This window comes from Nelumbo nucifera, chromosome 6, assembly GCF_055504915.1.
Source record: "Nelumbo nucifera cultivar China Antique chromosome 6, China Antique-T2T, whole genome shotgun sequence".
Taxonomy (NCBI): domain Eukaryota; kingdom Viridiplantae; phylum Streptophyta; class Magnoliopsida; order Proteales; family Nelumbonaceae; genus Nelumbo; species Nelumbo nucifera.
Genome location: NC_142654.1, coordinates 4040585 through 4184449, shown reverse-complemented (window position 1 = coordinate 4184449; position 143865 = coordinate 4040585). Strand labels below are relative to the sequence as shown.

General features: G+C 37.6%; 8 protein-coding genes across 17 annotated transcripts; 2 read left to right on the top strand and 6 right to left on the bottom strand.

Moving 5' to 3' along the window:
- Positions 1 to 8232: 8232 nt before the first annotated feature.
- Positions 8233 to 12643, bottom strand: LOC104586655 (IQ domain-containing protein IQM1). Of its 4 annotated transcripts, none has more exons than XM_010243949.3 (10): positions 12415 to 12643; positions 12122 to 12238; positions 10872 to 11428; positions 10642 to 10756; positions 10464 to 10529; positions 9939 to 10027; positions 9740 to 9827; positions 9392 to 9622; positions 9198 to 9299; positions 8233 to 9073 (listed from the first exon to the last, which is right to left on the bottom strand). In XM_010243949.3, the coding sequence occupies exons 3-10, from the start codon at positions 11381 to 11383 to the stop codon at positions 8615 to 8617; spliced, it is 1662 nt and encodes a 553-aa protein (XP_010242251.1). In that variant the 5' UTR covers positions 11384 to 11428; positions 12122 to 12238; positions 12415 to 12643; the 3' UTR covers positions 8233 to 8614. The 4 variants fall into 4 exon arrangements, with proteins under 4 accessions (XP_010242251.1, XP_010242252.1, XP_010242249.1 ...); XM_010243950.3 differs by having other exon boundaries at positions 10872 to 11425; positions 12144 to 12238; XM_010243947.3 differs by having other exon boundaries at positions 10872 to 11425; positions 12415 to 12642.
- An 8730-nt stretch (positions 12644 to 21373) lies between these two features.
- On the bottom strand, positions 21374 to 46867 carry LOC104586656 (uncharacterized). Of its 2 annotated transcripts, XM_010243953.3 has the most exons (13): positions 46141 to 46867; positions 45217 to 45369; positions 44897 to 45109; positions 44719 to 44808; positions 44398 to 44514; positions 41685 to 41954; positions 40875 to 41031; positions 37156 to 37233; positions 35342 to 35442; positions 34667 to 34837; positions 30931 to 31005; positions 30108 to 30215; positions 21374 to 21787 (listed from the first exon to the last, which is right to left on the bottom strand). In XM_010243953.3, the coding sequence occupies exons 1-13, from the start codon at positions 46525 to 46527 to the stop codon at positions 21455 to 21457; spliced, it is 2253 nt and encodes a 750-aa protein (XP_010242255.2). In that variant the 5' UTR covers positions 46528 to 46867; the 3' UTR covers positions 21374 to 21454. The 2 variants fall into 2 exon arrangements, with proteins under 2 accessions (XP_010242255.2, XP_088746236.1); XM_088890110.1 differs by lacking the exon at positions 37156 to 37233.
- A 12816-nt stretch (positions 46868 to 59683) lies between these two features.
- Positions 59684 to 66596, bottom strand: LOC104586657 (protein trichome birefringence-like 14). Its single transcript, XM_010243955.3, has 5 exons — positions 66139 to 66596; positions 64497 to 64706; positions 64007 to 64216; positions 62228 to 62423; positions 59684 to 61415 (listed from the first exon to the last, which is right to left on the bottom strand). The coding sequence occupies exons 2-5, from the start codon at positions 64648 to 64650 to the stop codon at positions 60593 to 60595; spliced, it is 1383 nt and encodes a 460-aa protein (XP_010242257.1). The 5' UTR covers positions 64651 to 64706; positions 66139 to 66596; the 3' UTR covers positions 59684 to 60592.
- Positions 66597 to 68093: 1497 nt separating this feature from the next.
- Positions 68094 to 72916, bottom strand: LOC104586658 (protein trichome birefringence-like 14). Of its 4 annotated transcripts, XM_088890270.1 has the most exons (8): positions 72816 to 72839; positions 72548 to 72614; positions 72349 to 72394; positions 71304 to 71538; positions 70853 to 71062; positions 70254 to 70430; positions 69850 to 70048; positions 68094 to 69310 (listed from the first exon to the last, which is right to left on the bottom strand). In XM_088890270.1, the coding sequence occupies exons 4-8, from the start codon at positions 71455 to 71457 to the stop codon at positions 68482 to 68484; spliced, it is 1569 nt and encodes a 522-aa protein (XP_088746396.1). In that variant the 5' UTR covers positions 71458 to 71538; positions 72349 to 72394; positions 72548 to 72614; positions 72816 to 72839; the 3' UTR covers positions 68094 to 68481. The 4 variants fall into 4 exon arrangements, with proteins under 4 accessions (XP_088746396.1, XP_088746397.1, XP_088746394.1 ...); XM_088890271.1 differs by lacking the exon at positions 72548 to 72614 and having other exon boundaries at positions 72816 to 72916; XM_088890268.1 differs by lacking the exon at positions 72816 to 72839 and having other exon boundaries at positions 72548 to 72809.
- A 3309-nt stretch (positions 72917 to 76225) lies between these two features.
- LOC104586659 (uncharacterized) lies at positions 76226 to 77750 on the top strand. The gene is made up of 3 exons (XM_010243957.3): positions 76226 to 76384; positions 76960 to 77212; positions 77355 to 77750. Exons 1-3 carry the CDS (start codon positions 76345 to 76347, stop codon positions 77620 to 77622), a joined length of 561 nt encoding a protein of 186 aa, XP_010242259.2. The 5' UTR covers positions 76226 to 76344; the 3' UTR covers positions 77623 to 77750.
- A 5619-nt stretch (positions 77751 to 83369) lies between these two features.
- On the bottom strand, positions 83370 to 91738 carry LOC104586661 (Mitochondrial substrate carrier family protein). Of its 2 annotated transcripts, XM_010243958.3 has the most exons (6): positions 91262 to 91729; positions 91061 to 91136; positions 89096 to 89191; positions 87434 to 87950; positions 84519 to 84654; positions 83370 to 83907 (listed from the first exon to the last, which is right to left on the bottom strand). In XM_010243958.3, the coding sequence occupies exons 1-6, from the start codon at positions 91376 to 91378 to the stop codon at positions 83713 to 83715; spliced, it is 1137 nt and encodes a 378-aa protein (XP_010242260.1). In that variant the 5' UTR covers positions 91379 to 91729; the 3' UTR covers positions 83370 to 83712. The 2 variants fall into 2 exon arrangements, with proteins under 2 accessions (XP_010242260.1, XP_010242261.1); XM_010243959.3 differs by lacking the exon at positions 89096 to 89191 and having other exon boundaries at positions 91262 to 91738.
- Positions 91739 to 98335: 6597 nt separating this feature from the next.
- LOC104586662 (EPIDERMAL PATTERNING FACTOR-like protein 6) lies at positions 98336 to 99338 on the top strand. The gene is made up of 3 exons (XM_010243960.3): positions 98336 to 98596; positions 98834 to 98877; positions 98969 to 99338. Exons 1-3 carry the CDS (start codon positions 98473 to 98475, stop codon positions 99188 to 99190), a joined length of 390 nt encoding a protein of 129 aa, XP_010242262.1. The 5' UTR covers positions 98336 to 98472; the 3' UTR covers positions 99191 to 99338.
- Positions 99339 to 100090: 752 nt separating this feature from the next.
- On the bottom strand, positions 100091 to 109143 carry LOC104586663 (mitochondrial carrier protein CoAc1-like). Of its 2 annotated transcripts, XM_010243963.3 has the most exons (7): positions 108358 to 109143; positions 107622 to 107707; positions 107327 to 107534; positions 102087 to 102225; positions 101498 to 101682; positions 100905 to 101036; positions 100091 to 100455 (listed from the first exon to the last, which is right to left on the bottom strand). In XM_010243963.3, the coding sequence occupies exons 1-7, from the start codon at positions 108547 to 108549 to the stop codon at positions 100354 to 100356; spliced, it is 1044 nt and encodes a 347-aa protein (XP_010242265.1). In that variant the 5' UTR covers positions 108550 to 109143; the 3' UTR covers positions 100091 to 100353. The 2 variants fall into 2 exon arrangements, with proteins under 2 accessions (XP_010242265.1, XP_088746406.1); XM_088890280.1 differs by lacking the exon at positions 100905 to 101036 and having other exon boundaries at positions 108358 to 109113.
- Positions 109144 to 143865: the final 34722 nt, after the last annotated feature.

Sequence of the window (143865 nt, the reverse complement as noted above, 5' to 3'; positions counted from 1 at the left end):
CCCCATCGGGGTGAGGGGACCTCGCAGGTGCTGATCCCTCCTAGGGGTCAGGTTTCACCCCGTGGGAGGAGAGACGGTCAACACACTCCTCCAGTCTCGCAAGGAAATTTTAGAAACAGGCTCGGGGATAGTCAACTCAACAAGGCCAATCCAGCTCGGCACTCCTAGTAGGAAAATAACAGCTCGCAAAGAGATAACAACCAGCCTGGAGTTCAAGGTGCGAACTCGAGGCAGGATCCCTCTGTCCCTCGTGATAGCCGGTGCGAACTCCACAACCAAGAGAACTCGACAAGAATGAACTAGGATTCATCTCGCGATAATGTCCGTAGTGATGCCGAGATACCAGACCAGACTGAAATCAGCAGCACCAACGTCGAGCCGGTGAAGAGGCAACAATGGTGACGTCGCAAGACATGTCGCTCCTCGGCCAGAAACAGTCCGCCAGCGAAGCCAAGCCAGCAAGCAAAGCAAGCTAAAGAAAAGGAAGAAGTGAGCTCGGTGGCGACGAAGATTGCGCCTCCATTACTTTGCCAGTCATCTCCTTTGTCTCCCGAGCTCCTAGCAACTCCGATGCCGAAAGACTTCAAGGTGCCCCCATTATGTTGATGACATGGTTGTGAAGACCCGGTTTTCAATTTCTTTATTGGATGATTTAGAAGATGTTTTTCAAATTTTACGAAGATATAACATGAAATTAAATCCGAATAAATGCGTCTTCAGAGTCACTTTGAGTAAATTCCTAGGCTATATAGTCAACTGACGTTGCATCGAGGCCAACCCAAACAAAATAATGGTGATCCTAGATATGAGACCACCTTGAAAAATAAAAGAAGTCCAAAGGCCAACTGGCCGGATAGCCGCCCTGAGCCGCTTTATGTCTAAATCCACAGATCGGTGCCTACCCTTTTTTAAAGTTATAAAAAAGAGCAAGAACTTCGAATGGACTGAAGAGTGCCAACTCGCTTTTGACAAGCTAAAAAGGTACTTAAGTACTACCCCAGTTTTAACTCGACCCGAAGAAGGGGACGTGTTAAAGTTATACCTCTCTGCAAGCGACAAAGTGGTTAGTTCGGTATTGATCAAAAAAGTAGATTGGGTTCAACGACCCATCTACTATGTTAGTAAAGTTTTGCAGGATGCAGAGACTAGATATTCAGAGATCGAGAAACTAGTATACGCGCTGGTCATAGCAGCCCGAAAACTTCGCCCATACTTCCAGACCCACACTATCGTTGTTCCCACCAACAAACCCCTGAGGCAAATTCTGCTCAAGCCCGATGTGTTTGGAAGATTAACGAAGTGGTCCATCGAGCTGAGCAAATATGATATCCGATGGGAGCTCAGATATCCAATCACCTCGGCGTATAACCACCTCGACACCCAATCCAGTTCAGGACTAAATAACTGAAATACTAGTTCGGAGCTAAAGAGTCGAAACGCCACGTAATCGACTCCAAAGGCCTCCCCAACGGACCCCGAATTCTAGAGCAGAGAAGCTTCTCCGTTCCTGTCTATCCATCCTCAGGTAGCCGTAATGGTATAAAATCACGTCCAAGAAACTAGTGTAGAGGAGCGATGCTTTAGATAAAGCTCTTACTCGGATCTGGTCGACAGTTAATGCATCCATACTATTACTTCTACCGACCCAGATAGATATGTGGCCTGAAACTGAATGATGCAGTAGAGAGCCGAAGTTGTCCTCATTGCGGTTGTTTTAGATGGTCTTGGGTTGGGTTTCGGCTTAGATTTGATCGACGCAACAAGGGGTCTCAATGAACACTTGGATGGTTTGCCTTCAAATGACAATAGAAATTGGCGCTTTCCATTAGGAAATCTGTGGGAAGAGACAACCCCTGGGCGTGAGCTTCGCTTGAACTGAGAGGAGAAACATCCAAGTGACGGTTATTACCGTCAGTTTTGTTCAAACGGCGAACGGAATAGAGATTAGTTGAAGAGTTAGGAGAAGCTAAAATGCTAAGGGTAAGAGAACAACGATGACTGACTAAAAGGGAGGAAAGCTGATGGGGTGCTTGTCGGAAATGGGATTGGGGAGAGAGAAGGGAGGCTATTGTTGAGTTTTTTTTTTCGTCTCAAGGTTGAAGATGATGAATAGTGTTCGGCGAATGTGAAAGAAGGAGGAGAGAGAGAGAGAGAGAGATAGAAAGACTGTGGAAAGGAAAATCACCACTGCTCGAAGTTGCAGAAGATAGGGAGAGCAAAACCACGAAGGAAAAGGAGAAAATAAGGAAGAAGAAGAAGAAGAAATGAGAGAGAGAGAGAGAGAAACTAAAGGCTAAAGAAGATGACAAATTCGGGTTTGACTTGACCCGGCAATAATCAATGAGATTCAAATTCGAAAATGACAAATTTGGTTCGTTTGCAGCTCTATTTAACTATTTGAATTTATGCCTACTATGAGTCATAGATTAAATGATCAAATTACCTTATTTGAATCTGTCTGATCCTTTCAACAGGTCCCTCTAGATCAAGATTCATTTGGATAATCTCGACAAGGCTTCCTTGGCGTTGCCTGTTTTGATTATTGGCACCCCTTCGATCTTCCACTTACATACATCAGTGGGAGCTCCTAGACAGAATTTTCTTCTCTTAGAAAATTTTCCTTTGGACTTCCGCTTGCATACATAGATCTCACAAAAATTAGTTCAATCTGATTACACTTTTCTGCTAAAGTCAGCATGGCAAACAATATTGTGCAACAACAAGTTGCAATTACAGCAAGGCCTGAAGATACACCATCAAACCCGTTCTACCTTCATCCAAATGAGAATCCATCTCTGGTGTTAGTTTCACCAGTTTTATCAGGACCACACTTTCATTCATGGTTCAGGTCTATGCGAATGGCTTTACTATCAAAAAATAAACTTGGTTTTGTTGATGGAAGCATATCGATTCCTTCAAAGGATGATCCCACTTATCCAGCCTAGCAAAGATGCAACACTATGGTATATTCATGATTAATCCGTTCCTTATCACCTTCAATTGCCAAAAGTATTTTGTGGTTAGATAATGTTGTGGATATTTGGAAGGACTTATATGATATATTTTCTCAAGGAGATGCTATAAGAATCTCAGAATTGCAAGAAAAAATTTATAATTTCCGACAAAACTCACTGTCTGTCACTGATTATCACACCCAATTAAAGATTCTATGGGATGAATATGTCGCTCTCAGACCTGTTCCAGTTTGCACTTGTGAGCCCCAATGTTCTTGTCAAGCACTCAAAGATGTTAAGAAAGCTTATCAGAATGATTACTCTATCAGATTCTTGAAAGGCCTCAATGATAATTTCTCAATAATTAGGTCACAAATCTTCTTGATGGACCATTTGCCCAACATCAACAAATTGTTTTCTTTAGTGCTTCAACATGAGAGACAGTTCAATAATCCTGTGATTAAGTTTGAGGAACCAGCTTTTATGTTCTTGGCTCAAGGACAAGGATCTAATTACAATCGAAGACCATTTGTTCCACAAAATTCGCAGCAATCTCAAAGACCTCATTCCTCTTTTAACTCTAGTTCAGGAACCACTAATTCAAAAAGGTCCTACACTAATACAGGATCCAAGCCAAACTGTAGCCATTATAACACTCCAGGACATACAGTTGAAACTTGCTATAAAAAGCACGGATACATAATTGGCTATAAAGGAGGAAGAGGCAAATTTGGTTCAAGAGCTACGCATGCCAACCAAGTTTCTTATAACAGTGAATTAGCAAATGAAGGCACAGATGTTCCAGATTCTTCAATTCCTAACTCCACATCTAGTGTCCATAATGGATTCACTTCTGCCAAAAGCATGGTCACCTCTCCAATTACCCAGGGTCAATGCAATCAGCTCATGAGTCTGCTTCAGCTGGTCAACCTTGCTCCTGGTTCTGCACCAACTCATTTCTCCACACCTCAGGTCAATCAATTAACATCAACATTTACTTTAATTGCCAATGAATCAGGTAAATTCATTCTTTCATGCATCATTGATAATAATAAGTCTAATCAAACACAATGAATTCTTGATAGCGGTGCCACTAATCATATAACCAATAGCTTATCCAATTTTTCAACTTATGCACCTATCGCAAATACACATGTAGTTCTACCCAATAACCAAAAGGTTTCTGTTCCTTACATAGGAACTGCTATATTCTCTTCCAATTTGGTACTTCATAATGTTCTTTATATACCTCATTTTTTTTCAATCTCATATCTACTAGCAAGCTTACTGATTCATATCCTTATTGTCTCATTTTTCAACACAATCTTTGTACCCTCCAGGATCATCAACACTGGAAGACGATTGGATTAGCTAAAAAGATTAATGGCCTCTACAGGCTTGTCCTACCTTCTGTTTCTTGTAATTCTTCGGTTACTTGTAATTCTGTTACTATTCCCTTTTGTAATAAGCCTAATGCCACTGATATATGGCATTTTAGGATGGGGCATTTGTCTAATACTCGATTGAAACTTTTGAGAGAATTGGATCATACTATTTCACTACCATCTTCAGATTACTGCTCTATATGTCATTATGCCAAATAAAGAAAGCTCTCATTTCCCATTAGTCAATCTACTTTTGCAAACTGCTTTGATTTGATTCACATTAATACATGGGGCCCCTTTTCCACTCCTTCCTTCTATAGGCATAAATATTTTTTGACAATAGTTGATGACAAGAGTAGATATACATGGATATACCTTATGAAAACTAAATCTGAAGCTAGACGACATATTCAAAACTTTTGTCTTTTGATTGAAACTCAGTTTTCTGCAAAAATAAAGTGTATTAGATCCGATAATGCTTTGGAATTTAACATGCATGGTTTTTACGCTTCAAGAGGTCATCAAACTACATGTGTATATACTCCTCAACAAAACTCTATTGTTGAGAGAAAACACCAGCACATTTTGAATGTTGCCAGAGCCCTCAAGTTCCAATCACAACTTCCCCTTCCCTTTTGGTCTGACTGTATTTCTCATGCAGTCTATCTAATAAATAAAACTTCTTCCCCAATCATTTCAAACAAAACTCCATTTCAACTTATTTACTATACTGCTCCTTCATTTGATCATTTGAAAGTTTTTGGATGCCTTTGCTTTGCCTCTATGCTTGATACAAATAGAAGCAAGTTTGATACTAGAACTGATCCTTATGTATTTCTTGGCTATCATTCTGCAACTAAAGGTTTTTGTCTGTATAATTTCAGAACTAAGAAGGTTATTGTCTCAAGAGATGTTCATTTCCATGAATACTCTTTCCCTTTTTACTCTAATCCCCTTTTAACAGATAATTCAGACTTTGTTCTACCAACAGAATATGAAGTTCTTTTAGCAGAACCCTCTCCACCTTCCTTTACACCTTCACCTACTAATTTTCCTTTCCTTAATCCGTCACCACCTCTTACCACTTCAGATAATACCACCATTGATTCATCCCCTTCTATTAACATTTCGCCAGATGCCATACAAAGTACACATCCTGAAACTCAACCTAGAAGATCATCCGGACCTCGTACACTTCCGTCATATCTTGACCAATATCACTGTCAAATACCAAATCTTAAAGCCAATTCTATTTTCAAAACCTCCAACCCTCACCCCATATCCTCTACCTATTCCACTCACAAATTATCTTCTTCTCATAGGATCTTTGCTACTAAAATCTCCCAAACCAAAGATCCTAGAACTTTACAATGAGGCAATAAAATCGCAATGCTGGAAGGATGCAATGACACTTGAAATCAAAGCATTAGAACAAAATAATACTTGGGTTTTAACCGACTTACCTATAGGAAAACGTTATATAGGCTGCAAATGGGTTTTCAAAACCAAGTATCACGCCGATGGTAGCATTGAAAGGTATAAGGCCAGATTAATTGCCAAGGGTTATACTCAACAAAATGACATTGATTATCTTGATACTTTTTCTCCAGTTGCAAAAATAACAACTATTAGAACTTTACTTGTCGTTGCAGCTATGGCATCTGCATCAACTGGATATTAACAATGCCTTTTTACATGGTGACTTACATGAAGAAGTTTACATGACCCTTCCCCCAGGTTTTGAAACATCTAATCCTTCTAAAGTGTGTAGATTAACTAAGTCCCTCTATGGTCTCAAGCAGACAAGTAGACAATGGAATCAAAAACTCACTGATGCCTTGTTGTCTCAAGGATTCACTCAGGCAGTTTCTGATACTTCTCTGTTCACAAAACAAACCGGTTCTCATTTTTTAGCCTTGTTAACTTATGTTGATGATATCATTTTGGCAAGTGATAACATTGATTTGATAAATAAAGTCAAAGAATTCTTACATGATACTTTTAAAATCAAAGACCTCGGCCAACTCAAATTCTTTCTTGGCTTAGAAGTTGCCAGATCCACGACTGGCATCAATCTCAGCCAAAGGAAGTATGTGATTGATCTCTTGGAGGAAATAGGTTTTATAAACAACAAGCCAGTATTTATTCCTATGATTACCTCTCAAAAACTTGATAAAGATACTGGTACCCCTTTACCAGATGTTACCTCCTACAGAAAATTGGTTGGAAAATTAATTTATTTATGAAATACAAGGCCAGACATTTGTTTTGTTGTCCAACATCTTTCTCAATTTTTTGACTGCCCTACAGATCTTCATATGCAAGCCGCACATAGAATTCTTCGATACTTAAAATCTAGTCTTGGCCAAGGAGTGCTCTTCTCTGCTCCATCATCTCTACAGTTGAAAGCCTTCTCAGATTCAGATTGGGCTTCATGCCCTGATACCAGGAGATCTATCACCGACCACTGTGTTTTTTTGAGAGATAGTCTAATATCTTGGAAATCGAAGAAGCAACAAACTGTTTCCAAATCTTCCTCTAAAGCCGAGTATCGTGCACTTGCTGCTGTTACATGTGAAGTTCAATGGCTTACTTATTTATTGAAAGAATTGCAGATTCCTCAAATTGCCCCTGCTCTTGTGTTCTGTGACAATCGATCAGCTCTTCACATTGCTCGTAATCCAGTTTTTCATGAGCATACAAAACATATTGACATAGATTGCCACATTGTACGGGAAAAGTTGCAAGCTGGTCTGATTCACCTAATGCCAATAGCTTCTGAAGATCAATTAGCTAACTGTTTCACTAAGCCCTTGCCACCTCACTCATTTAATAGTTCAATCTGCAAGCTAGGCATTCAAAATTTGTATGCTCCAGCTTGAGGGGGGCTATTAGAGACTAAACCAGCACCTCACAAAGTTGGTCACGATTAGCCAAGATTGGCTAACCAAGATTAGTTACGAGTTTGTTACCTTTTTCTTTTTTCTTTTTTCCTCCCTTTTGATGTATATAAACCCCTTTTGTATTACTCTTCAAATTAACAAAAAGCATTATCTCTCTCTATAAATTCCAATAGAAGAGAATGAACGGTGCGGGAATTTTGTCAATGGAGGGAGGAGAAAAATCGTTGCCGCCTTCGTTTGGGTTCAAAGAAGGGGAAAATGAACATTCGAAGGGTAATTTTGAAATGGCCTTTTGATAATTTTGGGAAAAATGGGCCAAACCGGGTTTTTTTTATGGATGGTTAGGATTGACTTTTGGGCCAAAAATTGGGGGGTTTAAAGGAAACTGCTGGGCACAACCCCTCTCATTTTCTATCGTAGACTGGTAGTAGTCTCAGAAGGAATCTAGGATAGTGTGAAAGTCTGTCATCTCTTGCACGTGTCTATTAAACGCATTCAGTCATTCAAAGTTCAAACTTCAAACTGAGCCTGCAACTCATTAGTTGTTTGTCGTTTGACCTGAACGGTTGAATAATAATCGGTAGCCATACCCTGATAGGCTGATACCCATACCCACATTAGTCCAAGATGACATTTCAAAAACGATTTTAAGAAATTAAGATGGGCCCAACTAAATCTCCAATTTGGCTAAGAGGTGGTCTGGATATGACTGAAGTGAATGACTTATTACATTGTCTTCTGGTGAATAAGCTCTTTTAATGCCCTTTAATGGCTTAAGTTGAACACCATCATCTGATTCGTCACCTTTTTTGTGATACCGGTTGATTGGGTATAAGTCTTTTTCGGTATTATTCATTTAATCATTGGAAAATTTAGAGTTCAGTCCATAAGTCTGTTCAACTGCAACAAAGCAAAAAGTACAGAAACACACAACCTTCTGTTTTAATTGGATACTTCGATTTTCATAGAAAGAAAAGAACAAAAAAAAAATGATGGAAATAGAAGAAAAAAATATTATTTCCTTGTGAGTACTCTCTCAACTCAACTCTTTACATCAAGCTACTTACAAGAAAGAATGGATCAACCCCAGAAGAAATTATAAGAAAAATTGAAAAAAAAAAAAGAATATTTTCTGACCATGTAAACAACAAGGTCAAAGAAACAAGAACCAAACAATATTTGGGTTAGTCCTTCCATCTTCCTTTTCCTATTTGTTGCGAAACCGCTCACTTGAGGGCATAAGATGTGCCCTAGTTGCCAAAGCTACTTTAGCTTTTCCACCTCTATTACCCTTGACCATTCCCAAACCAATGAATTTGCTAGCTTGCTGTTAGGTGACTCGACCAACTCTGGTTAACATTTACAGCCAAGTCTAGTTGACCACCGGAACAGAAACCCTGGGGCTAGGCAGTCCCATGTATGATAGCCTGGGAGACAGCCTGATCTTTGGGCTAGGTCGTGGTGAAGGGATCGGACAGTTACCAAATGGTCCAGGAGTGACCCGAGGAGATAGGTTAACTTTCTCCAGTGCCCGGAATTGTAGCTCTGTAGGGTAGTCCCTGACGCATCCAATTCTAGGCCCAGTTCCAGTCGACCACTTGCACGACAAACGGTTGGCCACATTGAAAACTGGTTTTTCCATTGTGTCTGCAATGGTGTCCTTGTTGTCTTCTTGATCATTAGTCTCCCTGGTGGTTCTCTTGACAGGCTCATCTAGATCAGCCACATTTGTATCTCCAAGTGGCAATACTGTAGTTGGATATATGGCTGACCCTAGCCTTGGCTCCTCAGTAATTCTGATTGAGGGGGAGTCATCATCTATAGCATACCTCTGAGAAAAAGAAAAGAAATGGTGAACATCAGCCAATTAACTTGTTTAAGTTATAATAGGAGATGGCCAATGCAACTCTTATAAAGCTAATGAAAGAACAGTCGGAATAATTTGAAGTAGTTACCTTAACATTAGAGAGGTCTACATGGTGTTCCTCCAGGAAGCTAATGAATTCCTTGAAATTCTCTTCTGTAGGGTGATAGTGACCACTGTATGGACAGATAGCCTGATGAAGAAAAATAAGGCATAAGAATTAAGCAGCAGCCCACTATGTAATTTACCATAATATGATACACATGATGATGCATGTCTGTGTACCTCTAGAATCCCATTGTGGGCAACCAATCTTCCAGCTGCTGTTGTAGCCCCGCCTGCCAGAAAGCTTGAGTGCTGAAAAACACCCTTCTTCTTCTGTCCAATATATAAAGCCCTTGATGTGCTAAGCACAAATATCCACTTAGAACCCTCAACTGTGTCCACAAGCATCCCATTTTGTTTGTAGACAAGCATCCCGCTGTCGACGATTACTTCATACGCTTCCCTCTCTTTCTGCAAGACAGAAAAAAGAATGAGAAACCCCCAAATACTAATGCAATCCTGTTCAGCATCTGCATTTACTTATATATACATCAATGTACTTCAGTATATCAGGTAGTAAAGACTTACAGGTCCAAGATATTTGATGCATTGGCGTTGCAGAACATTCCTTGGGCACTTCTCAAGGTTTATTTCTTTGCCATCTCCCACATCCAACCTTCATTTTTACACAGTATGAAAGTTAGGAATGGAAGAATGATGGTAACCTCCACTGTAGACAATTTATTAGATAAGGAAATTGTATGATAATAATACAGGATGTACATACCAGTAGAAGAAGGGTTGGGTACTCTCGCTCTTGAACCAGATATCATAATAGAAGTGTAAATTGTGTCCATAACGATGGCGTGGATCAATCTGTATGGCAAAGATGGACATATAATCAAGGTTATATCATGCACATTGTTTCTCTTGTTTTTTTGGTCACTCAATTGTAGCTAATAAGCTAGGCAACTGTCCAGAATACCCAAAAACTCAATGTCAACCACAAAGTTACCAGCTAGTGGCAGACTCGGAGAAATCATATCTTGGAACAGTGTCTGTCCCTGTTAACAAAGGTTTTTTTTTTGAGCTAAGTTGTCAAAGGGGCATACTAAAAAAATTGTCAAATTGACTTGTCTAAAAATCATTTCAATTTTCTAACTAAATTACAAGTGAACAAAACAGCCCCAATCCCAGATAAAACAATTTCCTTGTCAACTTAGCTCAAAACTAGATGACCAGACATTTGATGAGTTTTTGAACCATGGTCTGGAGTGAGGTTCTAAAATTGATGAAGGTTATGCGAACTTACAGCTTCAAGCCAGTGTTGTAGGGCTAGTTTCTGAGCTTTCTCATCTTTGGACAGACCCTTTCCTACCTGCAAACATGAAAGGAGAATATTATTCACCACAAAAAGTATATTTCTGCTAAGCAACTAACCCATTGAAATTAATGGCACCATAATGGTTCTAGTTATATCAAAAAAGCACCTTGGCAGCCCTTGTCCTTGCCCTTGCCCACCGTGAAACAGCAGTTTCTGGTTTCTTGCAGTCAAAGAAAGATACTGAGCTCTGCTTAAGAGCTGCAAAATCCAAGGCCTTCCACCTGTAATTTTTTAAAGAAACAACTCCATTAAACTTCAGAAAAAACTCCCACATAGAGGAGGAACTGGAGTAAAAAACCAGCACCCAATAAAAAATAATGAGTACTAGGCACAAACCAGAGTTCTTCGACCACGACTGCACAGTCTGCAAGGTTCCTTCGAGTCCGGTAACTCTTATAGACCTTCTGAAGCTTAACTGCAGCTGCATCAAGCTCACTCACAGGCCTTGGGGAATACAGTATAGCTGGATCCGGAAGGGACTTTAAGGGTGTCGATACATGGACATTGCCATGATCATCCTTCTGCTCCCAGGTAGATGAACTCAAGTTTCTGCTGTCCAAGACTAGATCCTTGAATGAAACAGTTGTCTCAAGCTTTACCTTTGGGGGTTCTGAATGTTTGAAGCTAATTGACTCTTCAATAATCATCTTATCAGACCCATCAGACTTCAAACTGGTATCTGTGTCTCCTTTCTTGAAGCTAACGGTTCTCAAGGTCATCTCCTGGTCCTTTCCATCAAAGCTGATGGATCTTACTATAACTGTTTCCACGTTGTCCCTCAATCCAAAAATTCGCTTTTTCAAGATATTTTTCCAGGGTAACAAAAGTATAGAAAGTGATAATCCCATTTAAGGAAAGCACCAACGGGCACCAATCTGTGATGAATCAACCTGCTTTGGAAGATAAATGAAAATGATGTAAGCTGAAAGGTTTCACAAGTTTGAAGGAAAAGAGAATATAGAGACAATTAGGAAAAAGATCAAGAACAAGAATGAAATCAAAAGGTTATCGGGAGAAGGGGAGAAAAAGGCTTCTTTTCCATTTTTTTTCCACTTGAAGGCCAAAGGGCTAGATATTCTTAATGAAGATTATGCACTATTCCCACAAATTTGAGAAGGTGGACAAGGAAATTGCTAAGTATACTATTATAAAACAAACAAGAGCTTTAGGATATCGATTCTAACATGGAGCCACTTTATGACTCAAACGACAAGCATATAAAGAAGAAGAAATATCTCCTAGCCATTTCAAGCAACTTGATCCGAACAGAGGAAAATAAAAGTTGAAAAAATATATATATATCGGATCAAATAGCACAAAAAGCAGTTAAGACCGAAAATAAGGAGGCTTTAATATTTGTCATTTGAGAACCCAAATTTTGTAACAAACCCAAACTAAACTAGAGCCAACACCAAGTTCAGGTCCACAACCGGGAGGCAGGAGCCAAAGTAGAAGCCAAAAACCACATAATCATTCAAAAATGAAAACAACCCATATAATCAAAGATTGAAATTTTGTTAACCAAGCACCAAGGATCCACTAAAAGGAAGAACAACAAAAGGCAAATATGATCAAGGTTCTGCTACCTAAAAAATTCAAGATGAACACCTTTTGCAGGTCGCTCTCTCCCTCTATCTCTCCCCAGAAAAATCCAACTTAAACGAATATGGCAGGTCTTAGAATGCAATAACTCTGGCAAAGCCCTGGTTATATATCATAAGAACCCATGAAAGGAAGTCAAGGTAGGTAAGTTAGAGCGTGTTAGTAAAAGAAATAATATTGAAATGGAAGCAAGAAAATTGACAAAATTAGTCCAAACCTCCAATACGTGATAGACAAAAACTGAAGAAACAAAAAAAAGGGAGATAAAATCTATTACCTTTTTGGAGTCAGACAATTTGATCGGAAAAGTAGAGATAGAGGAGGGGACGGGTTTCAGACAATTTGAAAATCAAACCCACGAGGGATTTGAAGGATTCAAAGCTTCAATATATTGGGGTACTAGATAGTCTTGGATGGATGGATACAGAACTCAGAGTATAAGCAGTAGTCCTCCTTCCTCACAAGACTGGAAATTTTGTTTTGAATAAATAAGAGTGGGCGGTCAAGAAAGTAAGCATTTTTTTTTTCTGCATTTCATGTTTCCACGAAGTAACCCAGATTGGAAACGGGATAAAAAAGTCATCGACACGCCCTTTGACATTTGAATGATTCAGCTTGTTCACCGTCTGGTTTGGTGCAGTCAGGGGTATTCATACAAACCGTTTGGGTGGGAAAATCAAATCAAACGAATTTGTAGAGGTGTTAATCGGGCCGTGCTAGACCTGAGGTTTTAGGTTTATGGGCCGTTACGGCATGACATGACCGAGTGAGCCATGTCATCAGCAGGCCGCAGGCCGGCATGACCCAGCACGGCCTACGACACCTCCTAACACGACCCATATATATTATTTATATATATTATATACTTATATAATATTATATAAATTATAATTATATAGCATATAATATATGAATAAAATAAATATTTTTTTAATTTTATTATACTAATTCATTTAATTATTGTATATATAAGTAATTTTATACACATAATTCATATAAATTAAAATTTTTAAGTTTTTTGCCAATTTTTTTAAATAAATAACTTTGGCTTGATGTACAATCTGACTTGGCCCAAAGCTCAGCCCATGGGCCAACCTGGCTCGTGGCACGGCACGGGCCTGAGCCATAGACTGTATCAATTTTTCACTGGAGAGGGCGGCAGTGCCCACTTTACACCTCTATGTTTCGAGAGTTTGTTTGTGTCTATGATTTGGTTTTGTTGGTAAAAATAAAATTTAGGAAACTGAACCAAAGCTATAAATCGAAATTTTAAAGAATCCCAAACCTTTTTTATATAGAGACCAAATTCAACCGTCAATTTCAATTTGGTTCAATTCAGCTTGGTGGTCTGCACCGTGTAATGAACAGTACACCCCTAGCAACAACTTTAACTTGCAATTTTCTTCATTTTATCCTATCCCATATCCAGTCCAAATTAATTACGGATATATCCTCTTTCTTTTAGGAATGATTTGGGCACATCACACTTGATAAACGGGCTTTATAATGGAATGTGCCCAAATTACTTTTCTCTTCCTTATTCTTTTCGTTGATTAATATTTTTTAATCCTTAGTCTTTTTAGTCTATTGTATGGTTTTGGGCTTTTTGGGTAGTTGGATAAATGGTTAATGGTTAAGTTGATACATCAATATTAATTAGGGGTATCAATTGTTCAATCCATCCCAATAAATTTTAGACCTATCGTACGGGTGGAATGAATTCTGACCGTGCAGGATGCCGTTCATAGGAGCTACTAATAGACTATGAAAAAACTGTAATTTCAGATTCTATTTATCTCTATTAATAAGAATATTTAATAGATGATGATCAAGTGGAGTTGTTTTTTAACAGGTGTGATGACTGATGATACCCTAAAGTTGTTTGGTTACATTCAGTTCAGGCACCTTTTCATTGATTGAGTTCTTAAGCCCACCTATATTTGCCCACTTTTCGTATAGTCCATCCAACTGCCTTAGTACATGACCTTTTGATTTTGAAGGCCATAACTATGTAGGGTCATCCGGTCCCGGATTAGACCCAGATGACATTTGAAGGAATTCGGATCCGCGTTTCACAATTACAACCGACCCTGAATTGGGAATTATCTCCCATGAATATACCCGATGTGCGGCCAGGACATTTTTTGAGGTTGATGTGAGAGTAGATCCGGATTTGACTTGAAGGGAAAACCCATGATTTTAATCAATGTTTGGCCAGGGCCAAACAGGTTATTTACTTATTTATGCCAACTTGGTTCTTGGATCTCCCTTCTTTTTCAAAGGAAAGTCTATAAATCGTGGTCCAAACTCTACCCCTAAAATATGAAAACAAAAAGATTAAAAAAAGAAAAGAAAAATATCAGTATATTCATTAATATTGCTTAACCGGGGTTATGAAATCAGATGTATCTATTTTAATTTCTAACCTAACCTCATCGATCTAAGATGTAGGTCATATTAAACAATAAATAAATTCATGAAAACTATAATAGCAAAATAAAATATGACCCCACGTGGATCCTGTTATACTTATACACAGTGTGGGATAATTTATCCTTGGACCCTTTTGTTTTAAAAGCTTGTTTAATGAGCATTTTGGCGGGTAGCTTTTTCTCTCGACGAAAAAATAATTTATTTACCTAACAGAAGTTGAATTTTTCCGATCTAATCAATCTATTCCTTAATTTATTTAATGGTCAATTTTCTTATGTACTAACTTCTTTTAACTGTTTTTTTTTTCCCCGTTCTAAACAATCTATTCCTTAATTGGGTGAAATCAGATATGTCTATTCTATTTTCTAACTTAGTCTCATCGATTTAAGGTGTAAGTTATATGAGGCAATTTAAAGGTCTTTTTATAAATGATTTCACTATTATAAGATACAAAAGATAACCCCCTCTTTACTTTTCTATCCATTACATGAGCTGCCTGTAGGGGTGCAATCTCATCCGATCCTATTTGGTCGAATTCGGATCATCCCTGCTTAGATCTTTGGATCAGATTGGATTTAGATCCCCTTATTCGATCTGAGAAGATTCGATCCAATGTGTTATATATTTATAAATATAAATATAATATATGTTATTTAAATTGGTATATTTTATTTTTTCTTTAATAATTTATTATTTTTTAAAGAAAACAAATCGGATCAAATCAGATCCAAAAAACCAATAGAATTTGAATTTAGATCAAGTCTTATTAGATCCAACCAAATCTTTAGACCGAATAAAATCCAACATAAACATTGTCGGATCAAATTATAATATACCTGATTCAAATCCAATGCAATCCGTTTGCATCCCTAACTATTCACATAAGACACAAGCGCTATTGAAATTTGAATCACAAAAAAAATATTTGTAAGAGGACTCCTAATTAAATTCCTAACCATAGACTATTTGCAACATGGTGGGGTGCATCGCTGGCAGTTCCCTTTCATGTGTGGAGGCTTCTTGTTGAATTGTAATCCTGTCAATTATGTTGCCAGGGTTTATACTACGAAATTTGACGATAACATCTTAAATGCATGTATCTAGCTTGTTGCATATAGCAGGTTTATGGGACATTATTAGTGGGTCCAAGTTTGGTATTCGGTGAAGGTGAAAAAATCCCATCATCATTGAATGATTTTGGTTATTTGAAGAGAACATGGTTTTTAAAATCGGATCGGATTGGATGGTTAGACTGAAAAAACTGAGACCAGTTAGGTGATTGGTTCCGTTTTACCCTAGAATTGTACCATTGGCCTGGGCAGTTGAACTGTTCGACTCATTCAAACTGTTCATTGGTTTGATCGGTTTTTAAATTTTTTTAAATTTATCTTGTCAGGACAAGCCATCTGTTCAGTTCGAATAGTGGGACCATTCAACCCGGGAACCGGACCCCTGATCGGTTTATTGTCCAAATCTATTTTAAAAACCTTGAAAGAGAATATTGATTAAAGTTTTGCTCAAGGAAAGAATGTATTTTAGCTTGATTATTTTATTTTTATTTCTTAAAAGTACATAACTTCTCTTACTCTTTTTCCTTGGACGAAAGGACCATCGCACAACTACAATGAGTCAAGATCACCCACGGCAAGACACCTAGTAGATTAAGCGAAAGAGTCAGATTAGTTCTGATGTCACCCGTGCCACGTCTATGCTTCCTGACAATTAACATCAAATTGAAGATCCCCTTTTTAAATAGGAGTCAAACTCCTTTTGACTCCTTCCCTTCAGAGCCTCAAGATCTCCCCTTATAAAAGAAGCATAGACTATAACAAACATACGATTCTATCAATATAAAAGATTCTTGTCTGTTTCTACTTCTAAAGACCTATAGCCTATATTGGCCCTTCAAATAAATCACTATACTTTGGCCTTACCACACCCCGCTTACAACATGTTTGCATCCCTTCTGTTTCCTCTCTACCTGCGAGGGCTAAAGAGGTGGCCTACTAAATTAATGACAAGAAGGTCGCCTATTATATTTATTTACGATGATTGATGAGGAGCAATCTGTTGCCATTTAAGAGAATCATAAATTCTACATTTGAATTTCCATCAAAAATACTTTTTATGCTTTCACTTTTCTAGCTGTAAAAACCGGAAAAAAAAATATACAAAAGAAAGAAAGAGGAAAAGTTGATTTAAAAATCTTAAATGAGCACATTGAATCTTGAAAGATAAGAGAGTGCATTAGGTGTGGAGACACAGCTAACCCCCAGGCATTAACCCAGATAGATGTTGATATGTTGCATGTTCAGAAGATCAAAGGCACCATTGAACTTGAATTGATTCAGTTTAGAGAGAGTGCATTCACAAAAAAAGTCACCATTGTGAAAGAACTTATTGAATAAACTGTGCATTATACAAGTATTTTAGAAAGTAAACAGATGAAACGCTGGCTCACTACATGCAAATAAGACAATAGCTTCTCCATAAATCCAACATTTGTCAGAATTGAATTCATTTTGGGCAATCTGAAAAATGATTAAATAAATTGTGTTGATCGATGAAATCTGCAGAGAGAATCCATTGAAGAATGCATAGATTGGGTGGGGGTCTCTGATTTGGGCACGGCAATTCATTTTTGCCAAAGTTTTAATTTTTAGGGTCTGTTTGGTTTGTCAGAGTAAGAATTAAAATTAGAATCAAAGTGGTCTATTTCCTCACCTCACCTGTTTGATTCAGACAAGAATTAAGAATCAGTTGAAATGGGATTCTCATTTTTAAGGGAGAAGAGAGAACGACCATTCCTTCAAATAGGGGAATGCTATTCAAAAAATAGAATTCTAACACTGCTCAATCCAAATAGTTGGGAATTGAAATGACACCAATTTTATACATATATTCTCAAGAACCAAACAAACCCTTATTATTTTTAAAAAGATGATACCGAAAAAAAAAAATTTAAGGGCTGTGAGTAGGTGTGAAATTATGGCTTCTCTCATCGTCAAAGTCATGCCGTCATGGTGTGCGAGGCAGTTTTGACCGGTCGACGTATCGTCATCCACTTTCCCCTTCCTGTCCGTACGTAACTGCCCGTACAAATAATGCAAGCTGCTGCCCACTCAGACCCTTATCTCCTTCTCCTATTTTAATACAGATTATTTCGGAAATTGAGATTTTTTACTAATAAAATACGTTCCAACCCTCTATCAACTTGCGCATCTCATTCTCAGCATCATCCATCTTCTCAATTCCCATTATTCTTACATGGGTTTTAAGTTGTAACTGTACATTGAGGGAATTGGATTAGCTGAACACTTGGGCTGTTGAAGGGGCTGTGGAATCCAATGGTTTCACTTCACAGCAGCCCCCCCCCCCCCCCGAACAACCAAACTTGTTTGCGCTGAGATGTTTCCATATTTTTGGAGAGATATTCTCAATGCACGGGTGTAAGAGCTGTAAGGGGAGTGGACCATGGATGGGGTTAAATCCACTTTTCGGAATCCGTTGATATATGGCCCTAATAATAATAATAATACATCATTGCCAACCATTCTCATTCTTGACAGATTTACAAAATTTATCAATTTAAAATGCTTTGTTAGTTGAAATCATGAGGGGAACTTTTGGGCATTATGCATTTTTGTTTGTTCAAACTTCAAACCTAATTTCGGAATAGGAGTAAACATTAGTATAATTGCACTACTGTTATTTGTTGTTCCAAAGATCTCCACCCAATTTTCATTTGTTGGTTGTTGGAAATGAACTTGTCACCAGCTAAAACCGAAAAAAAAAAAAATACATTGATGGTGACCTAAGGCATTCATAAAACTAACCTGAGACCTAAAAGAGTTTAAACCCATTATGGATTTTCGAGTCAGGCCTTGCACATTAGGTTGTCTTTGGTTAGAGTGCAATTGGAGAATTGAGATGAATTTGTACTCGGGTTTTATTGTTAATTGTTTAATAAAATTGCAAATAGGGGTGTCAATGGTATTCAAAAATCTGATTTCGAATTTGATATTCAGCATAATTGAATCGAATCCGGATAATTCGAATATTTAATCGGTCGAATTTGGATATCTTTTTCTTACCGAATAATTAATCGGATTCAAATTTGGATATGACCTGATTCGATTCGAGAATTATCCAAATTTGGCCCTTGAAGTAGAATTTCATTCCCGGGACTTGGAAAAATGAGTTGATTCAAATGGTGTAAAATCCGAATTGAAGGACAGACCTGTTCTGGTTTACCCTTTACCCTTGTAGGAAAATTTTGATGAGGCTGACAAAAATTTTCTGACAAATTGAGGGATCTGTCATCATCTGAGAACTTGTTTTGTGGCTCCAAGAACAAGATTTCCCATTCATGGTCACAGGGATTGAGCCGTTGAAATCAAACTTGTCAATGTCCCATCAGAAAATAACCATTTCAAAAATCTATCAAAAAAACATCTCAAAATATCTATACTCCATGAATTGCACTGTGAATTAAAAAAGTTGAACGTGATAAACCCATACATTAGAATTGATTAGATGTTTGGTTATTTGACATTTTCAGTGGTTTCTTTTGTAAGATAGTTTTGACATTTTCAACAGATAATTGACCGTTGGTTGGTTGAGGGTGTCTTCTTTTGAAGCTTTTTGAAAGTTTAGGTATTGCAGTGACCTGCTTGAAAGTTTGGATATTAACATTTATTGAAAAAATGTCATCACACCAGCGTCACATACGCATTGGTATTTATTGCATATGAAACTATTATTTGATTTTACCACTTGTCAAATAAACACTAGAAAACCGAAACGCTTTGATTTATGTGTATGAGGCATTTAGGAAAACGTTAGGAAAACGTCAAATTCATATTTCCTTGATACTTGAGCATTTCTTGAAATGAAATGTTGATATCACATTTTATCTGAGGTGATACCCATAAAACGTCCAACCAAATAGAAAAAAAGCAAAAATGTTTAAAGTAGTATTTTTTAAATAAAAATTTATCTAAAAAATGCCTCTTAGAAACTCTCACACAACCAAATATATGCTCAGAATCTTTGTTATTGAAGTCTTTAATGATAAATACATCATTTTTTTTTATATTTCTGTTGTGGCAAATAATGAAACATGAATAATGCAACGTGAACCAAAAGTAAAATTAGTAAATAGAACATGTGATTTGAGGAAGCGTTAAGCTGCAGCACAGTCGGTGTAATAGACGCTAAAGAAAATTGTGCCAAGAAAAAATAATTGGGTAATTCGTTTGGCGATTTTCTCAGTCATCCATGCACTAATAATCCATCTCGGTGATCCCCCCATGTCAGTGATCAATACACTTTTACCATAGGGTAGCGAGTAGCGACAACTACATGAACAGGGCGCTTGCTTGCACAGTTCTTCTTTCATGGACGAGGCCAGGTCTTATCCGAAACCAAAAGGAACCCTTCCAAACTTTTCTTCTTCCTAAGTTCCTATCGCAACTCGTGTATGCGTATCAACTCTTCATCACTGATATCGATTTCGTGGAAGAACCGATCCAATGGAGGTTGAACAGAGAGGTCTGTCATCGTTGGTCACCCACCATTCCTCTTCATGTTTTCCAGAACCTTATACAACTTTGGAATTTCACGGATGAGAGACGGATCAGATAAATCCTGATTATGGAAACAAATTACGGCATCAATCAAAGACCAAAGAGAGTAGAGCTGCAGAATGCAAAGGTAAGGAAAAATGCTCTTTTTTTTTTATTTTCTTGTCCCCTTATTTTCTTTTTCAGCAATGACGATGAATACGATGACTGTAGTGAAGTTGGAACAAATGGTTGTGATGGGGTAAAAACCTAAAGGAGAATCTTAAGCAAAAATAAGCTCTAAAACATAAGAGAAAATAGACAACTCAGTATAGGAGGACCATCCGTTCCCATACAATGAAAAACAACCAAAGGTCCAAAACACAAAGGATTTTACTGAATAATTGAACGATTATACAGTAAGGATCCTTACAGGGTAAATCAAACCCAAAAATGTTTGGTTAGTCCTTGTATTTTTACCATATTTATTTCGTAATGTACTCATTCCCATTGACTACGAATCCCCTGCATTGCATCTTTGCCTCAACGCATCTTGGACAAACATAAACTGCCAGCATGACACATAGGATCATCAACAGTCAGAACTATGCTGGTTCTGTCAGTATCGCTGAGTTCAAAACACACAGCGCAATAAATGTTGGAATTGCAGACAGTTTATCGAAAATTTTGGATATGGAAGCCAAGGTACGAGCAACTAAGGGTGTCAAATTGTCAATGGACCGGTTTGGACTGGACCTCATCCATGATTAGACGGACCAATAAGATATATTGGATTGGACTAATCCGATCCAAAATATTTATTAGATTGAATTGGGCCTGATCCATCTGTAATAATTGGATTGGGTTGGATTAAGTCAATATCTGGTCCATTGATAAAAGATAAGAATATAGGTGTCAATGGACCAGGTTTGGGTTGAAACTAATCTAAATTAAAACAATTTTGAACCAGATTAAACAGTCCAGACATTGAATTGGACCTGGTTCATTTGTAGTGGACTCACAATGGGCTGGATCGGATTGGACGAAATCCAGTCCAATGGACACCCTTACGAGCAACTTAGTGGCCAGCATAGAAGAGCTATGCTTCTTTTTATGCTCCATGTGGTTACACAGATGCAGGCGGGATTTGACATAGTTCTCAAATGGCTGTTCCAATCAAGCAACGAACCTGCCTTGAATGGAGAGAAGGAGAGAGAGAGAGAGAGAGACTCTACTAAATGGGGTTAATGGGGATAAATATATTATAAAACATATTTGGAAGCCAAATAATGCTAAGTTTTTATTGTCATATACATGAAGTCATGAACAACAGACATCTGAACAACATTCTATACAGCCAAAACAAGATAAGGCCGTACAAAGCTGAGAAAGAATAATTGCACATTGATCATTTAACCGGGAACAAGTCTGAATGCAGAAAAGGCAACAACAATTATTAGATAATATGTCACAACAGTTCGAAGCTGCCTTCACAAGAATATCTACAGGTTCCAAGGAGACTTCAGCAGATCCAGGAGGAATGTTGTCCGCAGTTGCAGCCAAGTTTCCAAAGCCTATTCCAAAGCTTGGCAAGAGATTTATCTTGCAGTCTTTAGAGGCCATGAGCTTTGCAAGGTCGATTTTGTACCAAACCTGTTCATATCGAGTTAGAATGTAAACAAATAAAGATAAGTTAACATGATAAAATGACCTCAAAACCATCACGTTATTCAAGCCAGGGGTTATTTGAGGTGAGCTCTTAACAATGAGTAATTAGTACAAAACACAATAGGATATGTTAGTCCTTAGTGATGAACATGCATGCTCATAGGTACTAAAAATTCCTAAGATAGTCAAGTCCCTAAAAAGTTCTGATTTTGGCTAATCACTCAAGCAGAACACTTGATCACCCAGTCAACTGCTTGACTCTGTGCTTAATCACTAATACAGCTACAATAAAATCAATATGATATAGTATACTAATAATTGCCTTTCTCAGGACTGTTAATGAATGACCATTAAAGATCAGTAAGGAATGGGAACATACAAAAAACAACAACAAAGGAAATGTATCAAAATTGATGGCCAAGAGCCAGAACCTTAACATCACAACCCAGACATTAGACACAAAAGAGCATAAAAAAAAAAAAAAACTAATTTAACTTCTTCATTCCATCCGTAGCAAGGTTGATATAGATCAAAGAAATAAGATACTCATTCTGGAAGCCATTGATTTAACTTCCCTGATGTTATCCCAATAAGCTTTCTGGACCTTCTATAACTCCTTTTTCTTAAGTGCAAAGACGGAAATAATAGGGAACTGACACTGCCAATTCAACAAAATCTCAGGGGAGTATGAGTTCAGTCTTCAAATTTTCGGTTGCAGTACTTGATGAACAGTTGAATATACCACAAATTATACCTTTAATGCTGATTATGATCCAATTGAATAGCAGCATGCTATACACGAGCATAATTGTACATGATTTTTTTATATATATTTGCATGTGATCCAATTGTATATCATCATTATTGTGATAGCTTGCACCCAAGTGGGGTCCAAGATATAAATCTTATTCCCCAATTCTAGCCACTCAAAAGGCTACATCTTTTTGTATTTAGTGTCCTTTCATGATCATTCAATTAAATTTGTAGAAATTTCCTATTCTCACTCTAAATATTCAAAAATCACTAAAAATAGCATAAATCAATTATTGATCTATGTATCTGCAATATCTTACACTAGATCTACCTAAACACCTACATGAATGAGAAAAAAGAGAAAAATTATGAAAAAACGATGATATTACAATAAGATTTCAAAGTCTTGGTTTTCCAACCCCGCTAACCCTCCAAATTCATTTTGTGCTATTTTTCATTCTCTCCTCCACCCCCTCCAAAAAAAAAAAAAGAAACAAAAAGAAAAGGAAAGGAAAGAAAACTACAAAGAAAGGGAATTCACAGGTTATTTCAATGGGATCATAGGACCTGTAATGCTTCATTCCAAGAATCTCAACATTAATGAAATGGAACATATAATGACCAAATTGGTTAACAGAAATGGTGACCCTATGATAATGATCTCAAAGTGGTTGGGTTGAATTGAATGGATTCCAAGCTTCAGATCTGAAACACAACACAAGGCCATAAAAGAAACCAGAAACTTAAGGAGTGTCCAATCCAAAACCAAAGAGCCTTTGTTTTATTAAGAGAGGCTTTTTAAAATTACAAATGTGCTTTTCTGGGCCTCTGCAATTCTTTAATAAGTTAATTTCGAGCCTAGAAATTCATTTGGAACAATTAATGGTGGCTTCATCATTTTCTTTCCCTCCATGGTTTCACAAAAATTATCCCTAATTAATCCAAGCTTGTTGGTCTGACTAGCCTACTCTTACCATTTACCACCAAAATGGTAAGTAGTGGGGGGGATAGTGGGGTGTTAGGTCCCCTTGTCTCAACCCCTATTTCACTCCTGAAAAGAGCCTTGGAGAATCCATTTAGCTCACATCCTAATATCTCAAGCATATGATCTAGAAAACCCCTTTTTCTATTTATATTACTACATGTAAAGAGACTGGGCCGAATGGGTCCTAGTATCTTCTCTTGTAATATTTTTTTCTATTTTCCTGTTAGTTAATGGGCCTGTTATTTCTTTTTGTTTGATCTCTTTATGTTACTGCCTAGCTGGCCACCCACTTAAGGGCATACTTGTAATTATTTTAACATTAATTTTTAGTAAAAGGGATTAGAGAAGAAAGTGAAGGATTATTCGAACCTTTCTTCTTCCTCCTCCTCTTTTCTCCATCTTCTTCTCTTGTACTGCTGCTCTTACTTTTCTTCCTCCTTTTTCTCTCTAATTTTTCATGTTTACACCTATTTTTGAGGACTGGTTTACATCTTGGTGTCAGAGCAGGTTTCTTTCTTCCTTCTTTTCTTCTTCCTCTTTTCCCATACACCCTTAGATTAAGAGAGTGTATGGAGAGATAGGTTCTCTATAGCTCAGAGGATCTCTGGCCTAGTTGGTAGAGGGTTTGGAGAGTTTAAATCTGGTTGGATATTGCCAAGAAGTAGTGTTGTTCTGTTTCTGCCCAAAACCCTAGCCGACTAAAGATTTTCGAAAGTACAGGTAAAGGTGAAGCTTTGGGTGTGGTGCTCTATGCTTGGGAGGTGTCTTTTGACTCCTAAAGGAGGGCGGTTCAAGTTTGGAAGAGATTAGGAAGCTCTGGTAGGAGCGGCTGCATCTTCTCTCTTCCTCCCCAACAGTTGGACGGAGTAAAACCCTAGTTTTCAAGCATCTGGGTTCTGGTTTGACTTCAAGTAAGTTCATATAGTAAAATTTCTGGTTCTTTGATTTTCGTTTGATTAATGGAGCCATACGGAAGTGAGTTCAAGCATGTGCCGGTTTCCGGCCTTGGCTCGGTAGATTCCGTTTTGACTGGTGTGACCACAATCAAGCTAGATGGGACAAATTATCTTGCTTGGGCATAGTCTATAAGAATTTATGTCTGTAGTAGAGGAAAACTTGGGTATCTCACAAGTAGTAAAGTGAAACCCGAAGAGACAGACCCTGAATTTGAGAATGGATGCAGAAGAACTATACGGTCATTGGATGGTTGGTTAACTTTATGCAACCTCATATAAGTCAGCATTATCTTTGGATGTCTTCGGCTAAGGAGATATAGGACGGTATTACTGAGACCTATTCACAGAAGTTGAATGTAGCCAGAGTCTACAAGTTGAAAAGTGACGTGAAGAACCTAAGACAGAGAGAGAAGAGTGTAGCAATCTACTATTCTATACTGAAATCCCTATGGCAAGAAATTGATGTTATGGAGAAAGTTGTATGGGAGAGTAAGAATGATGCTGAAATGTATAGGAAGTTGGTGGAGAGAAATAGGAGCAGATATGTGAATATTGCAAGAAACCGAGGCATACAAAGGACACTTGTTGGAAGCTTCATCCAGAGCTTCTTCCTGATAGGTTTAAGAATAACAACAGTTCTAAGAAGGGCAGTCAGGTAGGAAAGCCTAAGATAGCTAATGTTGATACAGTATGTGAAGGAGGAAATAAGGAGAGTGAAGAAAAATCAACTATTGAGCAATTGGCAGCAATGAAGGCGGATTTTGAAAAGTATGGAAGGCTGCTAAATCACTTGGAAGCTACTGTTTCTTCATCTCACTCTTCCAGCAACACATCATCATCATCTGCATTTGCTCACTCAAGTATTTGTGCTTCTGCCAATCATGCTTCATTTTCAAGTAATCATAAAATCCCTTGGATTATTGATTCCGATGCATCAGACCATATGACCAGCCTGTCTAATCTCTTCTGCTCATACCACATTCTCTTTGGTAAAGAGAAAATATCCCTTGTTGATGGGTCTCTTGCTCCCATTTCTGGTAAAGGGGATATAAAGACCTCTGACACCCTTTATTTATCCTCTGTCTTTCATGTCCCTAAACTTAATACAAACATTTTATCTGTTAGCAGCTTAACTAAATCCATGAATTATAGCATAACCTTTTTTCCCACTCATTGTGTTTTTCAGGACCTGCAATCTCAGAGGATGATTGGGAGTGGCCATGAGGCGAACGGAATATACTTGTTGAACACACCGGATAGAGCTTTTGGACCACCTCATGGAGTTGCCTTAGAGCCAGTCTTGTCAAAGTTTATTAACAAAGTCTTGTTATGTCACTTTCGGTTTGGTCATCTGTCTTTTTCTGCTTTGAGTCATTTGTTTCCAGATATGTTTAAGGGAGTGTCTTTATCGAGTCTTCATTGTGAGTTGTGTGAACTGGCAAAGCATTGTAGACATTCTTATTCAGTAAGCAATAAAAGATCACTTTCTCCTTTTCATATTGTTCACTCTGATGTGTGAGGGTCATATCATTTGCCAACTATGGGGGGTTACAGGTACTTTATCCTTTTTATTGATGACTACTCTCATTACACTTGGATTTATCTCATGAAATCCAGGGATGAAGTACCAGCTATGGTGCAAAAATTTCATGAACTCATCCTCACCCAGTTTAACACTCAGATCAAAATATTCCGTTCTGATAATGCTAAGGAGTATTTTGATAAAACCCTCTCCGCCTATCTTGAAATTTTTGGGGTTATTCATCAAAGTTCTTGTTCCTACATTCCACAATAGAACGGAGTGACGGAAAGGAAGAACCGAAATGTGGTTGAAGTTGCCAGATCCCTCCTGTTTGCATCCCATGTTCCTATAAAATTTTGGGGAGATGTTGTTCTTACTACTACCTTTTTGATCAACCGTATGCCCTCTCGGGTTCTTAACTTCAAAACCCCCTTTAGCCTTCTCTTCCTGGATGAGGATCTTTTTTTCTCTTCCTCTCCGGGTTTTTGGGTGCACTTGCTATGTGCATGTTCACAGCCATCAAAGGCACAAATTTGAACTTAAGGCTCATAAATGTGTTTTTCGGGGATATGCCTCCACACAGAAGGGATATTGTTGTTTTGATCCAGCTAGTGGAACCCGCTTTGTATCTTGGGATGTCACATATGCTGAGTTGACTCCTTTCTTTAGTATTTCTCCTGAGGGGGAGAAATCTGAAGAACCCTTCGCTATGTCTCCAGTTGTTCCTCTTCCCATTCCTCTCATGAGGTACTTCTCTCACTGGACCTACCTCCAATATTCCTGTTCCTCCTCCTCCATTTCATTTTCCTATAATTCCTCCTCATCCTATTCTCCAAAGGTGGTACCAAAGGCACAGATTCAGACATGGGCAAGTTGTTTCAACTCCTACAGAAGAGCCTCTTACTCCTCCCATCATTACTGAGGTAACAGGTCAGCCTTCCTCTGACCCATCTACATCTTTCCCAGACCTTGACCTTCCTATTGCTCTCCGCAAGGGCAACCGGAAGTGTACAACCCATTGTATCTCCAAACACCTGTCTTACAGCCTCTCTCTCCTTCCTACTACTCTTTTCTTGCTTCTGTTTCTTCCCATGTGATACCCAGGTCCGTACCGGAAGCCTTATCTAAACCTGAATGGAGGGATGCTATGATGGCTGAATTGGATGCTTTGCATAAGAACCATACCTGGGATATTGTTGACTTGCCTGAAGGGAAGGAACCCGTGGGTTGTAAATGGGTGTTTACCATTAAATATCACTCTGATGGATCTATTGAGAGGTTTAAGGCTAGGCTGGTTGCTAAAGGATACACTCAGATGTATGGTATTGACTATCTTGAGACATTTGCTCCTATAGCTAATATGACCTCAGTCCGGGTTTTGTTATCTCTAGCTGCTACTTTTGATTGGCCCCTACACCAATTTGATGTTAAAAATGCCTTCTTGAATGGAGACCTACATGAAGAGGTCTATATGTCTTTGCCTCCAGGGGTGTATGGGAAGGAAATGCAAGGCAAGGTGTGTAAACTGCGGAAATCTATTTATGGTCTCAAATAGTCTCCTCGGGCTTGGTTTGAGAGGTTTAGGGCTGCTCGTCTCCTTTGGTTTCACACAAACTCAATCTGATCATACCCTGTTCTTGAAGAGAAATGACTCTCTGGTGACCTTTTTGATAGTTTATGTTGATGATATTGTGGTCATGGGTAATGACACTCAAGAGGTCAGTAAACTCAAAAGATTTCTTAACTCTGAATTTGAGATCAAGGATTTGGGAGATCTTCGGTATTTTTTGGGCATTGAAGTTGCCAGATCTAAGGATGGTATCTTCATTTCTCAGCGTAAATATGACCTTGACCTCCACTTGGAGCTAAACCAATCTCCACTCCTATTGATCCCAATCATAAGCTTTCTGCTACAGATGGTAACCTTTTATCTGATAAGGGGGTGTTTCAGAGACTGCTTGGGAAGTTGTTATATCTTTGCATGACTCGGCCGGACATTTCTTATGCAGTAAGTGTTATTAGTCAAATTATGCGTTCTCCCAGAGATACTCATTTAGCTGTTGCAGAAAGGGTTCTGTGTTACTTGAAAGGTACTCTAGGGAATGGTATTCTATTTGCCAAACATGGACACATGAAGCTGGAAGCTTTCACTGATGTTGATTAGGCAAGATGTATTGATGATAGGAGATCCACCTCAGGTTATTGTGCTCTGGTCGCTGGGAACATTGTGTCATGGAGGAGTAAGAAACAGTCTGTAGTTGCTAGATCCTCAGCTGAAGCAGAATACAGGGCAATGGCACATGGTGTGTCAGAATTATTGTGGCTACGATCCCTTTTAGAAGAATTAGGGGTTGACTATGAGAAGCCAATGATGCTCTACTGTGACAACCAAGCAGCTATCAATATTGCACATAATCCTGTTCAACATGACAGAACTAAGCACATTGAGGTTGATAGACATTTTATAAGGGAAAGAGTTTCCTTAGGAGAAGTTTGTTTGCCATTCATCACATCAGACGAACAATTGGCTGATATCTTGACCAAGGGAGTTCCGAGAGGGAAAATGACATACTATATAAGCAAGCTAGGCACATCTTTGCTCAGCTTGAGGGGGAGTGTAAAGAGACTGGGCCGAATGGGTCTTAGTATCTTCTCTTGTAATATTTTTTTCTATTTTCCTGTTAGCTAATGGGCCTCTCTTAATGGGCCTGTTATTTCTTTTTGTTTGATCTCTTTATGTTACTGCTTAGCTGGCCGCCCACTTAAGGGCATACTTGTAATTATTTTAACATTAATTTTTAGTAAAAGGGATTAGAGAAGAAAGGGAAGGATTATTCGAACCTTTCTTCTTCTTCCTCCTCTTTTCTCCATTTTCTTCTCTTGTACTGCTGCTCTTACTTTTCTTCCTCCTTTTTCTCTCTAATTTTCAAGTTTACACCTATTTTTGAGGACTGGTTTACATCTCTACAACAGAGGCAAGCATTACAATAGCATAAAATAATACAAAAATAAACCATAGCAATATATTAATAATCTAAACAGTGTTGAACAATCATTTTCAGTTTGGTGCATGCCATGGTCGCCTCTTATGATCATAACGCCCTCCTAAGTGACAGAGGTACTTGCCTCACTGAAGACCAGACCATAGGTGTTAACATGGCAGCAACTTGTGCCATGACATTTCACAAGCCCATGGCCTTGGCACTCTTAACACCAATCAAGAAACTGTAGTTTGGTACTATAGTTTATATCCATGTCATAAAGCTTCTGACAGGACAAACTTAAGCAAAATTTATTAACGATCTCATTTTTAGGTAACCATGGAGGTCCATGTGAAGCTATGATGCACCTTGAAAGTTGTCATTTCCATCACATGCAACACGTACCACTTTGCACTTAACGAAGATTCAGAGAAATTCCAGTTACATTGTAAATCAGTGAACCTAACCTTTGGATTTTTTTTTTCAAAAGTGGCCACCCTCAGACTTAAAAATGTGTTCTCATACTTAGGCATTAATCTATATTATATGAAAATTATCATCATCTAAGTCTTATCCCAACTATATGGGGTTGGCTACATGAATTCTGTTTTTGCCATTCCACATGGCCTTTGTCATTTGCCCCTAGCCCTTCTAGCCCCTTCAACTTGCAATAGATTGCTTCTTGCTACGGGTGCAATAGCTTCTATGCACATAGCCACACCATTTAAGTCTATTTTCTCTCATTTTATCACCTATTGGAACTACTCTTGGGTTCCTTTGAATGATTTTATTTCTGACACTATCCTTTCTAGTTTTTCCACTAAGCCATCTCAGAATATGCTTTTCTACCACACTTTTTTTGGATATTATATGAAAATTATACTGACATACAATACAATATTGATAATTTTTTCATTACTAACATATTCTTACATAAAACACTTGTAATCGGAAACCAAATTTGCCTTTAAACCTCAAAATTAACAAACATCCTATAAAATGGGGCTTCGATAATTTTCAGACTGCTCAAAGAGAACTGAGTTTCTAACCATGGATGAAATTTTTGCATGAAGCTAGCATACTTCTTCTGTATTCTACATAAACATACCTCTCCTGTCCCAAGTGGTTCAGATGTATGTTTCCCTCTTTCTGTCTGAAGTAAAACCATACATGTATACTCAGATGGAATGCCAGTTTGTAAGCTCATTTTAGCAACCTGTGAGGTGAAAGGAAATGGCTGAAAAAATTGCATCCACCATTAAGCAAAATACTGAAAACTAACTAGATCAACATGCAGACAAAATGACAACTAGGCTTCTACTGGTCAACCAAATGGCTTGCTAGTGAGCACAAAATTAATTTTAGCTCATTCTTATCATTCACATTTTAAGCCAGGACAGCATATGACACAAATAAGACTGCTTATCAGAATGACCAAAGTACCCCAAACATGCTGCTCAGTTGGATTTCTAAGTTCCTGTCTGTGTTCTTAGCATTTGTTAGGATGGCACTAACATCAAGGAACCAGAGAAGTGAGGTATGTTATACATAGGACATCCCAAAGGGTAAATAAAATGATAGCCCAACCTCATGATCTTGACTACCTGATCCATCTCAACCCTTTGGAGATCCAAAAAAGATTGCTGCTTGGTCCCCTCCCTCCAACAACAACGAAAGAAATGAAAAAAATGGTCTAATAACATTACAAAATCTGGAACACATACATACCACCATAGAGTTTCTGCACTCTTTCGTTAATTTTCTGTGTTCTTTCTTTTATTCTTCCTCCCAATTTTGTGCAGACTTAAAGGACAAAAGCAGTGTATGGCAGCACATTTTATGTATATTGTAATAATTTTGGCATATGCTTATTTTATGTTTATTTCAGTTTTCAGCACATTCATCAAAAACAAGAAAGGTGGATAACAGACCTTATCTTCAAGAGGTTTACTTTCTGAAAACCATGCTTGGGCTGTGAGCATACCAATTTGTTGCTTTGCAAAGACCTGTACAGAGAGGCAATAATTGAAGTCCAAAAATATAAATATTTGTACCTTGTCCATTCAAAAAGTATCAGTTGTATTCAACTTATAAGAGGTGTCAAAAAGCAGGTATTTATTTATTTTTTGATAAATGATAAAAATTTTATTAGAGCATAATTAAGTATCACATGATTACAAAGTACATCCAGCGGAGGTGCGAGATGCAGCCCCAACCATATAAACTGATATTACAACTGAGCCCAGAATAGTTCAGACCTATGCACCCCCTGTTTTGCAAAAAAATCAGCAATCCCGTTAGCTGACCGCCTTTCCCATTGGACTGAAATTGTCATATCTCTGACCAGCCACTTAAATCTTTTCATATATTCTTTGTATTTCCAAATTACAGTTTCAGGTTCCTTCAATCACCCTATTACCAAAGAGTCCCCTTCAATTAACAGTCTATCATAATTTAAATCTTTAGCAATCTGTACTCCCTGCAAGACAGCTTGGAACTCTGAAAAAACCGAGTCCCCTATTCCAGCTGGACCTGAAAACACAGCAACAACATGACCATCAAAGTTTCTAAAGACTCCCCCTATAACAGCCGGGCCTGGGTTCCCTAGGCTGCTGCCATCAAAATTCAGTTTGATGAATCCTTCATCTGGTAGTTTCCAGCCCATAACAGGTTTAACCCTTGTTGCAGAACCTCTACCTACGACTTCCAAATTTCTCCACATATCATCAAAGGAGAATTCACAACATAACTTTAGGGACTTGGCCCACATTAAAGCTCTATATAAAATGCAATCCAGAACTGCTTCCTTATTTTCTTTCTTTATCATTGAACACTCTGCCATTCATTTCCTCCCACACCATCCAAATCAATGCAGCCATAATACATCTCCACAAAATTTTACCCCTTCTCTTTGGCCAACTTAAGGTTGTTGGTTCAAAGAGACTTTTCATCTGAGTAGGCAAGCTCCACCTGTGACCAAGAAGTTCAAAAAGTTTTTCCCAGAGACTAGCAACAAAAGGGCAGGACATCAGAAGATGGTAGCAGTTTTCTCCACTTGCTTTACACAGGGTACACCAGTTAGGGGACAGGCACATAAAAGGTCTTCTTTTTTGCAAAACATCCAGTGTTTATTTTCCCATGGAAAACTTCCCAGCACAAGGCCCCGACCTTGGGAGGAATAGGTTTAGACTAGATTTCATCAGCAGGGCAAGGAAGAGAGTTCAGGTTTGAACACAAGAAAGCGAAGGAGGCACAAGAAAAAAGACCTTTGGGATGTGGAATCCAAATCCGACCATCTGATCTAGAAAAATCCAGGACAACAGAATCAAGAATTTGTAACAACAAGGTTGCCCTTTCTGATTCAAGGTCCCTTAAATTTCTTCTTAACCCTAAGTTCCAGCTGAATCCAGTCAACTCAGAGAGGGAAACAAAATGAGAGACAGGTTCTTTTTTAAACAAAGAAAGAGAAAACAAAGAGGGGAACAGATCTTTAAGGGTTGAATTATCTCCAAAATAAACATCATACCTGATTTGACTTAGGAACTGAGGAAGCACTCCACAAATAGATTTCCAAGGAGAAGCCAAAGTAGCCCTCAACGATACCCCAGCATCCCAACCATTGCCTACAGAACCATGGATACTACCAATCATCTCTTGCCACAATCTTCCCCTCTCCAGATTCCACCTCCAAAGCCATTTACCTAGTAAAGAGGATTTTTTCTTGTTTAAGTTTCCTATGCCTAGTTCCCCTTGATCTTACTTTTATACTTTTACACACTACATCCCATTTGATCAAATGATCCTTTCTACCTTCCCCTGGCTCCCACAAAAAGTCTCTCATCAGCTTTTCTAGCTTCATCACTTTCCTCCGTGGCATTCTAAACACCAATAAATAATAGGCTGGCAAATTTGCTAATGTGGATTTGATTAGGGTAATTCTACCTCTCATCGAAATATAATTTCTCTTCCAAGCAGCCCAATCTCTTTGAACACCTTTCCACAACTGGGTTCCAAAACCTGCTTTCTTTTGGATTGTCTCCTAGTGGCATCCCAATGTATCTTAAGGGTCGAACAGTTATCGGGCAACCTAAAGACTTAGCTACTTCCTCGAGCTCCTCCTGCTTCAAATTTATTCCTGCCACACAACTCTACTCAAAATTTGTTTTCAACTTAGAAATATGTTCAAACAACTTGATCACCTCCTTCAACTACCTTGCCTTTAATGGATCCCCACCCTCACAGAAAATAATTGTATCATCTGCAAATTGTAAGTGTGTCACCACTGTATTAAGCCTGCCTACTCTCCACCCTTTAAAGAGGTCCATCATATCTGATCTTAGGAGGAGTCTACTAAACACATCCGCTATTAGGGTAAAAAGGAAGGGGGACAGGTTTTCAAACAACCTTCAATACATCCACACCATCTTTCCCCAAAACTATAGCATTTCAATACTTCCAACAGAAAAATCCAGTCCACCATGTCATGGGCCTTCTCCAGGTCTAATTTACACATGAAACCTTTTCTCCTCCTCCTCTTATAGTCCTCCACACATTCATTGGCTATCAGAATTTGATCGGTAATTTGTCTACCTTGAACAAAGGCCCCTTGAGATTGTGTAACCACATAATGGAATTGAGGAAATATCTACCAATACTGGTACCACCATGGATGTTTCTTGACTCCTCAAAGAAAAAGGAAAAAAAAAGTATGAATGTTCCTTGTCTTCTCTGTCTATCGACAGTTCTTTCATGTGTTAGTGCATACTCTCTGAAATATTTTGCAGGAGATGGGTGGATATGAGTGGATGTAGACCTATGTTACCCAGATACAGCAAGGAGATGGGTGGATATGGTATTGGATATGAAATTTGAACTAAACTTGAAGTACCCAACATGATATAGTACCCTTTAGCAGGTATTTGGGTACCTGACATTGCGGGATTAAATTTAGATGAGCCAAAATTTACAAACCCTCTACGGTCTATGAATATCCTACAACAGGTTGCACCTACATCATACAAAAGGTGATCAGTCTTTAAAAAACCAACTCGGAAACAAAAACACTTTTCCCTTTGTGCAGTGGTTCAACTGTCCAGGGTCAAACAAGTTAGCCCATGACGCTATTAATTATACAAAGATCATATAAAATACATAAAAATGACAAGAATATACAGAAAATTACAGAAAAATTGGGTATATCTATAGTATTATGTAGTCATCGTATTAAACAAAAATGTGTAAAAATAAGAATTATTGTTATTAATGATGGAAATGACTACAAATACAGAAAATGCAAAAAAAAAGACATATGGATATTAGGTTTTTAGGGTTTGGATGCAAGCTCATAAAAATAAAGAATATTTTATAGTTAAAAGGTTTACTTTCTAACTATAAAATAAATGTGTAATGCCAAAACTAGATAGATATTCTGCCTAATACCAATGGATTTTGGACTTTACATCTTCAAATAAAATGAAAGAAATTATAATGGTAATTTTAATCAATACTAACAAACAAAAATATGTACATAAATAAACATGAAAGAGTAAAGGCTGAGTATGCCACGATTGTATTCTGTGCAACATTGATATAGTTGGACTTTATATTTTCAAATAAAACCAAAGAAAATACAATAAAGTTAACCAACAAATTAAATGGAAACCTTACTTTGTCAAGAGGGATGCCCTTTGCTTTTTGCACCTTCAAATCTATTGTTAAGTTGCTCATGTCTCCCAAAATACCTCCAAGTGTAACAGTGTCAGGAAAGTTCCCTTTGTATCTGCCTGACACAGTCAATGGGCTTCCAGATAAAAGGTCTGGAAGATGATATGGATATACCTGTCAGATGATTGAAAGAAACTTAAGTAAGAGAACAGGCTTTGTAGGTCAGAGAATATGTCAAAATAGAAAAATAAAATGAGATTCAAGGTTAACTAAATTTATTGCATTTCATTAACACACATTAATAGCTCTTTTCCAATTTTTACATCCTTGCAAATCATCATAAAGGAAAGACAAGTGAACTCTTAGGGGAAAAAAAAGACGTGCAAAAAAGCAGCAATAACAATAGCAACAGCAACAGCAACAGCAACAACAACAATAATAAGACCCCAATAAATACTTGATATGAATCATATGATACCCATCCAATCCAGAATGCAGTTGATAAATCACAAGTGGTATGTAGTACAAGTACAACCAACACAAAAATATGCAAGCAGCATCTTTTTAGAAAAATAAGGAAATTAGATAGCTTACTTCTCAACCAGAATAATTGGAGATAGATATCTGTAGAATGATTACAAGTTACTAGATAAAGCAGATATATCTAAACAGACATACCTCAAGTGTGTCAAGATTCTCCAAAGCATCGATGATAACATTTGAAAGAATGGGAGATGATGCTGTGGTGAGTAGTTTTTGTAGTTGAAGTTCAATTGAATCTGTGCAGATACAACAGAACTAATTAAGTTGGTCAGTGTTCTAAAGTCCCCTTTTATCCAAGACTAGATCTTTCATTGCCATATAGGGTCTGTTCTTTGCCAGTAAGTTTGGGGGGGTGGGGGGGTTGGTCATTGTGGTATGTGGAAGTTGCCCAACTTGGGCCCATGGAAAGTGAACCTCTCTCTCCAGTAAATTTTTCGGCCACTTTCCCAGGTAAGTTTTACCCTTTTCCGAGGTGGGTAAATCACTTACCCATGGAGGAAAATTGGCCAAACTATTGTGGGACTAAAATGCCCCTGCTAGCATGCAAAAGTTAGGGCTCTTTTGGGAAATTGTCTCATTTACCCAGCTAACATTTCCTAACAAAAGAACACGGGTGAATGCATTTAACCGGGGAAACGTTACCCAAGTAACACTTCCTTGGGTAAATACATTTACCCCCAAGTAAACTTCCTGGCAAACAAACAAGGTCATAGTGGTTTAATGAATTTGAGTAGGATGCAGCTTCAGTTAGATTCAACTTGAACAACTGACTCAACCAATTGGAGGTTGTGTTGCAGGGGTGAAAACAAACCAACTTGACTCCAAGTTGTTTATGTTTATGTATGCATTCAAATGTGCGGTGATAAATATAACGAACATTATAACTTGATTGGCTTGGTGATAAGAATTCACATAATTGAGGTAGTGAGTTTGTCTCTTAGACCTAGTTTTCAAGAAATCTCCATATCCACATTTACATAGTATCTTTTCAAACTAAATTGGAGACCATGCTGCACCCAGACCTTCCCACTGGATTAAAGCTAGTTGAGCAAGCCTCCAGCATAACCTGACCCAAGTTGCCTGAATTTTGAGCACTGAAAAGCTCATGCTTGATAAACTGAATTCTCCTGGACTTGTAAACAGAATGAATCAAGTGTATTTATTCTTTTCAAAAAAAAAAAAAAGGAATCAAGTGTATTTATGGTTGGAGAGACTTGCATTCAAAAAGCTCAGTCAAAGAAGAGAAAAGGGAAGAAAGAAAAACATATGGCCATTTTGATATGGAGATAGTTGCTTATAAGGCAGAGAAAAACTACCCAAGATAGGGTTTGGTACTTTTTTAAGTAATTCAGTTAAACCATGGTAGACAATCTACTCCTTTCTTGCCCTCAAAAATCAAAACTACGCAAAATGTGCCACCTCAATCAAAACCAACCAAAAATTTATGTTTTATTATGTAATTTTATTTTTTCTATCAAATAGATTTCAATTTTGTAATTTTAAAAATAGAAGGTTTGGCATATTGAAGTGGGCTTATTTGAAAAGGAAAAAGTGTGCAAAACTTGCAATAGGCCAAAAATTCTTCTTGTAGGTGGACTTTCAAGAGTTTCAATGTATTTTGAGGTCATTCAATAGAAGCAAACAATGTTTGGTGACCTTAATTTTATTTCCATACAAGGGCACACTAGGAGAGCTTATCTCCTTAAACTTACATTCTCAATCTTCAGATATCCCTTGTTCAAAAGGGTTATTAGTAAGGCTGTGCCTCCGCTAGCTAGTTAACCAGAAATTTTGAATTTTCACAAATGAACTTAAAATAAATGGACCATCCTGAAAAATCTTCATACTATTAAGTTTGATATGGGTTTTACCTCACAGCATCACAATGACATGAATTTATAAATAAACTTCAAAATGACAATATCTTATTTCAAGAGAAGAGTACTGACCTACATCATATGCAGCACCATAATGACCCCGGCCAATTAGTGCAAGCATTTGCAAAAAGTAATGATTACAGTACAGACCTGGAAGATTATTCACAACATATGTCAACTGGAAATGGCAAAAGAAAAAGCTCTCACTACTCAGTATATAGATTTTCCTTGCATCCAAAGGTTTACATCTGAAATGATTTGCCAATGGGTCAAGCCAACATGATGTATGTCCACCATCTGCTTGTGACATACAGATAGACAAAAGAATAAGTGATCCCCCCTCCCAAACTACATGCAGGATATTGAGGATAGGAGTTCTTATACATTCTATAGAACATCTGAGAAGGAAAAGGGTTGAGAACACCCAATTTATAACTGTTAGCCCAAAATGCAGCTAACCTCAATATATCTACCCATTCTACCAAAAAAAGGCCAAGCTGGTACAAGAACATACTAGCAAGAATTTATGTGCTACCAAATGTTACCAGAATAGATTGAGGCTTGGGCCTTGCTGGACTCTAAAGCTAAGCTTCATTCAGGCACCCATATTGTTAGGCCCAGCGGAGGAGAAGACCCAAGCGGTGCAGCTCAGGCCCATCAGGCCCAGGTGCCAGTCCAGAATAACCCAAGGATCACGCAAGTAACACCACCCATCACTCTTGTATACAACCAACGTCCACGTTTTGAAAATTAATCATGTACTGAGAACATGCACTGAGAAATGTCAGAGTCGGTTATAGTGGCAGCTGGCCATTTGCTATATAGGCCCATTCACGAATGCATGAAGCAAGAAGAATCATTGGGATTCTCTCTCTCTCTCTCTCTCGTCTTCTACCTGTCGTTCATTTCAGGAGGGCGAGCTCCCTCGAACCAGCTCACCGGTGACAGAATAGCAGCGGGACTTATCACATATAACCATATAATCCAAAGTGAACCATGATTATGGTGGCAGTGCAGATGAAGACTTATCACAAGATCTACAGTCAGTTAACTTCTGTATTCACCCTAACAGAAAAAGGAGGCATTGGATATAATTTTCCTTGATCCTTTGGTCATTAATCTTATGACCCTCTCCAAAAATAACAAGAATACCTGGTGTTTTGGTGCCAGATATGGGTAGCACTACATAGGTTTCCAACTATGGTCTGCAAGTTATTCAAGAAAGTCAACTATGAGCCAGGCACTTCTTCTATTCACTTAAGAACATCTTTAGTCAATATGCCAACCATAGTTCTCAAGGCACTAAATCAAGTTTGAGCAACAGCAGAGAGCCTTGTTGCCTAGGCATCTAGTATCCACCTAGACATTGTCTAATAGTACCTTTGGAGGGAACTATCCACAAGTCGTCTCATATTTGACTCTCCAAAATACATCTCAGAGTCAGCTGCAGTGTGAATCAGGCAGATTTGCCAAAATTCCTGCTGCATTGACTCTCCAAAATTAAGAATCCTCACTTTAACCACCTCTATGTAACAATGGTCCAACCGTTTAAATTGTACAATAGGGGGCTCTACCATTTGAATGTAATTTAACTATTTAAGTTTTGTGTGTGTCAAATAAAAGGATATAAGAAACAAACATATAAAGAGATGGGGACCCTTGTTATTTTAATGCAACAAAAGGTATAGAGGAGAGAAATGTGGGTGGTTTAATTGCACAGAAAAAGAACAAAGGAAGTGGCAAAGCTTACACTTTTAAGTTGAAGTTTGGTCTTTTATAAGGCACTTTTATCATACATTGGCTTAGCTGCATTACACTTGAAGTATTTCACCTTATATATGGAAACACCAAGGCAAGGCACAAGGCAATCCAATTAAAATGCTTTATTACCTATACATTGCCCAGGCATCATGTTGACGCTATGCACTTTGTTAGTGTACGGGTCTATTAATGCGTTGAACAGGGCTGGCTTTTGGGTTTAACTAGATCACAGTAGAGGCCGGTTTGATTTTCCATGGGTAATTGGTGGGTATTTAAACGTAGTCTAACTGCCTTGTGAGAAGCAGGTCTAGCTGGGAGATTTTTTTTGACCTATAACTGATTTTGCAGATTTTATCAGATAAAATGAACCAGTGGAATCAGTCTTGAAAGACAGCTGCTTCACCCGGTCCTATAACCAAGAAATCCCAAATGTTGGTAGCATTGACAGATTTTCAGTTTACCCAGATTTGGAATCCCACTTCCCTGATGCCTGCCAAGAAAAATTATGCAACAGGCTTTCTGATTGCAAAGCCATTCTTCTTAGGTCTTTCCCTTCTGTCAGATTAAGAGATCCTTCACATTTGAGAAGATGGGATTCCTTGATGATGATCTTATTCCAATGTTTGAAGAGAAGTATATTCTTTCCTTGTGATGGAGGGAAAAAGGAGACTGAGGAGAAAATAATAGCATTCAAGAGCAGAAAATTCACTTTCTCTAATAATGGCTGAGAGAAAGGTTAGAATGAGCTAGATTGGCTATAGATGAGGAAACTCCTTGGAGTCAAAAGTCTAGATCTAACAAGGCTTATGGTGGAAAAAACTCCAAGTTTTTCTATGCTTAAGCTAACTTCAGGATAAAGGTTTCAGAGTTGTTGTTAAACTATTTTCAGATGTCATATGCTTCCTGGATGGTCTTAAGTTTTTAATATGAAAATTTTCAAGGCAACTTGGAGCTTTTAGAGATGATTTGATGAGTACTTTTTCTGAATTCTACAACATAAATCAGATCTTGCTTCTATAAAAATTTTATTTCTGTATCCCAAAGGAAGCATATGTGGAGAAGGATCTCAAGGATTTTTTGCTATTAGTTTGACAAGTAATCTTTAGGGTGGTGGCAAACTCAAAATGTTCAAATCACCAGGATAAAGGCTGATATTGAAAACATTTTTCAGAACTAGAAATTAAATGAATATCCAAGGTGAGATCCTTTTATGTAACTATTGCTAGAAATAGAACAGAATCTTAGGTCTGGTCTTGCCGAAGGTTGAGACATTTATATGGCTTGCCTTCCTTGGCAAGGTCCTCACAGTAGATCACTTGAATGATAGAGGCCTTAGAATTCCAAATAGATATTGTATGTGCAATGAAGTGGAGGAACTAGTGGGCAATTTGTTTCTCTCTCTTGTTCATAGACTTTTCTACCCTGAAATTTCTTCACCTCTTTACAGTCTTCATTGGGTTTTTTTTTTCAGCCTTGGTTAGGAATGTTATCTGATCATGGCCTTCAATCTCGGTGGACGCAAGAGGTGGTTCTTTTATGTGTATGGTTCCTTATGCCATTTGTTGAAGACTTGGAGCATTTCAAAAGAAAGGAATTATAGAATCTTCAAAGGAAAAAAGAGAGATAAAGAGAGATTTTTTATTCATCTATGTACTTGTGTAAGTAGGTTCATTGTAAACTAGTAATTGACTCTTGAAGAATTTGGTGCTTTTTTCCTAGGTATGATTTTATACTTAATTGGCATACAAATTTGGGTGTAGAGGGTGGTACACTGTAAAGCAGGCTTTTTCCTTTGCCTTCCTTTGTGTCCTCATAATTTCTATAAATAAAATTTTATTACTTGATTAAAAAACAAAAGTAGCAGGCATTTGTTTTGGAATGTATAGAACTGATGAAGAACAATTTTAGCTAAGAAATGTTAATATATTGCAAAGTATATTATCGCATGTATGTACTATATAGAATATTCTTTTCTATAACAAATTAACAAGGTCAACAAGAAGTGGAACCTAAGCACCAGAAATCTTTACCTATACCAAATGTGGAAATGCGTGGTGATATGGATTCTCTACTTGGCAGTTTGGCTTTCATAAGCTCACATATGTTTCTTTCATCCTCAACAGACCCATCAGTAATGAGGAAAATCATAGGAAACAAATCAAAAGTGTTGGATAACATATCAACTGCCTGAAGAGAAAACAGATGAAACAAAAAACATAGACATTAAATTTGGAGTTGATATTAATGAAGACTTGTTATGATAGGACTAATAATTTGGCAACTGGAAATAAATATGAAGTGAATAATAAACATGAGACTATAATTGCTTAAAATGTGCACAATGTGTAACAATAAGGAATATTCTTATCAATCCAAAGCAAACTTGTTGACAAATAACCTCTTAACTTAACCATAAATGTGCACAATTCTACTTTCATATCCTTTCCATTTAACACATTTGGTTTCATTGCTGATCAAAAGAAAATAACATATTCTTAAATATTTTATATTCTAAATGATGAACAAGATCTACAAATGACAAAGCAATTTTACTAATCAATGAAGGACTAAGACCCATCCAAAAAAATGCAGTTTGTGGATATAGATATTCATCACCATGAAACATGCAAAAAGGAAAATGTCAGTTCATTTTCTTTTTTTTTTCCATTTTATTGAAAAAACATTTTTCCTTATGGGTGCAAGCTTGTATGTTACAACAGTGATTCTTAATAACTCAATGAAATGCTAAAGCAAATTCAAAGAATTAAAAAGAATTAATAGTTAACTTTTGAAATGTCAATAATATCAACAATAATCAAGGCTCAAAAAGGATACAATACCTGATTTAAGGGAAGCAGAAGGTTTGTTCCACCCCTCGAAACAAAGTTTATACTGATCCACTGAGAAGCATTTTCAATTGTTTCTTTTGTTGCTCTTTCCAGTGAAGATGAGAATAAATACGTCTCTCCATTGAAAGCTATGATGTTAAAAGTGTCTTCTGGGGTGAGCTGGTAGAGTGCTGCACATAGTCCATTTTTCACACTCTCAAGGGACCTTCCCAACATGCTTGCACTAATATCAACAACAAATACAACCCCCTTTCTGAAAACCTACCAGGTCCATTATAATCAGATTAAGATAAACATGATAAAACCTGAAGATAAACTAACTGAAGACTCGTAAATTTTATAAAGGTTGTAATATCATGATCCTTGGGAGTATAAATATTTATCCTCCAGGAGAAGTCAACTCAAGGGAAATCATCAGCTACAATTCTTTTCTATTCTTTATTTTCTAAATTCTGATCAAATTGGAAATACATGTTTCCCTGTTTTCTAGAAACAGATATAACACTTTGCACCTTGGAGGATGATGAAAATTTCAAAATTTCATTCTACAATGGAGAGCAATATAATTTTTTAAGTCCTCACTGTGCAGTTGTTGCTGAAAATCAAACTTATATCATAGAATGATCTGACCATGTAGTTGGAATAAGAAAGTTGATACAGGACTTTGTTGATTTGTATAAAGAGTATGCACAAAAAACAATATAATAATCATAAACTTAGTTAATTTTTCTAGATAATAGGGAACATGCATAATTAGGAATACTGGATGAGTAATCTATCTTTATGCACAGATAAAAGCATAGCAGATCCCTTAGCAATGTTAAATTGATACATTTGTTACCAACTAATCATAAAGATTTATTTTTTTTTTTTTTTGAGAGAGAGAGAAGATAACCGATCCTAGAGATTAAGCAGGTGCTATGCAAACTAGCATGTTCAGCAACCAAGTTACTACAATAAACTGCTATTTTAGTGTTTCTTTTCTTTTTTTCAAAGAAGACAATAAAGAGAAGGATGTAAACATGAGAGGTTGTACAACAATATACAAGAAACAGCAAGCATTTTTTTAATAGCAATTTTGTTTTAGGTGCTTGAATTAATAGTTTCTTTTGTGCAACGGAAGAAGCCAATGGCTTTATAGCAGGCATTCTAAAAGGGAAGCCCAGTGGACAAGGCTCCCACCAATGTGGGGTCTGGGGAGGGACAGATATATGCAGCCCTGCACATACATAGAGGCTGTTTCCAAGATTTGAACCCTGATCACCCAGGTCATAATGGAGCAACCCAGCCGTTGAAATGTTATTTGACCCGGGTCACCTGGGGTCTAGCGAAATATAAGTTGTCCATAATGTATAGATTGTTATTGATTTACTGAAACAAAAGAATATTACATCAGCCCATGCACATCAGGGCAATGTACAAAGAGGATATACAACGATCTCCACATCATTCACCACTATCTATACAAAAAGAGTCTCTTTCAACAAAAAGAATTATAAGATAAACCTTTAAAAAGTTCTAAACCAAGAAATTAACATTCCCTTGTTTTCCAAGTTACAAATTTTTAAATTAATAGAATAATGATGAGGCTAGATCCTTAGTCCTTTATGCACATAGTTGGTGGTGCAGACCATTTCCCAAGGAAAGGATATGTGCAGCACCTTAAAGAAATTTCATAGAAATGGACCAGAAAGAGGAATAAGAGAGACCCCTCAATGATAAAATCAAAGAATTTCACTGACTTTAAAAATGAAAGAGAACATGACTATTTATAGAGAGAGAAGGCTCTCCTTCTAAGAAAACCCTAATCTTAGCTTGTTACTTAAGCCACCCTATAAGTCAAAATAAGAGAAACAAAATTAGAAAGACATACACATAATATCTCCTGAGCCTAAATACCTGGATACTGAACATACTCAGACCCAATTAGCAGGGTCTGGGCCCACAAATTATGACTGAGTGTAACTGTGGTCCATATGTTAAGACCTGCAAGGTATTGGGCATGACTTGGACCCAGTTAGCAGGTAGCCAGAAAACATTTTAAAGTATATGGATATTGAAATTTATTGAAGGGAAGAAAAGAAAATCCACTTTTTTTGCCTTTTATGTCTAATTGAAGACATGCAATAAAGCTTGGATTTTAGACTTGCTAATTTCTCCACATTCTGATTAGTTCCAATTATTTGGTGTGTCCAGGTCCAGGTTTGAACCCAACAAGATCCAAAACCAACGCATCTAATAGGGTCTTGGTCAAGGTATATATGAAACCATCCATTGGCCTGACCTGACCTACTGACACCCCTACTAGTGATCAATTTTAAATTTTTTGAAAGACTAGAGGGCCATTAGCCAATGTTGCTCCAAGTTATCGAGGTTCTTGGGAGAGGTCAACTGGATATGGACCTGACCATTGGCATTTTTTTGGCACAAAGTGACCACTGTTGGATTCAATCCATGTTCACAAAATTTAATGGGTTATATTCGTATTTCATAATCCTTATGCTATAACGAATATTGTGTATGGGTATTGACAAACAGGCATAGCATATAATGAATATTGCATATACAATAAACCAACAATGCATTCCCATACTAGAAAATACATCATATATATGCAAATACACCCAATGACAGAACCCGAATAGTCAGAGGTGATAGAAGTAATCATTTGATGAACGAAAGCTTTATAAAATAGAGAACAAACCTTTCTATTCTTGTTATTTCCTGGGAAAAGATAAAGGCAGAACATCTCTCTTTGATCAAAATCATGTATGGATGGAGATTGCAGGAACAAGGAACCATGTATATCACTTGAACAGACCTGTGTCATGAAGATAATCATGGGCAGTATGTTGGATTCTAGAAAAGTGTAAAATGAAGGTTGTTCCTCAAAAATTGTTCCATGTGCCTCCAACTCCAACATGTACAGGACACATGCATATATGGTGCAGATAATACTTTTCTGAACAGTAGTGATTCATTTATAGTGTATTTGAAAAACAATATCTATTGTTCAAGGTTATACCTCATATGAAAAAATAAAGTCCGCACTTGACCATGTAAGCACATTTGTTTCATATGAGAAACCCAATTTCCCTGCTTGGCGCCTTATTTCCTGGAGTAACCCAAAAAATAAAGTATCAATTAATTCATTTAGGGACTCCAATGTCAAAGTCCGAACTAATAATTTAGTGGAAATTCACCTTTAAAGGATGGCTAGTTTTCTTGCACAAGACTTCTGCCCCAGTACCAGCGTTCACATTCAACTCTATCTTTTCTCTTTTGGGAAGTTTCATTCCAGCAGGATTGACATACTCTGGAAAGCTGAACGGTACATGAAGCAAAAACTGACCACATTTGTATGATAACTTTTGAGACCAAACGACTTTAACAGACAGATTGGTCCCTCCATTAACCTTGAAAAGGATGGGAGAATTAGATGCTTTCAAGGATCAAAATCAAAATCATCTTCCCGTTCAAAAAAAAAAAGGATATTAACTAAAAAATCTAGATAACAAATTACCTCCGGAATTGTTAAGGTAAAAATGTGGGGTTTCAAAAACCCTCCATCCTTTGCTTTGGCTACTTTTAAAATGTCTGCCTTTTCTTCTATCGTAATCAATCGAGTGCCATATGATTTTGTAGTAACATCAACTTCAACACCTAGAATTGAACCCTGTTAGCCAAATCATATTTTGGATGTGAATAAGAAATTAAGATTAAGTAAATGCCAAGGCCTAAGAAAGCAAACAGAAATGAATGGTACCACCTATATATACATCATAACATGAGAAAGTCAAAAAAACCCAGAAAGCAAGCATAAATGAATGGTACGACCTATCATATAATGACAAGAGAAGCCAACAAAACATTTTCATCACAAAGAGGCGTAAAGTTACATATTAAAAAAATTATATGCAAATGAAAATAGAAAATAGTTTCTTCTTTCAGAAATCAGCATGTCTTCTTCTTCCATTTTATGCTCAATGAAGAAATCGATACAGATCTTCTTTTATGCTCAATGAAAAAAGAGGCATGAATTATATGCAAATGAAAATATGAAATAGTTTTATTTTCAGAAATCAGCATGTCTTCTTTTCCATTTTATGCTCAATGAAGAAATCGATACAGAGCTGGATAAGCATCTAAATAATGCTCTAAAGCCCAAGTAGACCGGACAGATATGAACTAGGTCCTAATTGGTCCGTTCTAACCATCAACAGAGTACACAGATTTGACCTATGAACTCAAATGGACTAAAACAGTCAGAAATTGACATGGTTGAACCACCGGATCCCTTGATCTATGAGGTTTGCACTCAAATAAACTGAACAGTACAACGCAGAAGGAAGCTGAAACAACTGCAAAACCAATAATTCTACATCGAATGGACAGCCTACTAAAGAATAAGCTCCGCATCAAATATCATGAACCAGCTTCTTTATACCTGCTCGCCCATGGGGACTGCAATGCGGCAGCTACAGCTCCGACTTCCCATAACACAGTGAACACGCCACGACCCGCTAACACTAACAAGCGCAGTATCCAAGTAACAGTCCACTTGAACCGCAATATCGTTCATCTGAAGCGGAATCAAAGCCGGCGGATCGCATAGCCCGTGCACGTAAGGCTGGTAGCTTGGAATGTCCGGGTTATCGACGACTGCGGGATCAGAAATCACCGCATACACCATCGGTGCCGTGGGAAGATGTGTTCGCCGGGACTTCTTCATCGCCGCCGGAAGCGGAGGCAAGACCGGATGGTGTTTCCCATAGTAGAGCCGTTTTGAGAGCCTAAAACCTTCTTCGACGGATTTCGAGAAGTCGTCAGCCATTCGAAAGAATTTTCCCAAGAGAGACGGTGAAGATTGTTTGAGCACGAAGGAGAGGATGTTATTTGAAGGAGCAGAAGACGATGGAGAAGACTGACAGACTGTCCAGAGAATCGCTTCCAATCCAAGGTCGCTCTGATGTTTCAATTAAAATATATATAGCTCATTAGCTCCTGCTCCTCCTGTTTGTGCTTGTGCGTTAAAAAGTAAAAGAAAATAGGATTTTTGGCAAGTGAGTCGTGGACTAGTGGGTTCCGGTCCGGCAGGTGAACGCGCGCTCTCATCGAGTGAATCATGAGCACCACCCTTTCATAACTCATTCATCATTGGTTGGAAAATTTAAATTTTCACAAACTATCTTATCTTATGGTCTATCATGTGAGAGCGCGCTCGTTGGATCAGCAATAATGGACATTTGGTCACATATGAAGATAGAGCAGTTCCAATGTGGCTAGCGACGCTTGGCCAGTTTGACACACGTGGAAATAGGACAGCGGTCCGACAAACCTGGTATTGGTAGCCACGTGAAGGTTAGGTACTGTAGCGGTTTAGCGTACGAGTGAGGTGAGGGACAAATGGTGTGGTGAATGAGGCCCTCTCGTACTACTCTACGGTCCAACAATCCTGTTCCGACAATTTTACCGATCCCGGAAGCTCGGGCCGTCCTGGTGAAAGGCAACGACAGAAAGATTTATCAATATAATTTCATGTGCACATTCTGTTTTGTTTTGTAGTTGGATGCCATGCTCTCACTTCTCAGCGTGTTTGCATAATTTTTGCTTTTATAAAATTTGGGTTTTAGATTTTTACCTCTTTTACAATGGAAAAGGAGTAAAGAAAGGTAAAAATTAAATATTCAAACCAAGAGAATTTTCATCTATCCTATGAAAATCAAATGCAACCTGGAAAAAAAGGTGAAAATGCAATGAATTAGGCCTTTGACAATAGATGTGGTTTTCAGAAAAAAAAAAAAAAACGATAATAGGTGACGTTTCATTTTAAAAAAAAAAAAAGAGATAAAAACAGAAACGGTTCGTTTATGATGCCAAAAAATATATGATATGGGAAAAACTTACAATCAATGAACTGATATCACAACTTTGATTGGTCAAAAGTCAAAACCTTTTCCAGCAAGTGATAAGAAGGGTCCAAGAGTCATGGCTAATCTGAGTCAACCCAGTTCAAATTAAACCCGACCTATTCAACCGGTTTGCCTTGTGACAAGTTCTTAATTAGTCAATTATCCATTGCCCAAGTTTAAAGAAGTATTCCCATTGTTATAATAGGTTTACCACTGTTGTTATTCTAAAACCCTTGTCTGAAACTGAAGGAATTGGGGAATTTGAGAGATGTGGAGGAAAAGAAAACAAAATATGTAATAGAATGTCTGATCATCAGAATCACTTCTAATCGGGTTTCTATCTCTCTTTCTATCGTGGTGATTGATGACAAACTTTTGATTTCTAAAATTAGGAAGCAACAGCCTAAAGAGGGCATATCTCTTCGTTCAAGATTACACATGGGCATGAACAAATAAAATATAATGCTTGTTAACATAAAATAATAAAAGCGTGAGCATCTAAGCGAATGGGATGAATGAATGAATGAATAGTACTGTAACCTCTAACGTAACGTGCAGTGTGAGGTGACACTAGCTAGCTAGCTAGAATCGGATGATTGTGAGTTGTCGTGTGGGAAGACCGACGTGGCGAAAGTGGCTGCCACCAATTGGTTGGCCGGAGGATGGAGACGTTACTACTTTCTACTTTAACCAGCTGTAGCTTTGGCCGGTCGTTTTTCAAGGGTGGGGTGAGGATATTTTAAGTGACGTGTCAAAAAAATTTTCAAATGTTTATTAAACGTGCTTATAACGCTGTGCCGACCAGGTCACGAAAAAGACGTGCTCATTACCTTGTTTGGGGTACTTTGTGTTGTCTGTTGTGTGTGTTCTGTGGATTGCTTGGTTGAAAAGATGCTACACCCATTATTTGTTGTTCTTAACAGTGGTTGTGGCATGTTTGGAAACCATTTCTTCCTAGTTTTAAAACATTAAAAAAAATGTATTGCAACTTTATTCCACGCTAAAATTTTGTAACCATGGATAAATTGATTGATAGAAATATTTTATTTAAAATTTTGCTATCAATACATCCACATCCATATCAAAGTGCCCACGTCACACCTTAACGGAGTGTGGTGCATGTGGTTTAAAATATACATTTGAGCGGTGTTTTGCATTGGTGCCATTTTCTGAGAAAATAGTGTCATATAGGTGCTATGTCAGAGAAAACGGTGTCAGAAGCAACACCCAGTTGTTTGGTACTGTTTTCTCAAAAAAAAATGTTGTTTCAGACCATATCTTGAAAATTGGGAAAGTGTGGTTTGGAGCAATACCAAATTTGATGTTTTCTAGGAAAATAGTGTATTGCTGTCAATGATGCAATGGCATGATATCATCCGATCGTTGGATAATAAGATCAATATTAAAAACATTGTTGCCAACACTAATACCAAACAAAACCAGTATTATTTTATCAAAAAACATTTTTATGGCAACACCGGTTTCAAATAAAAAATAAGCATTTACAATTCTATATGCCTAATACCGTTTTTCTCAGAAAACGATATAATATTTTCAGCACCAATGCCAAACACCTACTTAATTTCCACCACACCATGGTGAAATATTGGAGCCCAATAGATCCAAACACACACCCTCAAATAAAAGGCTGAAATTTGGTGTATCCTCCTAGCTATAAGGAGGCAATGGTCTGGGACAAAACCAGAGTAACAAACTAGGCCGGATTGTATGGATGCTTTCTAGCATCAATAGAAATAGAAGAAAATCAACAAAGGGTCAATTGAACATTTCATTAATTACCACACATTATTCAGTTCTTAATTATGTGCAATAACCCTTAGAATCTTAACAAAAACACTTATGAAGAGGTGAACATGTTTTGAAAATTATACTGAAACTTGATTCTCGCTCAGTTGCTATACCAGGAAGTTGATTTCACCATAGAGATGGACTGAAACTCTGGATTCTGGAATGATAAATATGTCAATCAAAATTTGACTCATCTTACGGATGATGGCCTGTCATGGGGATGGGCTTCAGCATATTCTAAGTATTATTTTTATTGGTAATTAAGGGAAAACTACACAGCTCTCTGTATATATTGGTCGCGGTGGCTTCTTCGTTACGGAGGAGGCTGTTCTTGACGGGTTACAACTGGTGAATTAGATCTTTGATTTTTTTTTTTTTTTTAACTTTTCACTTTGGGAACTAATACAGTACATTATAATCCACCGCAGTCCACCTCAGAAATTTGTGTACTCAAATCCAACAAACAGCTTTGCTTTGATCAAAAGCTAATATATGCTTCTTCTTTTCTTGGCTTTGGCTGCGGAGACCGGAGAAAGAAAGAGAAAAAAGATGTATTAAAATAAAAATCACTGCTTTAGAAAGGACCCTAGATTGGATCGATTCCTATACATGCATTTGGCTCCGCGACAAAAAGGCAAGAATTGTACAACTTCTACTTTTACGTGGATAATTCAATGCAATCAGCTGGGGAGGAATATATGTACTAAAAAGTACAACTTCTACTTCTACTTTTGGTTCAACTTTCATTCTTTTTCATTATTATTGAGATGAAATTTTAAAATAGATAAGAATTATTAAAAATAGGTAGAATGAGAAAATATTGTTATGAATCAAATATTTTTTTCCTAAAAAAATAAGTTTGTACTTTTCTCATTTTAAACGTTTATTTATAATTTTTGACTTTAAAAGTTTCCTGTTTTTTTGTTTGGTTGGGTTTCGCTTTAAATGTTTTCTACTTTCCACTTTAGATTAATACCCATTAAAGTGTGACACATCAACATTTGGTTTCAAAATGTTGAGCCATTGGGGGAAACAAGAATTTGACATTTCCCCAAATGCCTCATATACAAAAATCAAAGTGTTTCAATTTTTTACCATTTATTTGATAAACGATGAAACCAAATGGTTGTTTCATTTTGTTTCATCTGCAATAAACACAACACCTATGTGGGGCTGATGTGGCATCATTTTTTCAATAAACTCTCGTAGAACTAAACACAACTTAAATTATTTTTAAACTAGCAAATGCCTTATGTTACTCATTTTCATTCTTAGAAAAATGTATTAGCAATCATAAACCACTGGCCCGAGTCTCCAAAATAGTTGCATAGATGTTTACCGGTGGATGACCAGAAGTCATTGCCCATTGGCATAAGTTTTCACGACAATCCACCAATAAACATTTATGGCAAGAATTTTATAATCGAACACTCTAATGTTATTCATTCTTGCCCAGAATGAGCAAGAATTAAAAAAAAAAAGAGGCCTAGAGCAGCGAACCAAACATGGCCTAAACTTACCCTTTCTTCTCTATTTTCCATATAGATGTATAACATGGCCAATTCGAACATGTCAATTCACTTTCTACAATGTGATTTTAGCTAGTCCTGATTTGCTCCTCGCATAGCACTCTTCACACCAATCTCACAGCATGTTCCAGCCACACATGGAATCATCTCCAATATTTTATATGTTATTATTCATGAGAAGAAATTCCTAATGCATGGTGGGACGCATCGTGAAGAGCAAACCCCAATTGGTTTTAGCTAGGAATGGCAACAAGGTGGGGCGGGGACGGGGAGCCACTCCCCATCTTTGTTCTCGCAACAATCCCCATCCCCATCCCTATCCTTGCCAATGGGGACAAGGTTATCCCCACCCCTGTCCCCACAAGGATCTCCACTCTCCGTTATTTTTATAATGTCAATCATTTTGTTTTTCTTTTTTTATTTTATTTAAAAAAATTAAAAATAAAATAATAAAACTTAAAATCCTATTAAAAAAGATTTTAAAATATCAATATATAGAGTATGTATACACATATACATATATAGATATATGCATGCATATATACATTATATATTGGCAAAGATCCCATGGGACATGAAGTGCTCTCCCCATTCCTGCCCCATTTAGGGTGGGTACCCACGAAGATCGAAGAAATGGGGAAAATTGTCATCCCTAGTTTTAGCCCTAAAATGGTGGCCTTGGATGTACTACTGTCCTTAACATAAAGGTGGATTCCTTGAAAAAAAAAAAAAACATCAAGGTGGAACAAAGCAATAAATTGAAGGTTGTGGCCCACGGTTTTAGCCCAAAGTGGGCCCATGGTTCAATCTTGCACTTCACCTTAGGCTGCGTTTGGAAACGATGCAAATGGAGTAGAAATCCCAATTCATGGTAAATTTGCACTCTGGTTCAGTTTTGATTGTTTTTGGCAGCAATGCATTTATGCATTGACAAATGACAAAAAACATGTTTTCCAAGGCATATTTACATCAATATTGAGATGTAAAAATATATCAATAAAAAAGAAGTAAATTTACATTCAAATGCATGCAAACATGATTTCTAATAAAATATATGCATTTTTTTTTTTATCAAAAGCCCATTTGATAATGTAGCTGTAGTATTTATTGTGAATAATAATATTGATCATTGAAAGTTTAATGTTTAGTGTTAATTTTACCCGAAAGAGGGCTTTTTCCTGGTCATTTGAATCATCAAGATCTAGGATAGTATATCCGTATATAGCAACATTTTGGTTTTGGCATCCAATTCCCTATATATGACCTACTCTATTTTTGCCACATGGATTGACAATGTAGCTGATTCAACCATTCGCACCATCCATTAATTGGTAGAATGGATTGGCCACATATCTAATCCCTTAATTTACATCAAACCCCGAAAAACTTTCACTGTGTGTAGGGGTGTCAATTGGACTGATTTGGTCCAATCCGATCCAGTCCAATGTGAATCCATTATAAATGGATCAGGTCCAATCTAATTCAATGAATGTTTTAGATCAATTTGGACCAGTCCAATTCAATATCTGGACTATCCATTATGTTCAAATTCATTTTGATTTAAATTGGTTTCAATCCAAACCTAGTCCACTCTAATATCAATGGACTAGATATTGGCTTAATCTAACCCAATTCAATATAATGTTAGTATGAACGGGCCAGATCCAATCCAATCTAATAAATATTTTGGGCTGGATTGATCCAATCTAATATATCTTGTTGGTCCGTCCAATCCATCCAAATTGATTTTGACCTGAACGGGGTCCAATCCAAAACTGGTCTATTGACACCCTTAACTGAGTGGAGAAAAAAAAAAGAAAACATCTATGAACTGTTTGGGAGTTTTATTATACATGTCGTGTTACCCCATTAAAAGCCTTGCTTATATCTCTCTGGATAAAAGAGTAATTACAATCAATATTCTTTTAATTAAAAAAAAACAAATAAAAAATTAGGTGGAAAACTGCGAGTAACATGTCACGCATAGAAAATTTCAAAACAACTTAAGATGTTTTTTTTTTTTTTCCAAATGGCGAAGCTTTTCTCAAAAATATTGTTGCTACAACATATATGTCATTGGAAGCACCCAAACAGCTAAAGTTTTCCCAGCAAGGCATCAACCCTTCATTAATTGTATTTGTAGGTGGTTTTTCCAAACTCATAAAAACAATTAAAAGTTGTATTTTATGTGGCAAGACATTTTTTTTCAGGTAGAGAGTCACAGGAACATTTAAACTAATTAAGTAGATATAGTAATCAATGGTCAATGGATGGTAGCAAGTCTGATAGAGAGAGTGTATATCAACAGAGGAAGGCAGATAGAGATAAGAACCCGAAGAAGAGGTGGTGAAAAGTGAACAAATCAAATGTTTTTGTCCCTTGGCACTCTTGTCCTCTGTTGGACAAAATTTCTAGTCTACTTCATTTTTTTTCTTTTGTTTCTTACAGTTTCTCTATACAAAAAAAAAAAAAAAAAAAAACTTTTACTAGGCCTGCTCACATTTGGGTCAGAACTCAGAAGGCCAAATTTTTTGTGTGTGGGATTCTTCACCTCCTTGATTGGACCTTTCCTCTTGTATCTTATCTTTAGTGCTTTTTTCAACTATTAAAACGGAAAGAAGAACTCGGAAATTCATCAGGTCAAAGATCATAACCCTGAAACTCTATAAGAAATATTTAATTACAAATTTGCTTCATAAATTCCAAGAGCTTTGCGGGAAATAGGGTTGTTTTTAAAATCGGACCGGACAGGCAGGGGCGGAGCTAGGAAATTTTTATGAAGGGGACCAAAACCTAAGTTGGATTGGGGGGGAGGGGGGGACAAATATGGATGGTCATAGGGGGGCCAACCCATTGGAGCGGGGAATGCGAAAGGGGAAAATTTACATGGGCCAGGGGGGGGGGGTGTATGGCTCCCCTGGGTTCCCCCTAGCTCTGCCCCTGCGGACAGGAACCATTCTGAGCATGGTTTTCAAAATTGGACTGGACTAGACAGTTGGACCAGAAAAACTAGGAATTGGCTGGTCAGGTTATCGGTTCCGTTTTACTCAGAACCATTATTTCCCCCAAAACCATTGATTTGCTCAGCAAACTATTGACCTGGGCGATTGAACCATTCTAACCATTTTAAACCATTCAACGGTCTGGCCGGTTTTTATTTTTTTGTTAGAACGGACCATCTGTTTGGTTTGAATGGTCAGACCGTTCGACCCAGGAACTGGACCCCTGACCGGTTCATTGTTCGGTTTAATTTTAAAAACCTTAATTCTGAGGACTAGTTCCCAGGTTGAACGGTCCAACTGTCCAGTTCAAATGGACAGTCCGTTCTAACTTAAAAAAATTAAAATAAAAAATGACTAGAAATCATTGCCTGAATCAATGGTTTGACCGCCTAAATCAGCAAATCACTGATTTTAGAGTGAAATGAAATCAATTACCTAACCGATTCCTAGGTTTTCCGATCCGACCATCTGATCCGGTCTGAAAGCCAAGGCAAAAAATGTGAGATCATAATTCATAAAAAAAATGTGAGATCGTATTATTTAAATAAATTAAAAATAGATAAAAATGATGGATTCGACATTAACATGGGAAAGATATAACATCTGGGTGAATTTTGATTGGTCAAAAGTTTTTTATACCATGTCTTTCCCGCATCATACATTTTCCCAAAAATGATTTAGACTTTCTAGTAAGAATTTCATTGCAGCCCTAAAAATCTGTCTCATGTATAGGGAGTGAGCCCAGATTTGATGCGAATACAAGTGCATGTGTCGGTTCCACATACACGAAACGAACACTAATATGTTCATCACTGATTGATCACTTTTCAAGATCTCACATTTATATTTAATAGTAAAATCCCATGCAATAGTGAGTTATGCCAAACATTTCTGCGCCAGGGTCTCATACTTTTTATATTCAATTCTTGGTGCATGCAGCAGGATCAGGAATCAATCAACAAAAAGTGCTTAACAAAAAGAAAGGGAAGTAGAAAAAGAAGGCAAGTGTAATGTGTTTTAATGATGATGTAACCATGGTTTTTAAAAACGAACCGGTTAGGGTCCAGTTACCGGTTCGAACGGTCCGATCGTTCAACTCCAACGGCTGGCCTGTTCTGACAAAAAAATAAAAAAATAGAAAATGGTTAAAACCGTTCGAACAGTTAACTGGCCGGTTCAGCAGTTTACTAACCAAAATCAACAGCTTTAAGGGAAAAAGCGGTTTTAGAGGAAAACAGAACCGATCAGGTAACTAGTTCCTCACTTTTCCAATCCAACCATCCGGTCCGATCCGGTTTTGAAAACAGTGGATGTAACAAAGCGTGATAATGTCAATAAAATTACAAGCTTGATTAGTTAAGCGTAATCATCAAAAGTGGGAAATAGGAACCTGATTTCCTACGCTCAGATTCTGGGCAGAGCTGGTGGATGGCGAAGTAAGTTCACCGACCATGTTAGGACCACTCAAAACTAAGGTTCCATTCTTCTTTTATAAATTATTTATTCGGATAAATATATTTATTCAGATAAGTTTTTTTTCTTTGATTTTTCAAGAAATATTTATTGGGTAAGTGCATTTATTTATATTTTTTTATTTTTGAAATAAATAAGACAATAACTATTTTAGCCATAAAAACTCATTATTGGAAGGGGGTATTTTTATTCCATCCAAGTGTTGACAACTTTCCCCTACGTAGAAAAGCTATTTTGTGATCCCCACATAAATCTGAAAAAAGATCATAGGTTTTTTGGTCAATGAGAACTAAAATTCCATTGACCAACTCTCCCCCCCCCCTCCCCCAAGACTGGATCTTCTCCTCACACAGGGCGCCTCACACCAACCTCACAGGCACATCCCACCATTAGACCTGTTTATGGGCCGGGTGGCCCAACAGGCCGGCCCACCTCCCGGACGGGCTTGAACAGGCTTTTTGGCCCGTGGGCTTAACCTCAGGCCAAAATAGCCCAGCCCGAGCCCGACCCGGCCCGACCTATAGTTAAATCTAAGTAAAAGCCCTATGTGATGTCCATTTGAATAATTTTTTTGATTTAAAAAGGTTGTTAATTCACTTGTAGGCCCATCGTTCATTTAAATAGGGGAAAAAACATCTGAATTAAAATAGATAATGTCCATTTGAATAGGGAAAAAATTGAATTTCTTTTATTAGGTTAGGCTTCGGGCTCGGGCTTCAGGCTTTTTATCAGGGCTGGGCTCGGGCCCAAATTGTAGGCCCATTGGTCGGGCCAGGATCGGGCTCGGGCCTAACATTTTTCTGTTAATAAAGAGTAAAAGCCCGGCTCGGCCCAGCCCATGAACAGGTCTACCCACCATGTATTAGGAACATCTTCTGTACTCATATGTTATTATTCACAGGAGATATTCCCAATGCATGGTGAGATATGATTGTAAGATGAGACACTCTGTGTGAGGAGCAGATCCCAATCCCCCCCCGCCCCTCAAAATCCAAAAAACAAAAACACCCTAAAAGATAGTAAGATATTTGTAAAAAGATCAAATTGATGTTTATAATATGATTCTCATATATAATATAACAATACATATTTTTGATCAATTTGTATTGATGGGCCCAAAATATTTTAGGTATAAACAACAATGCTATCAAACACAATCTTAATCTATTAACCATAAACCTACATGCTATTTTCTGCCAAACTAATAGCCTAAATCAAGTGCCGTTTGGGAGGGCTTTCAACCAGCAGCTTATGACATTACATGAGCTGAAGAACCCACAATGTGGTGAAGCCATATTTGGTAAAAACCTGAAAATTTGCTAGAGACACAACATCACCCTTGAAATTCAATCAACACAGAAGCCCTCCCAAAGGGGCTCCAAGTATTCGATGCCAACACTTGAAATTCAAATTTCAATGAGAATGGGACTTATACATTCTAAACCTAATACATTAAAATATAAACTAATTAGTATAAATAAAAGTTAAAAATCTTCAAGTTAAAGTTCATTGCATGACGAAAAATAAATTATATAAATACGCTTTACTAACAATAATTTTTGGAGTAGAGAGGTGATGATTTGGGAACTGAGAGAAATGGATGGAGTATTCATTATTGTGCCTTCTCTTTTTAAAGAGTAAAAACAGCTTATACATTATTATAATTAAAGATTTGGTCAGTGTTAGGATTTGGAAAGAGATTTGTGTTGTTTTTGACTATTTTAAGTGATAAGACTTGGGAGAGGAGTTAATATGCATGCTTTCATGAATTTCTTTTCTTCTTTATCATTTTTTAATTGGTAATATAAAAGATTTTTGTGGAGAAGCATATAGGCCTAACCTTTGGGTGGGTTTTGAGAGAGGTAGACTAGACATAGACCCAACCTTTGGCATTTTCTTTCTTTTTTTTTTTTAATAAAAGGGGATAATAACAGAGGGGCTACACAATGTAGCTCCCCTTAAACTTGGACCTATGTTCTCACACTTATCAAACCGAGATTTTGTGAAGGAGCATACCAGAATAAGAAATGGAGAAATCCCCAAGGCTAGCTCTATTTAATTTGTTTGCAGTTCATTGCAAATGTATAGGAATGCTGATTATATATGTTCTTTTATTTCAGGTTTTATTTTGTTTTATTTGCTTATTGGGAGGAATATGATTGGAAGTGAAGCAATATGGGCCTCACTTCATATGAGAGAATGAGAAGAGGAAGGTGGAAGGAGTGAAACAAGGTAATCCCCACTCTGCGTGGGAGAAAATGATGATAGGAGAAAGGTGGTGCAAGTTTTGCAATATCAGACAAAAATCGCAAATTTTGCATCCAGTTTGGATTTACATTGCAAACAAATGGAGCTTAAACCTTTAGAAGCATGGGTGTAATAGGGGAAAATAAAAAATTGTATCCTAAATTTTTGAGGGATATGCTTGTTGCATCTTTAATTCACTAAGGGGGTGTTTGGTATTATGGTGTTGTATTGGTGTTGCATTTTAAGTTGATCAATACAAATTGTTATTTTTACCTAAAATATCAATTTTGATATTTCTTACACGCATGCATTTTGTAAGTTTAAACTGCACTTATATATGATGTGTCAACACATATTTCTCACAAATCTGTATTGATCAACCCAAAACACAACAACAATGCAGCCATTGTATCCAATACTCCTTAAAAGAATCCATATACAGCATCAAAAGTGGTGTTAGGTACCATTGCCGATTTCTCCGTTGCGCAAATTGGTAACATTTGTTTTTTTTGGTTCCTTTTCTGCCATGTAGATCGATCTCTCAACAGTGAAACATTTTCATGGATCCATGTCGGATGCTATGTAATCTAGTAAAAATAAATAAAAAAATCGGATCGAAAAGAGAGGAATCATCAAAAAGGACAATTCCTCATTTAGGCCCGATTTCATAATCGATTTATAAGCTATTTTCCGGTTTATCAGAGAGCAGCCAACCAAACAACAGATTCAACACTGATTCCTGAATCACTAATGTGGCATTGTAATCGACAATGACCCCAAACACCTCCTAACAAGTGTTTTTTAAAAGGTTATGAAAAATCAATTCCTTGTATGCAAGTATATGATAAAAGAAATAAAAACTTGATGCCAAAAATGAAACTTCAGCTTATCCGTTTCTCTCTCTCTCTCCACAACCATAGCCATAGTGCAGAGGTTATGATTTATGGGCTGATATTTTCGTAATTATAAAGATAATTTTTTTTTAGCAAAGATCCAAAAATAGTATTAATTCCGTCAGGGCGGGGTTAGGCTATAGCCTCATGGGTGGGTTGTTACTTGTGAGAGTTTAGAATTATCCGTCGAATTCGACTACGAAATGTCATTCTTTAACTTTGAAAGAGATTTCAGTCATTGTCAACTGTTTGTCTGGAAAAAATGGAATCACCACGGTGCTTAGACGGTAATAGAGGAAATGAATTTATGAAGAGACCAGATCTCCTGAAAGAAAAACGCGTATAAAGACGCTAAGAGAATGCCCAGATTTCTTGAAAGCAAGCATAAATTCATGGAGAGATATCCTACAGTTTTTGCTTTCAGGAAATCCCGTCTAAAAGCATGATAACCAACTACGTACTATACATCAGGAATATGGGGAGATGTTCCTGATGTGTGACTAGATGTGCTCTCAGTGTGTTTGCATGCCTTTTGATTTCAAGAGATCCGAGACCCTACCCAAAGTTGCAGAGTTTCTTCTAGTACTAAAGTCTCTTCTTTCTAACATGCACGTACACAGACACACAAAATCAAGTCAATGCTCCTTTTAACTGTGGATGACAAAGCCACATTGCCCATGTTATCTACCGTCGAAAGAAGTATTTTTCTCTTTCAGAAGAGGAGTGAAAGTGAGTTCCTGACACAATTTGAGTTAATGAAAACTATGTTGCAGGTATATTGGTGAATTGGGTTGCATGTCCTCTCATGAACAGACCGGACAACCATTTCTTGGGCAGTTGGCCAGTTGATGCTCAATCACCTGAATCGGATCTCTTTCTACCCTGATGGATGAACACCGAGGGATTGACCCATTCGACATAGGTTCCCTGCTTCTAGAGCTTCAAGTCGGGCATTTACATCAGGCTCGGGATAGGGTTCAGGACCTTCGGGCCCATTAGAAAAACTAAGAAATTCCCAGGCCAACCTGACCCAAGTTGCACCCCTACCAGCTTCCTGTGTGGAGATTCTAAATCACACCAAAAACAATTTTCATAATGAAATAAATACAAATAGTAATAGAAATCGGTACTAATAGGCCATGGTTACTCCTATAAAAGCATGGATTATCCAGTGTATGATACAACAAATTGGAGAATGTCTTCTATACACTTGGTCGAATACAAAGTTTGCTTCCTGTACATGTATAGCCAAATGAATGAAAAGGGAAAACAGGAAGGGAGAATTACTGGTTATATGATCATACAAGAGTCTAAAATGGTCCCATAAGATTTCTTATTTATGAGAGGTGTTCATCATGCAAACAAGATTACCTTGAACTAATTATTACCCATTAATTAACTGCTGACAAATCAATTGACTCAATTCTGTCTACTCCCATGTACAAGCTGCTCCGCTGATGCAAGGTAGTAATTGAAAGGCAAACTTGACTTCAAAATACCTACTCCCAGTGGTACTTGTGCTAGTGAGGTACAACTAGACAATGAAGCAAATATAACAGGTTCTATAAGACAGAATCTGCTGAGTGAGTGGGCCAAAGGAGCAGTTTATGGAGTAAGCAGGAAACGACTAACAAATCAATTGAGAATTTGGATGACATGAAATGAAATCCTTTTAGATTAGCTTTTAATAACATGAACACACAACATCCTCATCTAAATTGGAGTCATTTCAATTCATCAGAGGTAATTATAATGAGTTTCACTCATTGCAACTCTGGAGCTGTCCTTGCTAATATCTTTTCTTAACAAGAAGAAATGACTCCATTTTAGATGGTGAATATGTGCTCTCAAATACAAGACAAACATCCCATTTGAGTGGTTTCCATCTCCTGATTTGGCACCACCTATGGGGATAGATAATCCTTGTGGTCAGTCGGTCAATCTGGTGCTTCTGGTTGGTTCCATAGACATTGAGGTATCTCCAAGGCAGACAACATTTCTATTAGAAGGCTTCATCATCAATGCTAATATGGCCTAGAGCTGTGCAAGAAGGATCTCATTCCATGTATCAGGAATGCCTGGTAAACACCAATGCAAGCAATCCTGGATACCAGGTGGAAATTCAATACTATACTGGGATATGTGGCTCTCATCTCTCAGCTGGGAGAGAGCAGTTATGTCTAAAAGCTTAACACTTGTGCCATTCACAGCCCCCTCAGCTACAGGATCACTGGATTTGTCTTGCAAAACTTCCTTCCCTCCAGCCAGTGGGGTGGTATTATTACAGGTTCCCCCAGAATTCCAATCCCCATTCAAGTAATGCCTGGGTGAAATAGTCCTGAAGAAGGTCCTCAGCTGTGGATGTTTTGGGAGCTGCAAGTCTAGCCACTTGACAATACTATAGATTGTGAAATTTTTGGCATCTGCAATATCTGTGAACTTCATATTAGGCACACCACCAACATGCATGACCCAGCGGTTTTGTGTAAGCTTCCATCTGTTCCAATGGTGTCCTGTATTAAGGACCAGCACATCAAACATGTGAAGGTACCGGTGCAGGAATGCTGTTGGACGATCAAGGTGCATAGCATATTCAGTATTGGGACCAGTGATGTTAAGAGGCTCCACATCACAGAGGCAAACTGACCAGTAATAGAGGACAGTAGTATTGGTTTCCTGAAACCAATAAGCCCAACCATCAGGCCTTTTAGCACCGGGAGCTTTGACAAGACCATATTCCCTTCCAATATCCATGACATCAGGCCTCTCTTTGCCACCTGTCAGCATACACATTAGTGATTGGAACTGCTGCCTGCCCAATGAATCCCCAACAAGAGCTACAGTCTTGTCCTGCATTCTGGAATAAAACATCAACATCCATCAAATCAGAACAAAGAGAACATAGACCATAACTCCTCATTCAGAAAACAATATAATGCAAACCAGTAACTATAAAAAAATAAAAAAATAAAAAAATAAACAAAACAAAACAAAATCATAGACAACACTAATGGGACTGAAACATGGCAGAAGAGAACATAGAACATAGTTCCTCATTCAGAAAACAGCATAATGCATAGCAGTAACTATAAAAGAATGCATGTGTCATAGATAGCATGGTCTATGACATTGTAACTGCACTAAAAATAAGTATAGAACCAACTCAGATCCAACCAGACATTTAACTGCATTAAAAATAAGCATAGAACCAACTCAGATCCAACCACATCCTGCCCATCAAAGTCATCCAAAAAAGAGTTGAACCAATTTTGAATCCAAAGTATGAATATTCAATCTAGATGCTACGACTCTAGCCTCTCTACTGAAAATGGGATAATCTCCACAAGACACCAGTAGTTTCTCCCATTCACCCAACAATAAGCAAAGTGACCTTCCAAAATGCACTCTTGACTCAAGGGAAAAAAATTATAGGATCCTAATGATGCAAAGGATTTTCTATTTCTAGAAAACAAGCTATATTTCTGATCACCTAAAAGGATGAGATAGATCACCTATGCACTGGAGCTGGAAAATTTTGATAAGGTAAATGGAATAGGAGGTTCCCTAGTTAGAATGTTAAATAGCATGTCCATCTCCCTACAGTGACCTAAATGAAGTCTGCAAAACTTAATCTCTCCATTCCTAAGGGGAGGGGGGGAGATGTTATACCTTTTCAAAAATTTAGATGCTTCAAAATCTGGCATCTCACAATTATCTGGCTTCCATCTGAAGTTCTCGTAGGAAAAATCTGTGCGTTTGTTCAACCTACAAGCCCACATCTTTGACAACCATTTTTTACAACCAAACCCAGAATATAGTGGCCGTCCATTGTCCTCAACCCATTTTCCCTTGGCATAATTACAGGCTGCAGAAGTACATAGGTAAATTACTAATAAGTAAGAAGTAAATACCACAAGATGCATATGTCATATAGATAATTAAATAAAAATAATTCAGGCATAAATCATGCTGCGCCTACTTGAACAAATTACCAAGTAAACCAAGCAAGACCAAGAAAAGGTTTCAGAATACCTATTTCCTCAAGAAAACCAATTTGGCAATATGACAAAAATCAATTCAATAGATAATAACAGGAGTCTGGTTGTTAAAGTCTATTACAGCTGAAAGGATAACATGACCAAAACAGGATTAGGATATCATAATAAAAACATGTATTTTATGCTATGCGGAGTAAGTAGACCTCAATATATAGGAACAGCAAGTTTGCAAGTTGTAGTCATTCCAAGTATCCTATAACACGAATGGTAAACTCTCGACTCTTGAATGGATCTCTTAGTTATTTATGACTTAACAGAACGTCAGGAAGTAATCTCATACAATTAGGCTATGTTTGGTTTTAAGGAAAATGTAGGGAAAGGAAGGGAAAGACAGGGAAACCAATACAAAAAGTAGAGGAAAAGTTATTAAGAAATTCTGTGAAATTCCTTGAGAATTTTCCCTCAACTTTCTGTGTCCCTATTATTTTCTATCAAACCAAACCATCATTATCATCATCCCTGCCTTATCTAAACTATATGTCAGCTACATGAAACTTGTTTTGCCAATCAGTTCTATTTAAAGCCATAACCACTGTTAAATTATTGGTGCTTAAATTATTTCTTACTACTTCTACCAAACCAAATGCAGCCTTAATAACACCAGAAAGTTGATACTGTAACTGCAACAAATGAAAGAGCTTTTCTTTTGTTTGTTTTTTATTTTTTTTTTGAAAAAGTCACATCATATAAAAGAGTTAATTGATTGTTTGCATAGTCTGGATTTATAAGTATATGCACCATATGTTTCGTGGGCAAATAACACCACTTTAACAGAACCTTATGGGGCATTCTTGTCATCAAGACAGTCAAAAAATATGGAGAATATGGAAATAAACAATTCACAACTTTCTCCTTCAGAATAATTGTTGGTTCCCCATCATCTTTTCACTTCAAAGAATAGTTTGTGGTTTTGGAATTCATTGTTGTAAATTCTGTTGATATTTGTTACACTTGTTTGGTTCTTTTTATCCTTCTGGGCCTGGTTTGAGTGGTATCCCTTCCCCTAGCATACTTGACAATAAATCTGTGGCACTACAGGGAAATCAAAAAGGTAGATAATGTAATCAAAATAACCATGATGAGTTAGGCTCTTGGTGTTGAACATAATGGTGAGCCTAGTATACTAAAAAAAATTCCAAACAGGTAAACTGAACTAATAAAGAAGGAACCCTGGCATTTGACAAATACCAAATTGCGCTGACCAGATTATGGTTAAAAAAAAAGTATCAAAAGTAACAGGTTGTAGAGATTGGCTGCCATAGGCAAAATGCATGAGCTAAAGACATGGGACCATTATCAAATTGCTCTAAGTAGTAAAATAGATATGATAATGGAACCCAAGAGTAAAAAGTACTAACAGAACAAAAAATAAAATATAAAACTACACTACCTTTCTTCTCCACAGAGAGTGTTAATGAATTCCCATTAATTTTACTACTCTGAAGAGAGCTTATGTTTGCAGACCCCAATGGTGCAACTGCATTGAAAGCTTGTTCCATGTTTTCAGTCCTAGTTTCTTCATCTGTTACTGCATACAATAAATCTTCCTTTGTAAAAGTATCTGGTTTTGAAGATGCTGAGCTTACCACATGCGCAATCTCTGTACCATCAACATAAAATCCATTACCCAAAGTTGAGGCAAAGATATGTAGATGCCATTTTGGTTAACTTTCTTACTTCTATAGTTCCTAAGCTCATTAAATCAGAACCTTTTTTCTCAGCAAACAAAATCAGTTGCTTACTATTTACCTGAACTGAAATTTTCTAATTCTCTTAATTCATTCAATGAGTCCTCCTTCATATCAAAGTATTAACTAAAGCAATAACTGAAACTGAAATGAAACATGTCAAATAAATGTGAGATCTAAGTGGAGACAAACCTGAAGAGGGCATCACGAACCAGTTTTGAAGTGGGAAGAATGTGGTGCCAAGTAGGGTTTTCTCCCATGCCCATATAAGGAAGGTTGTGCAAATCAAAACAACAAGAGTAAGAGAGAGCTGTTTGCCCCTTGATCCATAAAAGCTTGTTTTCATCCTTACATGCACCAATACAAGAGAGAGCGGTTTTCTTTATCCTTCTCTGCAATTCTCTGTGGAACAGACAACAAAGTCAGAAAAATTGGAAAAAAAAAAAAAAGAACATGCTAATGAACTACTAATTTTTACTTTAAACATTGACACACATCTGTAGAGCCACTCAAAAGTCACCTAAACAAGCACTAAAATTTATCCATGGTATTCAAAATTTCAGATACAGAATGTAATTTTGAGGGTTGGCAACAGTGGATGTTCCAAGTTACAGTCTGAATTTCCCCAAGATAATGACAAATGCACACTCACAGGATTAAGTTCACCAGATGTGACCCACATCAATCAAATTTCCAGAAAGGTATTTGGCGTAGCTGCATTTTTATGTCCATTGTTTTGTTCAGTGTTTATACTCAAATGGTCATAAAGATTAAAGGGGCACAACCCCCTTCTCTCATGATGTTTATCTATGAATCGTCATTTTGGCAATTCTATAATCAGGGGATGTTGCAGAAATGCCACCTCTCTGATGTGGCACATGGAAAAGTGAAAAGGCAGAGGAAACTTTTCTGACTTGTTGCATCCTAATTGCAGCAACTTTTTTAGTAATAAAAGTAAAACACTTAAACCCCTCATCAGCATTATCTCTACCAATGGGTATCTGGCAGAAAGCCTTAGGGTATTGTGTTGCTAATTATGATGAAAAGCAACAGGCATAAAATGAAACTATTCCAAAGGCCTTCTAACTTTTGAAGTTTATGTTTGTATTGCACATTATGGCAAAATGCAACCAGCATAACGTCTATCACGATGAGATTGTTGAGAAAGCCTACAAAACAAGCCCGTTCTGTGACTGCTTCCATTTCCAAACTTCCTGCTATAACCATTATAATAGATTTTAGTTGTACCAAGTACCAATCTGACTTTGGCCCAACTGCAAAACATTTGTAATTCGTTATGCACAAGATCTTGGGTAGCTTGAAAATGCCTAGAGGATCTAAAGGATAGAGTCAGATGGGTAATGAACTCCAATCTTAAGAAAACCACGCACAACGGCACAAGATCTCAGGTTCTCCCTGCTGGTGTTATAACAAGCCTGGGGTATGAGTGAAACTGTGAATGGCGTCAGTGCCCACCATTTAACTCGGCCCCCCTACTAGTACTAGATGTCCCACCCATTGAATGCCCGTGAGCATTCGATGTGCGATAGTCTTTGGTATGACAGAAAAGAAAGAGAAATAGAAAACAGTTTGTAATTAAGAAAAGGCATACATATCTACATTGAAATCAATACGAACCTAGCTGGGATTATTCCATTTACTGATCAGGGGTTAAAGGCTCGGCAATATGATTTTCTGGATATGTTTTACGCGTTTTCAATCAAGCACAATTCATTGTATGCAAGACCCGGAAAGAGAAAAGAAATTTGCGACTAGATGAATCGATTTGATTAACAGAAGCTTAGCTTCAGACAGCAAGAGAGAAGAAGAGTACCTGTATCAAGAAAACGATCACGAGATGGGCAGTGGGCGAGCGAAGAGAAAAATCGTAGTCTCGTAGAGAAGAAAATTGAGAAACAAGTAAACGAAACTGAAATAGTCGAAGGGAGACTAGCAGATTGCATTTGCATTGTTCCCACCGACATGAATTCCAACTATACTCTTCTTTTTTTTAAATCGTCTTTTCAAGAATTCCGGATAGTAGTTGAACTTGGGCATTTGAGTACCCAGGATCAATGGTAAATTCTTGGCATATTATTTGGACGATCCAGATCATCAGTTGAAATTTGACACAATCATTTTTACGGCTTAAATCTGTGGCTGAATATTGGGAATCATTTAAAATGTCCAAATCGATAGTTACAATTTGGATAAAATTATATAATTTGATTGCAGAAGTATAGCTCAAAGATTTTAGCCGGGATTGTTTTTCTCCATCCATTTAACGTGAAATATGTGCTTAATTTTATAGGTCGAGTTTCCTTAAAATAAAATTTCACAGATCTACACATGGACAATATTTTCTTATGAAATTATTATTCATTTAAATTTTTTTCTTTTTTAGATTTTAAGTAAAATCTATAATGCATTTACTACACACTCAGCAAAATATATGATTTAGTAAGTATACTTTATTAATATAAAAGTACATTTTATTAAACATCAAATAAACAGATTTTAATATGATGAATTAAGATTTAAATTTAATGTGCAACCAATAGCAGTACTCTACAGTTTATGTTTTATTGCCTGATCTTAACATTTGGGTTTTAGAAAGAATGTATTATAGAGATTCTAATACAAAAAGTAGTAGCACTTAATAAACTAAATAGATAGTAACACTGGGGAACAGGATAGCATGGCTCTAATTTTAGTCACAGTTTCAAGGTGCTAACTGATTGGTTGGTATGGCCTCCTGCTGGTTTCACATCTGTGCCCCACAACATCCCACAGCTCATCCTCGCCATTTACTGGGAATATCTCCCGAGGATATACTAGAATAGATGATGTCATCATTGGGAGATGTTCTCAATACACAGTGGGAATGTGCTGTGGGACGTTGTGGGGCACAGATCTGAACTCAGGTTTGGGATCAAATCCTGCCTGCACCAGGGTTGGGGGATGGGCTACTCCTGTTGTGTAGTCCCGTGGAGCAAGTAAAAGTTTATAATGCTTTATCTGCTTTACCCTGGAAATCTCCTACTAAACTGTTTCCTTAAAGAGTGTAGAGAGTTGTTATGGGTTACGCCCAAGAAATTCCTCAGTGATCAAAACGAGTATCAAGGAACTGTGGTATGAGAACATTGTCCAAACAGCTCAGCATTGGACAAACCTACAATAACTAGAGGTTATTGGTTTTTTTTTTTCTTTTTCTTTTGAGTTTTGATACAAGAGGTTATTGGGGGCGAATTTCTAGTGGCACAGAATAAAGGAGTTCTAATTTGGCACATGGAAGAGATGAAAAAGATAGGGATCTAAGTTTTAAGTCTAGATTGTGTCACTGGTGGAAAATGTACTGGAAATAGCAGCTATAACCAGAGAAAAAATTAAGACCATAGTAGATAAAAAGAATCATTTATTCTGTCTTTCTTTTAATCCAGGGGCGCAATGGTAAAACTTGGGTTGACAAGCATGAGAATGTTGGTTCAAGTCCAAGAGCAACCCTTTTGTGCAAAAATGAGGCCAAAAACTAGGTATGTATCCAGAAAAAAGAATTCCATTCTAAGAGAAGCCACAAAAGAATCAAACAGCTTTCATCTTTCAAATGGTCCTGTAAAGAAGGTACTTATAAAAAAAAAGGTTCTGTAAAGAAGGAAAAACAATCTGCAGAAGAGAGTATGGAGCATCATTTGTTTGGGGGTAAAAGAGTATGGAAAACCAATTGGGTGTTCAGATATACATGAAATTAAATCATTTCAACTATTCTTTAACGACATTTGAAGCCACAACTTGATCTTTAAGAGAAAAAATAGTAATTACTTAAATTTATTGAAACCTCAAAAGGTTTCATTTTACATGTTCTCCAACAATATGAAATGGCTCCATTTCAGATGAACCGGTGCTCTCAAGTGAAATGGGAAAATATAATAAGACCATTTCATCCTAAGTGGTTCCCAAACACTCGTGAACATCCCATGGGCCATAATTTCGTGGACCTAATTAAGTATTGGGTGCCAAACCCCTCCTCTTAACACCACATATGAGGATAGATCATCATTATGGTCAAATGTTTTATCATATCCAGTGCTTCAGGTCTGTATCCTCAAGAGATTGAGATGTCTCCTTCCCAGGCAGAGATTTTTTTTTTAAAGACTTGATTGAGAAACTGTCATTTGGCCTATAATTGTGCAAAGAGTATCTCATTCCATGTATCAGGAATGCCTGGTAAACACCAATGCAAGCAATCCTGGACACCAGGTGTTGCTTTAATGCTGTACTTGGAAATGTGGCCCTCATCTCTTAGCTTGGAGAGAGCAGTTATGTCCAACAACTTCACATTTGTCCCCTTCACAGCCCCCTCAGCCACAGTATCACTGGATTTCTCTTGCAAAACTTCCTTTCCTCCAGCCAATGGAGTGGTATTCTCGCAACTTCCCCCTGAATCCCACTCCCCATTGAAGAAATGCCTAGGTGAAATAGTCCTGAAGAATGATCTAAGCTGTGGATGTTTTGGAAGTTGCAAATCTAGCCACTTGACAACACTATATATTGTGAAGTTCTTGGCACTTCCAATAGTTGCAAGCTTCCCATTCGTATTGGGAACACCTCCAACGTGCATGATCCACCTATTTGCTCTAAGCTTCCCTCTGTTCCAATGGTGTCCTGTGTTGAGGACCAGGACATCAAACCTGTGAAGGTAACGGCGCAAGAATGCTGCTGGGCGATCAAGGTGCATTGCATAGTCAGTGGCTGGGTCCTTGATATTAAGAGGCTCCAAATCACAGAGGCTTGCAGACCAGTAATAGAGGATAGTAGTATTGGTGCTTTGGAACCGATAAGCCCAACCCTCAGGCCGTGTAGCATGGCGAGCTTTGACAAGACCATACTCCTTTCCAACATCAATGACATCTGGTCTATCTTTGCCACCTGTCACCATGCACATTAGCGATTGGAACTGCTGCCTGCCCAGTGAATCCCCGACGAAAGCTACAGTCTTGTCCTGCATTCTGGAGTACAATATCACCATCTAAGAAATTGAATAAAATATAATTTCAATAAGAAGGAATATAATTTCACCAAAAAATAATAATAAACAAAGACCATGGGTTCTAATTCAAGCTACAAAATAATGCAACTCAATAACAACTATATCAAATAAGAGAAGGAAATCAACTGAGGTTCAGCAACACCACCACCGTGTCTAACAAGCCCATTAGTAAGAAAGCAAATCTCAGGATCCAGGTTATGGGCCAGCATAGCTTCTCTAATCAACCAGATAAGCAGCTGAGGTTCACCGTCCATAAATGCCTTTCCACACACCCAAGGGACACACGGTTAGGTCTTAAGCATTCAAATGACACTTCTTTTAGAACCTGTCATGTTTCTGAATACCTAAAATGGTGATAAGCCAGAGATACATTGGAGTTAGGAAAATCCTGACAAGGTTTCCTAGCTAAATATCAATTTTTAAATGCATCACTCTACAGAAGGACCTCCATTGCAGAGAAATTCAGAGTTGTATCCTTCTTAAGGGACAAAAAGGTACCTTCTCAAAAATTTAGATTCTTCAAAGTTTGGCATTTCACAATTTTCTGGCTGCCATCGAAAACTCTCATAGGAAAAGTCTGTGCGCTGGGTCAACCTACAAGCCCACATCTCTGACAGCCAGCGCTTGCAACCAAACCCAGAATACAATGGTCGTTTATTGTCCACGACCCATCTTCCCCTTGCATAATTACAGGGTGCTGCATTGGATCAAAAGCATTTAATAATTACCAAGGACAAAAATAAAATACTGCAAGTTGCATGTAAATAACACCAAAATTATTTGCAGAATGAATCTGCTTCCCCAACTAGAACGAATTACCAGCACAAGCAAACATTATAGAGAAACAGCACCATAACAGAATAGCAGTTTAAGAGATGTTCCTTAATTAACAAGGACTTCACCTTTCTCCTCCACAAGAGTCCCTGAACTCCCATCATCCTTTCCCTTCACAGAAGAGGTGTTGATTTTATGAACCATTGTTGCTACTACCTCGACATTTTTCACTTGTTCAGATCCATCTTTTTCTTCTAGGCCTGGTTTGAGTGTCAACCCTTCCCTTAATGCATTTGGTAAAATTTCTGTGCACCAAAAAGAAAACCCAGAGGGTTAACATGGAATCAGGGGTTTCATGATTATCTTTGCTTTTGATGTTGGACACAACAACAAGCTGAATGCAGTGGGCCATCCAAATAGGTGTTCTGTTAAATTAATGGAAAAAGAAATAGAAGCCTTCATTCTTGACGATTCCCAAATGACACTTATGAGATTATGATAACAATCTTACAGTAACAGGCCAAATAACTAGGAATCTCCAAGTACCAGAACAATGATTCTGGACTATGTCCAAATCAAGAGTTGCTTATGAACTGAAGAATCCAGATTGATCACCATAAGCATAAAGCATGAAGCAAAGATAGGTATTATCAAACCAAAAGTTGCTCAAAGTTGAAATTAGACAAACTAAAGAGCAAAAATTATAAGCACAAATAAGACATACTACCTTTCTTCTCAAAGGAGGGTCTAGTTGGATTACTATCATTTTTACTCTTTTCAGGAGAGTTCATGTTTGTAGGTGCTACCACAGAGAAGCTTTGTTCCCCATGCTCAGTTATCGTTTCTTTGTTTGGTTCTGCATATGATAAATCTTCCTTAACATAGACATCTGAGTTTGAAGATGTTGCGCTCACAAGAGGTGTGCCCATGAGTATTTCTGCACCACCAGCAGAAAACACAATGGTAAATGTTATATAGTGCCCGTTTTGGATGCCTTCTGTAGTTTCTAAATTCATTTCAAGTCAAAATTGTCATCCAGAAAGCAAAACTAATAGTTTAATATTTACGTCAAATTGTCTAATTCTCTTAACTCTGTTACTTACATCCTCAAATGTATCCAAGTATTAAAAATGAAAGAAATTATATTAATTGGAAATGATATATGAGTGGATATTAACCTGAAGAAGGAATTGAGAGCAGGCTTTGAGGTGGAAGCAATGTGGTGAGAAGTGGCGTTTTTTCCCATGCCCAGATAAGGATGGTTGTGCAAGCCATAGCAACAAGAGTGAGAGATAGTTGTTTCCCCTTCAAACCATAAAGCCATCGTTTCATCCTTATATGCCCAAAATTTTATTTTAAAGGCATTCAAGTGTCACCAAACACAAGAGGTTTCCTTCAGCGTCTTCTACAATCCTGTGTAGAACACAAGAGAATAATAGTTCATGAAATATGTACAACCCAGGAGGAACATGCCAATCATTCTAAATTTCAAATATTGAAGTTGGAAACTTTGAAATCACTAAACATTCATCTGGACTACTTAAAAGGAAAATAAAAAGTAAAGGAAGAATGCTGGAAAAATAAAGGTACAAGAACATAGATTGTCCAAAAAAAATGAACATCCAAGGTGCATCTGGAGGATAGTTTAAAGAAGCTCTCACAAGCTGATCTCTCTACCAAACCAGAAATAACTATTATATAAGATTTCGTTCTGGTCAACAGGTTTTGCTAAGCAATAAGTTGGTTCTTGCTCATGTCTGTCAACAATGTACTTTATTGAACATAAGTTCTTTGTTATCACAAAAAAATGCATACTGGATACTTGACATGAAATTGTTAGCCTGTAGAACTACCTTAGAGAATAGGACTCGACTCAATAAAAGCCTTTGTCCCAATCATGTTGGGTCAGCTAACCCAGAGAATCTAAAAGATAATAACAGAGTGTATTTCTATAATGTCCATAAACAAGCTCATAAATGTCCTGCTGGTGCTGTTAAACATGTTTGAATCATGTTTATCGCATTAGTCATATGCTCCCCTAATTTAACAGTGGATATGGCACTGAACAGACCGAAATAGCAGAACAGGTTCATGTAGCCAAACCCATATAGTTGGAGAAAGGTTTAGATGATGATGGCATATGCTCCCCCTAAATTAATCCTGCAAATGATTTGTCTTGCTAATAGGAAAGAAATTCTAATGGTGGAGAACTTTAGCTCTTACCAGTAAAAGTATTAAACTTCCTACCAGAATTTCTTCAGAGGAGAACCTGCCACAAAATTTCAGAACTCAGAATGCTGTAATGTTTTTTTCTCCAGCACAAATTTACGTGTTCTTAGTAAGAAATGGATAATTCTATGCATTATCCAGGAAGAAAGAAGAAAAACACAAACTAAGAAAACAAGCAACATTGCATCCTAACCTAAAAGCAGAACAAGCTAGAAGAAAAACAAGCTAAGACCCATTTCTGAAATCCTGTTCAACAGTGTCTGCAATGAAGTTAATGGAAGCTTAGCTCCAGAAGAACCAAGATACAGACATACCCTGATAAACCGAAAGAAAAAAAAAGCCGAACCAAATCTCGCTGGAGTTGCAGAAGATGGGGAAATTAAGGGTAAAGAGTCCAAGAGAATATAGCAACAGAAATTAGAAATGAAATAAAAGGAAGTCAAAAGCCAGAAGACTCTCACACAGAAAGAGAGGTGAAACCGTACAGAAGAAGGCGAAAGTTGACAATCACGAGAACCAAGTATTCATCAACTTATTACCAGAAAGAAAAGAAAATAAAAATAGATAAAAGCCATCCACAATTCCACTTGAGCAACATAACTCATTCCGACACAAACGACAAACTGGAAATCAATTCATTAACAGCCGTCAATGCTGTCTTGACTCTGTTTGCTTGACGCGTACTCACTTCCAGTCACATGAGTGGAAACTTTTCGCCACCTTATCCCTGTGAAAAGGCACGGATGTAATGTATAAATTCCAATCTGACGTTCCAGAATTCTATTAAATGGTATCGTGACGTGATCCAATAAACTCAGCGATATGCAAATTAGTATGGTACGGAACGAAAAGGTATGTTACCAGAAAAACATTAACCAATCAGAAACGTTGTTAATTTGAATGAATAGCAGATGATCGGTTAACACTTGTTGAGTCATTCCGCATTCGACTCATTCCATTCGTTATATACAATAGTAAAGTCAGTTCCAGTTGAATTTATTAATATAAACTCCGTACAGAATATTACAGTAAGTATTTGGCTTGGTGGAGACCCCCACTATGTATTCGGGTGTGTCATGTGGAATGTTAAACAAAAATTTTCATCTGATTTAGACGATTAAATTAGGTTTGATCTGTCATTGAACAACCCGTTTTATCTGGAGCTTCGGCAATAGGAAGACTTTTGTGATGGCGTGTCGGGGCTGGCTTTTTTTATTGGAATTAGAACAATAAATTATAATTAATTTGTTTTTTTGTAAGGGATATGACATATGACCTAACTTGTTGACAAAGTTAGAGTGGGATTAGTTTTTTAGTAGAGTATGTATGAACTTTGAATGTAGAATTTTTTTTTTTCTTTTTAATATATGAATCTGGTCTGGTTTGCATCCCTAAATTGGTCTCTAAAATGAGTATAAGAGAAGGAGGTGAACGATGGCGTAAGACCGCGATTTCATGGAAATGACAAGTGGCTAATTCAGTCAACAACAGTTTTATAGATGGAAATTGGAAAGAGGTGGCAACGAGCCGAATTATTGGAACTCGGCTTAGCTCAGTTTCAATCGAGCTTGGAGCCGAGCTCGAGTACGATTCACATGCTCAATTAACAAACGAGTCTGCTCGAATATATATGATATAATAAAAAAATTATAATTCTTAATTTTTTAAATATTAAATAGAAAATATATTTGCTTGAACCGAATCAAGCTCGAGTCTTATATACAACAGTCTCAAGCCGAATTCGAGCTTTATATTATTCGGCTCGATTTCGATCGAATCCACCCCTAATTGGAATGACCAACAGTTTTTTAGCAGAAAACTGGAATTCGTTTGCCAAATAGGCCAGTTGGCTTCTTCAAGATTTAGAATTGTTTATATTTTGTCAGGTTGCTCTCTCCCGGTTCGGGTTGGGTGACTTGATCGGGTTCATATCCGCCTAGTGGATTTTTTTTTTTTTTTTGTTTTGTTGAGAAATGGACTTTGAAACGAGGATGCATTTTGTAATTTTACAACTTGTACGGATAAGAATAGCGTAGTAGGATGTGGTAATAAACTAAATTTGATCCTTCCTAGTCCTGACCACCATATTGTTTGAAAGAATGTGTACCATCAATCTCGTAACCCAACCTGTCCACCCTCAAATGTGTAAAGAATAGTTAGGGTTAGGGTGGCTTTTGCATTTTCATGTACAGGGAGCATTTATTGTTATAGACTTAAAAAAAAAAAAAAATACTGGTTGGGAGGTCTAGTGAGCTGGATTCTTTAAATACCTTTCCAAAAACCAAATTTTGAAAAAGGAAAATTGTCTAAAACTCACCATGAGTTTTTAGTATTTCTCTTAAACTCACCACAACTTTTAAAAATGTCAAATCTCACCATGTCACTAACTTGACGTTAAACAGACTAATGGGTGTTAATATTTTACCATTTTAACCTTCATAGAAAAATATAAAATACATGCAAAATAAATTAACGGTGTTATTATATTACCACTTTAATATTTAGACATGAAAAAGGTAAAAGTTCAAAAACATATTTTCAAATATAAAATACATAAAAACATCGAAATTACAAAAAATATAAAAAAAATTATAAAAATTGCAAACAAAATAAAAAATTATTTTCAAATTATAGAAACTATAGAAATTAAAAAAAAATCAAAAAATAAAAATTGTAGAAAAAACACCAAAAGTTATAGAAAACACAAAAATTGTAAATAAATAACAAAAATACAGGAAAATTTATAGATTGTAGAAAATAGAAAAATGTAAAAAAACAGAAACTATAAAAAACATTGGAAATTATAACAAAACATTAAAAATGCAAAAAAAAAGATAAAAGAAAATTGAAAATTGAAAAAGACCATTTTTCTTCTAACTCACCATTCAAAGGTAATTTGGTCATGAAAATTGTTATTTATGCTAACATGGACACCTCTATTAAGAAGCATTAATGGTGCACTAAGTGCACTAACGGAAGGTGAATTTTGAAAAATTAAAACTTACTGATATGATGAGTTTTAGACATTTTGAAAAGTTGGGAGTTTAGAAATATTGAAAACTCATAGTGTGTTTCAGACAAATTTCCTTTAAAAAAAAGAATATATTTTTACTGATAAAGCTATCGATAGTTCGATACTTGAACCACGGTAAGTCTTCAACTGCAGAAGAGGGCCACAAGGGACCCACACAACAAACAAACACGGCATTTTCACTCTTGATAGAATGCTTATTCTGAGAATAAGCACTTATTTGAGAATCACAAATTTTTGGGGTTATTATGAAGTGTCTATTCAGTAAGTGTTTATTTCTTTTATGGGCCCATCTCGGCCCATCGCATTATTTTTAAAAGACCTATACTACCCCTAGTTTAAAATAAAATAAATTTGAAAGGCGATATAAGCACTTTTTGCTTCTGGTCCATCCACTGTTCCAAATGAAGCTAATTGGTGTTTGGAATGGATTCATTCGTTTTCATACCGAGCCTTTCCCACGGACCCCACCTTTGGTGGCCTCAAGTCAATTACGTAAGATGCTGAATCAAGCCCTTGATCTTGGATAACCGGTCAGCGGACGGAGCGGATCACAAATTTTGAGCCGATGGAGGGGACACGTAGGGGTGAGCACTATTTGATTAAAACCGAATTTTCAAATTTATTACCGGTTTTGATTTTCAAATTTGAAAATTCGGTTAACAAAAAAAAAATCCAAACTGAATTTCATTGCGGGATAACTCAATATATATAGATGGAATTCGATTTTAATCAAAAAACGGAATAAGAAATTTGGTTTATTAGGTTCTGTTTTCAACCGAATAAACCGAATGCCAACCCCAAACGCGCAGTCTGCGTGCCGTTGTTTTTACGCCGCAGCACGTTTTTGTCAACTGTTTGCATTTGCCTTCAATATATTACTATTATTTAGGGGACTACTAGGCTGACTAGCCAGCCCCATATCCCAAAACAGGCCGAAGCTTTCTGCGGAAAAATCAATGGCGGACCGAAAACCCGAGCCTGGAGATTCTTCCTCAGGTATTCCTTCTCATCATTTCCCCATAAGTCTCACTTTTCCTTCGGAATTTCATCGTGGATTCTCTGTTTATCTGATTAAACTGCATTTGAATTCTCATGGCGACAAGGTTTGATGGCTTGAGAGAAAGACTTTGAAAGTTTTTCCTCTTTCCCTTATTAGTTACCTGTTTCCCTTGGTTTCTCCCATGGATTAGAGAATTTTGAGATTTCTCAAAGTTCTAGTTGATAGGTTTGTGCCCAAATGATTTTATTCCTATCTGGGTATGTCCTTTATAAGAGTAAATCCTTTACGCCATTTATGGTGTCTGTTTTATCAATTCCTGTTAACTCCGTCTGCACTGCCGTCATGGTTTTGATCGCTATAAATCCTCTTTATCCCTCATCTTTTTTCTTTTTTTGTAAATTCTCAAATTTTTAACATGTTTCTAAGAGCCCATCTTAATTTAGCTTAGTATTTTTTTTTCTTGAATTTATTGCAATTTTCCCTGTTGCTCAAGCACGCTATCCTTTAAATTCTTTGAACGGAACCAGGCCGGGAGAAATTCTTAATATATATATTTTTTTGGTCTTGCTAGAGAAAGATATAAAAGGACCTAATCTGATTGAAAGAGTGAAGGAAGAGATAGAAGCAATAGTGCACTCTGAGAAATCACCACATCATCACAAGGAAACTCATGGAAGAAGTGATGATATAGATGAGAACACCCCAATTGATGAAGTCAAAGGTCCAGGTTTCTTTGAACGGGCAAAGGAGGAGATTGAAGCCATTGTTGAAGCAATTCACCCAAAAAAAGAATCCACCGGCCAGAAAAATTCTACTTCCTTGGGGTAAAAGGAGAGGCTAACTATAAAATCAAGAATGTTTTTTATTTGCCTAGCAAAAAAAAAAACAAAAAAAGAATGTTTGTGTTCCTTTTTCCGATAAACATTTTGTATAAATTTAACTTATTATTGTAATTTGAATGATAAGATTCCTGCCAGAGAAAGATGTAAAAGGACCTAATCTGATTGAAAGAGTGAAGGAAGAGATAGAAGCAATAGTGCATTCTGAGAAATCACCACATCATCACAAGGAAACTCATGGAAGAAGTGATGATATAGATGAGAACATCCCAATTAATGAAGTCAAAGGTCCAGGTTTCTTTGAACGGGCAAAGGAAGAGATTGAAGCCATTGTTGAATCAATTCACCCAAAAAAGAATCCACCAGCCAGAAATAAATCTACTTACTTGGGGTAAAAAGAGAAGCTAGATATAAATTCAAGGATGTCTGTGTTCCTTTTCTGATAAACATTTCTCTAGATTTAACATATTGTAATTTGAATGATAAGATTCATATATTGAAATTCCTTTTTTCAGCCTTTCAATGTCGTTAGCTTCATTTGAGCTGAAGAATTTATGTTCAGAAAATTTTGATTGGTTTTCTATTTCCATTCTTGTTGAGCATCAGCTACTGTCAGTGGATTTGGGATTGGAAAGATTACCTTTGGTTCAGGCAGGTAATGTTCTAGTACCCATTAGAAACTAGTCTTGAGTGATGCAGTCAGGCTCCAAGGAGCAGCTTTTATTATTTATTTACATTAGTTGATAAATCAGGTTGAGGTTCCACAAACAGCTGATCCAGTGAGGAAATTTTTCATGATCCAGCTATAATATGCATGGGAGTAGGAGGCTGTTTAGAACATCTGCATTTTGGCTTGGCACATCACCCTTTAAACATGCGTTAGGTTTCAGCTAAGTGGTTCATTCTTGGATGGTGAAAAGAGAGCTTTCTCTTTTTCCTAAAGAGGGTATTCAAGGCAGTATTGAGGGCTTACATGTATATAGCAAAATAGAACAAAATTTTAGAAAGGCAATACTTTCTAACCATGTGGAGAGTTAAATAACATGCCAAAACCAGACTATCAATTTGATAGGCACATTCTATTGGTCACGTATATATTGTTGGTATCCATGTAAGCTCCCAATACTGCCAACAATATTGAAGGCGCAGGTTGTTCAACAAGCTTTGATTTCTGACTTTTAGTATGCTAAGGAAGTTTTGGTCAATAAGGATCCCTTGATTTAATCTTCCCAAGTTTCGTGATTAAGATGCAGTAGGATGGTAGTTGATTAGAGTTTAGATTGTTCTTGGGAGTGAAGGTGGTTAAATGGCTGGATGCCATATGTAAATCAAAATAAGGATTTTTTTCCCTTCTGATAGGCAGCGAGCTAGTTTTTATAGGCCAGTTGGTAAATATGAGCTTTCAACTAAGGACTTCCCCAGTATTCCCAACTGAGCAAGCTGGTTTTTTCTGAACCCTTTATATGTTCATTTTTCCACTAGGAGGTTGGCATCCCTACACATTTAATGAAACATTCATAGCTTGTGCCAATTTCCTAGGCAGGTGTCTACAGTAGACTCCCTGAGTTACTTTTATGTCTTTTATAAGTTGAGGATATTGTGCTCTCCCTTTCTCATATGGGTCCATAAATATTTAATTTGGGATTCAATTAACCTTCTACTATCAGACAAGTTTTTTCTCTGTCTATATGGTTCTACTTTTGATTCCTTTTTATTATTAGGATGGTAGTCATATATTTCTTCATCATCACTTACCCGCTATATCATGACAGATGGATGGGAATTGTTTGAAACTTTGAACCTGAAATGAGTTTCTGGATGGTTCCAAATGATGCAAATTACTATACCCTGATCACATTTTGCACAAGCTGAGATACACCTATATTATCTGGGCCATGTCAAATTGATTTGACCGACTCAATTTGAATAAAGCTGCATAAGCTGAGATTCACTCCCAATTTGGAAATACAATATAGCGTTTTGTAGGTAAGGCATTGCCCCTTCTTAACATGGTAGTATGATATCATCATTATTGAAAAAAAAAAAAAAAAGAAATTCGTTCATAGATTGACCATAGACTTTTCCGCTTACTTTTCTTATTTTGTGCAAAAAAAAATCCTGATGGAATTTTAACAGTAATTACTATTCTCTACATTCACTTACCAAGCTCCTCACTAGGACTTTAATTGAAATTCACAACTATAATATTAGTTTCATTTGAGTGGAATATCTTATGTTACCATCCTCGGTGATATTTATAACTTGGAAATCTATTTGACATGTGATGCATGATTCTGAAGACTTAAGAACTGTTGATTGGAATTTGCTGTGTAATTTTGTTGGAATGCATCAGCATTACATCAATATGATGTTTCAGGTGCTTTATGAGCCAATCAACTTTAAATAGTGAGGGTTAGCCTTGGGTTTCACATGCCAAATTACAAGTTTCTATTTTGAATCTTGGTTTTAGATAGAGATAGAAGAAAAAGAAAGAGAGAAGACAAGATGTGTCTCGAACAGAGCAAAAATCAGCCCCTCAACTTAACTGATTCACTTGAACAAAAGAACAAGATAGGGTAAAGAACTACCTTCTTAGAGTAGCTGACCCATATACTTAATATCAAATGACACAACTACTTTCCACATCTCTTGATATTACTTCTAACAGTTTCATTATATGCTGCTTGTATCATGTATTTCAGCTTGGGGAGTAGGATTTGTTTTACCAAGTTAAGTTGGTGGTTTTGTTGGAAATAAGTAGGAACAGTTGTTGGGATGTTCAAATTATATTTGTTCAGCAGTTAGTTTCTTTAAGGTTTGGGATGTGGTATTCCTAAGAAGACTTCCTATTTTGCATGGGAGATCTTGGAACTCTTACATGGACAAAACCTAGTTGATCAGTGATCATGATATTGAAAGTTAGGACTGTCAACAGGTCGGGTCTGGGCTGGAACCAGCTGGAACCAAAACCGACCCAACATGAAATGTTGAGGACCTGGACCCAATAGGGTCTGTAATTTTTGGACCCAGAACCGAACCGATCAATTCTCAGGACAATTGAGTCTGACCCGACAGACCTGATTATTATAAATAAAAAATAAATATTTATGTTTAATATATATATATATATATATATACACACACACACACATACACACTAGGTGGAATCAGTTCAGGACTAGGTGGAACTGGTTTCGAACTGATAGTAATCAGGACCCGGGCCCGTCAGTTCTGGTTCCTAGAACCAGAATCGGCCCAATCAGTTTGGGTTCATCGAGTCCATCGGGCCGGACCCAACAAAAAAGGTTCACTTCTAAGCATAGCTTTTATGGGAAGCCCCTAGTAGAAAAAGCGAACTATTTGTTGAAAATGAGATGGCCACTGAAGTTAGTGGTTGGCTTTATCATGTTTCCGCATCCTATAATCCTTAGAATGAAAATGTCGTTTATTGCCCAAGCAGTAGTTGGTTATGTTATTGGCTGTTCTTTTCCCTCTTTTTGAATTATTTTGGAAAGGAACATGCACATACCCGAATGAAGCCACTCTCTTTTGCGTGCAGTCAAGCTTTGAATTAGTGACTATTCCTTCTTGTACTAAGTTTTGCAAATGATGCAGCTTCATTGAAACTTCCTATGCTTTGCTCACAAGGACAAAATCCAAGTCATAGGAAATTTCTCCATATGAGATAGGCAGATAGCTTACACCTCCTAATGTGATTAAACTTTTATTTTTTTTTTCTTTGATAGTTCTCCTAATGCGATTAACCTGATACTGGCAATACCGCCATGTGCAAAAGTGCTAATTGGAAGCAAGATTCTATTAGAAAGTGATATATCATAGAAGTTGGGGCTCTTTGGTTAGGTTGCATTTCTGAACTGGTATTCCATCTGAAAGTATGGATGGTGCACCGAGCTGCTAACTGCTAAGTGGGGTTTTACGATGGAAAAGGATATTTGCATACCTCCTCTTAGTGCAATAATATCGTTTTCCATGACCAAAACATGTTGGTAAAATCTGTGGGAAAATTAGGTCTTTTTTTCACCTTCTTTTGTCCCCTTTCCTTATTAGTCAATTGATAAATGGTCTTACGAAAATTCAAGAGAAGAAAGCTAAGAGAAAAGGGTAACAATTTTGTGGGATAAGTATATGCTTTCTGATCTTTTAGCTGAAATCTCCTCTGGAATTGGGGTATCTCACTTCTTTGATTCAGCATTGCCTGCCAACTTCTTCAAGCTTGTCAGACAGAAATATAAATTTTAGCATTTTGGTTGCCATCTGCTGTGAGACCATTATCTTTAGTTATAAATAAAATTTGAGCTCAAATGTCATATCTCCATTACTAATGACCGGAACAGGTGCATTTTCTTGAAATCATGAAATACCCTCGTTTGTATCGTTTCTATGCAACTAACAATGGCTCAATTGAGAACTCCGAGCTAGCTCGCTGGTAAAGTCACCTGTTGGCTGCTGGTTGTGTCAACCGAAGCTTTGAAAACTGCACCACTCAAGTCGTTTTCTGAATAGGGAGGTTGGACTTCTTGGCAGGAGAACGGAGACTCTTGAGTCGTGGCATTCATATCATATGTTCCTCAACAATCCAGGTTCAACCTCAAGAATGAGTCAACACCAGGAAATTTTTTATCCAATTGACCGTCATTTGAATCAATGTTTAAAATTTTGATATGATTCGCCCGATATAATACAATATAGGGTGTATCGTATCGTATCTTTGAAAAACAGATTTAGGATATATATATATATATATTTATATATATATATATATATATATGAAAATTGGGCATCTCATCTTTTTTCATGTATATCGGACTCGTATTAGGGGTGTATTAATAGACATATTGACGAAAAAGATATGGCCAAAAACTAGAAAAAAAAAGGGGGAAAGCAAAATTTTTTACTCTGAAATAAGCCTTCTTTCACCCCCCCCCCCCCCCCCAAATGACTAAAACTCCAAATCTCATTCCTAGAGTGCTAGATTTGCAAAAAAAAAAAGAAAAAAAACGCATGTGAATCGTTATTTTTTTTGAAGATTTTTCAAATTTTGAAAAAAGATGACAAAAATATGTAAATTTTTTCATTTTTTTATATCTTGTGATTTCTTTTTTTTATTGAGTTTTTAAATTTATGTTGATCTACACTTCTTACATTCAAAATCACATTTTTTTTGTGTTATCAGTAGATTTATGAAATTTCATGAAGATATTTGGGGAAATATAAATTAACAAAAAAATTGAAAATATAATATAAAAAATCACAATTTTTTTATTTTTTATATTTTAAGAATTAAAAAATAATTAATAATTAATTATATTTTATCATTTGATCACAACAATTAAATATATTATAATTCTATGGATGATCTATCATATCCACATACCAATTGAAATTTCTTCTTTAATAATTATTTTTTTATTTTTTTTTATTTTTAGAATTAAAAAATAATTAATTATATTTTATCATTTGATAACAATGATCAAATATATTATAATCCTATGGATGATCTATCATATCTACAAAGCAATTGAAATTTCTTCTTTAATAACTATTTTTTAATATATTATATAATGTTTATTTAATTTTATAATTTTTAAAAAATAAATAATTATTGTTTAAATAATAAATAATTATTAATTATCACTTAAAGCTGTGCTAATGCATAATTTATGGTTGGATAGGAGAGTTGGGTTTTTCCCATCCCATAAAACATTAAAACTTAATAACTATAATTTATAAATTATAGTTAAGCAAAAGGTTTGTAATGAAAGCACGATTAACTATAATATATTTTTTCATAAAACTATTAAAGTATATTAATTTAATGTATATACACTTCATTGGGGTCTTATATTTAGTGTTGTTATGTAACTTTTATGATTTATTAAAATATTTATAGTGTTCCCAAGCTTATCTATGTATCTTAAATTTTCTAAGATACACATGGTATCCAAGATGTATCCCGATGTCTCTTAAAATTGTCTTTCCAATACATTTAACATTTCCAATACTTTGAACCTTGACTCTAATGGCTTTTTTCTGTAATGCTGTCATACTTTAGGTTCAAATATTCAGAAAATGAAAACAATGTTTCATTTTCTGAGTGGCGTATGGTACATGATCCACAAAATGAAAACAATGTTTCATTCGTAGCATTTCTCTTCCACAATTTATAATGTTGATCAATGTGCTTCAGTCCATAGGTAAGAGACTCCTATCTGAAATTTTGGATCTGTGAAAAGCATCCAACTTCTATTGCTGCTGCTGAAACATGTGGCCATAGGGGTTCAGTAATTCATTCACCTCGTAACAAGATGATCAACAGCCAAAAAATAGCTTCCTACAATTATAAAGGACGCAAACCCACTGCGGGCCATCCGCAACCAAATCCTACGAAATTTTGGATCTGTGAAAAGCATCCAACTTCTATTGCTGCTGCTGAAACATGCGGCCATATGGGTTCAGTAATTCATTCACCTCGTAACAAGATGATCAACAGCCAAAAAATAGCTTCCTACAATTATAAAGGATGCAAACCCACTGCAGGCCATCCGCAACCATATCCCACGAAACAGGAGGCTCCTATCTGCAGGGTGGATTCCTGAAACCCTCTCAATCCAATACCCTGGCTGTCTCCACCTCAGAAATTTCCTCTCCATGGAAACATACTGCAAATGATATTTCAACCACATTAAGCATTACAATTATGAAAATAGTAAAAAGAACTGCAATTTTGACTCATCATTTATGTAGGTTCATATGGTATAATGGTCAAAAACAACTTGTGTTTAATCTAATAAAACATTAACTACAACAGGAAAAAAGAGGAAAAGTAAAATCTGCTTAGTGTGGTCTTTACACGGGAGGGAGTGATGGAAAACATTAAAGATTCACTTTAAAAGTTCCATTACACGGAGTCCAATCAATTTTTTGTTTCATCAACACCACATTTCATTAACACGGAGTCCAATCAATAACAGACTCAATTGTAAACCGAATAACACTACCAAAGCTTTCCAGGTTAACTTGATATATAGTGAAGAACGATGAACCCAAAACAATATTGGGAGTAACATCAAAAACCCTGGAGAAACCAACCCTGACAGAACTTAACTGTCAAGTGTTATCATGTTTCATATATGCTAGGAGGTCTGAAGAAGCTCCGTAGTCATGATAATGCAAATATAATATTTTTTTTCCAATATGGCTTCCTCGAGGGGGGGGAAAAAGAAGAAATCGTGAAATAGAATCTCAACATTAAGAAAGCAATTTTGCAAACCTTGGGTATCACAATACACTGTGATCGACTTGTTGCAGTGTCAAAACAGTGAGAAGTAGCTGCAGCCATTGAACCAGAAATTCCAGCTGCAACACTAGCAGTTAAAGGGGAGACGGGGCCAATTTCTTCAATGGACCTAAATAAAAGAAAAAACCTGTGAACTCAGGGGCCAAAAGCAGGATCCTCAGATTACAGTTAGGTCTCAAATATTAACATAAAAGCAAGTTTACAAATATGCAAAGACAGTTCCCTCCAATAAAATTAAGTAATATATCTTAATAAGGATCAGGTTGGCAAGATGAAAAGAACCAAGATAGGTTGGGCCCACGGGCCACCTAAGTTGACTTGTCTCAATCCCCCTAACACCCTAGATATTCTCCTTGGGACTTGTGCCCAAACTATTTGGGTTAACTTTGGCGGTTGGGGCCCAACAGCATAGGCTGTTGAGACAGTTTCTGGGCTGGGCACATTCTGGGCAGTTCACCTATTCACGCCCATCCTTTGGTTTTTAGTCAAAATAAATTAATATGTAATTACTAATTTACCCATTCTCATGGTAATGTGGCATTTCCAGAAATTCTTTCAACAGCATAGGCTGTTGGCCCCCAACAGCTAAAGTTTTTCCAAACTATTCAGATCCACAATCTAATAAAACTTCCTTCCACATGACTCCAATAGCCCAATATAAATACAAAGCTTCAGCCCAAAATTTTATCTGGAACAAGTCATTTAAGTTTCTACTTACACCCTCATGAAAGTATGCATCTTCTGGAATTTCATACTGGAGCCTCCATTAAACCTAACCAGTTCATCCTAAACACTCTAAAACCTTGCACCATCCATAATCCCCAACTAAATCTCTTCAATTTTCAAAACTAAGCAAGTTACCCAATTGAATTTTCATGTTAAATCTCACTTTTGAGTGTATTGTCCTAGTGAGTCCTACATTATTAGGCCTGTCTTGTATAGGCTAAACTCACAAGTAGCACAATAAAACAAATCCGACCATCACAATGAAAGCCTCCATCCCGGAAGTATTCTCAGCATCCAGTTTTATGAAAGCTGTGTCATGATGTCTCTGCAATACTGTCATTACAAGGGACTGCTTCAGAGAACTGTGTAGACTGATCACATGCTTCAGTCTTCAGATATTATGGCATCATCATGATAAAGAGAAAGATATGACTAAGCCCAAATGTAGGAAACCCTACTCAGCTGAATGTCTATCCAAGAATAAGGATGGCTCAAAAGCCATGGGTTCAGGCAATTCACAAAGCTAGCAATTATAAAACTGCCCATTCAGAGGTAGAGGGATAATCATGTATATAGTACCTAATCAGGCAATAATAACCTCAGGTCAACATGCTTTTGATGTTGTTCAGACCTTGATGGGGCTAGGTCATGTTAAGTTAGGGATTGGTGTTGCACAACTAGTCATGCTTACTGATCCTGGATATTTTTTAACTTGTTGTACACAATGAAACAAATAATAGACACTTTGAACTTATCACAACCTTGGACTGGATCAAGTTTTGAATGCACAAGTCTAACTGATTGGTTAGTCAGATTAACATCGATCAAGGCCTAGGTTATATTAATACACCCAGTGATTTAGAAGGCATGCCTAGGCGCACAGGTGAGGCACATTTTAGGGTATCCACCTCATTTAGGTCCCAGGCAAAGCACTTTCAAAAGGTGCATGCCTAGTGTACCTTGCGCTTCAGCCCAGTTGCGCGCCTTTTGAAAATTTGTGCATTTTTTTCTCCTTTTTTTATGCGTAGCAGCTGGGTTGGAGCCCCCAATCAAGCTCCTTGAGGAAAGCCCAAACAAGTCCATATCAAGGTCTCTCTCCACTCTGGTTCACTCACTTGCCGAAGCTCCAAAAACCCCATATTTATAATGTTGCTCATCCATTCATCCTAATAAAAGATATTTTTAAAATACACTTAAAGTTATAAAAACCTTTCTATAGGGATTAAGAAATTAAGACCCTGATTTGGGCTTGTTTGGGCTTGCCTCAAGGGGGTTGGTACAAAGGTGGCTCATAGAATCAGGAATGCATAATGTTTAACATCACGTTAGCTATTCCTATCAAAAAAACATCACATTAGCTATTTGTCTATTTGAAGTAAAAGATATGGCCCTTGCGCCTTTTTTTCGCACCTTGCTCTCTTAAAACAATGAAAACAAATGCACACAGAGACAAAATACTGAAGCATCCAAGATGGTGACAAAATTGGTCCACAATGGTTTAAGATAGACCCACCCTAGAAGTGCCAAAAGCTTGTTATTGTCAAATTCTAATCCCATGAATAGCATATTATAAGTTTTAAGCCAGAAAATAATTGCTAATGCAAACAGATCACAATAGAGTAAGGTAAACTTGGACAACTTAAGAATATAATCACAAAGATCAATAGAAAAAGATAAGCTAAGAAACCAGAATAAAATAAAACAAGACAAAGCATGGAACAACAAGTATGAAGTCAAAGAATGTCTTTAAAAGAACTGATTCAGAGGTGTTAAGCTGAAAATGTTTATGGAGACATGAGTTTCAAACATAAAAATAAAAGCAGTACATGGTTAATGAAATCTACATCTTAGGGTCGATTTTTACCTGCAATTGAGAAACTTAGCCATATGGATTCTAAAATGCTTTATGCACAACTAACCAATGCCTCTGTAATCTGTTATTTTGATATTTCAATGACATGATATTTTTCTTGCGAGTAGTTATTTTAAGAATAAGGATCAATTTATGGAAAAATAAACATTTGATCTCCAAACTTATAAACAAGTAGAAAATGATCACTTTCTAGGATATGAAGAGAGATAGAGAAGATGCAGAGACAAGTTTTAAGAGTGCAACTGAAAGTAAGCATGATGCAGCAAACACTCTGAAACTCAAACAGAACCTGGGTGGAGGATCCATTTCAATTGCCTTCCTGTCAAGCATTGCTATATGTAAAAATTGCCAACTAGAAAAGAATACACCACCAAAGATGCAATTCCGGACAACTCCTGATCTGAGACCTCTCCACAAGGCACCCCATCCTTCCAGGGAAATGATATCTAAAGGCCTTTGGACATCATAAACAGGCGGTGGTCTTCCAGATCCGGTCAGCATCCAGGGATACTCTTTCAGGGCACCAACCATATGGGAAGGTTTGGTGGATATGGTGGACAAAAGACCAACAGTTTGGTCCCACGCCCTTTTGTCAGGAGTATATCCACGAATTAATTTTGCTGCCATTGGAGAAGTGACTTGCTTTTCTGAGACAAACCTAGAGGTTGGAAAGCGAGAAGCTGCAGTCACCTGTGAACGAAGTTTAAAAAGTTCAAATGGAGTGCTAATAAGAGCTTCCAAGGCTCCAGCTGCAATGCCTGCCAAAAGGGCCTCAGAGACATTTACATAATTTTCTTCTCGTCCATCTGCAAAATATTGGCACATATATCAGAAAGGATAAAGTGCAAATCACCTACAACAACAAAATCAGGAGATAATTGTATAAATTTCTAATTTCCAGGCTCCGTAGCAGGGTTTTTGAATGTGTGCTTGCATTTGTGACAAAAAGGGAGTGCATTTTTTGCAGTGCATGAAGACTCCTGTCCCCACATGACTAGGATTGCGCATTGATCTGGGCTATGCTCAGTTTGTGCATGAAAATTTCAGGCTGAAAATTGTTTTGAAAGACACACCTAGGCACATAGGTAAGGTGCATTTTGAGGTCTGCATCTTGCTTGAACCAAAGCAAGACCATATGCAAAAGGTGTGTGCCTGAGGTGAAGAGCAAGGTGACCTAGGCAAGAGACTTACTATATTTTTGGTCTTTTAGCTTTCTATGTTCCATGTGTTTTACACCATTGTAATGGTCTGTTAACTTCTAAATAACCTTTTATTATGTGCTAGTAATGATCTCTTAATTTCTAAAAGAAATAAAAAAAAAATCTTTTCAACGCTTGAAGACATAGCTACCTAAAGTGATGCAACTGAAGGCACAAAGATATGCTGAGTTTGCTGATTCAAAAAAAAACAAACGAAGAGAGAGAGAGAAGGAAAGAGTTTCACAGGTATTGAATGCTTATAACACTTTGAGCATTGAACAATTGTAACTTTTAAACCAAATTTATTTTGTTATCAGGTGGTGACTTTTCAACTTTGTGATTTACCTATTATGTGGTTAATATGAAACTTTAAACTCGATTTTGACCTTCTTAATGCCTTCATGAAATTGTGGATCTTGGATTATAGCATTTTATTTATATTAAATTATCGATGTTTTTCTTTGAAATATGGTCATGGATTATCACATTATTCCATTATGGAGGCTTACATGATTTTTATTTGATTTAGAATCTAGATTTGCATATTCTTATACATCAAACTTTTTGATTCATTTTGGCAAAAATTGTGCCTTGCTTCATTCAGGTAAATGCCCTAACTTTAGTGTTTTGTTGTGTATCTTCCTTTTCGAGGCATTGGGCTGAGGCCAGCCTGAAGCCCAGTTAGCATCGCACACACGCATGCCCGTCCCCACTCACGCACACAGAGAGAGAGAGAGAGAGAGAGAGAGAACCTTTATAAAAAGCTGTCAGAAGTTCATAGGATCCAAAACGAGCTCCCAACCCTGAAATCCTCCCCAATGTTGACCATTGCAAACCACTATATAAACCTACAATATTCATCAAAGGGAGCATTTAATTGATCCAACAAGAATGATGATTAAAGACCAAGGAAAAAATCCACTAACAACATATCTAAAAAGGCCATATAAACACAGAGTAACATTGTAAAAATCATTTCCCTTCCTCCCCCCCCCCCCCCCTCTCTCTCTCTCTCTTTGCAAGGGGGGTGGTATAAATGGTACAAGTTATTTTGATGCTTTAAAGCAATTCCAAAAAATTAAATAACCTTTTAGCATAAAAGTGTCTCATTATGTCAGTTTGCAAATCTGTCTTTACAAAAACATAAAAGGCTTTTTCAATTCACAAGACTTGCTCTCCTATTTTAGTCCAGTTCAGAAGCCATGGATATCTTTCATTCTGCATTTGGGAGAATGAGAGACAGATACTACACTGCTCCATCAAGTCTAATAACTTTTATGACCACTTACTTTTGTCAACTTTCAAGTTTTCCATCTCTTTCACTCAACCTAGAACAGGTGCAAACATCAAAATCCACTTTCTAAAACTTACACTATATTGAGGGAAAAAAGGATACACATAAAATCAATGGCTTATATATAAAACCTTGCCCTTGATGCAATCCATAACCAAGGGAAAAACTGCTAACCATGATCCACATGGACCTTCAGCCCATCTGGTCTCTCATAAAAACATCCAATAAACCAACACAAACAAGGCCTCTAGGTTACATCAAAGATGTTAAATATGTTAGTATTGAGCTAGAGTCTCTAGAGTCCATGCTTGAGATATTTATTGCATTTTATAGCATTCACTGGGTTCCCTTCTGCAATAAGCTTAAGAGGTTTATTCTCATTAGCAAAGTGTAATCCATAGAGAATATATACAGTTCCACCCTGTTTATGTCCAATTTGACCAAAAGACAAGAAGATCACCCCTTTGGAGTACCAAGAAATACCTTCAACCCAGACAATGAAGAACTTTCCAATAAAAATAACGAACACCCATAAAATATCACTGACAACTGGGAAATGGGAAACTAAAATATGCTCTGGAGATAAGAAGATTCAAAGCACTGATAAAAGGAGGATAAAAGACATTAAGAATGACAACTTGCCTCCCATGCATAGATGGAAGTAAGCAAGGAAAATATATGAGCAAAAAGTTCTTCCCCTGAAAGCATATACAATCCATCACCCACCACTCAAAACCTATCCTACTTAAAATGAATTCTATAAAACCCCAATTAGATTGGTTATAAGTTTTTTTTTTTCATTTTTGGCTTGCAAATTTTCTTTCTATCCCTTTAAACGAAGGAGCAGAACAAGAAAATTAATTTTGATTTAAGATAGAACCTTATTATTCCCCATCCAAAGCCACATATTTTTACCTAATATCCACTAAATAAGACTATCACTAACGCAGAAGATTAGGAAATATAGAGAAAACAGCCAAGAAAAATGTGCCACAATGATATATTCCTTTAAAAAATGCACTCATTTATTAAGCATTTTTACATGTTTTGTTGTGTATCTGCAGATATCTTCCATCTAGTTCCTTGTCATTCCTATTTGATTTGTTTTCTGTGGACCGTTTCAAGGAAAATGGCATGATACAAATTTACAGGTACCAAGGAGTAAAGGTATCCACAGAATAATTATCATGCATGATAGAGCATTTAATTTCCAGACAAAAAGAGAACCATGGTTGGAATCAATGAATAATCGTTTAAAGAACTTAAATCTACGTAAATACATACATGTGTTGGTGTGTGTACATACGTATCAAGTGTTGCTTCTGTGAACCGTCTGAACTCTGAACTATTAAAATGTATGAAATAAAACTAGAAAAGAAACGTAGAATACACCCGAAGAAGAAAGGAATTTCATGGGAATTACCTAAATTCCCTGACACTGATCGAAATCTATCCAGTGCTTGAGCTACAACCAACTGTTTACCAGGTCCTGTACCAACCTGTTTAACACTTGAATAAGTAAAATAATTTCTACTCTAGGGTTCTTGCTTTATAATATTCCAGAACCGAAAGAATATAACAGAATAACAAAAGCAAAAATCGAACGAGATAGAAGGGTTTAAACCTGAACTAGAGTTTTGAGAGTATCGAGTGGATGAGTGAGAGCAGTCCCTAACGTTACCGAACCAGCTGCAGCAATGGCATGAGTTGCAAACATGTGGTTCTTCAAAAGTTCCTCCATTGTACAAGTTTTCAGGAACCTCAAATGCAATAGTGTGTTGGAGAAATTTCAACTTTCAACCCTGCATTTGCAGAGGGGCCTTCTTTATATGTCCCCAAGTCTTTAAACATTTTAGGTCATAAGTATGTAAAATACGGCGGTTTCAATGAATGATCAAACAACTGGAGTCGAAGAGCTCTCGTTCAAGTAAAGCATCAGATCAGACTCGAATAAAGAATTTTCATCACTTGTAGTTACCGTAGGAGTCAATTAATTGTATCAGTCTCTGAAACATGTCCAAATTTTGTAGCATCAGATCAGACTGGAATCTCCGTTTAAGGACCGGAACAGGTGCAGCCTCACTAAAATTTCGGTTTCAGTGAGGTTTTCCCATCTTTATACTAATTATAATTTTCAACTTTTATTAATTTTTGAAAATTTTATTTATTTTAAATTTTTATTTTTTCAAATGGTAAATATTTTTCATTTTTGGCATGTAATTGTTTTATTTTACATATAATTATAAAATGAAACATATAAGTCATTTAACGTAGATAAATAAATCATTTTTTATAATTTTCAGTTTTTTATTATAATTTTAGAAAAGCTAACTCTTAAATTATTTTATTTTAGTTTTTTTATAATTATCATTCTATTTCAGTTTTTATAATTATAATTTTCAAACCGATTAATTTGACCAAGACCAAGTTAGTATGTTTTCTATTATTTTAGGTGGCTTCAATTCAACCATTATACTAACTCAGAGGTCAGGTTGGTTTTGGTTTGGCCATTTGTAAATTGATCAAAACCAACCCATTTGACCCAAACCACTAACCCACTACCAAAAAGGAAAATAGTTTGATTTATAGGTTGACATTAAATTTTGTATTACATTTCCATCATTGATAAAATTATTTCTTATGTATAATTCGTATTCTTGCTCAATATAATAAATTTATAATATTAGAGATGTATTTAATATTTTAATTTTTATAAATATATAACATTAAATATGTGCCCAAATTTTCTCTTTTTTTTAATTTTTGTTATTATTTTTTATTTTCTATTTTTAAAAGTTTTATTATTTGACTATGGAATCATTTCATTTATAATTTGATTTTAAATTTGGTATTCCATTATCATCATTAATAAAACTACTACTTATTTTTGTTTAGTATAATGAATATACAATATAAAAGATATGCCCAATTCTTCTTTTTGTATTATATATTTTATTTATTTTAATTTTTATTATTTAATTATAGCATTATTTATTAACCCATTTGACCATAAATAGTTTAATTGTTTACCAACCACTAGGAGGAAAGAAAATGGTATTGTTTTCAAATTTTTGAAATATTTATTTTTATAATATTAAAATTAATGTTCTAGATTTAATTAGTAGAATTTAATGATGAGAAAGAATATATCTTAAATGTAGAATTTAATGAGATAGAATATGAAAATGGTTTTATTTCCAATTGGTTTTAAATTTTACATTCCATTTCCATAATTAATAAAAACATTTATTATTTATCATGCTTATTATTGTTAAATTCTACTAATTAAATCTACAACATTAATTTTAATAGTATAAAAATAGATTTTACATTCCATTTCTATAATTAATAAAAACTTGACTTATTTATCATACTTATTATTGTTTAATATGTCAAATATATGATGTAAAAAATGTTCTCAATTTTTTTAATTTTTATATTTTTATGCATTTTATTTAATTTTGAATTTCATGATTTAATTGTGGCAACATGGATTGACCCTTTTGACCCAAAGTGGTTTAACTTCTTACCACCACCTAGATGAAAACACTAATTTTTCAAGTAGATTTTCAAAGTATAAGTTTTTATGTTATTGGAATTATTAATTTATTATATATGAATTTAATTAATATAATTTAATGATGAGAAGAAACAAAGCTGCCTTAAATATATGGTTCAATGAATGTAAATGAAAGTTAATACCTTAAAGGTTGGATTTAATGAGAATGAATTGAATATCTTAAAATTACCTCTTTTCAACTCATTTAATATCAATAACCAATTATCCTATTTGCCCTCATTTTTTATCAATAAATTTCAATATAGAGGGGTAAATTTTATCCTTAGAAAATTACAGAAATATTCTTAAGGCTATTCGTGCTTTTTAAAGTAGTATAGATCGGGAGAATCCTAAATAGCTAATTGGTGAAGTCTCTTGCAAGTAATAGCGGGTAATAACGGAGACTTGGGGATCGAATCATAAATCCTACCTGGTTTTAGTTTGGGTTGCGGATGCAATCAGATCGGATCAAATTCGAATCAAGATATATTGGAATCCAATCTGATAATACAAATTATAGATTTGATCTGATCATATTTGAATCCAAATTCATTAAGGATGTCCGATATTCAAATATGATCTTATGTGATTTAATTTCTGAAAATTTTAATATATATTAAAACAAGTAAGTCTACAAATTTTCTCCTTTTTTTATTTTTTTTAATCCATGTCATTTTCGAAACTACCAATTAGAAACTTTACTTTCCCCCAAAAATCTCTCTCTCTCTCTCTCTCTCTCTCCCCACATTCCAATAACCTAAATAATCTAATATCCTAAAATTTCTCCTAAACAACCTCCCCCGCTATCCCCAACTTTCTCCTAAGTTATCTCTAATTTAGTAAAGAGTTTATCTCCTAAATTATCTCTAATTCTTATTTATCTTCTCCCCCACTTTTTTATCTACATCTATCTAAAGAAAGTTTGAATTAAAAAAAAATTCAGAATTATTTAAACATTCTAACAAAGTTATACAATAACTTTAAAATATTTATTAAAAAGACAAAAATAATTATAATCAATTTAATAATATTCATGTTATTAATAATTATACATTTTTACAAAATTCATCACTAAATTATGTACAAACAATATAAATTATGATTTTTTCTGGATTATTTAATATAAATGTTATTCAAATAATAAAAATCTAACATTAAAAATGAAATATTATTTAAATATTTCAATAACAGAATATTAAAATTAATATTTTAAATCAATTAATAATATATTTTAAATAGTTATTGAATAATTTTCAATTATAATAAATAGATTAAGATCTTAAATATTTAGTTAAATAACTAAATATTTTAAATAACGACATATTTAACATAACTAGATTTTAAATAGATAAAATAACAAAATTATGTATTAATAGTACTATAATTTTATGGATTATTAAAATCAACAAGTAATTAATATTTTAAAATTTAAATAACGATATTATTTAAATAAATAAATAATTTTGTAAATAACTAATTTCATTTGTACCAACTAATAATTCTACAAAATAACATTCAAAATAGTTATTGTTTATTAATAATAATTTTAAAAACTTAATCTTTATTTATTATATATTATATATACTAAAATTAATATTTATTGTATTTTAGTAATTATCTATTGCCTTTTGTGATAAATATATTTTCAATAATTATATATAAATCTATTTTGTTTTGTTATTTAATAGAAAATCTTCAATAATTACTGGAGTTTAAGCTACTATTATTTAGCTTTTTAAATTTGGCCAACCAAATCAACCTGGTCAGGTTGGGGGGTTGGTCACTCAGGTTATATCGGTTTAGGGTCAATTTTTGGTTTCGGTCGGTTCAAAAGATTTAAACTTAAAAAATTAAGTTTAAATTTAAAAAAATTACAATGCCATTGTTAAAAAATAAATTTTAATTTTAAATTTATGCTATAAACTATTTTAGCCTATGAAATATTGGAATTTTCCCACTTTCCCATATTAAAAAAATATATTTAAAATATAAAATATTAATACATATCTATGGTCGGGTCGTTCGATTTTAGTTAGTTTACAAATGGCCAAAGCAAAACTGATCCAACCTAGTCGAGTTGGGAAATTGTTAGACCAATGCCAAGTGAAATACTAGAAATTGAATTGGTTAGTTTCATAAATTTGATTCGGAATGGCAACAGGGTGGGGTGGGGTGGGGTGGGGACGAGGAGCCTGTCCCCATCCCCGCTAACGGGGACAAAGTTATCCCCATCCCTATCTCCACAGGGATCCCCATCCCCATGATTCTTTATAATGTCAACCATTATGTTTTTGTTTTTTATTTTATTTAAAAAATAAAAATAAAATAATTAAAATTTACAATACTATTAGAAAAGATTCAAATATATTCAACTATATTTTTAAAAATATTAACATACAGACATATGTGTGTATGTATAATATATAAAATGCATGCGTATATATACATATGTATTAGCGGGGATCCAATGGGACGGGGGGCGGAGTCCATTCCGAGCAAGGAGCTCTCCCCATCCCCACCAATGGGGATGAAGATTTCCCTATCTCCGTCCCCACAGAGGGAAAATCATCCCCATCCCCGCCTCATTCGAGGCAAATCCCCACGGGGATCAGGAAAATGGAGAAAATTGTCATCCCTAAGTTTGATAAACAACCCCATCTAAAATTAATTATTGTTATTTTTATATTATAAAAAAATATTAAAAATGATATATAAAATATAGATAATTATTAAAAATGATATGTAAGATAATTATATACTCTTACATGTTCCTATTGTTTATTTTTAACAAATCTTGCACGGATCATGCTAGTATATCATTAAAATGAAAAATATAATAGTTTATATAAAGAAAAACAAAAAAAATACAAATATTTTTCAACTTACATGTTTTTTTATAAAAAATTATATGGACTCCGGATCGGATCAGATACATTTGCACCCGAAATGTGCTAAGTTGGGTTTGAGCCCTGGGGGGTGGGGATTTGGGTTTTCGGGGTTTGGTGTACAGACCAGAGACAAAAAAAAGTACATCCTTTTGTCCCTTGGTGTAGCCCATTCGTCTGCATAAAGACAGGGCGGTTGTGTCAACGGAAGCTTTCAAAACTGGATTGTGAAACTGCCATCTTGTACTTGTCATTGATCAGTGGATTTCAGGATACTGTTGCTAAGGTGTGCTTGCAGTTCCAGAAGAGGAAAAGACAGAAAGGCTTCATATTGTTGGTACTGCTGGTACAATGTTTTTTCCTCCTCTCCTCTCTTTTATTTTATTCACATGAAATCTCTGTTTGATTTCATTTGATTTCTCTATAGTGTGGGTTGAGCTGGTTGGCCATTTCTTGGCTGGAGAACTTCGTCAGTTTGTTTCATTTTTCTCAGTAATCCAGGTTGAACTTTAACCTCAAAGTTGAATCAAACACCAGGGATTACGAAAATTGTTTGTTTCCGAGGAAATCATCAGTCTCCCCTTTGCCCTCTCCCTCTACCTGCAATCAAAGCAGCCTTAATTGTAAATGTAAAATCTGATCTAGAACCAAATTTGTGGGCTTATCCTTGCGAATTGCGATGCAATGCAGTAGCCAATGCCCAGTAGATGAGTAGAGCAATCAAATCGACTGATCAAACCATAGCCCCAGGTCCAGTATACTAAGGTTTTAGATCACCCAACGAGCCGCAGTTGATGCGAACTCTAATTTAATTCCTTGCTTGTGTAGCGTTGAAACAGTAACACAAATGACCACACTGGTTCAAGGTGACAAGTTCGAGATGACCAGCCTGCTATTCTCTCTCTTTCTCTCTCTCTCTCTCTGGTGGTGCAGTGCAGACACTGGGTCACCTCGGTTTGTGTATATACGTCTGTTTTTTGTTGCAGTTTGCAGAGGCCTTCTTTCTCTTTTCATTTATTACCGTATGATGACTACTGCTGATAGTAGCAAGTCCTTCTTACAACATCTTCCGAGGAGAGAAAGAGAGAGGTAGGATTCCATTTACTGTCTCTCTAGCTCTGAATTCTCAACCTATACGCAAGACAAACCTCTACCTACAATGAAATGAATTCATATATCTGTTCATCACTGACTTAATCTTCTATCGGAGCTCGAGATACATACACGGTCTGTTTGATTGATGAACCGTTAGCTTTTGCCCCACCATGGATGATTACACTCATGAAACTTCTCAGTTCATGTTGTTTATTCTGGATACTAAATTTTCTAACAGAAGATAATTATCACGAAAAGGAAAACTTAATTGGCTCATCTTCTCCAAGTAATTCCCAGAGTAGAGCCCCTGAATATAGTAAATATATTTTCCCTTTCCAGCCAAGCTTGCTTCCCAGGATCCCATCTCACCCAAACAAATGGGATCATTTATTGCTTAGTAAACCAAAAATTAATAGAAGATAGTTATATAGTACAGTCATGTACACTGCTGTGTCTAAAAACAGTCAATCTTCTGCTGTTGTTTTATCAGTCTGGCCCAAAAGCTGAGAGGTTATCCAAGAGATAGAGAATGGTCCTTGTTCATCAAGCTGTCATCCAACTAGTCCCCATGCATCAACCTGTCTGTGTGTGGCAAACCCTTTTCCTTTCTTTTGATGGATTACTCATTATCTTTTGCATCATATCTGCTTTTTATAATTGGTTTCTCCCTCACAGCATCTTCTTTTTTCCTTCAAAAGGAATAGAAATTATCAGAAGATTCAGCTGTAAAGGTTCCTGCAAACTTGGCAGCCTAGCTATTTATTATTAGGGGTGATTCTATAGGCTTTAAGTCCCTAAAAAGAACTGTCTTCCAGAGCCAAGGGACCACCTCAAACGGTACAAGTTTAGATATACTTGTGAGTTGTGAGCAGAGAGAGTGAGAGAGGGGTTAGCCTTTGCTCAACGAAAAGACAACAGAGTGTATGAAGTGAGAAAAGAGAGGAAGAGGGACAGACTACAGAGAAAACCGATTAATCATATGGTGTTCGAGTGAGTTGTCAAAAGAGAAGATTTGGGTGATTTTAAACTCGTCGACAAGAAAGAAGGATAACTTGTTTGTAAAGCAAAATCTTGCTGGGGAACTGAAAGAAAAACTGTTAGAAAATGAATCAATAAATAGATGTTTTCCTGATTGCTTTCTGAGCTAGGAACTTGTTTTATAGTAGACCCTTCGACTTTCTAACATACCCATCATCAGCTATCATATTTCGCTGTTGAACTGTGAGTTATTCAAATCTCTCTCTCTCTCTCTCTCTCTGAGAGACACAGTATCAATTTATCATCCTCAACATCATCATGGGGGTTTCTAAGGAGCAAAAGAGAAGAATCTGGTCTGTTGTAATAGCGACTCTGCAGATAGTGAGTTGGGTTTCTGCAACCGGCAGGCCTTTTGCAACATATGATGGTGCTCGTCGCCCAGGTTAGTTTCAACTTTCGGCACCTTTCATTGATAAGTTTTTTTTTTTTTTTTTTTTTTTTTTCCCACAACTTTTTCTGAAGCCTATGATTGGTCTGATAGAAAATAAGTGCAACAGAAAGTTGAGGGAAAATCAAGTTCTTACGGAACACCTACTTGAAAGTTGAAACATTTTCTCTTTTTTATTTTCTTCTGAAGTTCAACAACTTTAACTGATCTTCTATTCTTGGTCAATCACAGGCCAAAGTCCAGCATCTTTACAAGCTACGTTGCACAAACAACAGGTATAACTAAAAGTCATCTCTTTCTCTCTCACAAACACACACAAATGGGTTTTCCTGATTACATACTCATCTGATTCTGTTTCTTTTAAAGGAATTCAAAAGCACGGAGGGAAGGTTGATGAATGAAGTAGCTTATAAAGGGTTGAGCACAATGGGGTCCAGGCCACCAAGCTGTGTGGGAAAGTGTGGTGGATGCTCTCCATGTCAAGCCATACAAACACCCACAACCACCGATCGTGTTGGTGCCCAGTATGCCAATTATGAGCCAGAGGGCTGGAAATGCAAGTGTGGGACATCTTTCTTCAACCCATAATGCTTCACTCATAGAGCTACCCATCTTTCTTTTTCTGTTTCTTTATATCATCTCATCTCCCTGTACAAATTACAGACCCATATTGATTTCCAGCTTAAAAACAATGCTTAGGGGTTCGGGCTTTTGCTGGAGGCCTGGTAGGATTACCTTTTTTTTTTTTTTGGTAAAATGATTAGAGTGCTCTAGCCACTAGTTCTTTTGTTTTATGTGAGAGAAGATAGACTATACGAGTTCTTTTTCTCTGTATTCGAGGTGGCGGGATCTGCCCCTCACAAATGGGCGCCTCACACGCACGTCCACCGTGCACTTGGAACATCTTCCGCGAATACCAATGCATGGTAGGATGTGCATGTGAGACGCCAGGTGTGAGGAGGAGATCCGGTCTCGTATTCAAGTGCCATAGACCATAAATAAAAGTGTGAAGTATCATTTACGGAAGTTCACCGAAATCAAAATGTTTTTAAGTGAAAATATTAACAAGTATCCTAGTTCTTTTCAATTCAAGATTAAGTGTCTGCTGAGGAAAACCAGCTTTTCATTATATCCGATATAGCTTTTCATAGGCAATCCCCCGTCGTCTAGTCCCATGAAATCATGAGGCCAAAAAATACGAGGAAAATGAATTACACCTCACTGTTTTGTTGAATAATGAGAACTACGAGCACTGCACCAGGACATGAATCTAAAATGACCAGTATCATCTTGGAGAATGACTTATTGGATGTCATTTTCCTTGCATTCACTTTCATATTTTGGAAAAATATTTGCTTTTTTATAAAATTGTTTGTTTTCCACTTATATTTCTTCTTTATTTCATGTCCAACCAGTGTCAATATCTTGATTTCATGGACTACAGATTGCCTAACATGTATCTCTAGAAATATGCTCTACTGCCACCAATTTCATTTGAAGAACTATGTATTCCTAAAAATTTTACAGAAAGAAATAGGAAAAGGCACAAGAAAAAAAAGTTTGGCGCTATCTAAAAATAAAATAACGCATTTTCCAGCCCCACTTTTTTCTGTGGTTCTGTTCAAGACCATCCATGTGCATATGATGTACGGTTGATAACTAAGCAGGAGATGATTTTTCAGGCAGTTCTTTCAACTCCCAGATGGCCTGACTGGTATGTGTAATAGGATTTTTAGTAGAATGCTTCGCCTTCATGTAGCTGATACTGATACAGACTTCTGTCTTGGTGGAACACGAAGCCAAGACTTCATCATGTCATATGCAGTGAAACCAATTGCAACAGAAGGAACAATCTACAGAAAATAAAAAAAATAAAAAAAACTTTGTCAATCACCTTACTGGCTTCACAAAATTTTACTGGTTAGATGTTAGATTAGACCTTATAAGATAAAGAAAACGGTTTCAACTTCCATATGTTCTGGAAGTTCGGGAATACGCTACATTAAGTGAACCTCCATTACGATCAACACAAGCTGTAAAGCTTTATTTTGGTGTTGGGACTTGAGATACACTCTTGGGTCATACTGAAGTCATTTTTCCATGAATGGCATTTGGCAATCCACCATTTAAAGGAAAAACCCAATTCGCATTAAGAAAACTGAAGAAATTTAATAAAACAGGGGTACTCTTCATCTTGACGAGAATAGAAGACTTGTTTATCAAAGATTTTACCAAATACACAGTTGTCAAAAAATGGCCACGCAAAACAGTTTGGGGCAAAGGAGTATTTTACAATCATTACCTTCAAATAGTTGATACTTAGGCCAGCAAACAGCTGTCTCCATCCCTGGTTACGGATAATGGTAGTAAGCCCTTCCACTGTGCTCCTGTACCTAAGATGGCTTCCTTGGTTTAATGGTTGAAGACTCTGGATCTGAAAGATCATTGTGTTAATAACTCAAAGAGGAGAATACTCAGAATAGGTCAATGAGCTCAACAAGGTGGAGCTGGTACCCAAGGTACGTGCTGGGTGCAAAGGTTCCCAACTGCATGGCAATATATTGGGACATGCAAACTGTTGGGTCTGTTGAATTAGATGGATGGGATCCATCTTTTTAAGGGACTCAAACCAACCACCCTCCACCAATTTGAATTACCAATTGTTGGTTCTAACCTTCAGCACACACAACATAATTACTGCCATAACATTGGGACCATTGTCTTCTATCCAACCAATACCATCAACTTTTGTTGGTACTGGGCTCAAACCTTCACCGACAAATCCATTATTACTTTGCTCTCTTGATAGAACATTGAAGATTTAGGATAACTAACAGAATAAAATTAAGGATATATACTAGTTGAGTATATTAGAAAAGCAAAAGTGTGCAATACCTGCATCTGTCTCCTCACCACATCCAGTGGGTATGTGAAGGTCTGTCCAAACAGCCCTGCTAGAGCTCCACAAGATAGGCGCATTATGATGGACTTTTGGTGTTCTTCGGGAACATGTCTCTTGAGTTCCTCGTATATATAGAACTTAAGACCAGCATAAGGAAGGATGCCAATGAGCGTTGGACCTGCTCAAAGTATGTCTCATTCAGTATTAAATAGATGATTACATAACATTGCAGAGAAAGTCGCTAGAATGTTGGCAAAGATTGCTAACATGTCTTTGACTGCTAAGGATCTACTATTGTTAACACAAGCATGTTCACTCGTGATTGGTCACATATCCAGGTTCACACATTTGTTTTTGCACCAGATCCAAATTGGTCTTTGACATTAAGAGGCAGAGGCAATTCACAAAATGCACAGTAGTTTTCCTCATGGACCAACAATTTGACAAGACCAGAGAGGAGAATGAAACTATACATGTCAAAAAAAAAGGAAAAAAAGAAAAGAAAATGAAAGTAGAAGAAATATAGCAAATTTGTGATGATGTGGATTCAAACACAACAACTAAGATATGGCAGAAACTTACCTACACCTCTATATAAGGCATGGATTCCACCTTCCCTGTATACACTTCTGAAAACATCCTTTATCCCATGATATTGAGGTTGAAGTTGAACATGATAACTACTCGCACCATTTCTGAAAGTTGCCTTCTTGTCCATCACCTATAAAACCATGCAACGAATAGAAACTATACTTAGCATGCTCGAAAAAGGCAAATTAATTAAAACTTGACTTTGCAGTGCAGTTTCAGTTTCTCACTCCCAAAAAACATGGAAATAGTGGATAGAAGTTGGTTCATTGTGCATATACTTGTGATTTTATGGAAACATAATGCACCCAAATGCTTATTTGAGAAATTTCCCCTGATGCATCCGGAAAGGTAGGCCTATCAGGGTATTGAGTACAGGATTAATAACATTGATATGTAAACATTATGTCTCTCTTTGTTCCCATATAAAAGGAGTGGAAGTTTTTTTCATTACAAGAGCTGGAAAAACAGGAAAGTTGGAGATAAACATAGCCATCATTTTTCTTAAGTACATGAAAGCTGGAAACACAGTGAAAGCTTTCACTATTCGGCAATTAGATTTCTCCCAAAAAGAAAATATTATTTTCTATGATGCATCAAGCACAATGAGAGGTTTAACGCATTGTCAAATGCAACCTAGGAAATAGAGATTCAAAATGTAAAGAAATTAAAATATACAAAAAAGGGAATCCAAACGGTGAAGGCTTGAAGATCAATGTACCCAAATAATTATTGACCAGCCAATAAGCTGCAAACAATTAACAACAGTGCAACTACAGCTCCCACACACTCCTAGACCTCAACAGCACCCCCCCCCCCCAGGTTATGCTGCCGAAGCCCCTTAGCATCTGAAACCCAGGAAACCAGCTTCCCAAAAGAAAAAGAAATTAATTACTCCTTTTCTTTAAAGGTCTTTGGAAAAGCCTGCTTTTTCTTTCAGTCCAGATGGTGCTACTCACTGCAGCCGGAACAAAGGTCCAACACTCTAAGGCATTGCCCAAACCAAACCAACCCCAGCACTGAAATATAGTGCCACCAGAAATAGGAGGTAAAAGAGCAATGGAGGAAGAGGTGAACATCTATCCAGAGCAGCAGCAGCAGCCTACACCAGAGCATTTACTTTTGAGGAGAAATGGGATTCCAAATTCTGGAAGCAGGAACTGCAACAAGACTTCTCTCTGAGAGCTTGAGAGCAAAAGACTAAATTAAAAAAAAAAAAAAGTCCATCTGCATTCCACTTCGAGTTCCAATTGTCCTCACTGTTAATATCCACCACCTGATCTGAAACAAGTTCAAGAATCTCAGAAATTTAACAATCTCCAAGTCCTGAAAATTCCTTCAAAAAGGACACCAGATTACTGTCCTCCCATTATACTCATAGCAGTCTGCCACTACTGCATCTTGATTTTCAGCAATCGGAAACAACAGTGGGAATACTCTGAAAGAGAATGGTTGCTACACCAAGGACTAAGGCCTCTAGTAAAAGTTGGGAGAATGTCCATAGTTTTTCCTCCAAATTGAGAACCCTATGGAGGGCAACGAAGTAGTAGTTATCCAATCTCCTCTATCCGATCACGGCAGCAATTAAGTCTCTTCACAACTTTCCCCTTTCCACCCAAAACCTCTAAATCCACTTCCCAAGCAGAGCAATGTTAAAAACCTTCAGCCTCCTAATCCCCAGTCCTCCTTCGCAACTGGAACACAAATCTGATCCCACTTAACTAAATAGATCTTTTTTTCCTCCTGCCAACCCTTCCACAGAAAATCCCTCTGCAATTTTTCTATTTTTTCAGCCACTTTCACCAGAATTGGAAACAGGGACAGGTAGAAAGAAGGCAGGTTAAAGAGAAAGCTCTTCAAGAGGGTGATCCTACATCCAAGAGACAAGTATTTAACTTTCCAGGATGAGAGTTTTTTTTCAAGGCACTCCAGAACTGGATCCCAGATAAGAGTCAAGGTGCATTTAACCCTCATAGGGAGGCCCAGGTGTTTAGTTGGCAGATAACCCAATTGGCATACAAGAACTTCAGCCAGTGAATCAATGTTCTCTACATTTCCCATTGGGTCTGGGCTACTTTTACAACAATTGACATTTAAACCTGCCCCACCACTTCAAACGAGCTTAGAACACCCAACAACACTTCTAATTACTCTGCCTTTGCATCAATGAAGCACAGAATATCATCGGAAAACTGGAGGACTTGCACTCTTTCTCCACCAGGGACCACTACAAATCCCCAGCTCCTCCACCTGATGAATAAAACTTGCTAGGAAATCCATCAGGCAGATGAACAAAGGTGGGGAGAGAGGATCTCCTTGCCTCAGCCCCCTAGAGCTCTTAAAGAAACCAGCTGATTGCCCATTTAAAAGGATGGAAAATTTAGGGGAAGTGATGCAAACCTTAATCCAGTTTCTCCATTTCTGACCAAAATTTGTTCTTTCAAGCATGAAATCTAAGCATATCCAGCTAACATGAGCATAGGCTTTTTCCAAGCCAAGCCTGCAGATCAACCCAGGTTTCCCCTCCCTTTTTCTAGAGTCAATCAGCTCATTGACCACCAAAACACTATCCAACGTTTGATGCCCAAGCACAAATACAAATTGTTTACCTTTTTCAACCTCTCTGCCAGCACCTTTGCCAATATTTTATAAAAGCTATTCAACAAACTAATTGGCCTAAAATCCTCAATGTTTGTGGTGCCTTCTAATTTCAGAATAAGAGACACGAAGATTGCATTTGACTCCTCTCCAATGAAGCATTCTGAAGAAAATCCTAAAAGGCTTCCAGCATATCCTCCTTCACCACCTCTAGGGATGATCATGGGCTGGGCTGGGCCTGATTCAGGGCCTATGTTTTCTATATATATAATATTTTATATATATACATATAATATTTTATGTTAAATGGCATATAATATGCATATAATTTTATTTTATACATTATATAATATAAAATAACATATTATAGTAATTCTACACAAAATATATAACATAAAATAACATACGTACCTATGTATAAATTATGTATAAAATACATATATTTAAATATATGTGGGCCGGATTGGGCTCGAATCTTGATGTATTAGGCCCAGGCCCACCCTAAAATTTGCGGGCCTGGTGCGGGCCTATGCCCAAGCCAGGCCTGAACACAAAACCTAGTCTCAAGCCTGGAATTTCCAAGGCGGGTCGGGCTGAAATGATCACCCCTAACCACCTCCCAACAATTCTTATAAAAAAGTAGGTAAGCCCATCCAGACCTGGGGATTTTTCAATGTTTAGCTTCTTCACCACCTGCCGGATTTCCACTTTTCTTTTTTGAAGGATCAATAGAAAATTTTCATTAAACTGAAAAAGAGGTACAATACAAGTCATTTGGTTGTCAAGTTGACAAACCAAACAAAGATACACCACTCAAACTGAAAATAAATCTTCATTACAGGGATGCAGCTCAAGAGTACTCCAAAAGTTTTCTAACAAATCAGCTTTGTTCACTTTATCGAACTCTGGAAGCTGTAGAACCCAATCTGAGATCAGATTACTCACTGCAGCTACCAGATTTCCACTTCCGAGAAAGGCATTTATAGTTGGAATATCCAACCCAACTATAAATGCATAGAACCCAAATCACCCTTAACCAAATTGAATTTCAATTTGGATTATGGAGAAATGGATACAATTTGCTGCCTTATTCTCACATCAGCAAGATTCTTGTGCTCTCACACAAGAAAAAAGTAGGAACCCTCCTCCCCCCCCCCCCCCCCCCCGAATTGTAAATTTTCAAAATTTATTTCTACTTAATTATTGCCTTTGTTGTATGCATCTTACAGTTCTAAAAAACACCAGATGCTTAGTCCATCTATTTAGCAAAGTGCCTTTTTTCTATTACATTCTATTAAACCAGGGTAAGTGATTCAATATTTCAACTTTGATTAGACTTGTGAACACAACAATGAACAATGTGAAACAATTATCCAAAACTTACCAATCTAAAAATTTTATTTTCTAAAATTTCATTAATAGGTTGCATAAGTTCTTGGAAAGATAAATGAGGTGCTAGATTATTTTGCTTTATATTTTCCAAGTTACACTTCATTTCCTATTTCAATTTATATTATTAATTAAATAAAGAGACTTCACATGTAGCATCAAACAATTTACCATTATAAAGTTAGATATGATAGATGGGATCTTATGAGAAACTAAGAAATTTTATTTAAAACAAAATGTTTATAGATTATCTTCAGCAAGAAGAATGTTAAAAGAGAAATGGAAAAATTGATGGAGAATGCAATTGCCTGGAAGTACAATGTTGGCCACCTTACAACTTCCTACAGCAGCTTGCTATAAGGATGAGTGGTTTTATCAGGGCACAACAAAGCTAATTGTGGAGTGACTAAGAAAAATCGTCATCTCTAAAATGAATGGCATTCTTTCTCCCTCCCTCCCTCTCGAAGTGAGAAATCAACTTTTTTTGCTGCCTGCAACACAAAATTTGCTACCTGCAGCATTTTTTTGATCAATAACTGCAATTTCATTAATGAGAAAAAATAGATACAATAAAGTACATGGGAGAGGTAGATACTCTTAACTCTCCCCAAGACAAAGATCAATTACAACAAAGCCCCAAATAGACTTTCTCCCCCCACCCATTGTTTTGCAAGTCAAGTGTATCCACTAAGGAATTAGCCCTCTTTACCCACAGTAGATTTTGCTACCTGCAGCATCGCCAAGGCCTAGCCAGATACTACAAGTTCTAAAAATCAGAAAGCATGGAAATCCAATGACACATACAAGACTCAGATCTACCAAAAAAATGAGAAGTAAAAAAAAAAGAAAAGAAAAGAAATTGAAAAGAAAAAGAAAAAGGTTGGCAGTCATAGGACTGCACTCAGACAAATTATTCAAGGGCCATTAAAAATGACCAAATTTCAAATAAGAAGCAAGGAAACCTTAACATGGGTATTGCTCCAAAGCACAGCACAATAATATTATAAGTGATGGGTTGAACTAATGCACATATACATGCATAACTACTTACAACCTTATTAACCTATTGTCATAAGTACCATTAATAATAATATGAGATGCATAAATACAATTCTATCAAGCAGATGAGAGGCAAATAACACCTTAAGTCATTGACAAGAACTGCACAACATAAAATACTGACAGTTCAATAGCATAAATACTAAAAACAAGCTTATCTAATATACAAAATGATGTGTATCAATCACCTGATAAGCAAGTTTTGTTCGAGCCAAATCTAAGGGATAAGTGCAGAGAACTGCTGTTCCTCCAGCTGCCGAACCAGCTAAAAGGTCAATGAAAGGGCCTGTTCCTAAGACAGAATAGTTGTTCAAGATCCAACATCGGTATTGCTCATATGTCATGAAATGCAATGCTGCATATGGAACTATCCGTAGAACACTTGCACCATTTCCTCTGAAAAGATAAAACAACAATACCTAACTATAGTGCAATCTAGAATAATGTTGCAACATAAAAAACTTCTTTAATTTAAAAACTTACTTATAAAATCCTAATATGCCTTCATGCTTCAGTAACTTTTTTAAGCATCGGAAGACCCCAAGTGACTGAAACCCTTCCGTCCTTGTCTGTTATTTTGCAGATAAAAGAATTGCATGTAATTAGAAGGAATATACATAGTCATTGTTGGGGGAAAGGTAGAGTAAACAACTGATAAATCTAATAGAACAAGTAAACGCAGGAATTGGATCATATAAAATCCTCATCAGAACATTCATCAAAAAAAATCCTCATCAGAAAATCCTGTCAATTGTCTACACCAGATATTTCAACAAACTTGGCCTGCAAGTTGAATATTGAGGGTTCTAAGAGAAATCCTTGCTAACAACAGGACAATCTACAGCTTAATGCAATCCGATCACAACATTTTCTACAAGAGAGCTGAATCGAAAGATTAAAAAAGGATATATGCAAAATAATAAGGTTAAGCTAAGAAATGGTATTTATCACATAAAAAATCTACAACAGTTGATAACTTTACGCGAATTAAGAGAAGAGGCCATAGGTGAACAAAATATTAAATTTCCACGGGAAGCTATCAGAAAACATTACTGCCAGACCCCCGATCTAATACACAAGTCAATTAATAATAATTAAAAATTGATCCAGATAAACGAATGACAACCTAATACAAATCAATCTATTAGACAAATAAATTGTCTAAAATAGGGAGAAGGCCAAAAAAACTAATACTTTAACACATAGAGGTCATGTTTACCTGCAATAGTATCTTAACCCGCTCCAAGGGCGCGACTGCAGTCTTAGAAAATGCTCCGGCAGCGCCTCCTGCAATTAGCTCCTTGACATACGTAGGCAGACAATCAACAAGGAAAACCTCCCCACGCGCAGACGGCTTGTCAACAAACTCCGCTACATTGGTGGACAAGGCAGATCCTTGAGAAGAACCCATCTCAAAGGCTCAAATCACAAACAAACATGCACCAGAAACGCAACCAAAACGATCTATCCGCCGATATAAATATATACCGGAAGAACCCCAGTTAAGTTAACCGGCCTGCAACTTTGCAAACTCTTTATCCCATCTATCTCTCGGTAGACAGAAGGAGAAAGCTTTTTGTTGGAAAGGCAGAGATAATAGCATGAGAATACTCAGAAGCCAATTGGATATCCTCCCATACCGAACCTCGTTCTCGAAGATAATCAAATACATCAAAAGAAGCAAAGATTGTTCAACTCAGGTCGAATAACCGGAAACACTTCAATGGAAATATTTCTCCCATGGATCCAAGACGATTTCACCGATACCCATTTGAAATTCTCAGACAGATATCGATGATGTCATTGAAAAAGAAAACAAGCGAGGGAGAAGAGATTGAAGAAAGCCACAGCCGACCAGGATACGTCTATAAGAAGAAGAGACGGTAGTTTATAGAACCAGACACATTCTCCTTCGCCGCAGCTTTGTTCAGGTCCTCTCCTTTCTTCCCCTCTCTCTCTCTCTCTCTGCACGCGCCCGTGAATTTCAAAAGAAATTTCGATCATTATTGTTGTTATGTGTAGGTTACGACATACAGAGTATGGAAGCATCGCATCGATGGCCGTTAACCGCCAATTTATCCGACCGTTTGATTATTTTTTGGCTTCACGACCGTTTGATTGCTTGACTTCTGCCAAAATCATCGAGTGTGTTCAGCACATAATAGCCTTTTCATCAGAGAGATAATCATCGGTCAAGTAAAGAGACGGTGCTGTTTTTAGGTAAAAAGTGAGTCTTCGTCGTATAAAAACACTCGTTTCATCGTAACCCTTCGATTTTGAACAAGTCAACATTTTTATGTTGCGGAGAACCGGGCAGTGATTTAGCTCTTGGAGACTTGGACGCAACGCAAAACACACGCCGACCAACGAGGCCACGTCCACGACGGTGGCACGTTTGCGGATAGTTGAGAGCAGAAACTGGGTTTTCTCGACCCGGAGTATTAAAATCCATGAAATGCCCAATTGCCCACGATGTAAATATTTTAGGTTCCGTTTGGTTCGTAAGAATTAGGATCTAGAATTCAATCGTTTGATTGGATAGGATTAGAATCGTATTCCCATTCCTGATGGAATGGCCATTCCCCTCTCTTGGGAATAGACCAATTCCAATTCCAATTTTCATCAAAACAGACAATCCCAAATACAAATTTCATCAAAACAGCCAAAGGAGGAATAGACCATTTCAATAAATTTCAATTCCAATTCCATTTCCGACGGTGACCATTTATGGGACTATAAATGGCTCCCCAAGATCCCACTCGCTTCGCCCCTCTTGTAAGTCCTAGAGTAAATTTATTAAACTATCCTTATAGTTTAAGTTTAGTTAATTGATTAAGTATATCTTTATTGTTTAAAAATTAACTACTACTATCTTTTACTGTTTATGAGAATTGATAAATATTTCCCTTACGGTTATTATTTCTTAATATTCCACTAATAACAAAGATAAAAAGATTATTTTACCCCTCTATTTTTGTAATCTAAGGATTATTTCAGTTGGGCTGGTTTTCCGGTGCAAAGAGGGGAGGTGGAGAGGGAGAATGAAGAGGGGAAAGGGGCGGACCACGGAGGAAATCCTGATCCCTTTTCCCTTTGTTTTTCGCCGTCAAAAACCCTGTTGCAGAAACGTTAAAGAAATCACAGAAAAAACAGAGTTTTATGCGAGAGTTTCTAAAGAAAAGTTCACTAAGAGAAGGTCTTGAAGAGCCCCTGCAGTTCAGAGAAGAAACGTGGAGTTCGAGCTCGTTCTGTGGACTTCTGTGATGAGATATGGAGAAAGAAAGGAACAATGGGAGTTTGGGAGCTAACGGGACCATATGCTCTGCTTTCCGGCAAGTGTTTGGGACAATAGATGGTGTTTTTGTTGGATCAGAGAGATGCCTTTTCCTTTTATATTCACGGGAGGAATCAACCGATGGTTATGGGAACCTGTTGCGGCAATCAAAGCATGTAATCTTTGTCCTATGATCTTGATTTAACTCCCTTTTTTTGGCCCAACTTCGTAACCACTTAACACGTGGCAAAGGCAACAGCTCGGCACGATAGTACGCCCAAGGCGCGAGCCTCGAAATGAGGAATCAGCGGTCCTCCCCACAAGGAGCCCGAACTCTCCCTTTGACCCCAGGACTTACGAGGAGCACAAAGGGCAACAACCCGAACTGGCCCACCCCAGGGCAATTCGGGCCACACCTCTATCCGAACTCAAGACTTCACCTCGCACACCACTCCAGCACTTCGCCTCCAGGACGCCGAACTGAACAACCGTACCGTACCTGACACCAAAGGAGTCCGTATCCTGAGGCGGCGCACCTGACTAACTTGGGATCTAACGCTTGACAACCGCACTTCAACGACCACCTGCCACTGCCACCGCCACCTCCAGTTACAGAGACGGTTCCGACAAAGAGAGCAGTGGCGGTTCTGTCCCAGCAGAGGTGATGGCACCCGAATTGGCAGAAGCACAGAGGTAATCATACCCGACCTGACAGGAGCTTGGGAGTGAGTGCGCAAAATGCTTATAAAAGGCCCCCTTCCCCCCAACAAGAGAGGTATGTGATAACTTTGCGCCATCTAATTTTTTATCTTGCCTTTGAGGAAATACTAACTTGAGCTTCAGAGCATTCTCACCGAGTTCTTCCCCGGAGATTACTCGCTTTCTCCTCCGTTTCAGGCACCTTCTGCTCCAGCCCGAGGCAAGATCGTTGAGCTAGGACCGGCCGGATTGCGCACCATCAATTGGCGTCGTCTGTGGGAAACGCTTCTAAAAGCCTCCCTCTAAAACTCTCATAACCCCTTTTTTTTCAAGAAACCCCAACACTCATGGCTTCTTCCAGCAATGTCGGACGTGGCACGGAGATGAACGCCACCGGGGAACAACTTAAAGTCCCCATGGTGTGCATTGGACAGTTCACCATCCCCCTTCTGGTGGATGGGATCCCCAGTCTGAGTACGCAACGAACAGTGGCGCCCGTGAACCTTCCCGTCATGAACGTCCCCCTTCCTCCTCTCCCTGTCGAGACAACCTTTACCGAACCAACTGTTGTTCCCCTGACGACTAGCCAGAACCAGTTTGATGACTTGATGCAATGCATGTGGGCAATGCAAGCCCAAATGCAGCAGTTCCAGCAGCATCAGCTCCAGTAGCACCAAGTACTGCACCATATCTCTCAGTATCACTATCAACAGCAGTTCCCCCAACTGCCTCTGAACCAACCTCAGCTTCCACCTCGGCACCCTACTCCAAAGCCGATTAAGCCCTCCCCTCAGGGCGGACGCCATCATCGAGGAGAAGCCTCCCAACTTCAGAACCCCCCCAAGAGCCAGGCCTCATCCCCGGGTCGGGGGGAAAGAAAAATCACCCCCGCCTCGCAGCTCGCCGGCGGGTCAAGAACCTCGCCTGCCAAGTCAGCACCTCGGCACTCCAAGTCTGAGCTCCCGCCCACAGAGAACCGATTCAGCGTCCTAGCGGCGGACTACCAACAATCCGGGCCCATCGAGCTCGGCAACACAGAGGCCAGTAGCGCCAGTACCAGGCCCACTCAGCAACGAAGACGCTGGCGAAGTCGCCTAACTGCCACCCGTGTCCTACCCGAGCTCAAAGGTAAAGAAGAGACAAGCTCGGACGAGGTAAAAGCTGCCCCTATTCACTCAGTTCCTTCCCCCCTCTCATCAGAACTCCTTGTAGTCCCCATGCCCAGAGACTTCAAACTCCCCCCTTTAGACAAGTATGATGGGTCCTTCGACCCCAACGACCATGTCGATGCCTTCCAGTCTCAAATGCACCTAGCAAGGGCCAGTGAATCATGCATGTGCGTGGCCTTCACCACCACCTTCAGGGGGGTGGCCCGTACCTGGTACAAGAACTTGGCCCCCGGGTCAATAAGAAGCTGGACCCAATTCGTGCAGGTCTTCACCGCACACTTCGTTACCAGCAAGCGGTGCCCCAGAACCGAGGAAAGCATCTTTGGAGTAGTCCAGAGGGAAGGAGAGTCCATCCGGGGCTACATCAAGCGGTTCAATGATGCGTGCTTGCAGATACCGCGACTGGACCCCGCGGTGCAGCTCGCGGCGGCCAAGAGAGGAGTAACACACAATGAGTTCAAATGGCACATGGTAGCTAGCCAGCCCGCGATTGTAGTCGAATTCCTCAAGCTCGCGGATAAGTTCATGAGAACAGAGGAGGAGATCAACCAAAGGACCGAAAGCGGGATCGAGAAAAGGAAGAGGGAAGGTGAGCCCTCCAACCCAGATGACAGAAGAAAAAACCCAGCCCAGGAGACGAAGCCGAGCCAACCGTTCCGAGCTCCCTTAGCAGCTCATATGGACTACACACCCTTAAACACGAGGCGGGCCGAGATCTTGATGATGATCAAAGACGCCTCGTACGTAAAATGGCCACCTCGCCTAAAAGGGAACCCAAACGAGAGAAACAAAAACTTGTAATGCAGTTTCCATAGAGATTACGGTCATAGTACCGAATAGTGTAATAATCTCCGGGACGAGATAGAGGGACTCATCCGTCGTGGGTACTTGAGAAATTTTGTACAGCATAATAATAATAACAATAATAATAAGACAGATTGGCAAGGGGAGCATGGTAGGGATGCCCCCGAATCTAGTAGCAGGCCGGCCGAACCGTTGCAAAGACAACCTCCGGAAGAGGGGCCGGTTCGGGGAACAATCCACGTGATAGTGGGAGGTTCGGTGGTAGCAGGTTGTACTTCAGCAGCGGCCCGGGCGTCAGTTCGCGAAGCTGCCCGAGAAGAACAAAACCCTCCGAAGAGGCCGAAGACGGAGGAACCGATTTTCTTCACGGAAGACGATGCGCAAGGGGTCTACTACCCCCACGATGATGCGCTTGTCATAAAACTAAGGATCAACGACTTCGAAGTCAGGCGCGTACTTGTCGATTCAGGCAGCTCGGCGGACATTCTCTTCAAGTCGGCGTTTGACTAGCTTCAGTTGCAGAGAAGCGAGTTGAAGCCCGCGAACACTCTTCTGGTGGGCTTCAGCGGAGAGGAAGTCAGGCCCCTCGGGAAAATAACAGTACCTGTGGAAGTTGGCACATGGCCCTGTGCGGTTTGACTCAACCACAATTTCCTGGTGGTCGACCCCTCCCCATACAATGTCATAATAGGACGGCCAATCACTCATGTCCTACGGGCAGTGGTCTCCACCTACTACTTGGCAATGAAGTTCCCTACAGACTTCGCTATGGGGGAAACGCGGGGCGACCAACTTGAGTTCCGTAAATGCTATGTTGTCGCCCTGAAGAGAAAAACCAAAGCGGCCGACGACCTTGAACTAGAGCGGTCTACGGAGCAAGGCGAGGAACGAGCTTCACCTAGAGAGGAAATGATCACAATCCCAACTTCAGCCGCGGACCCGGCTCGGACGCTACAGATCGGTGCTTCCGTCAAGGAACCTCTACGAACCGAACTGGTGAGTTTCTTACTTCAAAATTTAGATATTTTTGCATGGTCCGCGGTCGATATGCCCGGTATTGACCCCAGTCTTATAACTCACAAACTTAATACTGACCTTGTAGTTAGACCCATTAGACAGAAGAAACGCAACTTAGCCCCAGAGCGCTAGAGGGCGGTCGACGAGGAGGTCGAAAAGCTCATCACAGCAGACTTCATAAGGGAAGTTCATTACCCGAGCTGGGTAGCCAACCCAGTGCTAGTAAAGAAGGCAAACGGCAAGTGGCGCATGTTCGTCGACTACACCAATCTGAACCGAGATTGCCCAAAAGATTGCTTCCCCCTCCCCAGAATTGACTGCCAAGTGGACGCGACCTTGGGACATGAGTTGCTAAGCTTCTTGGATGCCTACTCGGGCTACAACCAAATCAGGATGGACCAGTCCGATGAGGAAAAAACCACCTTCATAACCGAGTTTGGCCTATACTGCTACAAGGTCATGCCCTTTAGACTGAAGAATGCTGGAGCGACCTTCCAAAGACTTGTGAATAAGGTATTTCAGCCCTTAATTGACACGAAGATAGAATGTTATGTAGATGACATGGTCGTCAAGACACAGTTCTCGCATGAATTAATACAAGACTTAGATTCTGTCTTCCAAATTCTGCGTCAATTTAGCATGAAACTGAACCCAAACAAGTGTGTCTTCGGTGTCACCTCGGGTAAGTTCCTAGGGTACATCGTCAACCGGCACGGTATTGAGGCCAACCCGGACAAGATAAAGGCCATCCTAGATATGAGACCACCCCGAAAAGTAAAGGAGGTTCAGAGGCTAAATGGCCGTATAGCCGCTCTGAGCCGCTTCATGTCCAAGTCGGAAGATCACTGCCTGCCTTTCTTTAAAACAATCAGAGGCAAAGGGTTCGAATGGACCCGAGACTGCCAGCTCGCGTTCCACGAGCTAAAAAACTACCTCGCTAGTGTGCCGATCTTAACCAGGCCCGAGGAGGGCGAGGTCTTAGAACTGTACCTCTCGGCAAGCGACGAGGTGGTCAATTCGGTACTAATAAAAGAAGTAGATCGGTCCAACGACCCATCTATTAAGACAGTAAAATTCTGCAGGGAGCCAAGACGAGATACCCACAGATAGAAAAGCTGGCATATGCACTGATAATTGCAGCTCGGAAACTCCGCCCATATTTCCAGGCTCACACTGTCATCGTCTTGACTGACAAACCTCTGAGGCAAGTCTTACTCAAGCCCGAGGTTTTCGATCGGCTGACGAAGTGGGCCATCGAGCTCAGCGAGTACGACCTCTAGTATAAGCCACGAACTGCTATTAAGGCCCAAGCCCTAGCAGATTTTATAGCCGAGTGCACGTTCAGCCTCGAAGTCCCTAGACCGGTTGAGCCCGAGATCCCCAGTTCGGGTGAGCCCGCAGCTCCCAAGACAATAGAGTCCGAACCCCGTGAAGTAGCAGCCAAGGTGGCATCTCTCCTAGTTAGGTCAAACGCGAACTGGGATGGGGAGCCCTGAATCCTTCACGTAGATGGCTCCTCGAACCAACAGGGCAGCGGGGCTGGAATAGTGTTGCGCGGCCCGGGTGGTAGGAAATTGGAATACGCACTACGCTTTGAGTTTGCAACATCCAACAACGAGGCGGAGTACGAGGCATTGATAGCTGGGCTGAACCTAGCGCAAAAGGTAAGAGAAAAACACATAGTTATATGCAACGATTCGCAGATTTGTGGTCAACCAGGTTACGGGTGAATACGAAGCACGCGAGCTAACTATGATCGCCTACTTAGCAAATGTAAAGGAGGCTCTGCTCAACTTCCAGTCACACTTCATCAAGCAAATCCCGATGTCAGAGAACACTGAGGCCAACGCCCTGTCCCGGTTAAGCAGCATCCGTCACAATGCCATGAGAACTGTGTACATAGAGGACTTACCTCGGCCTAGCATTCTCGGTGGGGCAGAAGAGGTCGCCCCCATTCTTGAAGCAGAGCCGAGCTGGATCGACCCACTCGCGAGCTTTTTGCTAGATGGGACCCTCCCTGCGGACCGCAATGCAGCCAAAAGGGTGCAGCGCCAGGCAGCCAAATATGTCATAATAGACGAACGGTTGTACCGACGGTCCTACACGCTCCCCTACCTGCGTTGCTTGCGACCTGCCGAAGCCGAGTTCGTACTTCGCAACACTCATGAAGGTCTGTGCGGCAGACACTTGGGGGGCAGAGCCCTCGCCCAAAAGGCACTTTGACAAGGGTACTACTGACCAACGATGAAGGCAGAGGCTGTTGAGCTCGTCAGAAAATACGACAAATGTCAGAAGCATGCCAATATCCACCATCAGCCTGCCGCCGACCTCAAGTATCTCACCAGCCCATGGCCCTTTGCGCAATGGGGCATCGACCTCCTAGGGCCATTCCCGCCAGCAACAGGTGGGAGGAGGTTCCTAGTGGTGGCGGTAGATTACTTTACAAAGTGGATAGAAGTTGAACCTCTTGCAACAGTTACAGCTCGAAACGTACAGAACTTCTTTTGGAAGAACATAGGATGTCGTTTCGGGTTACCTCGGGTACTGATCTCCGACAATGGCAAGCAGTTCGAGGATATCAAGTTTCAGGAATGGTGCCAAGATATGGAGATTCGGCAGAACTTTACATCGGTCGTGCACCCGCAGGCAAACGATCAAACAGAAGTAATGAACATAGCTATCCTCCGCGGACTGAAAGCGCGACTAGACCGAGCTAAAGGGTTGTGAGCGGACGAGCTACCAAGTGTTCTATGGGCTCACCGAACTACGAAAAAAACCACCACGGGAGAGAACCCCTTTAACCTCACCTACGGCACTGAAGCGGTAATCCCGGCGGAGATCGAAATACCTACATTGCGACTAGAAGCATATGACGATCAGACAAACGAAGATGAGTTACATCCCAATCTCGACCTACTGAACGAGGCAAGAGACCTCACGTACATCCGGACCGCAGCTTACCAGCAAAGAGTAGCTCGGTACTACAATGCCAGTAAAAAAGCGGAACTTCCGCGTTGGCGACCTGTTTCTCCGTAAAATCATGGCACCCGAGTCCGGTGTGGGCAAACTTGTACCGAATTGGGAAGGGCCCTACCGAGTAAAGAGAGCACTCGGGGGGGCATACGAGCTCGAAACTTTAGAAGGCAAACAAGTACCCCAAGCGTGGAACGTCGTTAACTTGAGACGATACTACCTATAGATCACCAAGCGAAGTGGACTAAGTTGCTACCAGAGCCTAAGGGCTAGAATGTCGAGCTAACAAGAACCTCGGCATGGGCAAGCAAAGGCAAAAAATGCCAACCAAAAGCTCAAGCAAAGTGCTAACAACGAACTAATAGGGACATCGTTATCTCAGAGGCCAAGTGTTAACACCAAAACAGCCTGCACGAGTGTAGTAACCCGGGCAAAAAATGGATTGGGCATATGGTCAGTTCGGCAATACGGTCAGTTCGGAAGAAAGAGTGACCAACACTTAACCAAAAGAAAATCATTCCATTGCAAAATACTTTGTTTACATTTCAAAAAAAAAAAACAACAGAAGCGAGCTCACAGGCCCGGAGGTACTTCTTCACCATCAGAAGGCACTTCAACGATAGCCGAAGGTCCTGCCTCATCCTCAGAATCCGGTTCACCGTCAGCAGCGTTGGCCATTTCCTGAGTAATGCGCGAAGTGGTTATGGCGCTAATATCGAACTCGGGGTACGTATTCCGGATCATCCACCGGCTCAGTTTAAAGCCCCTTCTGTACGAGCCCACCATCAGGTCGTCAAAGCGCGGCGAGGCGATATAGTCTTCGACGGCCTTCTTCTTGGCATCCTCGATGCCCTGAGAAAAGATCTCTATCCTCTCCCTAATATCCTCTCAAAGGTATTCAACTTGATGCTGCAAGTCCAGCCTCAGGTCCGCCATATGCTTCACCACCACTCCCATGGCCTCGGTGTCTCTCTGAGACCTCGCCAGCCTGGCCTGTGCAGCGCGAGAAGCCGCCTCGGCAGCACAGGAAGCCTCTTCGGCAGCTCGTGCCCGACTCGAGCTCCTTTCCGCTTGGGCCGCCAAGGCATGGATAGAGGAATTCACCTACCAAAAGGAAAAATAACGAATGTTCAAAAGAACAATAGCAGGAAAGGTAATGACAAGGAGCCCGACAAGAAGTTGCTGACTTACCACCATGACGTGAGAGGCAGCACGCGCGGCTACATTGTTCAAAGGAAGCTCGGTCCACTCCACGACCTCCTCAGGGTAAATGGCCTCCCAACTTTTTTGAAGAGCGTGGTTTGGCGACAACACACTCCTGAACTCGCCTTGGCCTCCTGAGTCTGAAGGCCCAGCTCGCGTATAAGCAGACTCAGTGTAAGCAGGAGCCCCCGTATAAGCATCCTCGGCGTAAGGGGCCCCTGCTGCTTCTTGTACTGGAGGAGCCATCTCGGGCTCCCTAGGCAGATCCACTGACGGGTAGCCCAGTACCTCGGGCTCCGCATCTCGGGGCAGTTCGGCACGAGTCCGCTTGGCGACTTGCTTCCTCCTCTTCATGACATGGAAAAGGTTCCCACGCGAGTCTTCTCTGCGTCCATCGCACCTGCAAAAAGAGCTCGGCATCAGGAAAACGAAAAAACGGAAAGCAAAACAAAAGGCAAGCCTCTGAGCAAGGAACCTACCCGAACTCAGACCAGCCTTGATGAGCTTGGCCTCCGTCAGATAATGGTGGCATTTTAGCCCAAGCCGTGCCCATTCCCGGAGGCCCTTCGCTGTCTCCGTATCAAGCGTGACACCGGCATTGGGGGCAGCCATCCCCCACCCAGTTTGGAACTGCCACCCCATTGCACTTCGCACCCCGAAGTAGTGTCGTTTCCACGCCGGGACCTTGTTGGGTAGATCGTGTAAAAGCTTAAACCCGGGCGAGGAGACAGGTAGTACGCCCGCCTACGCCCGGGAAGGGGATCCGCTTGCTTCTTAAGCATTAGAATGGAAGAAAAGATCTCTAGGTCTAAAGGCAAGATCTGTCCGCAAAAGAGGGAGGTAGTCCCCACCAAGTTACGAATAGAATTCGGGTGAAGCTGGCCGACGGTAACGCCGAAGTGGTTCATAACCTCGACGATAAGGGGGTGGAAAGGTAGACGCAACCCAGCGACGAGCTACTCCCGGAGTATCACGATCTCATCGGGACCGTGTTCCCAAGGGAAGTCGCCCGAGGGTATGAAGTAAGTGTACTCCCTAGGCAAGTTGAACTGGGTGATAAGGGAGTAAAGTCCCTCAGGCGTCATGGTCGAGGGCCCAAACTTGTCTAACATCCGGCCTCGATGGGAGGAGGATGCCAAACTACCCAAGGCGACTTGGCCTACGGGTTCGAACTCTTCCTCGAGCTCGTGCTCTACCTCGGGTTCACTAAGGCTGTCGGGGGATATGGCTCAGTTCTTAGAACTTGCATCTGACCCCCTCAAAGAACTGTCTGAGCTATCCGAGCTAGACATCGGGAGGAAAAGGATATCAGGAAGAAAGTAGACTCACCCGGAAAAAAGGCAAATAGACTACGGAAACTTGGACGCGAGCTTAAGAAGCAAAACACAGGAGAATGGCAATGAAAAGTGACTGGGGTCCCCCACTATTTATACCCACAAGTGACCAAAAACCAACGGTTCTGATCGAGGCGAATCCAATGGCCCACGATTGCGGTGACCGCACGTCTCCTAAGACCGAGACATGACTGGCCGCACGTCTTTTGAAACTGAAGCAGCACCGGCGCACGTCTCCCCACATTAAAGGCGGCAGCGGCGCGCTTTTTCAAATTTGAAATGATGCCCGTTGTCACGTCTCCCAGCGGTGCGCTTTTTAAATTTTGAAATAAACGCGCGTTGTCACGTCTTCCAGCATTTATAAACGGTGGCGTGCGTCCTGGCTTTTTGGCGGTCGAGAAACCTGAAAATCTTTTGACGAACACGCACTTCGCGCTATCAGTCAAACCAGTCCGAAGTACGAGTCAAGTCCACCCACCACCTCGCGAACTTCCCACGCCAGGGCAAGCCCCTTAGCGCAAGGAGTGGGGGGCAATTGATGAAGGAATATTTGGCCCGACCTCGTAACCACTCAACACGTGGCAAAGGCAACAGCTCGGTACGACAGTACGCCCAAGGCGCGAGCTCCGAAAGGAGGAACCAGCGGTCCAAACTCCCCACAAGGAGCCCAAACTCTCCCTTTGACCCCGGGCCTTACGAGGAGCACAAAGGCAACAACCCGAACTGGCCCGCCCCAAGGCAGTTCCGGCCACACCTCTATCCGAACTCAAGACTTCACCTCGCACACCACTCCAGCACTTCGCCTCCAGGACGCCGAATTGAACAACCATACCGTACCTGACACTAAGGAGTCCGTATCCTGAGGCGGCGCACCTGATTGACTTGGGATCTGATGCTTGACAGTCGCACTTCAACGGCCACCTGCCACCGCCACCTGCCACTGCCACCTCTAGTTACAGAGACGGCTTCGACAAAGAGAGCAGTGGCAGTTCTACCCCAGCAGAGGTGATGACACCCGAACTGGCAGAACCGCAAAGGTAATCATACCCGACCTGATAGGAGCTTGGGAGTGAGTGCGCGAAGTGGTTATAAAAGGCCCCCTTCCCCCTAAGAAGAGAGGTATGTGATAACTTTGCGCCATCTGATATTTTATCTTGCCTTTGAGGAAATACTAACTTGAACTTCGGAGCATTCTCACCGGGTTCTTCCCCAAAGATTACTCGTTTTCTCCTCCGTTTCAGGCACCTTCTGCTCCAGCCCGAGGCAAAATCGTTGACAGCTAGAACCAGCCGGTTTGTGCACCATCAACCATTCTTTCAGACTGGGAGTGATGGAACTAGATCTCGGAACATCTATTTTAGTTGGACTATGGACTTCCCATGATATGGAGAGGGCTAAGAAGAAATCAGGTGTGGTTTTATTGCTGGAACCCTAATTTTCATAATTTAGTCAGAAACGAAGAAGGTTGACTGTCAGATGAAAGTCAGTGATGATGCAACGATTGAAAAGCTTTCTGTCTCCCTAGTACGAGATCAGATATTTATGTTCGAAATGAATAACGGAAGACGTGAAGATGGAGGAAGGAGAAGAAGAGGAAGAAGGAGAAATAGAAGAAGAAGAAGAAGAGGAGGAGGAGGAAAGAGAGAGGGAAGAGGAATAGGGAGATTGGGGAAGGGACCTGGCCGAAGGTGGAGAGGGTCAATACCAGTTTGCTGCCGCTGTGTCGAGAGTTGGAAGAGACGATGATTAATGTTTTCCTCTTCTCTAAAAAATGAAACTGGGACAAGGGAGGGGTAATATTGGGTTTTAAAAGGATTTTAAACACCACGTGGTCTCGTGTGTATAAGGGTTTTGATGGAATAATAAGGTAAGTGTAGAATTAATCAATTGTCAAAAACAATAAGGGCAGTGTCGGTCAATTTTCAAATAATAAGAATATACTTAATCAATTAATTAAACCACAAGGATAGTTTAAGAAATTTACCTTACTTTTTATCTAAAAAACGGTTCAAAAGGTGAATCAGAAATTTATTTTATTTTATTTTTCACATTAAGGTTGTTTAGTAAGCAGATCTTTTGGCAGCCCAATCAAGGATGTATTGAGCTTTTAGGGTATTGTCTATAGTAGGCATTTTGGTCTGTGGACTATTAAATGTGGATTGGAAGGCTATTTGAAACACAAAAGAGGAAAACTTTATTTAACGCTTCTTAGATGCTGTTTGGCAAGTCTTTTATAGAAGATCTAACAGGGTGAGCTTTTTCATTAAGGTCTTGGAATTCCAAAGATCGTTTAATTGAAGTAATTCTTCATAGCCCGAATCAAACTTCTCACGAGAAGATGGGAAAGCAAAAAATGTGAGAAACTCCATTTCTAGCTTCCCGAAATAAGCCTGAATCAAGCTTTTTGCATCTTTTCGGATCATGATCTTTTGATAGAAAGATCTTCCTCCAACCAAACAGAGGAAGATGCATGCATGAACTACCAGGCTTCTAAAAAACCGACAATGCATACAAAAAATGTGCCAAACAGGACCAACTTTTTGACTATTTGGGTCTTTCTGATGATTATCATTTGGGCTAGACTTGTTCATGGGCCAGGCCGGGTTTTTACTCATCATTAATGGAAATACGTTAAGCCCGAGCCCGTCCTAATAAAAAAAACTACAATTTTCCCTATTCAAATTAGAATTAAAAATCTATATGTTTTTTTTCCTATTTAAATGAATAATGGGCCTACAAGATGATTTTTTTCCCTTTCTTTTATGTTTTAAAATACAGTTTTACATTCTTAAATCAAAAAATTTATTCAAATGGACATAATAACATAACCCATTTTAAGTCTAATTTTAGGTCGGACCGGGCTGGGTTATTTTGACAAAACCCAAGCCCGGCTCAAATTTATTGCGGGCTGGGCTTTTTGGCCCGAGTTTAAACCTACAGGCCTATAAACATGTTCAAACCCGTCCGAGGGCCCGGCCTGGCCCGTCGGACCACCCGGCCCATGAACAAGTCTAATTTGGGCCAAATGGAAAAAGACTAATCTTTAAAAATTTTAAAAACCCGAAAGAATTTGCGGGGAGAGTTGCAAGACGCCCTTATTTGATCGGGTCAGGAAATGAGACCGGATGTCAGACCCTCCGATCCTTAACCCAACAGCTAAAAAATGGAGTTTTCAACATTCCTAAAAACTCATGCACTACATTGAGTCATTGACCGACTTTTCTCAAATGCTAATGAAAAAAGCGAACTCCACCTTTAAATCGTGTAGTTGATTAGGTAAAGAAGACTAAAAGAAGCAAGATGGAGCCGTGTGGGAACGGCCTAAATGGAGCTGTTATCTTTAGACACAAGCACAACAGATCATTAAGAGAGAGAAAAAAAAATGAGTCCGGATTTCCTACAAGCAAAAATTTTGTTGGCAAAGCAGTCGATCACATATCGGAAATAGCTCCGGTATATACATATCAAATTCATAGAAAAATATTTCCAATGTATAATTGAATTCTTATACTGTAAGAATGGATGCTAAGGGTTCATTTGATTCGCTAATCAGAATTGGAATTAAAATCGAAATCAGAATTTTCTAGAATCGAAATTGGAATGGTCTATTCCCATAATCTGTTTGATTAAAACTGGAATAGGAATTAAAATTAGTATAAATGAGATTTTATTCTTAAGGCTCAGTTTGGAAGGACTACAAATGCAAATATGTAGAGCGTAAAACCTTGTATTTTGTGTTATTTTGTATGTATTTATATTGTATAAATACAAATATATAGAGCGCAAAACCTTATATTTTATATGTATTTATACAATACATATCTATATTTGTACTCCTTCCAAATGGAATCCAAGGGAAAGGCAGGGAATGGCATTTGTCTGTAGAATCTCGGTATATGGCATCAACAACTCTAAAAAAAGGTATAAGATTCTAACCAAGGGTTGCATAATTAAAGAAGCCTTAGCAAATAGATCAAACAGAATCTCAGAATTGGATCCAAATAAGAAAGATTTGACTCAACAAAATTGAGTGGAATAAAGGACGCATCTGCTGCTAGTTAGGTCATCTAGGGAAGATGGCAAAGCAACCCAAGAATCTTCCATATCAATATTACTTGGTTGGGAGTGCCAAAGATGCTCTTAACCATCTATTACTGCCAAAAACAAGTTTCAACCCAAAAGTAATATTTTTAAATAACAAAAAGAAAATTATTAGTCTAGAAACTAAGGGGCCGTTTGGCAAGTTTTTTTGGAAAGATCTTCTGGTATTTATGACAGTCAAAAGACGCATTGAGCTTTTACATTAAGATTTGAGCAACTTGAAGCCCGTTTGGTTAAGGCGTGTCTTTCCAAGTGAAGGCAAATAAAAAAAAAACCACAAAATCTCCATTTGGAGCTTCCCAAAAATCGCCCGTTTTGGGATTCTCACGTTTTTTCAACGTATCGGCTTTTAAAAGCTAGATCTACTGAAAACCAAACGGAAAATGACCGAATCATGATTTGCTGAACTTGTAAATTGCCAACAGACCATACGGAAAGATGTGCCAAACAGGGCCTAAGCCTATGGTGTGCATCCCCTAGGATTATCCCAATCAGTCCTCCATATGACAAATAGGTTAAGAAATCTTGCTTACATTACTAGGCTGCCCTACAGCTGTGTTTGGTACCTCTATAAAACCTAACACAAGGTCACAAATTAAAGAATGTATTTTTATTCATTCCTCTTATATAATATTTGTGCCTTAAAGTTTTGTTTGTTTTAATAGGACATAATTTCCCTCAAACCAAAGATAGGAAAGATAGGAGACCTTTACAATCTATGAATAGGTTTCTTTACTTTTCCCTTTCTTTCCCTGCTTTTTCCTTCAAACCAAACTCAGCATAAGGGTCTCAAAAAGTTTTGCCATGTACCAGCTAAAACCAACACAAACTTTACAATAATATAATTTGAGTCTACTGGCTGGACTAGCTTTTTAATTACTGCTGAAACGAACTGGGTTCTTATGTTTAATATATTACACTATTTTAAAACACCGACTGGATGATGAACTGAAATATGTAGTGCAATAGTCAATCTGAAAATCCTGTTTGGCCAATCCATTAGGTTTATTGTCATATTCAATTCAATCAAGAGTCCTGATCTCCTATCTATAAGAACTCTGCCCATGTCAACCCACATAGTATTGCAGTTACACATAGGGGATACGGGGATATATTTCTGTATCAGACACTATCTGAATGTGAACCAGACTTTTGGAGCTTCAATTATTTAAAAGAAAATTCTCTTCCAATTCCAATCTAAAATCAACCAAGATAAGAAAGAGAGAGAGAGAGTGTATGATTTTAAGGATCATTTTGAAGTTTAGATGTAAGAGAATTGCAGGAACTAATTCCCTTTTTAGGCTCAAAATTCACTTTAAGAATAGATTCTTGGTTCGATTTAAAAGGAATACAAGTATAAATATGTAGAGTGTAAAACCTTATATTATTTATATTTATACTCTTTGAAACTAGAAAAGAAAAAAATTTGGGCTCAAAACTCATTCATCAAATACCGACTTTTTGAAGCAGAATTTTAACCAAATATGGCCTAAACATGAAAGGCTAGGAAGGGAAGAAACCAATTCCGTATTTATGAATGTAGGACATTCCCATCTGAAAGGTGATCCAATTAAAGAGATGATTGTCAATATTTTGGTGGGAATATGATTAGTTGATATCTCACCAAAAAAGAAAAAAGATTACTTGATATATTCAATAATTGTCAACATTGTCAAATGTATTCATTTCAATTTCTGCATTGACAGCATGGCCCATTAATTGATTCCTTTTCCTATGAGTTCCAGTATATGGTACCTGAAAGACATGATACCAATAAATGGGTTAGGTTAGGTTTTGATTGGTTTTCATGTGTTTTTGACATGGTTTAATTAATTGATTAGTGTATCCTTATTGTTTGAAAATTGATTAACGCTATTCTTACTGTTTCTAACAATTGATCAACTCTATCCTTACCATTAAGGTCCGTTAACATTTCGTCAAAACTCATTCGCACGTGATGTATGCATTTTTTAAAACCCAAATTTACCCCACCTCTCTCCCCTTATTTCTCTCTCTTCCCTTCTTTTTCACCAATACAAGGATTCTTAAAGGAGACAATGGCTTTGCTGTGTAGGCGGTGAGAGATGGAGTCCGCTCCAGAGTCCAAACTACCACAATTGCATCTCTCTTTGAATTTGCATTTATTGGAGGAGTTCTTTCTTGAAACTTTGAAAAAAAGGATGGACAAATGATTTGGCAGTGGGCTCTAAGGTTTAATACTGGGCACCGGAGGTTCTAGCGGTGAAGGTTGGCAGTGGCGATTCCAACAACGAAGGTTCCAGTAGTTCCAGTTTCTTTTATTCTCTCCCTTCTCTTTTCCCTCTTTCTCTCAGTGGCACAGCCTCAGTGTTTATCATTCCGACATTCAGCTTCTGCCTTCTCTTTCTTCTCATATATGTTTTGTTTCTTTCTAGCTTCTCCCTTGAACGAAAAGTACTCCCAAACACCAAGCCATCTACCTGAATCCATCTTCCCACCTTGCACCATTGCTAGTATCTACTTTCGTTGGCAATTATAGGGAGGAAGAAATATATGTTATTTTAAGTGATCAAAGGGAAGATACCGGTATGGGGGTTTTCTATGAATACAGTTGAGCATTTCCCCCTTCTATACGGTTTGTAGGTCTGGATCTAGGCAGCAACTTGATTCTAGGCACTGCTCAACAGTTCCCCCTATGGCTCTGTCTCGTGTGGCTAGAAGATCAGTGTTCCAAGTGTTTTTTTATGGCTCTGTTTCGGCCGTGCCATCTGTTTAACACCACTATCTTTCTACATTTGGTTATCTGACTTTCTGTTCTCTAGGTAATCATTGTTAAGACTGCATGTGGGAAGGAATATAATTTCATGTTGAGAGGTTGAGAAACTGAGTTCTGACGTTAACAACTTTGCAACGACATCTCAAAGACGAGGAAGGTTGGGTTCCTCAAAAGGGGGTCAAGGTGTAGTCTGCACTAGGTTGTTCAACCCCTTGGATACGACGAATCTTACACCCAGTTAACAACTCTGCACTCGATCAAGTAAAATTCACTGCCATGAAGATTTGTTCCTCAAAAGGGTCTGAATTTTCCGGTTGGATTGAAGGGTGATGGATTTGCTCGACAACCCCTCTACACCTAGTTAACAATTCTGCACTGGGTCAACCATATTTTCCCAGCTCCAAATGTGTCCCTATAAATGTGGTTAGGGTTTTGATGAACCAACATTTTTTGTTCCTTTTCCTTGTTTTATTTAGAAAAATTGAAGAAGAAGAAGAATAAAGGATAAAATAATCTTTTTTGTCTTTCTGTTAATGAACGCTATTGGTAAGGGAAGTATTAGTCAATTGTCAGAAACAGTAGGAATATCGTTAGTCAATTTTCAAACAATAAGGATACACTTAACCAATTAGCCAAACCCTAAGGGTAGTTTAAGAAATTTACCCTTTTTTTCCTTTGTATTCAATAATCCGTAAATTGTACAAATAATAAAGAAAGGTACCAGAACAAAAAACATTTCTATTTATATTTGAACAACCTCTATGCAGAAAGAAAGGCATAGAACAAAAACATTTCGGATTAATATTTGAACCATCTCTAAGTAGACATTTTTTTATCTGCTTTTTATCTTTTCATCCCTTTCTCTTAGATTATGTTTCTATTGTTCCTGTTATTTCCCTCAATCTTTTGTTTTTCATCAAATCAAACATAGCCTTTAATTTAGTTGATGCACATCAAGTAAAGCAATATATTATTTTTAAATTTTAAATGCAACATCAGCATGTTTGGATCTCCTATCCATGGGATACTGCGATTGTACATTGGAAACATCTCACAAATTTGCATATTATCATTCACGCAGAGATGTTTCCAATGTATAACTGTAGTGTTCTTTGGGCGCGTGTGAGTAGGATTCTGGTGGGTAGGACATCTGGATTGAACATCAGCCACTTGATCCACAAGATATTTGATTTTCCTACCATGTTGGGCTTTTTACCACAGAGTATGTTTCAGATCACGTATGCGCTATACATAATTAATACAAAGAAAATAAGAGAAAATAAAAGAAAATGAGGATGACAAACAAGGATCAAAATTAAAACAAATGAAAAAAGGGTAAAGTATAAAAACCTCCCTAAATCATAATAACCTCCCTGAGGTTTCACTTTAACAAAAAACTCTTATGTTGTTTCACAAAAACCTAAAGTTACCTTCCATATTTGTCCAGTAATGGAGACTTCAAAGTATGAAATGACCCTTACAACTTATTAGGACATCTTTCAATATAATTCAAAATTCCAGATTTGACCTTTTAGACTTCACTAGACCTAACATTGTTATAAAAAAACTTTATTCTTTTCAATCTAATTTGGGGATTTTTTTTAATTAAAAGTGAAAAATCCTTTTGGGGATGCTTTAATAAATGTCCATTTGAATTCATTGATATAAGGGTAGAATGGGTACTTTTGAAAAATTAATGTATTTGGCCAACATTTTCTATCCAAGACAATAACAAAAGAGAGGTAACTACAGGTTTTTTCATCAAAACTATAGGAGAGGTTTTTTTTGAAAATGAAACCTCAGGGAAGCCTTTTATATTTTACCCTAAAAAAGATTAAGCAAAGAATAAACAGAACAAGGAACTTTTATCTTCACCACATATTGAGGAGGAATGAATAATAAATTGATTAATTTTAGTTTATCAAAAAAAATCACAGAAAGTCCTAGGAATATTCCCTATAGTTATTCATATTAAATGACATTGCATTACCATGAACAACATTCCCCTCTTGCCTTTTCTTGATAATTCTTTTCATAAAAAAAAAAAAAACCAAAGTGGTGTTCTCTAAAACGAATTACTTTCTTTATTGTAATTTCAAGAAAATTAGGTATGCAAGCGGTTTGGGAAATGAATCCCCATTTGAATTTTGATGAAAACCCTCATGATTGGTTAGAACTTTGATGATGCCAGTTGATTGGTTACAAGTTTTTCTAACATCATAATCAAACCCTTTGGGAAAAATATTATTTTTCAAAACGAAAGCATATACAATATGTTATTAGTTGTTTGTATTTTTTTCTATATAAATGAAATAAGAAGCATGATTGAACTTTCAGTTTCAAAATATATGATTTCCTCTATTTTTTTGGAAGATAAACAAAATATATATTAAACGAAAGAGATATTTACAAACTGCTCTACTTTTGGGATCCCTTTAGGATAGTCATTATATTCAAAATAAGGCAGAGGATGAGTTTTTTCCTGTTGGGAAACCTTATGAGTAGGAGTGTTAAAAGTACGGTTTACTTGTTTAAACAAAACAGTAAAATGTAGAGTGGAAATTAAAGACTTAGTTCTTTGCAAAAAGCCAATGGCAGAACCAAGGTAACGGAGAGTCCTTCTGGAGAGCCTGGATCACATGAAGATTGTTCGTGCAAATACAGATGTCTTTTTGATGTCATTCTCGTAATTCCAAAAACACCTGCAAAATCGCAAAGAATTCAGCTTGATCAATGGTAGTAGGTCGAGATGTTCTTCCTCCAATAATTTTTAAGCATTGAAGATTTGTATTTAAAATCACAATTCTAAATTAAAAGAAGAGTTAGAAATTTTGCCTGCATGAATGAAAATGATTAAATCAATAGTACAATTGAGAGAAAGATTTAACATATTGTTGTAAGAGGTAGAGGACAATGAATTTTCCAAAGCAGTAGACTGAGAAGATTTTTGAAAAATTTTGTTAACTGTAGATAGGATGTGCATAGGAAGGATCTATTTATTTTCAAAAATCTTTCTATTCCTTGCATTCCGAATATAATAACAGGCAATTTCAAACCAATTTAAAATTTGGAGGAAAAATTGATTATCTTGAATTTGATTAAAGAGATGATTAAAATATGTTGCCCAAGAATGTGAGGAGTGATGCTTAGATCAAGATTCCAAGGATTGCCAAAGAGGACAGCATGAGCAAAGGAGCAATGAATAAAAAGATGATCAATGGTTTCTTCGAAATGGTTACAAAGGATGCAAATTTTATCTTTAGGATTAGAAAAAAGAACACTTCTGACAGGGATAAAGTTGTTGAGAATTCTCCACAAGAAAAGTTGATATCTTGGAGGAACCGACAACTTCCAGATTTTGGATAGGCAGAATTTAACATCATCGGGGATTTCAGGAATAGAGGGTTTCTGTTTAGTTTTATATTCCTCCTTAACTGTATAGTTCCCTGATTTATGGTGTAACCAAATCCAGTGAAGATCATTAGAGGAGGGGAAGATGGGAGTTTATAAAATTTTCATAGCTTCTTCCCTATCGAAATATTGCTGAATTATGAGAGGATTCCATTGACCTTCTGAAAAAAGGATAGAAATAAGAAGATTTCTCAGTTGAGGAGAGATGGGAAAGGAAATCCACTGGAATTTTTTATTAGTTCAAGTATCCTACTTCAGAAGCCAATTCTCGAAGCTTTGGACAGACTGACTTCTAACAAGCAAAAGCATTAGAAGTGTTTTTTTTTCTCATAATGCAGATATAAGCAGGACACATAATGCAGACCAAATCCTATATAATTGGGCCTGTGATCAGGACTATGTGGAGAACCAGTTCGTAACAACCAAAAACGCTCCCAATCCAGATATAAGCAAGACACATAATGCAGACCAAATCCTCTATAATTGGATTGATTTGGTTCAGATCTATCAGGTATGTGTGGCCCATTTACAACCCTATTTGAACCTTTTTAAACGTAGATTGGTATATTCTGGAGGATCTAAAGCAGCACTTGTAAAGGATTTTGGTGCAAATGGTATACAATAATTATACATGTAATAATATTAGTAGCCTTTTTTTTTTTTTTATAAACAAACTATTCATTAATCAAAATAAACCATCAATACAAAGGGAGATACCGAAAGTAAACATACCTAAAACGTCTCACATATTAGTTCACTTTTGGTACGAATTATCATAGTGCAGGGTTAAAACACAAAGAATTATGTCATCTTGTATATATATATTAATAGCGAGCATCCGTTTTCTATTAATTACTGTTATTATATAATTAGTGAATATTCCTAACTGTAATTACTGATTATTCCAGTAATTACAGTAATTAATTACTATAATTTAATAATTACTGATTATTACAGTAATTTAATAAATATATAATTAGTGATTATAATTAATAATTACTGTTATTATAAATATTGTTAATAACTAGATATTTACTTTAAAATTATAAAGTAAAATTATAGAGAGAGAGAGAGAGCATTCGTTTTCTATTAATTACTGTTATTACATATTTAGTGATTATTCCTTACTGTAATTACTGATTATTCCAGTAATTACAATAATTAATGGAATCTACTGATTATTACAGTAATTTAATAAATATATAATTAGTGATTATAATTAATAATTACTGTTATTATAAATATTATTAATAAATAGATATTTACTTTAATTTTACATTAAATTAAAATTATAAATATTGTTATTAATAAATACTATTAATAAATTTAGTAATTATTGTTATATTAAAAATAATTAAAAATGTTATTAAAATTATTGTTATTGGTTATTTAATAAAATATTATAATTACTGACTATTACTAATAAATACTGTTAAATTAATTTAATTTTTCTAATTATTAATTTAATGAATATTGTTAATAAATCCTATTCATAAATTTAATATTTACTGTTATATTAAAAATAACTAAATAATATTATTAAAACTATCATTAATGATTATTTAATTAAATAGTATAATTACTTACCATTAATGATAAATGTTGTTAATAACGTTCTGACAATCGACGGTTCGACCGTCCAGTTCGAACGGATGGCCCGTTTTGACAACAAAAATTACAAGCAAAAAATTACAGAATTGTTCTCGCCACTGGTTTTTGGGTCAATGGTTCAATCATCCGGATTGAACAGACAGTCCGTTTTGACAACAAAAATTATAGGCAAAAAATTGAGTTTGTGAGGTCCATTAAGTAGTATCATGTGTTATTGCATTCAAGCGTGTGACTCATACGACTCGAAAATAAAACCATTATGGCCACCGGTTTTTGGGTTGACAGTTCGACCATTCAGTTCAAACGGACGACCCGTTCTGACAACGAAAAATTATAAGCAAAAAATTATAGAACCATTCTAGCCACTGGTTTTCGAGTTGATAGTTCGACCGTCTAGTTCGAACGGATGATCCATTGTAAAACAAAAATTATGGGCAAAAAATTGAGTGTGTAAGGTCCATTAAGCAATACCATACGTGTTATGCCATTCGAGCGTGTGACTCATACAACCCGAAAATGAAACCGTTCTGAGCACCGGTTTTCGGGTTGACGGTTCAACTGTTTGGTTCGAACGAACGGTCTGTTTTGACAACAAAAATTAAAAAAAAATAATAATAACCAAAAACTATTGAACAGGTCAACGGGTTAACGGTTAGACCACTCAGGTCAACGAATCGTTGACCAATTCAACAGTTTTTGGCCAAGGACCAGGATTGAGGTAAAACGGAACCGGTTGCTTGGACAATTCCCAATTAAAGAAATAAAAACACGGACGGCCCGTTCTGACAAAAAAAATTACAAACAAAAAATTGAGTGTGTGAGGTCCGTTAAGCAGTACTATATGTGTTATGTCATTCGAGCTTATGACTCATATGACTTGAAAATGGAATCATTCTGGCCACCAGTTTTCGAGTTGACGGTTCGATTGTTCGGTTTGGCTTGTCCTGACAACCAAAAACCATTGAACGGGTCAACGGTTCAACCACCTGGGTCAATGGGTTACTGACCGATTCAACGATTTTTTGCCAGGGATCGAGATTAGGATAAAACGGAATCGATTGTCTGGATGGTTTCTAATTTAAAAACAAAAACGGCCAAAAACCATTGAACAAGTCAATAAGTCTACGATTTAACTGCTCGGGTCAATAGGTCATTAACCGATTCAATAATTTTTTATTAGGAACCGAGTCAATGAGTCAACGGTTCCATTCCGCAAGGCCCTCCGCTACTTGGATGTATTGCAATGGCCCCAGGGCGTCATTTCATCTAATTTAAGGTGAGGCCATAACAATACATCAAAGACTTTGATTTCATTTGTTCACATGGTCCTTAGCATGCCGGAACTGAATCTTTTCAATTCGGCTCTAAGTCCTCCATTCTACAATGCTTTGTATGCTTATGGTTTCATGGTTTCATAGCTGTTTATCGAACTCGGATTCCACAGCCACTTTTTTTGTATTTTTATATTTTTATTTATAGGGAGATATTCTTAATGCACAGTTGCAAATGGCTGTTAATACTGTATGAACACCATTTTATGAGGATTGAATGTGATCTCCTATATATAACGTGACTAAATGGAATCATAAGCTAAATTCTCCCTTCTACAATGACTTAGCTTATGGTTTCAGCTATTATTAGCAGTCATCTCTCTTATATTATAGCGTAATAGATCTGATTTTATTATCTTGACTCACAAAGCTAATTCCTTTAACTTGGTCTATATGGAAATGTCTTCCTCAGATTTATATAGGAAATGTTTCATTATATTAACATGGATACTGCGGCGCCCTTGTCCGGCTCTTCCTATAGTGTAAAACCTCCTCCCCTCAAGAAGAAGAATTACAGTATTATAGTAGTAATAGTCCGAAGGTATAAGCAATTGGGAAATATTTATATAGGCCCCTGATCTTGTTTTCTAAATTCTAATACAATGGCTATATTCTTCTGGCTGTTGCAGAACTCAAGCACTAGTAACTGCAGGTGAAGATTCAACAAGATCCCTTCTAAAACGATGCCTGCAGCTACACAGAGATGAAGATATAGATTGCCTTGTTTTTAGTTGTTATCTGGGGGATTCAATAGTTGAATATAATTAAATTCTAGTTTCCTGATCTACTTCATGTCCTGTAGTTAAGCCAATCTGGTTTGGTTCTACTCTATGTTTGTGTATGGACTGTGATTTAAGTAAAAATGTAGCAACTGAACGTAAGGGTGTCAATTGGACTGGATTTGAGTCCATTATAAATGGTCCAGCTTCAATCCAATTATTGGCTCAACCCAACCCAATCCAATTATGAACGGACCAGATCCAATTCAAAACCGGTTCATTGACACCCTTAACTGAATAGTGGAAAATGGATGATACCCAGTAGGAGAGACATGCCCTCCTGATCTGTGGTATTGTATTGATGCGGTTCATCTTGTGGCATCGGAACAAGAAGGTATTTGAACATCAACCTTTTAATCCCTTCTCTGTTCTTTTAAGTGCGCAAGCCTATATCAAGTTTGTGCTTTAGTTAAGCCAAAAATCGTATGTTCCAATACAATAGTGGCTGAACGGGAGCTACCTGCACATGTTTCAAGTCGATGATGGATTATTAAGCCTCCCCAGAACTGCATTAAAATTAATGTTGATGGAGCTACTAGCACCGAGGCTGCTGGCTTGGTATTGTGCTCCGTGATCATAATGGTTCCCATTTGTTTTCACCAGCAATTCCTAAGCTTTTGCTTCTCTCTCTCTCTCTCTCTCTGAGTGTCCCTACAAGAGATGGCCAGTTCTATACCCAACATATGGGGAGTCCACATCCGACCATTTACTGTACCGTCTAAATAATTGGGGTTGAAAATTAAACAAGCCCTGAAGTGGGGCTGTTGGCCGGGGACTTACCCCACGAATGATAGACGGAGGGTGGAACATTTAGAAGCATTTTGGTCCTAGCTGTATGGGAAGTTAGGAACCTGTGGCCTTGGGTGTTTGAATGAAAAGATTCAGGTTTTCAGGTTTCAGCTCAACATTTACCATCAATCCACCACGAGGCCTGAATTTAGCTGTTAGTCAAGCTTCAGCCACTGTTGGATTGGTAGCAATAGATTATTCTGGTGCTTTTTCTGTTTGTTTAGACTTTGCCTATAGCCTATTGCTGTTCAACTCTTGCCGAAGCAATTGTCTTCTTTGAGGGTATTGCATTTGCAAGACCCATGTTCTCATCTGCTGTTAGAACTTAGAACTGAAGGTGGTGCATAAGTTATTACTAACCTTCTGTTTGTTGGTGTAAGGGTGTCAATGCATCGGTTTTGGACTGGATTCCGTCCAGTCGAAAATCAATTTGGACGGATTGGATGGACGAAAGAGATATAGTGGATTGGACCAATCCAGTCCAAAATATTTATTAAATTGGACTGGACCTGATCCATCGATAATAAATTTATATTGGATTTGATTGGATTAAGCCAATATCCAGTCCATTGATATAAGATAACAATATAGGTGTCAATGGACTGGGTTTGAGTTGAAACCAGTCTAAATTAAAATGAATATAAACAAATTGGACGGTCCAAATATTGAATTGGACTGGTCCAAAACAATCCAAATTATTCATTGGATTGGATTGGACCTGGTCCATTTGTAATGGACTCACATTGGACTGGATCGGGTTGGACCAAATCCAGTCCAATCGACACCCCTATGTTGGTGATCATTCAATTAATCCATACCATGCGTGATTGTTGAATGCAGAAATTCTGTAAGTCACCTACCATATTGCAGTTAGACACGTCCCTCGGACCAGGAAAACCAGTAACTAGTCACCGGATTGGTTCCGTTTAACCCCAAAACCGATTTTTTGCCAATGAATTGTTGATCTGAGCGGTCAAACCATTCAATTTGGGAACGGTTTTTGTGTTTTTATTTTTATTCTTATTTTTTTGTCTGAGCGGGTTGTCCGTTTGAACCGGATGGTCAGACCATTCAACCCGGGAACCAGACCCATGACGGTTCCTTGTTCGATCCGGCTTTAAAAACCTTGTATTGTGGCACATAACCTTGCAAATTTTGGTCTAAAACTTGGGGGATATTTGGTATGGCTTCCGTTTATTAAATAAACATTTGTACTTGATTTGTCCTCAAAACCGAAAAAAAGTGGTTGATAAACATTTTTCTAGTGTTTATTAACAATTAGGCGTCACATAAGCGGAACAGTAAATAAACACCTTTGTGTTAGGAGAAACGTTAAAATGAAGCTTCCCCCAACCGTTGGCTTGCATGTAAACCGATACAAATGTTTCTTAGATAAACAAGCCAACCAAATTAACAGTTTGGGACAAACACAATAAACTTACACCATTTATCTAATAAACGGAAGTCATACCAAACACCAAGTTAATCTCAAACATGGTTCCAACGTCTTGGTTTTCTTTTGTCTTCTATTGTATGATTTGTATCTAACACTAGCCAGGACATGTGCGACACATGGGATTTATCAAGGAAAGTGAAATAAGTAATACTTATAATTAAGTAAAAAAAATGCAATGTTGTTAAAATAATTAAATCTTTATTTTAATAATTTATTACAAAAATGTTTTAGCAATTTAGTAATTTGGGTTAATTATATTAATATTTTTAGCAAAGAAAATTATATTTATTTCTAATTAATTAATTATTTATTTATTTTTCCACATTATTTGTTAGGTTCTATTTTATTTTATTAATAATAAAATGTTTCAATTTTTTGTAAATATCACTTTAATATTTAAAATAATAGTAAATATATAAAATTAGGCTATAGTCATAATTAAGTTAATCTATAGTTAACATTTTTAGTCATTAACTAAATTAATCTAAGCCCAAACTTAGGGTTTAAGACTTTGGATTAGAATTGGATTGATCTTCATCCTGACCCAACTGACCCAAGTTGCATGCATTGTAACATTCGTAATTGGATTGGACCAAAATCACCAAACCAAGTGAAACCCATGCATGCATTATTTTTAGGTTTTTGAACTATTTTTAGATAATATTGAAGCCAAATGAAATACGAGGGATGGGCCACACACATTGTGTAGCCCAATGAACTAAAATATTAAAAAAAAAATGGGCTAAATTTTGATAGTGTATTAGCAGTTTTTAAGATTACTTGGCCTAGTCCAACCCACACCTTGTATAGGCTTATAGGATTGCCCGTGTTAATTATAAAACTATGATTTTCTTACAAGTTAAAATTTTTATTTAATTATAGTCTAATATATATACACCATTTCTATATATATTAATATAAAATTTGTTATCTAAATTTTATACAATAATATTTACCATATATGCATATAAGTTCCAAATTAAGTTTATTAGGGATTATTTAACTTGGGCCCTATCCGCTAAAGCCATCATTGGACTCCAAAAGTTTGATACCCAATTAGAATTTGAATCTAATTATCCCTGGTAATGTGTGGGCTTGGTGCATATCTCAGCTAGACCTAACTCAAAAGAAAATAGTTGCTTGAGCCTAGAAATTTATAGATGTAATCGATTAAGTTATAAATAATTTATTACTATTTATTATTAATTTTAATTATGTTATCAATACTAATTTTCAATTGTTGCTAGATAAAACCTAAGGGTGAGCATTTGGTTTATTCGGTTAAAAATCACACCAAATAAATCAAAATTTTAAAAACTAGACTAAAAAAAATGAAACCAAAACCGATTTTTTTTGTTATCTCGGTTAAAACCGAATTTAATAATATACACTCTATTATCTATATTATAACATATAATATATATTATATATTATTAAATATATATTATGAAATCAAATTTCATTATATTATATATATATGTTACATATTATATATCATATATTACATATAATAATAGAAAGTTTGGTTAATTTGGTTAACTGAATTTCTAATTCTAAAAACTAAAACCAAAAACTTATTTAACCAAAAACCAAAAAACTAAACAAAAAATAATAATTTCATAACTTTTAATAATTGCTAGATGAAAACTTGCTAAATTTTAATATTTTTTATTAACTTTAGCAATTTTATTAATTATAGTTATTAGGCTTCAAATTATACATAGATTGCACGTTATAGGTTTCTAGACAAACCGAGACCATTTTAATACTGTATTTTTAATAAATAAAATATTTGAATAAATATAGTTAGTTATTTTAAAAAATATAATTATTATTAATACTGTTTTGAATAAATAATCTATTTATTAAAATACTGATAATTATTAAAATATTGTAATTATTAAAATACTGTATTCATTGAATATATGGCTAATTAATTAAATACTATAATTAATTAAGTACTGTTAATTAATAAACATTGTAATTAACTAAATACTATTAACTATTAAATACTGTATTTGTTAAAATATTGTTAATTATTAAAAGTAATGTAATTATTAATTTACTGATAATTAATAAATACATGATTTATTAATTTAATTACTAATACTGTTTTAATAAAAATTGAATTATTAAAACACTATAATTATTAAAATATTATTAGCTATTAAAATATTGTAATTACTAAAATACTTTATTTATTTTAAATACAGTAATTTCTGAAAATTATCATATTTTCATAAATATTGCTAATTTCTTGACTAAAACTAATTAAATGTAAGGATAGACAATTCAATCCAGAACCAAACCAACTGTGGATTGGTTCATTGGTGTGTTAAGTGGTTCGTTCCAGCGATGACATGGAATCCATTCCCGCAACCAGCACTTTAGAAAAAAAAGGGGTAAAAAATAATGATGCATGTCACCGAATACAAAAAATAAATAAAAAAAAAAAAAATAATAATAATAATAAATCCAACCTCCAAATAGAGCACAAGATAACATCCAATGTTAATCAGATTTCTGTACCTCCTCTTTTGTCAGGAGGAGGATGAAAATGCGATGCCTGTTAACTTACTATCAACCTTGTGATTGATAACTTGAAAAAAATGCCTTCTTTTCATACTTCATACTTTCATAATCGGCACGGCCACATGGGAGGAGGACCCACTTGACCCTCTCATTTCTGCCTTTCTGGTACTTAAGCATCAAATGGTTGTGATTAGGGGAGACACCTATCTTTTATAACTTTTGAAGCATAGAGAGGAATCAAGATTCAAGACTGTAGGTTTAGGGATGGTCTTTGGCATTATGATGCCCTTTATGTTGTATTTGAGCATAATGAGTAGCACAATGCCTTACTGATCATGCATATCTGGAAAAAGATATGCTCTCATTAGGCATTTATCCTTGTTTGGGAGTGCTTATTTTAAGCCCTTGTTGAAAAAAAAAAGTGTTTATTTTAGGCAGGGTTATACAATAAGCACTTATTTATGTTTGAGAAGTAAGTTCAAATAAGTGTTTTTTTTTTTTCAGGAAAGTAGGTCATTTTGAATAAGCTCAAATTTTTGGCTTTTCTTTAAAAAAATAGAAAAAACACTTATTACATTTCTGGCCCATCTTAGCCCATCACGTGTTTTTCAAAATACCTATACTTCCCTAACCTGTTTGAAATAAGTGCTTTTTTACTAAAGACTCGTACGTGCTTAAAACATGAGCACTTATCCTATGAGAACTTATCTATCCAGAGCACTCCCAAATGACCACTTAAGATGTTTCAGATTTTTATTAGAAAATTTTGTTACAATTAGAATAAAACAGCTCAGGAGAATGCTCTCCTTTTTTTTTCATTTTTGAATATACCATTTTGACATTAATGTCAATTTGGTGTTTTTAATAATTGTCAACAAAATGATTCTTAAAAACGAAATCAGAGAAGACATGTTATTGCTTATATATGTGCTTTTTTTTTTCAGAAATGAAATTAAAAGCATATTCTTGATTTTGTGGTTTAAAATATATCTTTCTCGGGTTCAGTGAAAAGAAGAAAAAGAGAAAAAACAATATCACTATCCCTAAGGCTCAATTTGAAAAGAGTACAAATACAAATAAATACAAATATGTATAATATAAATACATGGAAAAATCATGGTTTTCAAATCACTGTTGATTCATATGGTCGGACTGTTTGACTCGAGAATCGTTCAAGCAATTGATTCCATTTTACTCCAAACCCGGTCCCTAGCAAAAAACCGTTGAATCAGTCAATTACCCATTGACCTAGGTGGTCGAACCGTTGACCCGTTCAATAGTTTTGGCCACTTTTTATTTTTAATTATAATTATTTTTTTTTAATTTTTGTCAAAATGGGCCATCCATTTGAATTGGATGGTCGAACCGTCAACCCAAAAACCAATGGCCAAAATGATTCCGTTTTTAAATATTTTTTAAAACCATATAAAAAATAATACAAAATATAAAATTTTGCACCCTACATATTTATATCTGTAAAGTACTGCTGCACCAGATAATGTTCAAGATTTGGTTTAGCCAAGAAGAAGAGCAAAGAAGAGCGGGACATACAACAAGCATTGATTGCTCATGCTTCATACACATTTGTTGATAAGCACGCTCATTGGATGGCGATTTCTCATTAATCCTCGGCATCCAGGTTTACCGTCATCACATTATGGTGGTTTCCGTTGGCCAACTCGTTTTGTTTTTATGCAATTTTTAATTTAGAGGGAGAGAAGTAAAAATTGCTCTTTAACCTACATTTCTGATTGTTGAACCATAAAAGAAAACAAATTTTCTTTGAAACAAAAAGAAAAAAAAAAGTGGCTTCGAAAAACAGGATTATGATTTTTCTCCCACAAAATGCTCATATGACACTGATAATTCGACAAAATTGGAGGGCCCCAAGCACCATTATAGCTCTTCATGGATCTTCCTCTTGAAGCAAAAGAAAATTCTCTCTTTAGAAAAGAGGTTTTTTAAAATGATCCATCAATTGAACAACCCCCCCCCCCCTTTCCCGCCATACACTCTAGTCTTTGCTTTTGCATTCAAATTTATTCAATTTTTTTTAAGAAATTTGTATTTAAATTAAAGCATATAAAATTATAAGGAAGCAGCTGGTTGAAGTGCAACTCGCATTGGGTTGTGGTGGGTAGAGGGAGATAAAATCAGCCCCCCACAAGATTGTCCCTCATAATGTCTCATAACACATTTTTGCCGTGTATTGGGAACATCTCCCAATGATAATATCAAAAATGATGATGTCATTATTGGAAGATGTTCCCAATACAAGGCGGGGATGTACTGTAGGACATTGTGGGGGGCTGATTTGAACTCGGGTAAAGGTCAACTCTAAATAATCGAAGGGGGTGTTACCATGATAATGTGTTTTTTTATTTGTTTTTAGAGATGGCCACATCAGCTAAAATACAAAACTATGTTCTTGAACTGTGTTTTTGCTTTGAACGGGTCAGAATAAACACTTTTTATAGGGTTGATGTGGACTTGAAGACGAATGGGTGTTCCATCCAAAGGGTCTCCTAATTGGTGATGAGTCAGATTGGCCACGTTATGCCTCCATTTAGTAGGAATTTGACGAAGTGTGCAGGGAAGCTTCCCTAGTTAACTGGATTAAAAAACTTTTTTTTTCCTTTCAAACGATAGTTCAAATGCACAATATAGGCTCCATTTGGATGACCTTTTTGCTTTTGAGCTTTGAGCTGTTAAAAACAAATTTGAGACAAAAGTTTTTTAAGGATTTGGTAAGTCAAAACACTGTGAAATCCAAAACAAAAGCCTAAATTGAGATGCTTTGTGCTTTTGGGCTTAGAAACAGTATTTTTTTATTGATATTTTTTCTATTACATTTTATAGTATATAATTGCTCAAAATTCAGATGTCAACAACGCGGCTTGCTACAAAAAAAGAAATCATGCTTTTTCACAAGTAGGGGTGAGCAAGAAAAACTGAAAAAACGAACCAAAAATTTGGTTAACTTAATCGTTTAGTTTGGTTTTGATTCGGTATTTTAAAAAATCGAAGGTATCGATTTGGTTTCGGTTAACCAAAATAAAAAATTGGCGGTTAACTGAATCGGTCAATATACATATATTGTATATATTATATATAATATATATTTTTTATACATTATATATTAATAAATATGTATTCTATATAAATATATATATATTTGATGGGGGCGGATTTGACCCTCTAGTGAAATTGTGACACCTGACACCTCATGCCAAATGTGCAGCCTCTTGACAACTAGACAACTCGAGCTCGCCACAGGCAACTCACCATGGGTAGCTCGCCACAGGCCGCTCACCCTTACCCTGGCACAGGCGCGAGTTGGCTCTAGCACGAGCTGGCAGCCTAGCCCAGGTACCGACCTGGTGGCCTAACAGGCGCCAACCTGACAACCTGGCCCAGACACCGACCCGCCACCTGACACAGGCGCCGACCTGGCCGCCTGACACAGGCGCCAGCCTGACAACCCCGAGGAGCTCACCACTGTACCCTGGTTATGGCGGAATGTGACGAGTCTTACCATTTGAAGGCTTTTCACCCACCTAACACGCAACTGGTCCCATCACAGCAGGGATCCAGTGACCGTTACATTAACCCTTGAGGACTCCAGTATATAAAGACCTCACCCCCAGAGGGGAAGGGGGGATGAAAAAGGATGGTAACCTTTGCTCTCTAGTTCTCTCATCCTCTAATATCATCTTCAAGTACTTTACTATCAGAGTGCTAACTTAGCCATCGGAGTGTTCCCGTTGGGTGAGCATCATCGGGTTCTCTGATTCATTTCTCGCAGGTTCCTCAGCTCTCGCCATCTACAAAGAGGAGCAGATCATCTCATGCAGGGAGCAGTCGGGTTGCACTACACTAGGGAGCTCGTCACCAAGGCAGCACACCAAGCAGCTCATCAAGGTAGCTCACCACCCAACAACTCATCAAGGTAGCTCACCACCTGGCAGTTTGCCACCATGTAGCTCACCTCTAGGCAGTTCGCCGCCAGGGAGCTCCACTTCATCCTTTGAGCCACTAGCCACTTGGGAACAGATTAATCGATGAGGTAATTAGCCAAAAAATTGATACATCACGAAAAAATGATATGTAACCAAAACCGGTTACATCAATATTTATAATATATAATATATTATTTATTATTTAAAATATAATATTTTATATATATTTCTAGTATTTTATTATATATTTATATATTTTTTATAATATATATTATAAATAATAAAAAACCAATGAACTGATAATTAACAGAACCAGTCAACCGGTTAATCAATCAGCTTCGATTAGGTTTCGATTTAAAAAATAAGCCCAACCGAACCGTGAGCACTGAGCACCCCTACTCACAAGCGCGTAAACAAGAAATTACTCTGCATTTTCTTAAAACAAGGTTCAATTTATACGTTGTCTGCATGCATTCCACCGTGCAACGCAACAGTGTGATTAAGCAGCCTTCCCCCCAACTCCCTAAAAAGTAAAAAGTAAAAAAGTGAAAACAGACTTTTGTGCTATAATGCAACTTTAATGGGTTCCACTATGTCCGGGGAGAGGGAGTTGCACAAAGCGTTGTTCAGTTGCATCCTTGTCTTCGCCTAATGGAAGTGATATAATGGTGATGGTGGGGTCAGGGGTGTCATTACCACCAACCCAACAACAACGACCCCCCCATCAAGACTCAAGACTCAAGACTCAAGAGTACTTTGGCAAACGGCCAAACAGAGTCGTAGTCATTCTAGGTTGCCAATACTTGATCACCAAATGTATAGCATGACATAAGTTGGACAAGGAATCCATTTGTTCCCATTGTTTGTTTGGAGCTTCAAGAATCAAGACTTAGCTAGCCGTGTCAATCAATCAATCCTCCTTTTCTGTCCAAACTCCTGAGCCCACAACCCTGTTTTCTCTTCTTCTTCCTTGGTGGGCCCGGCCCATTCTATTTCTATCAGCTCGTCTCGTCTAGACGTGCAAGGCAAAAATATTTCTCAGGTTAATTGACCCGGCTAATCCGATTCAACCACCTGGTTCAAGTGTGAAAGCCCAAAGGCCCATACCCAAAGTACGAGTATACAACGGATCCTCGTCTTCCTTTCCTTTTAAGCAATACAAATGCACCATGGGCCACATAATTGGAATATTATTTGGGGGCCTACCATGGGGAGAACATCTGGCCCACTTGAAAATTGAGATGCCACAGTTGTTCCCAGCCTTCTAGAGTGTGGTGTACGATGCATTTATAAAGCATACCAAACAGAACAAAAATTTGTAGCTTGTTTCGTTTCTGGGACGTGGAACGATGACATATGAAACGAACGAGTAGCCGAGTAATCAGGGAGGACGAGCCTGGTCTTCAGCGTGTGGGCCACCCACTCGATGGACCGCGTTCCTCTTAAGTCTTAACCAACGCCCCGTTCTGAATTGGTACGATCGATGGTCCATATTGACCGCATCGGGTGTCAATTTTTGAAACCAAGGAT

What these genes read in the sequence shown, in the direction of transcription:
- LOC104586663 (XM_010243963.3), bottom strand. Translation starts at nt 108,549, where the DNA reads ATGGGTTCTTCTCAAGGATCTGCCTTGTCCACCAATGTAGCGGAGTTT. An exon ending in TGGTGAGGAGACAGATGCAG is followed by an intron (nt 101,037 to 101,497) that starts GTATTGCACACT and finishes ATGATCTTTCAG; the next exon opens with ATCCAGAGTCTTCAACCATT. An exon ending in TAAGTATCAACTATTTGAAG is followed by an intron (nt 100,456 to 100,904) that starts GTAATGATTGTA and finishes TATTTTCTGTAG; the next exon opens with ATTGTTCCTTCTGTTGCAAT.
- LOC104586662 (XM_010243960.3), top strand. Translation starts at nt 98,473, where the DNA reads ATGGGGGTTTCTAAGGAGCAAAAGAGAAGAATCTGGTCTGTTGTAATA. An exon ending in TGATGGTGCTCGTCGCCCAG is followed by an intron (nt 98,597 to 98,833) that starts GTTAGTTTCAAC and finishes GGTCAATCACAG; the next exon opens with GCCAAAGTCCAGCATCTTTA. An exon ending in CTACGTTGCACAAACAACAG is followed by an intron (nt 98,878 to 98,968) that starts GTATAACTAAAA and finishes TTTCTTTTAAAG; the next exon opens with GAATTCAAAAGCACGGAGGG.
- LOC104586659 (XM_010243957.3), top strand. Translation starts at nt 76,345, where the DNA reads ATGGCGGACCGAAAACCCGAGCCTGGAGATTCTTCCTCAG. An exon ending in GCCTGGAGATTCTTCCTCAG is followed by an intron (nt 76,385 to 76,959) that starts GTATTCCTTCTC and finishes TGGTCTTGCTAG; the next exon opens with AGAAAGATATAAAAGGACCT. An exon ending in AAAAATTCTACTTCCTTGGG is followed by an intron (nt 77,213 to 77,354) that starts GTAAAAGGAGAG and finishes TTGAATGATAAG; the next exon opens with ATTCCTGCCAGAGAAAGATG.
- LOC104586661 (XM_010243958.3), bottom strand. Translation starts at nt 91,378, where the DNA reads ATGGAGGAACTTTTGAAGAACCACATGTTTGCAACTCATGCCATTGCT. An exon ending in TCTGACAGCTTTTTATAAAG is followed by an intron (nt 87,951 to 89,095) that starts GTTCTCTCTCTC and finishes AATATTTTGCAG; the next exon opens with ATGGACGAGAAGAAAATTAT. An exon ending in AGTGTATTGTGATACCCAAG is followed by an intron (nt 83,908 to 84,518) that starts GTTTGCAAAATT and finishes TATCATTTGCAG; the next exon opens with TATGTTTCCATGGAGAGGAA.
- LOC104586655 (XM_010243949.3), bottom strand. Translation starts at nt 11,383, where the DNA reads ATGGGATTATCACTTTCTATACTTTTGTTACCCTGGAAAAATATCTTG. An exon ending in TACAACACTGGCTTGAAGCT is followed by an intron (nt 10,028 to 10,463) that starts GTAAGTTCGCAT and finishes TTTGCCATACAG; the next exon opens with ATTGATCCACGCCATCGTTA. An exon ending in ACCCAACCCTTCTTCTACTG is followed by an intron (nt 9,828 to 9,938) that starts GTATGTACATCC and finishes GTAAAAATGAAG; the next exon opens with GTTGGATGTGGGAGATGGCA.
- LOC104586656 (XM_010243953.3), bottom strand. Translation starts at nt 46,527, where the DNA reads ATGGCTGACGACTTCTCGAAATCCGTCGAAGAAGGTTTTAGGCTCTCA. An exon ending in TTACCTTAACAATTCCGGAG is followed by an intron (nt 45,110 to 45,216) that starts GTAATTTGTTAT and finishes ATCCTTTTCAAG; the next exon opens with GTTAATGGAGGGACCAATCT. An exon ending in AACCACTTGGGACAGGAGAG is followed by an intron (nt 21,788 to 30,107) that starts GTATGTTTATGT and finishes CGATATGAACAG; the next exon opens with GTTTGGTACAAAATCGACCT.
- LOC104586657 (XM_010243955.3), bottom strand. Translation starts at nt 64,650, where the DNA reads ATGAAAACAAGCTTTTATGGATCAAGGGGCAAACAGCTCTCTCTTACT. An exon ending in GTTCGTGATGCCCTCTTCAG is followed by an intron (nt 64,217 to 64,496) that starts GTTTGTCTCCAC and finishes TTGATGGTACAG; the next exon opens with AGATTGCGCATGTGGTAAGC. An exon ending in ACTCTCTGTGGAGAAGAAAG is followed by an intron (nt 62,424 to 64,006) that starts GTAGTGTAGTTT and finishes GTACTTCTGCAG; the next exon opens with CCTGTAATTATGCCAAGGGA.
- LOC104586658 (XM_088890271.1), bottom strand. Translation starts at nt 71,457, where the DNA reads ATGAAACGATGGCTTTATGGTTTGAAGGGGAAACAACTATCTCTCACT. An exon ending in GACTCTTGTGGAGGAGAAAG is followed by an intron (nt 70,049 to 70,253) that starts GTGAAGTCCTTG and finishes GATCCAATGCAG; the next exon opens with CACCCTGTAATTATGCAAGG. An exon ending in GAATCTAAATTTTTGAGAAG is followed by an intron (nt 69,311 to 69,849) that starts GTACCTTTTTGT and finishes ATTGTACTCCAG; the next exon opens with AATGCAGGACAAGACTGTAG.